This window comes from Symsagittifera roscoffensis, chromosome 3, assembly GCF_963678635.1.
Source record: "Symsagittifera roscoffensis chromosome 3, txSymRosc1.1, whole genome shotgun sequence".
Lineage (NCBI taxonomy): Eukaryota > Metazoa > Xenacoelomorpha > Acoela > Convolutidae > Symsagittifera > Symsagittifera roscoffensis.
The window spans coordinates 70,086,550-70,208,445 of record NC_087064.1 but is presented as its reverse complement, the minus strand read 5'-3'; the positions used below and the strand labels follow the sequence as shown (position 1 = coordinate 70,208,445).

General features: G+C 40.3%; 3 protein-coding genes across 3 annotated transcripts; all 3 read right to left on the bottom strand.

Annotated features, from left to right (window-relative positions):
* Positions 1-877: 877 nt before the first annotated feature.
* LOC134841410 (guanine nucleotide-binding protein subunit beta-like) lies at positions 878-7,725 on the bottom strand. The gene is made up of 8 exons (XM_063857381.1): positions 7,639-7,725; positions 6,915-7,234; positions 6,349-6,412; positions 5,693-5,891; positions 5,038-5,107; positions 4,601-4,811; positions 2,620-2,842; positions 878-1,189 (listed from the first exon to the last, which is right to left on the bottom strand). The coding sequence occupies exons 1-8, from the start codon at positions 7,696-7,698 to the stop codon at positions 1,074-1,076; spliced, it is 1,263 nt and encodes a 420-aa protein (XP_063713451.1). The 5' UTR covers positions 7,699-7,725; the 3' UTR covers positions 878-1,073.
* Positions 7,726-11,431: 3,706 nt separating this feature from the next.
* On the bottom strand, positions 11,432-15,227 carry LOC134841997 (SCY1-like protein 2). The gene is made up of 2 exons (XM_063858126.1): positions 13,249-15,227; positions 11,432-12,878 (listed from the first exon to the last, which is right to left on the bottom strand). Exons 1-2 carry the CDS (start codon positions 15,122-15,124, stop codon positions 11,962-11,964), a joined length of 2,793 nt encoding a protein of 930 aa, XP_063714196.1. The 5' UTR covers positions 15,125-15,227; the 3' UTR covers positions 11,432-11,961.
* Positions 15,228-15,332: 105 nt separating this feature from the next.
* On the bottom strand, positions 15,333-58,635 carry LOC134841395 (ATP-binding cassette sub-family D member 3-like). Its single transcript, XM_063857356.1, has 18 exons — positions 58,508-58,635; positions 58,413-58,443; positions 56,796-56,894; positions 56,635-56,723; positions 56,354-56,450; positions 56,018-56,088; positions 55,735-55,934; positions 55,120-55,243; positions 51,002-51,071; positions 50,856-50,925; positions 29,317-29,478; positions 28,355-28,474; positions 27,219-27,366; positions 23,176-23,383; positions 21,590-21,703; positions 17,993-18,085; positions 15,935-16,096; positions 15,333-15,636 (listed from the first exon to the last, which is right to left on the bottom strand). Exons 1-18 carry the CDS (start codon positions 58,630-58,632, stop codon positions 15,562-15,564), a joined length of 2,058 nt encoding a protein of 685 aa, XP_063713426.1. The 5' UTR covers positions 58,633-58,635; the 3' UTR covers positions 15,333-15,561.
* Positions 58,636-121,896: the final 63,261 nt, after the last annotated feature.

Sequence of the window (121,896 nt, the reverse complement as noted above, 5' to 3'; positions counted from 1 at the left end):
TTTATGAATTAATTTTATTTAAAACAACTGATTGGATGCATAGAGTCTGAAACATGGACCGAATTTGAGCACATATTTTTTATCTTTAACCTCAAAATCGACATAATGCATCTAATCTGCTGCATAAAGATTTTTTTTCAACTAATCTATAAAAACATATATTCGCAACATCTTTGCTCTAAATTTAATCAAACGAGAGGAAATCCAACAGTTAAGAAAAAGATAGTTGTTTTAGATTAAATAAAAAAGCACAAAAATAAGTTCTACTGCATCAAAATTGGCAACGGATAATTGCGATGAACAAGAATATTAACACTGCTTTTTTTATAGAATTGCGATAAATGCTAAATCTAGCACAACAAACATCAATGTTCAAACAAATGTACAATTCATTGAAAAAACCGATTTTACAAATCATGGAATTATTGAATCTCAAAAATGAGTGAGCGCAATGCGCTTTGTCGTAACATGCCTAAAGCGCACCACGCAATAGAAAGGGTAAAAACAACCAATGACGTTTTGTTATTACGAATGTTATATCATTAGAGACATGAAGTAATTCACTAAGAAACCTGTCCTATTTTGAGAAGCCTTCTTCTTTTGCTGGTCTTAGAGAAATTGACACCAGTGAATTTCGTTTGCGATTTGGTTGGTTTTGTGCACGAGAGAATATATTTAGTACAGGGTTTTGATCGAAATGTTGGTAGCACGTTTGAAATGAGGAGTGCGGAATTAGGGCAGACAGTCATACTTGTCTCGACAAATAAAGATGTTTCGTTTGCTGACCAGTTGAACTGGCTGAAAATAGTTCAGATTAAAGCCAGAAACCAATAATTTATCAATGCAAATACACACACAATTTTATAGAAATCCTAGTAATACTGAACTTTCTGTCGTTTGTCGAGCCAAGTATGATTGCCTTTCAAATAGCGCCAAAAGTAGCGTCACAGCATAATAAGTACCTTTGAGCGAGGTCCTGTTCAATGACTACATCAGAATTTAAGTGTTCAGACTTGAACTTAGACCTATCGTCACCTTTGACCTGACCCAACGTGACCTTTGACCTGGGTGGTCTATGCCCATATGCGGAGTGTGCCATCCCAGGATGCCGTGCAGAGTGCATAGCCGTCGTCTGTCACTCCTAGACTGCTCACTCGAGAGGTGTGGACCCGAGAAGCCGGACTGAAGTCTACAAAACACAACGACATTTGCAACTATTTAGAAACTTTACCTCTTTAATATTTTAGGAAATTCAGCAGACATTTTGGGTCTTTTCTGTTATAAAGCCCAAATTATCAAATTCTTAATTGATTAAGGGGAGCGGCGGTGAAGTGGTTACGTCTCCGCCTCTCAATTGAAAGGTCGGATGTTCGAGGCCCACCATAATCCGTGCTCGTTGCTTGAGGGTTAGACAACTTCACCCAGCCCAGAAAAATAACCAAACAAATTGCATGTAGTTCTTAAGCCGAGGCACAACAGCGGTTCGCCGTGATGAGAATTCTTTTCGCTGATATTAATTTCAAACAATCAGATTCTATCACCATGACCAAACTTTCAAGATGGCAAAAAGAATACTTTTTTGGCCGTATAACCAAAAAAACCGACATTTTTTCTTTATGCTGGCACAATTTATACGTTTAAGTTGAATGGATATGGTAATTTTCGTTTTGTTATCTTAGGGAAATTTAACCAAACAAGGCTCTTTGGGAAATTTAACCAAAGAAATTAAGAAAGTTTCCGGTAAAATCTACAAAAATCTGCCCCTATATATAACTCTGATCGGCCTAATACATGTTTATTGACCGAGTTCTAAGACTATTTCACTTTGAGAAAATATTTCTTTTTCACGGAATAGACTATTAAAAAAACTATCACTATTTTTAGCAAAGAAAAGAAGCAGTATTTCTCTGAGTAGAAACTACCTCCATATTCGAAGACGAAATAATTTCACTTCTCAGACAGTGCTAACAATCTAAATCTATTTTTTGGGATGCGTTCATTAAGCTGACGTATCCGGAACTTTACCAGATCAATAAATCGAATTACGTAATTTTTATTCAAATTGCTTTTTCAAAGATTTAAAGAATTGATCTTTCATAAGCTAAAATGAAGATTAAATGTTGCACGGTTCATGAAAACAGTTAAGGTATTTCAAATTTTGTTGTATTGCAAAAAAAATATGACTCCCTGTACAAATCTGAGACTTCATGTGATTAGGTAATTGAATGATGCAATAATTGTTCACTTTCGGTTTACTGATCTGGTCCGCCTGTTGTCGGTTCGCGTACACACCGATTTACTGACTACCACCCATTTTAACGACAACCATTATTTCTCCAACTGAACTAAAAATCTAGCTCTATTTTGAACGAACAAAGAATATAATTCCGTAATTACTGCTTGTCTAGACTTTCCTGCAATGCTTTTCTCAAAAAAAAATTGTGAAAAACTACGGCTCTTTGTTAATTACCCCCCTCCTTATATTGCAAAAGGGGGTAAACTCGTTACAAGGTGCAAAATTTGTATATACTTCACTGTTCGATTCTTCCTTAATAGGTGGCCCATTCCTTATAAGGTACCATAGGGGGACTGTTAACAAGATCCCATCCATGTACTCACTTATATGTGTGGAATGATTAATGATGTCGATTGCTGCGAGGTATGGGCTGGATGAGTAGCCGACAAAGACCAATCGGCCACTTTTGGAGAACGCGAGACTGCACGCGGAATTGCCTGCCCCTGTCTCGTCGCTCTTGCTGATCTGGGCGTTGCTACGGATGTCGAAGAGGGAGACAGAGGAGTCCTCGCTGGCAGTGGCGAACGCGTACCCATTCGGAAAGTACTGCAGCACATCACAAACAACACAAAATTATGACAACTTCTCTTTTTTCACAAGAAATTCACGACAGCTAAGAACAAAGACCCTTTCCCATAAAAGTACCCCCAAAAATTTGCAAAATCCCAGTTATTTAAGATATCACAGATTTCATACAGAGCCGAAGCAGAGCTTCGCACCACAGGCGATAGAAGTATGAATGACTCTCACTACTTCCAAATGAACCGACAAATCAAAAAAATTATGAAAAATTGCAAAAAAAGTCCCGAAATCTTGGAACTGAATTACCTGCCCCCTTAGAAAATTACTACAGATAGGCAAAGAGAAGTATCGCACTAGTTGTGATAAAACCGACTATAGCATGACAAACTATCCGAGAAAAAAAGAGGTGTCAGCCGTAGAAAAAAAATACCAAAAGATTGATCTAATCAAAATTTTCCTGCATTTGTCTTGATCATGCCGAAATTTGCTAAATATTGCTAAAAATTCTTGCCATGATATATGCCAAAAATCAAGATGATTGAATTTCAGCTAGGCATCGAAATAATATTGCTAAAAATTCTTGCCATGATATATGCCAAAAATCAAGATGATTGAATTTCAGCTAGGCATCCAAATAAAACGTATAAAGCGGTTACAAAGATGACAATTCTTCAGCAGGCACAAGTTGCGACAAAATAAAGTTTAAAAAAACTTAAGTTCAAAAAGTTTCGAAGCCCCCCTCTCAAACTAAGATATTTTTTTGCTCCTCAAACGACTCAAAAAGTCGATAACCCCTAAAGCCGAATAATGAAAAAAAAAAGGATGAAACAAACGAAAAAAAAAACGGATTTACTGAAATCGGAGTTGGTAACTTTATAACGAAGATTTTTTAAAAATTTCGATGTTCATTGATGAAAGTAGAGATGTGATGACCACAAATTCATTCATGCTGTGAACAAAATTATTTACGGGTGTGATAAGGTAAGGTATTGAATAACTCAGATTGAAAACAAAACTGTTCAGAGAATTAATTTAATCTTTGACTTTTAATTTTCTCTTCTTTGGTTCCATGAACCAGCTCAAAACACCGTATCGTTTGTACGCTGAGCTAAAGATAAATAATACGAAGCCAAACGATGGTCTACATCCAATGACCTTGATAATATGTTAATAACAATATAACTGCATAATTATACATAACAATATAGGTCCCAAGGTCAGTGAGCAAAGAGAACAACAATTACTACTGCACTTGCAGTAAGTGCCGTACCACAACGAGAAAAAAGCCCAGTACCCGATTGCAATATCTTTGCTTATTGCAAGGGTAAACGGTGAAAAATCAAAGACAAGTGGTAAACAAGCTCTCAAGTGTAAAAAAATCATCAACACCTAAATAAGTATCTTCAATAAGTTCATGGACATTTAGCAAGCATAAGCAAAATAGGCCAAAAATTTATTTGTGGAAACCAGTTGCCAAAAAATAGCTCCTGGCTGGACTCAAAACTATGTCCCTTTGGTTTGCCAATCGTTAGCGTGATACCACTGTGCCCATTGCGCAGAAAAGTCACTGAATGTAAATTGACTATATACCAAACTACTAAACGATTCGCTGATTCTAGTAGACTAGTTGTTAATCTGCAAGCGTAAAAATTAGCGTTATCAATTAACAAGTACATTCAGCAGCATCGCGGCAAGAGAACAAGTATCGAATACCGATTTAGCGACTTTTTCATCAGCGATCAGACCTGACTGCAATATAGGGTAATTTGAGCTGACACTTACGGCTACATCGTTGATATCCTGTTTGGGACTCTCGAGGTCTGTGAACATGCGGACAGTCTGTCCTAGTCTGAGGTCCCACAACCGGGGCACACAGTCACCTCCCCCAGTGACAAAGAGACGGAAGTCGGGCGAGAAGGCGAACGAGGACACGTCGCTCTTGTGGCCCACAAACTCCGTCTTCGGCGTCTGGTCTATCAGGTCCCACAGGATACTAAACACATCAAACATATGTACTAGTTGAAAACAATTTAGCTCAGAACGGGAGCCCGTGGTTCATTTCAGAACTCAAACAAGAATATAAGCAGGCAACTAGCTCGTAGGAAAATAACTTTTAGTTAAGCTTACATTGAGCCTGTTTGAATTTAATGTTCAAAATACGTGCAACCAATGGAAGCTGCTTAGATGCGGTAAAACATGAGTTAGTGCCTCTGACTCACCACTTCCCGTCTCCAGAAGATGACAATAGTTCGTAGTCACTGTTCACGAATCTGGCTCGCGATATGAATGCTGAAAACAGACAATATTATACAATAGAATCATCCTCAGACATGAGAAGCCCAATTACTTCGTCGATTGTTTTAATTACGTGATTAGTGGATGCAGAGGAGATAAGAGGCTCTTTTTCTCTCCCCCTCCCAACATTTCAAATAATCCATTTTTTAAAAATGGTCTTACGTATTGTATTATTATGGCTGAATGCGTGATGTTACGAAGTAAGGTACGAACAAATGTGTTCACAGTAGCTAGTTTGTTCACCGCGCAAAATTTCATTACATTATTACCACGTACAATTAGTTTTACAAAACTGGAATTCAAATGTGGGGGTGGGGGAGTGGGAGCCGATTAGTCTACCAAAGTCGGCAAAGATGTGAATTTTTATAGATAACTTTTTCTGATGGTAATTTTTGAAGCATCAGCTACACGTCCAATAGAAATATTATGGGAAAACAATCATTTTTATGGACTATTTCAAATAATGTCATCGTAGAAGATAGCTCAAAGAGTTGTATGCTCCACGCTCTAATATTTAGGTAATAATTTCTGTAACAATCGGACAGCGTGAACTAGAGTTTTACACGAGTATACACTGACCTGAGTGACCGCAGGGGGAGTATACTGAGAGAGACTTGTGAGGAGTCTTAGCTTGATCCTTGTCTGTGAGGTCGGAGAATCTGGTCTCCAAGTTGTAGATGGACACTGTGTTGTCCAGACCCCCACTCGCCACCATCCGATTCGACTGGGAGTACGTGCATGTCATCACCCAGTCACACCGCAGTGCTATCGCGTGTTCCTGCAAACACACATCACAGTCACAATCATTACGACTACATTGTCTTTGGCCGCTGTAACTATCACCGCATCAATGTCCGTTTATTTAAACACGGGGGCACGCGTTTGACTGCCACATTTTTTTGCGCCAAAGGCGCTTTTAGATAAAAGATTTAGGGTCTGTCAGCCAAAAATGGATCTCTCAAAATAGTGTAAAGGGGACGTTTTAGGTCAGCAGGGGGGTCAAATCCCCCCCCCCCCCCCCTAAAGGACATTCAAATGCGAAAAAGGATCTTATTAACTACCCCCTTCCCCTTCTATTGCAATACGAGGGGGAAGGGGGAGACAATTCGTTACAAGGTTTAAAATTCGTATTGCTTAACTGTACAATTCTTTCTTTATAGGGGGCGAATTCTCTAAAGGTGCCATAGGGGGGGGGGGCGGAATAGTTAACAAAATCAAAGAACAAAGATTCTTACTTTGTTGGAGGTGTGCCCATCCCACACAATTAGTCTGCCATCTTGAGCCGCACTCACCAGCCTCCTGAAAAACACCGCCCAACATTCCAATAGATACATGTCTTGTCTTTTTAAATTCTAACGTCAAATCTTTCGGGGTCAAGCTGACTCCAGGCCACAATTAGAGGGTTTTGAATTGGTAAATTTCAACTCGTAAGCAGCAAGATTTTGGACACAGCAACAATTCGCAAAAATTCTTTAAAAAAATAAACAGCTTGTTCATCCAATAAGCATTTTATATCGTATCGTTTCTCAAACCAGTGCCTGGTAGTTTGTTTCGTCTTCAACAGTTGACTTATTCCTGAATTTCATTTCCTATGCTCCAAGTAAATTTCTAGTGATTATCGCAAAAATGATATATAAGTGAAACATAAGTCGAAGTATAAGCCGGCTATCATATAAGCCAACTTAAAATACGTGACGGTTACATAATAAATATGCAACAATTATGTAATTTATAAAGGCCATGCAAGCTACATTCAAATGTAACTTTCGTCTGATTTATTCACACTTGTTGTATGCGTTACCTGCAGTCAGATGCCCAGTGCATACTGTAGACCTTTGCAATGTGTCCTTTCAAAGTAGCCGCATGTTTGATCCTCGACCTCGGTTTCAGTCTGCAGGAGGAGTTCAGAGCCACCACTGAGTAGTGTCTGTTCGATGGCCCACTTCCTCCTGTCGTCCCTCCCCCTTGCAGCACTGAGTGGGGGGACAGGGTGGATCCACTGGCGGCGCCTCTCCCACTGGCACCCGCTTTGCCCCCCTCCCACGAGACCCCGTTTGTGTTCACATTTTGAGAGTAGTTTTGCTGACTCAACTTCTGCACACCATTTTGTTCCTTCTCGTCCTATGAGTAAAAAACTCTCAAACATCCACATTTAACTTTTTTGAATATCATGAATATCTGTTTTTTTTTTGTTTGAATGAGTTTTGTTTGTTAAATAGGAAGAAAGACATAAATATATTATTCTAAAAAAAACAACGAGAACATATAATTCATTCTGAGCTTTTGAAGTTGCAGTTCAGCAATGAATTCATCAGAACTCATTAAATTTAGAAAATATTTCGAGATATTCACAAGTAAGGAATATCAAACCGTAAAAAGACAAAGTATGGATATACTTAAAAATAATAACATTACGAGAAATAAAGAACCGAATATTTTCCAGTTTATTTCGCATCGGATATTTTCCCACTTTATTTTACATTGGCAAGATTCTCAATTGTTACAGTTTTAAAAATCCAACTCACTTTGAACTTCTTCAGAAGCGTTCTCGCTTCGTCCTGTAGAGCCAGTTTCAGTGAGCGCATTCGAACCAACTCTGAAACCAATCGAATCAGGTTTAAAATTCAAAATAGCAAGCAGAAGGACTAGAACTAATAAAGCAGAGGACGAAAATTTGAACATTCTCGTTCCTAGACAGATTTTGATCCGACGGTTTAAAAACATCTGAAATGTTTAAACAACACAACAGGTTTAAGCAACACCGGTTACTGTTTAGGTAACCCCGAATGTTCCAATCGCTTTCCGTCTTCTATCAAAACAAGTGGAAATTTCATTTGAATTATTGACATTTCATTTATCAATAAACCGAAAATTTTTTTGTTCGCTTGAACTTCCCAGAAATTTTCTTTGCAGTTAAGATAGCTAGTATCGGATCAACAAAGGGATTTGGGAAAGGGAAAGAAGCTGTGATACCCATAACTCTAAAATTTATAACTAAAAACCTCTTATCAAAGCTATTTCGAGTCTTTCATTTTTTTTTCAAATATCGGTGGAAATAAAAAATTAATCACTAGATATGATGCAAGTAAAACATAGTCAACAGCAGACAGTTGGAAAAATGTCAAAAAAACTCAACAAAAAACGAAAAAAAAAACAGATGATTGTTTTTGAAGCACTTTCAAAAAGAAAACAAAAAGCGGTTTCACTTTAAACTTGATGAATTTTTATGCTTGAGACTATTTTGACAAAATTAATCCAATTTGAGAAAACTTAATTAACTGGCAAAACTTTTTTAAATTCTCTGAGAAATTTATTTTGTAAACTTGAAGTCATTCACTTTTCTTCGCAAAAATTGATTTCCCGATGTTGAAGAGCCTAACTTTCATCCTTTTAGCAAATGCTTTTGAAGAGAATTGAAAAAAAAATCATAAGATTGAATGAAAAAAATACAATTAAGTGTGAACAAATTATAAAAAAACTTTAATGAAAAGAAAACCAAAAGACCTAACGACAAAACGAAACCACAAACACGGTTGTACTACTCTTGCTAATGGGGACTGTAGGAACACATCAAAAACATAAATCGAACACAGAGGCGAAGCTGCGCTTCGCAAACACTCGGAAGAACGCGACAAAAAAGCAGCTTCTATAAAGTGAAATAAAAATAGAAAGAAGCATCGAATTATTAAAACTATGCTAGGTTCCGGATTAAAACCTAAGACCTTGCGATTTCGAGTCTCATGCCCTACCCTCTCGGCCACGAAAACGCCCATCAATCGGCAAACACTAGTCACAAATGAAGCAGCTACAAATTGCCAATGCGATGCAGCGTAGTGGCACCAGTTACAGTTAGAAACAATTTCGCAAATGATAATTTGGAATATAACAAACTGAAGGCCTTTTCACTAACTTTGCACACAATCAATTGGAAAACATAAGACATAGCCAACTGACAGTTGGCAAAAAGTAATGAACGCAAGGAAACAAAAAAAAACTTATTTTTCAATTTCGAAGAAAATAGACGGCCTTAAAGCTCTTTGAATTTGAAGAATAGTTTATGATGGACACTTTTTTGTTAAAATGAAACCCAATTTGAGCCAACTGGATCAATACGAAAAACTTTCATTTTGCTGGGAAATCCTATAAATAATTTCTATTTTCGAACTTAGAAGTCGATCACATTTTTCGTGACCTTTACATTTTGCTGTTCGATAGTGGAGTTTGCCTTCCTTTTGACACTGGAAATTTACTGAACTTAAACAGAAATCAGAAAACAAACCGCGAAAAAACTTAACTGAGCGTAAACAAATTTGACTTTTTCCTGAACAAAAAAAAATCACCAAGACCTATATAAGAGTCTTCACTACGGTCATTACTATTTATCATCTTAAAGCTTTTGGAAATACCAGAACAGTTTTCACACATTTCGATTCAACTTACACAATTGAAGAAAAATCAATCATGCTATACGAGCGTCATCACTACGTTCATTGATTCATTGATATTTGTCAATCTACAAGAAAGGGTTCATTATAATTAAAAATAACCTCAAAATGCAGTAGAATTAGATAGGAAGTTCATTTATTCACTTATTCTCTCATATAATTTAATCTGAAAACGTACATCAAAAATTTTGATTTTTCTTTTGGAATGACTACAAATACGATACTACACTAGGGGCCCAGCTGAAAGCTGGAGAGACCTGTTTGATTATTTTAATATTGATTATTTTAAAATTGTTTTAAAATTTCAGGTTTCTCAAGTCGATAGCGCCCTTCCTACGCAAAAAAAGTGAAAGAGAAGCTTATGCATTCATTGGTAACGCTTTGGTAAAAAGTTTTCATGAGGGAACTTTTCAAGTCCATAGGTGTTTCCCTAGACAATAGGGGCCCAGCTGGAAGCTGGAGAGACCAGTTTGGTTATTTCAGAAAAAACGTTATACAAATTTTTGATGAAAACGTAAGCATAGCGGATTCCATTGTCTAAAAAATACACACAATAAGTATATTGAATCTTTGTTCCAATGCCAAAAAACTTTTGAAAAAACTTTTCCTTAGTGTACAGCTCTTCCCCGAGACAAATTAAGGACCAGCCGCTTGGGCAGGGGAGTTTCCTACAACCTGGTCTATCGATTAAACCCTTAATCCCAAACCTGGATGGGTAGCTTTTGAAGAAATCGAAAAAGTTTGAAAAAATGGCCTAAAAACCGAAAAATTGACTATTCCTAAGTGTATAGCTCTTCCCCTAGACAAATTAGGGACGAGCCGTTTGTGTAGGGGGGGTTCCTACAACCTGGTCTATCGATTAAACCCTTAATCCCAAATCTGGACGGGTAGTTTTTGAGGAAATCGGAAAGATTTGAAAAAAGGCCAAAAAAGTGACTTTTCCTAAGTCTATAGCTCTTCCCCTAAGCAAGTTAAGGACCAGCAGCTTGTGCGGGGGAGTTTCCTTCAACCTGGTCTATCGATTAAACCCTTAATTCCAAATCTGGATGGGTAGTTTTTGAGGAAATCGATAATTTCCGAAAAAATAGGCAAAAAAATCAAAAAAGTGACTTTTCCTAAGTCTATAGCTCTTCCCCTAAGCAAATTAGGGACCAGCCTCTTGCGCATGGGGGGTTCCTACAACCTGGTCTATCGATTAAACCCTTAATCCCAAATCTGGACGGGTAGTTTTTGAGGAAATCGGAAAGATTTGAAAAAAGGCCAAAAAAGTCAAAAAAGTGACTTTTCCTAAGTCTATAGCTCTTCCCCTAGGCAAGTTAAGGACCAGCCGCTTGTGCGGGGGAGTTTCCTACAACCTGGTCTATCGATTAAACCCTTAATTCCAAATCTGGATGGGTAGTTTTTGAGGAAATCGATAATTTCCGAAAAAATAGGCAAAAAAATCAAAAAAGTGACTTTTCCTAAGTCTATAGCTCTTCCCCTAAGCAAATTAGGGACCAGCCGCTTGTGCATGGGAGTTTCCTACAACCTGGTCTATCGATTAAACCCTTAATCCCAAATCTGGACGGGTAGTTTTTGAGAAAAAGTGAAAAAAAAAGTACCGAGTTGTGAAGCTTTTCTAAGACCGTAGGGGGTGGGGTAGGGTAAAAATTGCCCTAATTTTCATGCAGGCAGGTAGGTCAAACGCTACTGAATCCATTGGTACCACTTTTATGAGAATCTGACGAGTAGTTTTTTGGGAAAGCGAATTTTTCGAAAAAGCGTTTCAAAAAAAAAAAAATAAAAAAAAAAAAAAAAACCAGATCTCATCTGGAAAAAAAAAAAACGTTTTCATAATACCTGTTTAATAAATCAAACAGGAATTTGACTCTCTTTGAGCAGTCTACTCATCGTGAAAATCTCCGTCTGTCAATTCGCGGCGTGGTCGGAACAAAAATTAAGTAATTTCACTTAAGTCCAGAAGCACTATACAATGAGATTATCTATGTCGCAAAAACCATATGGGAATATGGGAAATCACTTCTGCATTTGCACGAAGCTTTGTGAACTTAATTCTTTTCGTAAGATTAAATTTGGCCGCAAAACTCTCATTACTTCATCAATCAAAGAATCAATTGCAAGAACCGTAATTTAATTAATTTACAGAAAGATGAACTAATATAAAAATTGATAGAATTTAAGATCGAATTTATAGACATTTTGAACTTGATTTCTGAATTCTGATAGAAGTAAACGGAGTGCTCAGTACGATCAAGGAGCTAGCACCAATCTCTAAAAAATACGTCCTTCTACCTTATTGATTTCACTTGAACTGGTCCAAATAGTGAGGACAAATTGTGACAGATACGCATGCCAATTAATTAACCCATTTCAAACTCTTATCTTTCTCTCTGTAAGCGAATTTTATTGTAAAAATGCGTCCAAATCGCTGTTCGACAGCGGCTTAATACTTTTCTGCTGAGGTGACATATTATTCTGGTGATTGGCCATGAATTGAGGGGAAAACTGAGGCGCCGCGAGAGGTCTGAAGCTCTGTTGCATTGCATTATTCATACCAAATTGCTGGGATACCATCTGGGATCCAGGAGCACCTGTCATCATTTGATGTCTATATTGCATATTCATGTTGGATCCAGCCATTGTATTCATGTTATTGCTTTTGGGCAGAACTGATAAACTGTCGAGTGAACTTGGACCGACATTTTGAGTCGGTTGGTTCTGCTGGGAGCCCAAAACTGCGAGTTGATTTTGCTGATTGAATTGCTGACTCATCGGGTGAAGGACCAGACTGTTTCCCATTGGCTCTCCCGACTGAGCTCCTAGCATATAATTTGGTTTTCCGCCCGTGTTAGCGGGTAGTGCTGCGTAAGTGTTGCTTTGACTGTTGACTGATATGTTATAATTAGGTCCAAAACTACTAGAGCTGCCGCCATTAGAAATATGAGAGTTAATTGCTGGTGCCGTGCCTAATGATTCTGTCAGATTCCTAGGAGCAACAGTTGCTTTTTGGGTCATCTGCAACTTGTTGGCTTCCAGCGGATTCTGACGTTCCAGATTTTTCATAATTTCTTTGTCTTTCATCAATTTTTGCTTTTGTTCAAGAGTGAGAGGTTGTTGCTTCACTAGAGATGTGCTTCCATTTGATCTTTCAGTTGTAGTTCCGTTCGACATACTTTTGGGGGATTTCTTCTGCGGTGACTCTAAATTGGATCCCAGCAATTCGTCCAGGTCAGTTGTGATCTTTTTTATTTCCCTCGAGGGATCGCTCGATTTTTCAGCCAGGATAGAGGACAGAATTGAGTCTGGGTTATCGTCTGAGCCTAAACAACAAATATTGTTCAACAAAGCCAACAGCCTGGTAGAAAAGTGTCAATGAACTAAGAAAACGGAACAAAATATTCAAGCTCTTTGAATTTCTATTTTTTTGCCATGATTGACCTTGAAAACTACACACCCTAAATAAATGTCTTCACTTCGTTCATTAACTGGATATGGCTTTTGTGAACAACTTCAGGCACTGAATATTCCATTCTTTGACAAACCTTTACTCTCAAGGGAAAATTTTCAATGTTTTTAATTTTCGTTCATTTTATTGATGTTGTGGGAACGTTTAATCTATTGTTCAGTAAGCTATTTATTAGCTTTAATTGATTGTATTCGAAAATGACTCATAAATAATGTGGAGCTCACCTTCGTTCATGATGTGATCGATGGCTTGGTTCTGTTCTTTCTCATACGCAGACACCTGTTCTAATTTAGTCGTCTGCTCCGTCTCTATCTGCTCCAGCATTTGCTTAATCACCACCATGAACTTCTGGAACTGAGAGAGATTCAACTGGGAATCAATCGCCAGAGGTAACAGAAACGGGATTCCCTTAGTTGCCATCGTATCTTTACTCATGCCCAATTTTGAATTGTTCAGCGTCACTTGATAGATTCCCAGAATAGCCATCAGTACTGCTGGTTCGTGCGATGGAATGGATTTTGTGAAAGGTAGCAACTCATCTTGTACGTACCACCTGTCCAGATATTCCAGCATTTTACCCATACACACCAAACTGTTCACTCTTACACTCAATACATTAGTTTCCAGACAGATCCTTTTCAATCTGGGAACCACGTTATTCTTAAGAGTGGGGAAATCAACATGCACAGCGAAGGTAGGAATGACTTTAAGACAGAGCTCCTGTATTTTTAGATCTTGCGAGTCCAGAGCTTTGTACAACATTGGGAACAAATGACTTTTCAGGTCATCCAAGGGAGTTTTAGCCAAAAGGACGTCCAACTTCTGAACGCAGACGTAAATGATCTGAATTGGCTCAGTCATCAGGAAGACTTCTTTAAGATGAGGCAGCACTTTTGTGACATATTCTTCCTTTGTGCATTTCTCAGCTATGAATAACACGTTCGGTAAAACAAATAAAACCATCTCCTTATTATTCAGTTCCTGTACAATTGATGGCAGAACTCTTTGTAACAGGACGCGCTGCGGTAACTTTTCTAATACTTTCTTCAGACCTTTGTAAAAAGTAGTTCTCTGCGCCTTATCCCATTGGAATAGCGTATCCAGGTACTGCAATGTAACAGCACCTACATCCTGGAAAAATGGGATCTTGGCCAGTTGATTTGCGTCCGGTCTAACGTTGGCGTCTACGCTGAGCAACATGCGTACATGTTCTCTCACGTCTTCAGGGATGCATTTAAGGACTTGGAGAGAACTCAAACTGGATAGTTGTAAAGCGTTCTTCTGGAATGTAGAAAGCATGTGTCCATTATCATACAGAGGACGGCCTCGATTAAATACTGTGTAAAAGACCATGCCCAATGAAAACATATCACTACTTCGGTCGGCAGTTTGTGACAAAATATACTCAGGAGCAAGGTAGTCTAAAGATGGCTTAGCTGGAATCGGGTTGTCAGGTTCCCAGCCCCTAAATAAAAACTTGGGCTCCTGTTCTGTCGGGGTCTGGTTAGTCATGCAACAATCAAACCCGGCGAGCTTCCACGCTCCAATCTTATTGAGGATAACATTATCAGGACAAATATTTCCGTGTATCATTTTGACATCATTGTGTAGGAACGAAAGTCCTTCTGTAATTTGAAGCAGACCATATTTTAATTCGGTTTCAAACAGTTCATATTCTTTGAGATCTTTCGGAACCGGTGAGGGAAGATTGAAATGTGCTCCCAGGATATTGGACAAACTTCCAAAAACGGGTTCAGTTGCAAAAGCCAGAGAATCACGTGACTCTTCGACGCCATGTTCCACGATCAATAACTTCGGATGTCTCAGCCTCGTTAGCTGCTGCACTCCACGTTTAAGTGTATCAAATACAATCTGTTGATCTTTCTTTGGCATTTTATCAAATTGACGCTTTTCAAAGAGCCAGATGCTGACTTCCTGGCCAGTTGATCTCCTCTTTCCTTCATATACTTTCCAGGACAGTCCTGTTCCGGCACTTGCGAAGTGATAACCGATCTCATATTCTCTGATGAGAGGGTTGCTGAGGGCAGTTCCGATGTTAGTCACCGTCGACTTAAATCCCTCTTTCACTCGTGATAGCATTTTTTGAACCCACTTGGCTTTAATCTATTCCACAAGTTTTAGTCAGTTATTGGTATGATAATACTAATGTTTTAACTCCATCTTAGTTTCATATAACCTGAAACACTTCTAGCATTTACTGACTGTCTTAAGATTGAATTTTCGTCAGTTTTTGTATTGAATCAGAAATTCAAAGTCACTGTAAAAAGTAGAAATTATTGCAAAGGTAATATATAAATTTCATTTTAAATTTACTATCTATCTATATAGACAATAGATATATCAGCTTCAGCGTTGAATATTAAATATTCGGTGATTTGGACGAATGATCAGGTTTTTGTGGTAAAAAGTACAATATTATAATGATGACTCAATCAATTATCGTAAGATTTTCGTTCAAGTATTCTTTCAGCTGGCGTTCGTTTGATTGACAGGATCAAGTCTATGGAATTCGTTGGTCACATCTGAGGTTCTGTTCCGTCTACAACGTCGAGCAGTCGCACTTGTCTGTCGTCTGTGAATTTCAGGCACTTCTGCAAACCAAAAATTATATGAAAATATACCGGTCTGTTCTCGATCTCAAAAAACCAAAAAAAAATCAAAGTCAAATCGCCAAAACACAAAATTAAAAAATGAGCCTTTTCTTGAAAAAAAAACGATGAGACAAAAACCACAGGGTGTGATATCTTCGTTCATTGAAAATTAACAGAGCTCAAAATTTCGCGTAACTTTATTTCCCCCTTTATAAGTATTGTTTAGTTAAGATACTGAAATTTTCACTGACATAGGCGTTGGTAAGTAAGGACTTCAGTGCTCGAAGAAATTTTTTACCTGATGGTGTTGCCATAGAGTGTCCCTGTGTGATACAGTGATGAGGGAGATGCCCTTCTGGGCACATACATCGTACAGCTGGCACTCGGTGTCCACCGAGATCTGGCTAGAACACTCGTCCAGAATGGCCCACTGTGGTCTGTGGTAGAAGAGACGGGCCATCTACAATCAAACACAACAGAATACAACTTTAAAATTTTGACAGAGACAGCCTAGACAAAGCAATAACCAAATATGCAGTAGGCAACGAGAAAACGCGAACAAATAACAAAAATAAAGATGATGGTGACATTTTTTTCTTTTACTAGTGTATTGAAACTAGTAACTGTACTACAGTACTAGAAACTGTTCGCTCATAAACGAGGTTTCACTGAACTTTTTAGAATCCTCTTAAGACGCAGTTTAGAAGTTCAATAAGAACCTTTGTAAATTTCATTCTTCATTACTGACGGCTTCATGGAAATAAATATTATTAAATACTGTTTAAGAGAGCCAGCTTCAGACCAATAGTATCATAGGTAAGAAAAAATACCATGATACGGCTGTTCAATTCTTCATGAATTAGAAAAAAGCTAATGACTCATCTAAGTGGTCATTTAAAAATCAATTTACTTTTCTTTTTCTCGCCGAGATATTATAAAAGGTTAAAATTTTTCCGGATTTTAATCACCAGCATTTACAAAACAAAATCAGAAATAGTCACCTTTGAACGACTATCAACCCTTTCGGCAAATCTAAAGTTCATCTCATTTGTAGCAGGAAGTCTGAAAGCGATAAATCTTGTGAAATCCGGGAGACTTATTAAACAGACAAAACAAATCCATCATTCAGAATCAGTTTAATTGAACTAGCATGCATATGTGCCAGGAAGACAATATAGCTAACAGAGGAATTGGATGATACGAATCCTCAAAGAAGAACAAATTCATTCAAGTTTATTGATAACAAAAATAAATTACGGAAATAGATAGCGTCCTGAAAAGGGTAGATAAAGAAGACTAGTTTATCTGCTCTAGGTCGACCGAACATAGCCAACAGACATTTGGGAAAGAGTCAATGAACGCAAAGAAACAGAAAATTTTCTTCAGGGACCCATTTTAATTTTTGGGACCCAACTATGATACTTGTACCCACTAGAGGATTTAGGGAGAGGGGCGGACTCAGGTATTCGACCCCCTGCCGACCCAAAGGATCCCACCTTTACACTATTTTGAGATATCCATTTTTGGCTGACTGACCCTAAAAATTTTTTAAAAGCGTCTTTGGCGCCAATATATACTTAGTTTGAGGTGGGAGCGCGCGCCGAAAAAACGCGATTTTTTGGTCAATATTTTCCAAAAAGTGCCTAAAAACGCCTTTTGTGGCCTGTTTTTTCAAAATTTTGCCTGCGGCGCAGAAAGTTTGGACAAAACAGCGTCTTTTTAGTGCTTTAGGAGAGCTCGAAAAATCAATTTGGTTGACCTAAAAAACACAGGTCGTCAAAATTTTCGAAAATTTTTTGAAGATCCGGTCAAAAAATCCTAGATCCGAGAAAATCCTAGACTTTTATATATACTGTTGAGGTTATTCACATCTAAGATTTTGAGCAGATAGAATTTCAAGAATATTGGCTGAAAATCAATTTTCAAAAACAAACTTATTTGTAGAAAATAGCGTCAATGAAAATGACTTCTCTTGACAAGATAATTTGGCACAACACCAATGATTTTATCAGACTTAACTATTCCCTTTCCACTTAAATGGGATGAGCTCAGTCTAGGAAACTGATATCGACACCGCTAAGACTGTTTAAATTTAAAAACCCCGAAGCAGACAAAACTATCAAACTGCACAACGAAGGACCACTAAGAAAAAAAAAGATAAAAAGATGTTTGTTTGCCACGGAAATATCTGCAGACTGAAAATTTCAACAACCCAATCAAAAGGCATTTAACTTTCCAAAGCGGACTTATTTAACCGCATTTCTTTCAAACGTTTGGATTCTGAATGCTGATTGGTCCATTTAACTTTCTACCATTCGGACACTCTGCCATGAAATATTTCCCGCTTATTACTCACAGCCATGCGCTGCTTCTCTCCCCCACTGAGTACATCTATCCACTCGGCCAATTTGTTCCACCCGTGAGTCTGCAACACTCTCGTCAGATTCGCCTAAACACACCACACAAAACTCAAAGCACAATTCACAAACACAAATCAATCAAACTAGCGTTTAACGCACCTCCGGTGCTTCGATTTTTTTCGATAATTCATGAAAAACCGCATATATTGGAAATAAGATCTGCAAACTTTTAGTGTACTCTGACTGCACTCAATTACAGGGTTGGTAATTTCAAACTTTTTAATTCCCATTTTGAAAATCCATAAAAGCGTCATCTCGAAAACTTAATGGGCCTCTGGAGAACTTTGGAGGCCAGATTTGCAACCAGTGAGAGCCCCTGAGAGCACCCTACTATACGGTTGGGAATTTCAAATTTCGTGAATTTTTTTAAACTTAAGATTCCCGACAAAAATTGAAAAAATCATAAAACAACGTCTTGTCTCGGAAACTAAAAAGATTTGAGCACTCATATTTAGAGGCAAGATTTGAGACGCGTGGGTACACGCTGACAATAAAGTTGTGTCTTCGTCAAATTAGTAGTTTCAAATTTTGCGAATTTCTTTGTAGATAATTTCTTGGAGAAATTTTGAAAAAATCACAAAAAACGTCAAATCTCGAAAACTAAAAGGATTTGAACAGTCATATTTGAAGGCAAGATTTGCAACACCTTAGAGTACCCTGTAGCACCCAACTACAGGGTTGCGAATTTCAAATTTTGAAAAATAATAAATTTAGGTTTTCTGAAAATTTTGAAAAAATCACAAAAACGTCACATCTCGAAAACTCCAAGGATTTGAGCAGTCATATTTGGAGGCAAGATTCGCAATCCTTGAGAGTACTCTGAATGACAGGACCCAACTACATGGCCGGGAGTTTCAAATTTTGAAAAAAAAACATTAATTTAAATTTTCTAAAAAATTTTTGAAAAAATCACATGAAACCTCATATCTCGAAAACTGCAAAGAGTTGAGCAGTCATACTTGGAGGCAAGATTTCAATTCTTGAGAGTACTGTGACAGAACCCAACTACAGGGTTGGGAAGTTCAGATTTTGCGAAAAAAATTAATATAAGTTTTCTGAAATTTTTTTTGAAAAAATCACCAAAATCGTCTTATCTCGTTAACTAAAAAGAATTTGGCCATTCAAAATTGGAGGCCAAATTGACAACCCGTTGGTGAATCCGGACAGCATCCCAATATTGGGCGGCTTATTTTAAACTCGGTGAAATATATTTAAATTTATAATAGATAAAGCCAAAACACACACCAACTAAATTAAGCACTTCACAGCACGGTCTGCGACAGCGAAAAAAATTGCGGCCGTTTTTTTAACCAAAAAGTACCAAAACTTGAAAAATTTTCTGGTTTCACCACATTTTCATTTTACTATTTAAATATTATATCACAAAACAAATTGAGCAATTACGAAAATGGTATGCACAAAAGTTTTAATCTCTCGGTGTAATATTACATTTTTAAGCAATTTTTACTTAGATCAGCCGAATCTCCAAAAAAACACTTTTTAAAAAAAAGCTTTTTATGCTGTAAAATACAACTTACAGAATACAATAATTTACAATTTTTGCCAAAAACAAGAGTTTTGATCTAATTTTGGTCACCGAAAACAAATGTTTTTGGCTAAAAACTAAAGTTATTGGTTGAGCCACCATTCGCCTTTTTTTAAATTAGTATACCTTTTGCCCCCCTTCCCCCAATTTTAATTACAAACATACATTCTCGTAATTAATGCATGGCGAAAGGCATAAACAAGAAGTGAAATATTCCATAAAATTAATTGCGAGCAAAAATTGCCTCATTCAACCACCACACTTGTCATCATACTTTAACCGCAATTTCTAATTGCATTAGGAATTGCATCATTCCCTCTGCAAGAGCTAGTTCGACTTCAGTTTTTCTACTGCAAACTTCCTCTTTCGTTCGGCTAAAATAGATTTATTCAATGAGCGTTCCCTAGTCAATATTCGACGTGCATTCGCAAAAAGAATTATAAAAAACATAACTCAGGGTTATTTTGTCAGAACACTGTCAAAGGAAAGTTGGAAAAGCCATCTCCACAGAGGATATGCTAAGGAAGATGCGTGCAAACATCCGATAGGTCAAAGATGCGAAAAGAAGATAAATTGTCCCGAAAACATAAAAAATTGTAATATTAGTGCAAAGATCCGGTAAGTAAATCATAGCCAACAGTTAGTTTTTTTTAACTTTGGGGAAAAATATTTCATGTTTAAGCTCTTTGAATTTCAACAATATTTTATAATTGACACTTTTGTTGATAAAACTAACCGAATTAGAGAACACTAGGCCATTATTAACGTTTTTAGACTACCGGGAGATCTAAAAAATCGAATATAAGTATAGGAAAACAAAACGAAACCGATGAGTAAATCTCGTTTTTTTTTCGAGGACATTTGTTATTGAAGAGCTTATCTTTTTCCTTTTGGAAAAGAATTTGAGCTGAAAATAAAAACAAATCAAAATCAAACAGCAATAAACAACAAACATAACCAACAAACAGTTGGAAAAGAGTCAACGAATCCAAAGAAACAGAAAACGTATGGCTTTAATGCTGTTTGAATTTCAAGACCAATTCAGGATTGGCACTTTTTTGATAAAACTAACTCAATTTGTTTTTATTCCGCTAGAAAATCGAAAATGAAATTCCACTTTCGAAACTAGGAATGATTCACGTTTTTAGCGCCATTTGAATAAGTTTGAATGCTTTCCAGTAGTTATTAGAGCATTTTAAGACTACTGAAAAAAAACGAAAAAAAAAATTTATCACGGTCTATAAAAGAGTCTGAAAAGAGCGCGAACAATTTCATGGCTTTTGCTTGAAAAAACAACATGACAAAAACAAATGATAAAGCAGTAAAATTTATTATGTAGAGCAACGCTGCAATTTCCACGGTTCGCTAAAAATACGTTTCATTTCCGCATAAAACTAATCTAGTCAAAGAAAACGCAGTCAACAGGGATTTTTGTAAATTCCGCTGGAAATTCTGAAAATTAAAATCCGTTTTTGAAACTAGAAACCTTCCTTTTATTTTCGCACCATTTCGTGATTAGAACGCGATAAGGATAAGCCTTTCTTTCAGAAAATTAATTTAACTTGAACTTAAAAGAAATTATATGTCAAACCGTGAAAAAGTCTTGACACCCCGTTCATTGACACTTGAAAATTACTAGCCAAACAGTAGATTGAAAAATTGCTTGCATACTGGTCTTTCTGCTTATTGTTAGGTATTCCTATTTTCAGTAGTCGGGCTTGAAAACCTTTCGACCGAACGAACCGCGTCAAAACTAACAAACCAGTTTTGCGAGAGTAGAACAAAACTGTTTTTACGCCTGTATTGTGAAGACATTTTAACGGACTTAATTCAGACGATACAAAGCTATTTATCTCCCCTCTCTCGAAGTGAGAGACCGGAAAATGATACAATTTGTAACCTACCAAAACAAAATTCGCTACCATTACCAAGTTACGTTTTTCGCAACCCTTCATTTAGGCCTTTGTTTTCTTTCTAAAATGCTCACCTGTTCGATGATGACTTCTAAGTCTGCATCCTTCACGTGCTTTCTTCGCATGTCTTCATGTGAGTCAGGATAAATCAGCTGGTCTCTGAAGGTGCCCAAAGTCATGTACGGCTTCTTCAACACACAAATAAAATATCCTTCTAGACCTCTCATGAACAGTAATTCAATTATAATTCTCGCCAGTTTTTTAAATGAGAGATTCTTAAAATGTTAAGACACAAAAACTTTTACACAGTGTCCAAGCTTTACTTTGCAAATACAAGTAAAATAACACAAACAAATAGAAAATGCAAAAAAGTATGCCCTGAAAGAAAATCAACTTGGAAAATTACAAGGGGTTAGCCGTTGGCTGGGCAAGCATGACCATGTTCCGGCCAAATATATAATGCAAAAAAAACACATTCTTTTTGAAATTCAACTGCAAGTCAGTGAATAGAAAATGAGACGGAAACAAATAAAGTGAAAAAAAAAACTTTTGGTAAAAAAATCGAGAACAATTTCATAAAAACAGTCGAGAAACACAATGGGGTAAGCCCATTGAGCCGAAAACTGCAAAAAATGTTCAACAATTAAGTTCTAAATCTTGCAATATAAAATAACTGAATTTTTCAAAGGATAAATAAGCAATTTTTCGCTTTTGAAGTTTGGAGTTCCTAAGGTTTACAAATAAATCAACTTCACATATTCTTACAGATTTTTAAGACAAGTTGTTTACGGGAAAAACAGTCTACCTCCCGACTAAGTCACTTGCTCAAGCAAGTGTAAAAAAATCGAAAGTCAAACCGCGAAAAATCCAATTTGATCTCGAACAAATTTTAGGTTTTTTCTTGAAAAAAAAAAACAAAAAAACCATCACGACCTATATAAGAGCCTGAACTACGTTCATCGGCTTTTAAAAATTTTATGTTTTAGATGTTTTATGATGAGTGTTATGATGTTTTAGAAGGCTCGATGAACCCGAGTAAATCTCTTTATTTAACAGTACAATTTGGACCGCGAGGTGAAGCTGCTCTTCGCAAACACTAGCGAAAACACGACAAAAAAGCATCTTTACAAAGTGAAAAATAAAGATAGAAAAAGTTAAACTTTGTTACGTATGGGCTTCAAAGCTGCGACCTCGAGAATTGGAGCTCATGCCCTGCCCTCTGCCACGAACGCTTAACAACCGGCAAACACTAGTCACAAATAAAGCAGCTACATATGCTAACAAATTGCCAATGCTATGCAGCAAAAAAGGCACCAAATACAATAGACACTATTTTAGAATTAATTCATCGGAATATAACAAACTGAAGCCATTCACACTAATTTAGCATGTAATAAATTGGATAGCACAAAATTGTGAGTTATATTGAGTTTAAAAAATTTCTAAACCCGATTTTTTATTAGTTGTGGTTTAAAACAAATAGCTTTTTTCGGTTCATTAAATGTTTTAAATTATTACTGTTCAAACGTCAAAGCACATGCTATCAAAAAGCCGTAAAGGTGCCCAAAAACGTAACTAACAATTGCGACTTATGTTAGATAAAAAAGAGTAGTCGTAGTATAACACTAGCGCTCACTTAAGTTCTCTAGTGTAATTATACCTGTGGAATGTAAAACAAGTTCCGTCTGACTGGCTTAATCACTGTGCCAGAAAACACCGGCCACAGTCCCCCTAGCACCCGAAACAGGGAACTCTTGCCACATCCGTTGGATCCCCTCACAAGTACATTTTGGCCATGTCTCACTTCGAAGTTGAGCGACTCTATCAACACACTTCCATTCGGCGCAATTAAAGGCACATTGTCGAACCTGCAGATAAAAAAACTCAGAATACACCCTCAGATAGTTTGATGCAAATTAAATATCAAACTTTCTAAGTTTGAATGATTTTTCATAAAGAAGCCTAAATGATTTTGCAATATATTTTGCAGAAGTATAATTTGCAATAAAGTTTTCAATATATTTTGCAATCGTTTCGCAGAAGTATATGATTAAGCAGGTCTCCATTATCCGGACAATCAAAAAAGATAGATGACCCATAGCAATTAATCACTTCAAGGTTAAAATCTTTTCATTGGGTTTCATAACAGTAATTTTAGCCCTTCTTGACAGTTTATCGTAAAAAATTGCAGCGCTGCTATAATTGGAAAACCTTCTGACTTTCAGTTTCGAGTTGTGCAGAAAAAAAATCACCTTAAAGCTGTTTGATTTCGAGGAATCATTCATAATTGGCTATTTTTCAAGACATGCTTTTATGAACATTTTTCAAATTAAAAAAAACCTATCGATTGTTTTACTCGAAAACTTTCAATAGGAAAAATGCATCACAGAAAAAAAAAGATAGCCGTAAAGCTCTTTGAATTTGTAGAAAACTTTATGATGGACAATTTTTTGCTAAAAATAACCCAATTTGAGCAAACTAGATCAATACATAAAACTTTTATTTCGCTGGGAAATCTGATAACTAATTTCCATTTTCGAAATCAGAATTCGATCAGTTTTTTCGTGATCTTTACACTTTTGCTGATCGATAGTGGAGTTTGCCTTCCTTTTAACAATACAAATGCACTGAACTTAAAAAGAAATCACAAGTCAAACAGCAAAAAAATCAAAACTGAAATTTTTTGTTTTAAATCAGCAAGACTTATATAAGAGTACTCACTACGTTCATTACTCTTAATAAACACAGTACATATTTTATTGACACAGAGGCGAAGCGGAGCTTCTCATCACTAGCGATACCACAAAAAAACCCATTGCAAGCTAGCAGACAGGAAAGAAAGGCGAGCCACTTTGTCCAGAGAGAAAACGGAAAAATTTTCGAAGAAACCACAACTAAAACAATTCAAAAGCTGTCTGGAATGTTTTACTTGCGGAAAATGCGTCCAGAAACACAGCGGCGGCGTTTAATAATACTTCGAGAACAATTCTCGAGCGAAACAAAAATTGTTGTCATGAAAAATTTGAACTATAAATTTCATTCTGAGATTTATACTTTTTGTGCGATCCGGAGGAAAATATAGAAAAATAATGGTTCCCCTGAACGATCCAAAATTAGGTTAGTAAGCCGATAATTTATAAGCGTAAATCATTGAGACCGAAAAGATTTTTAAGCAAAAAAATTTAAAAAAAAAAAAGAAAATATACGTAGTCAAGGCCAGAAGAATTACAAATTATTAAGTAAATGAGTCAATGAAAACATAGAAAAGCAACTACAATGAAACCATAAAAAGCAACTACAATGAAAACTGCATACAGCAAAAAAAAACTAAGATTAGACAACTAAGCCGACAAAATTAAGTTGAAGACAAATAATAGCCGACAATTTTTTTCAAACTAAATATTTACAGTTTGAAAAAAAAATAGGTCCTGTTCAGATTCAAACCCAGGACCTTTGCAGTCTCAGGCGTAATCGTTACCTCCAGAATAATTGCGCCGGAGACGCTTACAAATTTCAATTCATTATGAACCAAGAGACCATGTGATTCTCTAAAGCAAATTGTTAATCCGAAAAGTCTATATTCCGATTTGATAAAGCCTGCTAATCGCAAGCGTAACAAACAACTTCACTCACTTACCGTCTTTTAAGCAAATGATTAAAAAATTACACTTGAAGAGAAACCAAAAGAAAAACCTCGAAAAATCAAATTTGAGACAAAGAAGACCTAAATAAAGGTATTCACTCTCCCAATTTTCAAACTAAGCTTGCAAGCTTGCTTGCCTAAATACGTGATTTTGTTGGTTGCAACATATAATTTATTAAACAAGCAAAAAACATAATGCATCCAAAAGACCTAAACATATAAAAATTCTATCCAATCATCAATATGTAAAAGCAATTCGACCAGTTAGACACAAGCGTCACACTGGACTTCGCAAACACAAGCGAAATAGTAGGAAGGTTCTAAGAACGGCACAGAATGAAAAATGCAAGAAAATAAAAAAACATAACTTGCAATAAATTAACTAGAAACATGTATGACAACGGGGTTCGAACTCTCGTACAAAGTCGTTAGTCTGGAAAATTTTTATCAAACAATAAGCATTGCAATAAAACAATCAGAAAAGCTGAGAAAAACAGCTAAATTTTTACACTACTATCGACAAACAGTAACCAATTTTCGGCGTTCGAATGTTTAAAAATATAGTTCAATTAGCCGATAAAGCATACGCCGAAATTATTATAAGTCCTGGACAAAAATATTCAGTTTCATACCTAATAAAAAATACAAGGACCTGCCGATAATCGAATCCTAGACCTTTGGCTGCGAAGGGACCGCGTTGCCCCTAGACCAAGGAAGCCAACAAGCATATACAGCTGAATAAAGGCGAAAGAAACCAACAATCCACACAGAGGCGAAGCTGAGCTTCGCACCATTTGCGATACAAATTTGACTGAAATCAAACAGAAAAACTTGAAAAAAAATTAACAAATCGTTTTTGTCAATAAAAAATTGTATTAGCAGTGATAATTAAATTCAATTTTCAAAAGTAGAAGCCGATCACGTTATTCGTACCGTTTGCATTTTGCTGTTCGTCAATGGAGTTTGCCTTTCTTTTAAAAAAGGAAATGAAGTGAATTTGAAAAGAAATCGGAAGTCAAACTTCGGAAAATCAAAATTGAGTGTAAACAATTTAAGACTTTTTCCTGAATAAAAAACAGAAAAAATCACCAGTAAAGACCTTTATAAGAGTACTCACTAAGTTCATTACTCTTTAAAAAGACTACCTGTACTCAAGAAGTTGAGCACATTAGTGTGCATGCCAAGTCATGTGAGCTTGTAAAACCTAATTTCTCATCGACTTGAAATTCTGCTTACGAGAAGCAGATGTCTAGTTCTGCTCGCGAGTGTAAAAAAATTACTTGACTTGCCTTGGTTAATTCAGTACAGTATGAGAAACCGCGAAGCATTAAAAAAAGCCAATCAGTAGTGATTAACGACGCCGAAAAACCGTTATCAACTGTCTGGTGGTCTATAAATAGCCCAAATTGAAGTAAAATAAAAGTATGGAAGTAAAAATAGAATTAAAAAGAAGAAAATAGAAGTAAAAAGAAGTAAAAAAAATCTATGAAAATGACAGAAATTAATAAAACAAATTGCTTCAGCCTTATATGACATTAAAGATTGTTTCATCAACAGGAGTTACAACCATTGAAGCATTAGCCTGAAAGATCGTCCATTAAAGTACCATATGACAAAGCCCATAAATAAAAATAAGTAACCTAGGATAATAAGGTATTTTCCAACAGTTCCCTAAGCGTTAGTTTTACAAAATCATCACAACAGCTTAGTTCAACTTCACTCTCAACATATGTAAAAAAAATGGGTTTCAACTAGCAACTGACTTTTCAATAAGCCAACTTTTAAAACAGTTTTGAAAAACAGCTGGTCTGAAAACAAATTGTCGACCCTGGCTAAGAAGCTAAAAAAAATAACGGCTGTTATAGATTTCGTCCCATTAAAGATCTCGTCCCATTTAATTTCAACAGATTTCGACCTTCAAAGCGTACACAGATTTCGTCCCACAAATTTGGATATGGGATGATAGGATGTTGGATATGGGACAAAATTTGTATGGGACGAAATCTGTTAATTAAACAAATAGGACGAAATCTGTGCCAATCAAACTTGAAGCTACTGACTTGATGTGTCCATCAGATATGATCGTGTGTCCTCTGCTTTGTAAAGTGAGACCAAAACTGGCCAGTGTCAGCTCCTGTCCCTCTTCGTCATTGTTTTCTGTACCAGCTAGTTTTTTGGCATCTGGAGACAAATCCTTCGAGGCTGGCGCTGCCGAAACAAAAACGCGCTCAATTTACAGACAAGCTGCTGAAAACGAAACTGTTTTTTTTTTAGTCGATATGTTGTTAATTGAAACGGTCAGTTTTCCTTGTCCTCGATTAAATTTGTTCTGCCCCTGACTAGTGCGTCATATGCCGTTTTCAACATGGTTTTCTTGTCATATCTTGCGGTCCTTTGACGCATTAATTTTTTCAAGAACTGATTCTGTCTTCATTAGTTGTAAGAAAAAAATGATTTCAGTTTCTAATTTAAGAACAAAAAGCGTTTCAGCCCCGAAACTGCGATAATAAATTATATACAGGTTATCTTGTACCTGTATTCGGCTTGACTGACCGACTTGTTGCTGATTATTCGAAAAAATCCGAAAAAAAGCGACAACACGTCAACCGGAAAGTGGACGTCCTTTGAATTGAAAAGACTAGAGAATTTGAAAGCTTCATCGCATCTTCTCGGTATTCAATTTCTAAATGGAACTTTGAGAAAACTTTGGTTCAACCAAAACTGCTGTCGTAAAAAACTATCAAATGACCCTTAAAATAGGTACTGGTATTCAGTACGCCACTGAATACCATGCATCTGAAATGAGCACGCATGGTTCACACAGTAAGTTGGTATATTAACCTAATTGAATCCTTTCCTTATCGAATAACATCAGGTCAAAAGGTTTAGAATGCGTCATTTTCGCAATATCCGGTATGCAGTTCGCTATCTTGTAAAATTTCACCACTATTATCCGGTGAAACTCTATCTATCCGGTTACTACTAATACAGGTGAAGTCTCATCGCATCCAGACGGGTAATGCATGCTAAAAAAGCAGGCATTACCTGTCGACATTCTCTTTCTTTCGATGCGTACATTTGAGTTATATTCCATACCAATTCTCAAGCACAAGATGAAAGGACTTTAAGCTGATTTTTTTTCTGTTGGCTTTTGTTTATATTGAAAAGCTACTATAACAAACATCCTCGTTCTCACCTGATGTGTTCGAAGAAGCCACTTGCTGTCTGACAAACTTGTCTGATTTCAGGTCCTCCAGCACTTCAGTGAGTTCGCACACTCTACTTGTGAGTCCTGCCAGACGACTCAACTCTCTACCTGAACATAACACCAGAGCTTCGAAAAAGTAATTTTCTTAACCGTTTTACTTATCAAGACAGTCTCTCAAACTCGGACAAGAAGCCAATTCGAATAGACGTTAGAGGACCAGATAGTATCATTTAATAATATCTTTGCGCTAAACTTTAGTGTGTCTTCAAATAACCAGATGAATTTTTTTCTTTGGCTCTTTTCCACTTCTCCCGCAGTTTAATTGTCCTCGTAAAACCAGCCATTTGATTGGGTCCAGTGATATATCATAAAGAAGTCCTTTCAGTTGAAACATTATTTTCCAAGAAAAACAGGTTGGAAATCTTTGATTTTTAGTTTTATTTTGAGCAAATAAAGCAATCGAACAGGCTTATAATAGGACTAAACGCTATTGTTTAAGCCACAAAACGTGGTTTTCTCCAGTAACATTAGTTTTGGAAGTTTTTTCAGCGCGTCCTTCGGAAAAAACTTTTGTTTTTACTCATTATTTTTTTACATTTTCTTTTCAAGGAAAAATGTTGTCAAAAACGCCTAATTTACTATATTTAGAATATGCATAAGTTCTAGACTTTCTTTCAGATCATCTGATATCACCACTGACAAAAAAACGACTGGAACAAAAAAGAAATCACTTTTTTTTACTATTGTGATCGGACTGCACAGCAACCGTGTACCTTTGTTCCTTTGTTATAGTTGTTTTTCTTGTCATCATGGCTAAATAAAAAATCGGGTATTAATTGCTAGTTTGTTCACCATTCCAAGTTTCATCGCATTATGACAATAGAATAAGTAAAATTGAATTGTGGGGAGGGTGATGAAAAAGAACCGTTTTTTGTTTGATACATTCTTACCTGCGAGTGCCACCCGGCCCATAGCCTCCGCCATCTTCAGCAACATCCTACCACTCTTGTAGTAGTCTTCCAGTCTGGCACTGTGTGAGAACTCCTGGAAGCGGGATTTAGATGCCAAAAAGGGTCGACTCACTATGTAGAAGCCCACCAACGTCGCCACATCTAGAACACAGCCAACAGAAAGTAAGAAAAGTGTCAACTATCTCAATGAAACTGAAAAAATGTAATTATGGAGAGAATTTTTGTCCTTAAAAAACGCAAGAAAAAACCACACGATCTAATTAAGAGCTTCTTCACTGAAAATCCCTAAAAATTAAATCCATGAACTGAAAATTGATGAAATTTTGCCTTCTTTGTAACGTTCGCTATCGAAGTGTAAATTAATTGAAAAATGAATTTGCAAAGCCAGTAGAAAAATTGAACCTACTTCAAGAAAAAGAAATATTGAGCGAGCGGACAGGAAAGCAAAAACTGTAATAATAAAAAACAACAATTGAACGTAACTTAGATTTATGTACAAATTCAAGGTCTAACTGCAGACAAACGAGCTCTTAAAAAAATATATGTTTATCATATATTTCATTGTGTTACTACCATGAAGGTCTCTTCAAACACAGGCGAAGCTGTACTTCGCAAACAAGCAATAGAAGGCAAAAAGTAGCTCCAAAAAGTGAAAAAAGGAAAATGCTCAACAAAATTGTCTTACGCCGGATACGAATCACGATCTGGAGATCTGCACCACGCTAGCTTGGAAAAACACTGAAGCTAGCCACCAATAAACAATCTACAAAAATATAATGGTATGGATGAAAAGTGAACATATAAAAGTGCAAAGGTGCCACCGAATAATGAGACTTTATTTGCGACTTAGGTTGGAAACAAAGTGGATACCGTAATGTGTCACTACGCTCCGCTTGCGCATTCATAAACTAAGTGCCGGACGTGCCACCAAACTAATAAAGCACACTTTTATTTGCTTCTTCGGCTGGAGAAAAAACGGGCTTCATAATACTACACTACGCTCCGCTTGTATAATCAATGAGATTATCCGTAAAATTGGCAAAAACAACATAAAATCATTTTTTACCGATATTAGCTAATGAAAACTAAACAAAATAACCGAGGCGATGTGCCCTAAAACAAAAATTTCAGTAGTTTGCGAGACGAGTAAATCAAATTATGTGTCAATTTTTTTTTTTGCAGAATTATAGATTTTGGCTTTGCTGACTTATCATAACTAACTTAAAATTGCGAAGATCGTTGTAGTTCACTTTTAGTTCGAATCCTAATTTGTGAAAGAAACACACTTTATTGTTTAAATCCGAGGTTTCAATTCACGCAATTATGTAACTAAATGATGCAATATGAGTTAGGACTGGAGTGTAACTCATAGAGTAATTTCGGATAGGGTACACCGTCTGCTCGTCACGCTATCTTATTTTCGGCCGGATAGATTCGTGCAACTTCTTAGTCTAATACCGATCCTAATCTTACTCTTATACTATCTAGTCTCAGGTTGTTTAACTAGTCTCTGCTAGGCTCAATAGATCTAGGGTATACTGGTTTATTGCGGCTGCTGAAGTGCTCGGGAGAGTCCAACTAATTTCTAAGTTAAATTCAAATCTCTCTGGTGCTGAAATTACAAGTAACTTCAGCACTTACAAATAAGTGGGTTGTTAGTTAGATGGATCATGATTGGTTAATATTAAATACTTTACATTGGTAAAACATTTAATTTATCCAATCATAAAATATAGTTTAGATCAGGTTCCACCCATCCGGGTTTTACAGAGTTTTTTAGAACAGTTCTTTTGTAGTTCAAGGATGGATGATGGACGTTGGTATTTGGCGAACATCATTTTTCTTTTGTTTCCTTTTTGTTAAGGAAGTTCCAGGGATCTGGAATTGAGGACACAAGACGTTGTGTTCTTCTTGTGACAACGACTGAGTCTCTGCAACAGCATCAATTCTGGTTTCAGAATGGTTGGCTATGTCAGGTTTTTCTGTTCTTCGGAGAGAACTTCTTTTGTGTTTGATCTAGCTCGGGAATGGCGTGGAGATTGTGCGTGGAGGGGATGCCTGGTTACTCGGATCTGTACGTATACTTGAACATCGAGGTGGTCATTGGTCTAGTTCAATGAAGTCCTTTTCTGCGAGGTCAAGTCGTACTCTAAATCCTTTGAGTTGTGATTGTGAGCGGCATATCGATTATAGTTGGTCATTCTCTCTCGAGTGTAGTGAGGTCGTCTTGTCTTTTGATGTTCGTCCTTGGTGTTGTATTCTGATCTATATATTGCATCATGTGATTTTACATTTTATAAAACTTTTATTAATTTAATATTTTTTAATTATGATTTTAGTTAGTTGTTTTCACAAAAGCTTTTTGTTTTAGTTCGGTTATTTTGAAGAGTTACTCACCCTTGAGTAGCTCTTATTAAAAATAAAGGTGTGGTCACAAAGCGTGGATGTAGCACGGTGGGTTAGGCCGGCTATAGAGCATGCTCAGGACGTCCTTTCCTGGTGGGTTAGGCCAGGTGTGGGAGTATGATTTCATGCGGTTTTTATGAGGGGTCCTGTTATGTGACAACATTTTATGTTGGGTTTGTTGTGGTTTTACTTATGTTTTGTTGGTTATGTACTTTTTCCAAAAAGCAAATTGTTTGTGGTATGGGTTTGTCTTTTGACTTTTTTGTGTTTTATTATTTCTTTCTAAGACTTTGTAATAGTCTTCAAAAGAATAAATTATCCAGTTTTAAACTGGGTTAATCCGGTTTGGGTACCGTTGGTTTCCTTTTCTTAGTCATGCTGTTATTTTATGATTTGTGGTATTTAGTAAGCTGCGTTGGTTAGTTTTGTTTAGTATATGATTCCTTTCCAACCGGGTTAAAGGAAAGTTTGAAACTTGTTATTATTTGTTAGAGTTGTTGAGTGTGAAAACTTGAAACTGAAATTCATTATTTTAAACAATTCTTCGTGGGCGAGCTGTGCGAGTGTGGATAGAATTTCTGTGCGAATGAATGAAAATATCAAAAGGTTAGTACTGCAATTGCATTTTATTAATTTACTGCATAGAATTTGGAAATTTACTGCTAGTAATGGGGGAATTTTAAGATACAAATTTTCATCATATGTAGATTTACTGCTTTTAGGGGAAAATTTTATAAATTAATTTACTGCATTGGTATTATATTTATTTAATTGTTGGTGCAAAAGTTAAATAGGGTTTTAAATAGTTTTGAAGAAGTTTGCTATTTTTTATTTTTCTTTTGTGAATTTTTCGGATGATTGAAGATGAAGGCTAAAAATCTAAAGAAAACATGAATAAGGAATGGTGAGTTTTTCAATATTTTAATTAGTTAGTAATATTCATTTAGTTCATACTTACCTGTTAGTCGTCGGGGAAAAAACCGTGGGGGAAGATATCGTGAATTAGTTCTGAAGTTGTTAGTAGTTTAGCTAAGATGCGGATGATATTTTTAGTTTGAAGTAGTGGCCAAAGCAATTGAAGTGCCTTAATAGTGGTTAGTTCTTCAGTGCCTACTGCAAACTCATAAGGTGTGTTTTGGATTAAGTTATATAACTTGTGGTTAAATTTAGTGTTGTGGATGAATTCTAAAATGGGGATTTCTATAGGCTGTACAAACTCGTGCGGGATAAGGAAGGGTCGGGATTCTTCTGCGTTGAAGGTCTTGGTGATGGGGCAGAAAATATACATTTGGGTTATGGGGTCATAATTACGAAGAATACCATGAAGGTTAGTATTTTTAATACAATATGTGAAATTTAGGAAATACGGTGAAGTGTATTTTGAATTGATGAATTGAAAGCGATGGTGTGGTTGTCTAGAGGGTGTGTGGAGGTCAAAGTGATTTTGGATGAAACGATAGTAACTGTATGTATGTGTTTGTTTAGTTCGCAACATAATATCGTGTGAGCAGTGTAAATCTCTTTCGTGTGGTGCAAGGAAATGAAAGGTTAGTGAAAAGATTTGGAAGCGTTCTTTAAAACTTTCGTACGCTTGTGTGCTTGTTAGTGCTTCTGAAATAATGTGATCAAACTTTCGGTCGAAGATGTTTAGTGTAAATACATATGGTGTCTTGATGAAAAATTTCTCGGTGATTTGTGGGTTAGCGAAGCGATCGTCGTCTAAGAATTGATCTTGGTTAGCTCTGATGATGTTGTGATCATAGTATTCTAGTGTGTATTCGTTAGCTCTAGGTGCAGTGTGTATTTTTAGTGATTTTTTATATCCAACGTAAGTAAATTGTCTAGCGGTGAGTGGTGTAGTTAGTCGATATAGCATGTCTTTGTTTCGGTCTATATCAATGGATGTGTTAGTTAAAGGTAAGCAAAGAGGGTTAGTGAAATGATAGTATGAGGTCCAAAAGAGAGTGGGCATTAAAACGTATTCGTCTACAAAGTTGCGTGTTTCGTTAGCGTCATGAGGGGTGTTTAAGGTGTATTGTGGAAATGAGGGTAAAGTGATGGCTAAAAATTCTCTAGTGTTAGTATGTTGGGGGTGGTTGATGTATTCTCGGGCTGTTCCTGGTTTTGCTGGGAAAGGATGGTTGGGGAACTTTCTTTTAAAAGTGCGATAAGCTCTATTAGTGTTGAGTGAGGATTCAGTTGATGTGGATGATGGTGCTAATGATTCGGTATAATTTGAAGAGGGTGTAGGGGGATTGGATGAATTTGTAGTGGAGGAGATTTGGTTTATGGTCGGGGTGTTAAGGTGGTAGGGTTGTTGTTGGAGGGTAATAAAATTGTCTAGCTCTGGGGAGATTCGGGGGGTGTCTGGAGATGATTGGTCAGAATGGTATGAGGAGTAGGTTGGGGTAACTTGGGAAGCATAAGAGGGTGTAGGAGTGATTGGGTCAGGGTTATTTGATAATATGGGTTGAAAAGGAGGTTGAGAAAAATGAGAAGGGTTATGAAAATTATTGGATGGAGATGGTTCTGAGTCGGCAAATTCGTCGGGGGTTTCAATATTCGGGTTATTTAGCTGTGAAATGGAGTATAAAACTGAAATTTGTGAGTTAGTGTCGGAATTCATGCCTGATGTTACATTGCTAGATGGAAAATCGGGTGGCGGAAAAGCAAAAAGTGGTATTATTGGGATTGAAGAGGTAAGGTTGGTTGGATGGGAATTTGATCGATGGAGTGATCCAAGTTGGCGGCTCATCGTGGGCTAAAAAAATTATTATTTTGAGATTGAAAAGCGGTGGTATGGGGCTGTTCAATAATTTGTTCATAAGTATTATCATCTTGTGATGGATGTGTCATTATATGTTGGACGGGACTTTGTGATGTGGTGAGTCGAAAATTTGGATTATGTGTGATTGCTAAATTTCTAAAATTTCGCGGGGCTAGGGATAGTGGATGGTTATTTGGTAGGGGTGGTAATTGTGGTGCCGTTGGCTGTGTGTCGACATTGTTATGTTCTTCGTCGTATGTATTTTGTCGTGTTGTTATTTTTGTGTTATATTCTTTTATTTGTGCGTCTAAAAGAATTTTGTTTATAGATGTGGAAAAAATTCCAAAAAATCCTGCAAAGAGTATGCGTGCTACGCTTGCTTGTCTGTTTACTTGTGTGTGTATAGCACATGTATTGTAGATTCCTTTTAAGAGTGAGAAAAGAAATCCAATAAAGTTAAACATTGCGTATAAAATAGTCAATTTTTCTAAGATGTAGTAGGGCCATCCTAGAAAATCTAGGATCTCATTTTTGAGTGTAACAAAGCTAAAAATGTTAATTGGTGATATATCTTGGGGACGGTATTTTTCGCCGTTTAGATATATATAATCTTTTATGTCTTTAAAATATCCGCTATAGTCTTGCGTGTAGATATCGGCAAATCCTGCGGTTTCTGCAAGTTTGCGTAAGTTTTGGTCTATTGATTGTCTTTGTATAGTGTCCATTTGTGTTAATAATTCTTGGAATTGTTGTGTTCTAATGTGATGTTGAATATCTGATTTTGAATAGATTCCTATTGATTGTAAGTCTATATTTGGGTTTCGAGCAATAGCGCGAATGCTTTCTGGTGAAAATTTTTTGAGTGATTGCATTAATGTGGGATATGGAGTGAGAAGATAATATTTGTTTTCATCAGGGTTTAGTTGTACTACATTGTGGCTATTTTCTGATCCACATGGGACTGCGGTATCCCAGAAATATGTTCTTCGTGAAAGTGTATCCACGAAATGTACTTTATTCTTATAAAAGATAGGAATTCTTTTATAACATCGTTTATCTTCAAAAACGTATAGTGGTGATACTTTTTTAGTACAAGTATAAAACCATAAGATGTTTCCTTCGTAGTCTAAAAAATTTGATCTATTTCCTGATAATAAGTATCCTGCGTAGGGTATTTTTAATACTGCTAGTGCAAGTGATTGTAGTATTTGTGTTCGTTCTAATTCGCATAGTTGATGTAGTGTTTCTAATTCAGAGAGTGACATTTCTTGAAAAATGCGGCTAATTGTATAGTCTAGTTTCATATCCAAATGAATATCATAGTGGATATTACCAAAATATGTAGTATTCATTAGTGATAATTCTTGTAAGCGTGTGCTTCTGGTGTCATAAGGTTTTAGATGTCCACCAGGTTGTCCGTTGCTTTTTTCAAAATTAACTGGTATATAGGATGTTCCTTCGTTTAGAGGATGACCTGTGGCGTATGGGTCGATTTTTACTTTACCAGTGGTCATGTCGAATCCTTTTTCATATTCAACTAATATTTCAGAGTATTGTGTTCTGTGAAGTGGATTCCTGTATTTACATGCAAGTTCTGTTTCTTGATATATTTGAAAACGTGTCAATTTATTTTCTATATTGTCTATGTTTCGAAAATCGGAACTTAGTTTGCGTGATGGATGGACTTGTTCATATGGAATTGATTGTATGAAATATTTTTCGTGAAATTTTATCATACGAGCGTGTATTTTTGCTACTTGAAATGTTGTACATGTGTCTTCGGGGAACCAAACAATTGTTGCTTGTGTTCTCGTTGTAGGGTCGCAATATCCTTGATCATTTTTACAAGGTAGTCGGATTCCTTGATAGATCATTGTATTATCAGATAAATCTCGTGTGAGTTGTATTTTTTCGAGTTGTATTTTCCAATCGAAAAACATTATTTCTTGGTATCCTTTATTTTTTGTGTCTGCTTTGCAGTTTGATGGGTTATTTATACCAATGTGTGGTATCCAGTGTTTATCATGTAGGTCATAGGTTAATCGTCCGTGTGCGCCGTTATACGGGTATTTTTCGTCTAGTCTTATATGTCCTTGGTGTCTTTCAAGTTGTGATTGATGTACAGAGTCTGAAAAAACTTGAAAATTAACTAATTTTCTTTGGGAGTTTTTATTTTTTGTGATGTTTAGTCTAAGTAATTCATTTTTACAATCGTCGGGATTGAGATGTAAAAGACGTTCTATATTACTTTGGTAGAATGATTCATGGTCAAGTCGGTTTTTGTTTCCGTTCGAGACTTGTGAACAATGTACTTTCTTTTCGGAAAATGTTGCTGTGAATTTATAACCTGTAACTGTTGTTGCTCGGGCTTTTGAATAGAGTGTTGCTATTATATCTGTGGTTTCTATAGCTTGTGGTTCTGTTTCACATTGTGATACCTGATTGATTGCATATTTATGTAGTGTTTTTTGTTCATTTTCTTCGCAATCGTAATGTGTTACTAATAAATCTTGTGGTCCTGTACGAGGGGAAGGGTTTATATTTTGATTTGAGGTTATTAGAAAAAGGGTTTGGAGAAAAATTAATAATTTTAGAATATACATGTGTATGATAATCCTGAGTATGGATTATAAAATGTAATGTAACCAATTGTGTTTTTAGTGTATCTGTCGTATTTGTATATTACTTCAGTAGTTATAAACGGTGGTGGTAGTGATTGAGCTGTTATGTTAGGTGGATTTAATGGGTAGGGATGTTGGGTAATATTATTTAACTTAACTGTGATTTCAAATTTTAATTGTAAACTGTTTTGTTGGAGTATTTGAATATTGTGATCACGGATATCGTTGTGAATATCTTGGCGATATTGTAATCTATTAAGTGCCCAGTTATGAAGGCGGTTACTTTCTTGATGTTGTCCAAATAGTGGTGGAGGTGCTGTGAATGTATTCCAATCTAATCTTAAAGGAATATTTATTGATGATTGTTCTCGATATCTGGCGTCGAGATTATTTGGAAAATTTAAGTTAAAGGGTAGTGGTGAAAATTGACTTATTGATGGTGTTGATGGTAGTGATAATGTTTCTGGTAGTGATGAGGATGTTGTTGTATCCGTAGAAATATCTATGGGGTCATTGACTAAATTTGGTTCACCTTGTGTGAATGAATTTGTAGTCCAATATGGCAGTCGTGATGTTAGGTTTGGGGGGTTAAAGGGATTTTCACGTATCTGTTCAGATGTTGGTGTTGAACCTAAGTAGTCTGAAGGTAGACTTGAAGTGCTTCGTTGTGAAAAAAGTGTAGGAGTTTCTGGTGTGATACCAGTGGTGTTTTCTGGAGTGGTTTGTGTTGGGGATTGAGGTATATCAAAATGAACTCGGGGAGTTTGAAAATTTCTATTTCGTCGAGGATGTATAATTTGTCTATTTATTTCTGCTGTGTTTTGGTTTTGACTAAGGTTTCGTATTCTACTTAGTTCTTGTGGTAGTGTTGGGTAAAGATTATATGTTGGTTCACTTAGGGATGCTTGTCGTTGAACTGGTTCTAGTGATTCAGATAAACGAGCGTGCCTTTCTTCAAAGGTGTATGGATTGTCTTGAAAAGAAATTCGTGTAGATGTTTGAGGGTTTTGAGTAGTTGAAGGTGGTGTTGGATTATCTTGGGATGATGTCGGTGAAGACTGATTCTGTGACTGTTGGGTAGCAATTTTTGATGGATTTTTAAATTGTTACTTTAGTGAGAGGGTTTATGTTTATTATAATATTCTTCTAAAAAAAGAATTAGAAAAATTGTTGCTAGGGCAAATGTAATGATTGCTTTCTTTATACATTTACATATTGTCAAAATGAGGGATGATAGAAATGTTATGAAAATTACAAACAATAAAAAAATATCAGTTCTACTGAAAATTGTTCGTATCATTTAGACAAGTTGTTAAAATCGTACCTGTGGATATATTCAAGGGTTTTGGAAAGTTGGAGGAATAGTTCAATTATTGTGTAGAAAATTAAAAAAATGTTACAAAAAATTATTATGATTATTAGAAAAGATTCGATGATATCAAAAAGAAAGATTATAAAGACTTGAAGTATTGAAAAAAAATGTTTAAAATTGATAAATATTTGAGCGACTGTTTGAGAGAAAAGCATTTAAGAAATGATCTCTTTGTCGAATATTTTTTGCTGTTTGAGGCGATTTTCTAGTGTGGTCGAATTATTTATTAGTTTTTTGACAAGTGGGTTGAGTTTCGAAAAAAATTGTTGGGGGCAATTTTCATGGTGACTGGGAGGTCGTCTTTTTCTTTATTTTTGTTTGTCAAATGATCCGGGGTATGGTGAGATTTTTATACTTTAGGCTAATTAAAATCTTCATTTTGTGACTTTAGGCTAAGTTATCAAATTTGTTTTGGGGGTATTCGTGGTCTGAGTTGGGGAAATATTGTTGATCTTTGGGTTATTAGATAAGGGAGGGGTACGGTATTATGGTGATATTTATTTTAGCTGTCAAGTTGGAGTGGTTTGCTTATTTTTGACCTGGAGGTTGTAAAGTTATAGTTAGAGATGTGCCTGGAGTTCTAGATTATTCGTCTAATTGATCTTAGTTTGAGTTAGAGAAAGTGGCGGATTGGATGAATCCTATTGGTCTATTTTGAACTAGAATTATTGCGTACTTGTGAGCATGTTATTTTGAAAAATGGAAATGAAAAATGTTACGGAGGTTTCAAGATTGTGAAGTATAAAATTTTAAAATTACTTTTTAAATTCTACTTTCTTTAATATTTTAGATTGGGGGATGAACATTTTGTAGTTTTTACGTGGTTGATTTCGGAGTCTTGTTGTCTTTCTATGTTCTGATTTGTCTATTTCTTCTTGGGGTATTATTTGTTCTGTCATTTTTCTATTTTTTCTTTGTTTTGGAGATTCTTTATGGTTTTGTGTATTGTTTTTGGTAGCGATTGGTTTTGTGTTTTGATTTTCGGTGGGGTTATCATTTTGTTCTGTGTTTTTCAGATGTGGTTCGTTTTGAATAATTTTTAATCCTGTGAAAGAATATAATTGGGTTAATTCGCGGAGTGCGTATTCTTTTGGGTAATAAGGTAATAGGTTGTTTCGATGCTGAACGATTTCTTTTTTGTTTGAGTCGATAATTTTATATGTGACATCTGTGGGTTTTGCAATTATTTGATAGGGTCCTTTTCGGAGGGGTTGTAATTTTTTAGAAATTCCTTTTTGAGTATTAAAATTAGGTATTAAAACAAATGTTCCAATTTTTAAATCGGAAGCTGGTGTAAAACGTGAATTGATTTGTTCATTTATGTTTTGTCTTTGTAATAACTTTTTCGTTATTTTTTGGTAAATTTCATTGTGTTTCTTATCTCTATTTAAAATCCATTCGGTGTGTGTACCGGAGGCTAATTTAAGGATTTGTGGGTGATGAAAATGATCTTCATCGTGCGTATGTAATGGTAGGTTATAACAAATTGAGTCTTTATTTGGTTGACAATAACCTTGTGCGTTTTTATGGGAATTTGCTGTAAACATTATTGGTTTGCGTGGCTTTTGGTTGAAAACCATTTCGTATGGTGACATTCCTAAAGTTGTCGTGATTTGTGAATTATATGCTAATGGAAATAATTTTACATCTGCTGACCATTCGGTATATTTGGTATCATTTCCGTTGATGATACATCTAAGATATTCTTGTAGTGAACGGTTCATACCTTCGACTAAGCCGTTTGTCCAAGGTGCATGAGATGTACGTGGTTTGTGTTTAATGTTGTATAAATGACATAGTGTTATTATTTCATTATTTATGAATTCTGTACCATTGTCTGTGACTAAAATTTCTGGTAGTCCAAATTTTGCTATCCAGTGTTCATAAAGTGTTGTGTATGCGTAATAAGCGTTACAATGTGGTACTGGGTTAAGTGCTACATAATGTGTAAATGCGTCAACAATTACCATAATGTAGGAGTTTCCTTCTGATGAGGGTGAAATTGGTCCTTTAGTATCAAATGAGATACGATGATTAAAGTATAAACTTTGTCCTTTAAAATCTTGTTTTTGTGCTATTTGTTTTTGATTTGGGTAAGGTTTATTTAATTGACATACTATACAATCATTGCATAGTACTTTTATCCAAATTGGTGCATTTGGGAAGTAAAAATGTTGTATAAAATTTGAATATGTTTTCTCTGATCCAGAGTGTCCTTTAATGTTTTGTGTATGTGAAATATTAAAAGCTATAAGAATCATACTTATAGGGAGACAGGGAACTGTAGATTCATTAAGGTTGTACTCTAAAAGGTCTGTATTTTCGTTAATTGTTGTATTGTTAAACTTGCGAAAGTATCGGAGGAGTGTTTTGTTTCCTAGAATGGTTGAATCTGCTTTGATAGGTTTAGTTTTATATTTGTGCCATGATTTTAGTTGTCGAATTACTGGGTCAAGGTTTTGATATTGTTTCAGTGTTGAAATTGTAATTGTTTCTGTTGGGGGGAGAAAAATGTTTTCGATTTCTAATTTAGATAATGGTATTGTATCAAGTGGGTCGTGAAGGTCAAAAACTTGATTTATTGTGTATTTTGAATCATTTGTTTGTGGTCCTGATAAATTTATTTTATCAGTTAAATCTTCTTTTTCAATTAGTGGAAAATGGTCTTTTTTAGGTAGGTGTTGTTTTGTTCGTTTTTGTTGGGTGTTATTTTTTATCCATTGAGAATATGGAATTGGTTTAAAAGTTGATGTTCCAAGTAGGTCAACTTCATAATGATTATTTTGACAATCTAAATAAAGTGGGAAATGTTGTAAATTATTTATTTGTGATTGTTCAATATCAGTTTTTACTGCATATTTGCATTCTAATCGAGGTGATGTTTCGTTTTCTGCAAGGTAGAATTTTATATTTTTGGGTATTTCAACTGTTGTTTTTCGTGTAAGTAATTCAGGTGGTGTATTTCGACTTAAGGTGTCTGGTAATGCAAGATTTTTTCCTGCAGTCCAAACTATATGTAAGTTTGGAAATTTCATTAGAATTAGTTGAAATCTGTAAACTCGGTGGTTTGGGTTAGATTTCTGTGTAAAAAGAAAGATGATTGGTTTGTGGTCTGTGAACAAAACTGTGGGATGTTTTGATCCAAGTATCAGAAATTCATATTCTGTAAGTGTATATATTATGGCTGTACATTCTCTCATTAGAGTTGAGAGTCGTAGCTCTGCTTGAGTGAATAATCGAGAATTTGCTGATATGAGGTTCATTTTATTTGTACCATTATGTGATTGTAATAATGCTGCGCCGATGCCAAAGTTCGAAGCATCGCACATTGCATAAAATGGTTGATCAGGGTCTGGAATTGTGTTTGAAATTTGTTCAGTTAAAAGTTTCTTTATTTCTTCGAATCGTGTTTGATGTTCTGTATTCCATTCAAAGTTGTTTTGTTGTCTAAGGATGTTATAAAATGGTCGTAGGTATAATTGCATTTTATAAACATATTTACTTAAAAAGTTTAACATTCCAAGGAACTCTTGGATTTTCTTTTTATTTGTTGGTGGTTGAAGTTTTTGAATAGCGTCAATGCGTGATTTCAGTGGAGTGATTGTTTTTCTTTCTATATTATGTCCTAAGAATTTAACTCTAGTCAAAAAGAAGTGTGATTTATCGGGGGCGGCCTTCAGATTTTCGTTCTGAAGTATTTGGTGATATGTTTCTAAAACTTTGAACATTTCGTCTTTTGTTTGTGATTGCATAAAAACATCGTCTAAATAGGTGATTGCGTTTTTCTTGAGTATTAGTGGTCTAAAAATTTTGCTCATAAAGGCTGAAAATGCTGCTGGTCCTATGGATATTCCATAGAATAAGCGGTTGAATTCATATTGTTGGTTTCCGATAACAAATTGTGTTAAACGTCGTGATTGTTCATCTAGTGGCATTTGATTGTATGCACTATTCATGTCGGCGGTTGTGAAGTATTTGCCGTTTATTTTTGTTAAAATAACTTGTATTGGTTCAATGGGCCAATTACATTTTGATTCATCTATGAGTGAATTGAGGTATCTAGCATCGAGAACGATTTTTAACGATTCTCCTTTAGCTAGAATGATAACGGGGTTGATGAATGTGTTGCCTTTTGGTTGTTCTTCTTTATTAACCGGTGATATAATGTTGTATTGCTCTAAAATATCGAGTAATCTGTTTACTTTATCATGTAAGTGAATTGGTACTTTACTTGCTCTTTGTTTTTTGAAAACTGCGTCTGGTTTTAATGGGAGATGTAGTGATGAACTGATTTTGCCAACATCGAATTTTGATGTTGCATAGACTGATGAATATTGAATTAGCTGTTTGGCTAACTTTTCAAATTCGTCTTGTGTTATTTGTGAATGTTGGAAATTAAACATTGTTAAAAATTTCTGTTGGTCCTCTGTGTAGTTACTGATGTTGAATGTAGGTTTGAAATATGGAGTTTTTGTGAAATAATCCGTATTTCTGTTTTCGTTACTTATTATATTATTTATAGATAATTCTTCATTAAGAATTGTAGATTGGCAAATATCTAGTAATTGGAGTATATTATTTACGCGATAGGCTTTTTCGTGTATTGGTGATATTGTTGCGTTGGTTTCACAATATCCTAAAAGTCCTAATGGTAATGTTACTTGGTAAGGTGTGTTGTTATAGACATGTAAGGAGATGATATCTGAATTCGAATTTTTCAAATATTTTATTGAAGAGATTGTGATTTTGAAAAATTTATGAATCGGTTTGAATTCAAAATCTGACATATAAAATTTTTGTTTGTTTTGTGCTTTATCATATTGGTGAACTTGTTTGATTGAAAAATTATAGATGTTTCCTGATAGTGGTTTCAGGTGTTTTCTTTGTTGGTTAAATATCGGATAAAATTTTGAAAAGAATGGTGGTTGTTTATTCAATCTTTGAAAAAATGTTAAGGATGTTTCTTTTGTTTTTGTATATTTATCTTTGATTAATATTTTACTATTTAGTATGTTAATTGTTGGTATATACTTTGAAATAAATGGTATTCCAATGATATTATATTTAATATCGGTGATATGGAATATTTGTTTAAATGGCTTATTTAAAATTTTACTTTGTTCCATTGTTCTGGTAGGGAGGAGAAATAATTGGATTTTTCCGTAGTTTATCAATGTTGATCCTTGTGCTGTCGCTAGTTTGCTGGAGGTTTCAAGAGGTGTTAGCTTTGGGTGTAAGATTTTTATTTCATTCCATGTGGGAATGTTTATTATGTTTGATTCTGCTCCTGAATCAATTAAAAAATCTATTTCAAGGTCTGGTGGTTGAAATTCTTTATTTCTTGGGCTTTCTAAGAGAAATGGTATTGTCCAAATTTTTTCTTTGGGTTGTTCTTTTTGTATATTTTGATAAATGTGGTTTGTATTCAAGCATTTTGTTTTGGTATTTTTATTGGTTTGATTTGTAGTGTTTATCTCATTTGTTTCTTGCGTCGTTGGTGTGGAATTTATGGGTGTAGTGTAATGATTTTGAAGAATTTGTGATTGATTTTCATATATATGTGATGGAAAGGGTTGTTCATATATGACAGATTCATAGTCATTTTCGACTTTTATCATATTGATATCAAGAGTGTTTTCAGTATCACTTTCTGAATCTGATGATGTACAGTTTATTTGATTGAGTTGTAACGTATCAGTTACTGTGTCATCAATACCTGGAGGGTCTGATGTTGTTTCTGGGTTAGCTTGTACTTGATTGATTTGTCTTTGATGTTTAGGTGTACTGCTTCTGTGACGATTATTAGAGTTATTGTAGTGATTATTATTTCGGTGTGGTGATTGGGAATAATTTCGATAGCGATTATTATAACTTGGGTGTCGGTTTTGTGAATTATTTCGCGATCTGTTTTGGTAATTATTGTTTGGTCTGTTATAGTTCGATCTATTATATGAGTTATTCCTTGATCGGTTGTTCGGGTAATTCTGGTTTCGGTTGTTTGAATAACTTCTGTTTCGATTATAGGAGTAGTTTCTATTCCTATTGTATGATGAATTTCGTGATTGGTTGTTTGGATAATAGTTATTTCTTGATTGAGAATTAGATCTAGAAACAAATCGTTGTGTATTTGAATTTGATCTGGAGTAGTTATTTCGACTATTCGGTCTATTGTAGTGATTTTGTGATGAATTATACGTGTTTCTTCGTTCTGGTGATCTTCCTCTATAACTTGAGTTATATGGAGATTGATTTCTTGTATAGCTTGTATTGTTTGGGAGTGGTTTTCCTGAACTGTTGTTGCTGTATACATTTTTGTTTGGTAGGTTTTGATCTTTTTTCATGTATTGATAAAATGATTTATTTGGTTCTTTGTATTTTTGAGGTTTATTTTGACTATCTTGTTGTTTTTGTCTACATTCGGAAATACTATGTCCGTATCGTCGGCAATAATTACACCATTTTTTGAAAGATGGTTTGCCTTTAAAGTTCGGGTTCTTTTCGTAAATATTGAGTATTTCAGTGATTTTTTCAACGAGATCTGTTTCTGATTCTTGTATATTATTAATATTAGTGGGAGTCGTTTCAATTTTGTTAACGTATTGTAATTTCAGATTTTCCGTTTCTTCTAATTTCATTGTGATTTCTGCTTGTTCTAGTTTGTCTACTAGTTTTCTAAAATCTAAATCGGGTTCTCGAATTGAAGAAGGATGTGATGCTCTCTTTTTTATTGCTATTTTCCTTAATTGTGGTGTTAAGGTCATCATTAAGATTTCTGTCATCTTAGTGTTTTTATAGTCATGTGTATTTAGTGAATATGCTTTTCGAACTAGTGTTTCGATTCTTACTGCTATTTGCTTGATGGTTTCGTTTGGTAATCTGCGAATTTCATTACATAAAACTCTTTGTTGTTGTTTGTTTCTTTCGGAGTCAAACATTTTTGAAAATTCTTGTGTAAATCTTTTCCAGTTTGATTTTATTTCTTGAGGTAGTACTGAAAACCATTTTTGGGCTGCGCCATCTAAGGTTGTTTGTATCAACGCTGTGCGTCGATGTATCCAGTTTTGATGTAGTGGCGTGTTAATTGGTTCAGGTCCAATATTTAAAATTAAATTTGCTGTTACTGCATTTAAGTAATCTTCTACAGAGTATTCAGGGTCTGTTCCTGTGAAAACCATTAAGGGTTTATTTGATGTTATTGATGATCCACCCATAAGGTATGGATTCATTGTCATTTGTAATGATTCAGCTGCATTTGGCATTTGAGAAAAATTTGAAAGTTGGTTTCTTGTTATTTCATGTTGTTGAAGATAATACGGGAGTGGTATTTCATTTTGCATTTGTGATGGTTGATACGAGTGTGTAGTCATTGGATTTTGTTGTTGAATTGGTTGAAAAGATTGTATATTAATTGGATTTGGTTGTTGAATTGGTTGTTGATATTGTGCATCTATTGATTGTGGAGAAAAATTTCTATGGTTTGTACGTGTTTTCTGTATTCCTTGTCTACGATATTCTTGAGTATTTGGTGCAAATATATCTGGTTGTAAGAAATCTTCATCTGAGGATAAATAATCCATTTGATAAGATGTTTGTTTTTTATTTTTATTTTGTTGAAAAAATGGGTAATTTTCACTGCGATCCTGTGGAGGATTTGGTTGAAAATTTGTGGAATTATATTGGGCCGTTGGGTTATCCCAGTTTCGAGGTTTTGTATATTGATTAAAATTTCTTTGTGGTTTATAATTTGTTTTTGATGGATGTGTATAATTATAATTATGGTCTGCAAAGTTGTTTCTAGTGAATGTTTTGCGTGTTTTTGATGGTATTGTCATGGGTTTGTATGTTTGGTAATCCATATGTGAATATTTAGGGGCAACCGAAGGTTTAACGGTTGATTGTAAGGTTACCTGTGTTTGTGAAGGATTTGTATTTCTTGGTGTTGTTAAATTTGGGCGTATTGGTGAAATACTTTGTTGTGTAGTTGTTGTGTGTACAATTTCTTCATTTATGAAGTGTGATGGTGTCTGTATATCTTGTTGAGTAAGATTCCTAGTTCCATTGAGGTTTTCATTGTGTATGACTGTAGAGTTTAAACTATTATTTTGTGTATCGGGTAAAAATGTATTATAGTTTAATGGTGTTGCATCAATTGTTAATGGTATTACTCTTACATAATCTCTTATGTAAGATATTGTACCTATTGCTTGACTTGAGATTGATTGTGGAAAGTTTATAAATACGGGATGAGACCATTCGGGGTCCCAAACATAATCTGATTGTTCTGTGATAGCTGTATCATCGTTCGAGTTTTGGGGTCTAAAATTTTTTCTTGCTTGTGCAATTAAATCAATATTGTGTGTAAAATAATCTATTATGAACCATGCTAAAATTTTTTGTAAATCGTGTTTGGTATGTTGTGAAACGTCGTCTTTCGTGAAATTTTCTTTAATGATGTTTAAATAACTAGAGAGTAGTGTGATTTCATGTCGTACTCTTAAATGTTTAGATGTTTCTGTCGGTGAGACATTTGTTAATGGGAGTTCATTTTCTAATATCGAAATATAACTATATATTAGTGCGAAAACTTCATTGGTGAAAATGGAGTTTGCTCTTTGTGAGTTATGGTATTGTATGCTTTTTATATATTCTGAAAAAACTTTTGAAAATTCTAAATCAAGGTCGTCTGTTTGAATAGTGTATGTTCTATTATTATGGTTTGGGGAAGTGAATTCTATAGAGTAGATTCCATATTGTTGTGTTATGTTGCATATATCTTTTAGATAGTGATCTATGATTTGTCTTTTGATTTTTACATCGGGGAACTCTGTTTTACATGGACTGATTCCGGGTTCAAATAAATTTACGAGTAAATTTTGACAAAATATGTGTTGTCCTCTATCAGTATCTGCATCTACTATAAAAGGAAAGATTTCATCATCATCTGGAGTTTCGTCACCTGGGGTGTGCGTTGAACTCATTTTTTCGTTCGATGACTGTTAATATGTAATTATTAATGTGTCGAATTGGTTGATTCCAGTTGTATAGATGTACTGGTTTGTGTTTATACTGCTTTTTTATTCTTCTTTTTCCTCTTTGTGATGAATTTGAAGTTGTTTCTGAGTCAGAAAAATATAATTGATCGTGTTGTGGGTAATTTTTATCTATTGATTCTTTTAGTTTGTAGAGTTCGTCTAAACTGTTGGTTTCTGATTCTGAAAATGCGTTTCGATTTTTTGAAAATCTTTTTCGTGTTATTTGTCTTTGTTTAGTGATTATTTTTCTCTTTAGTGTTTGTCGTTTTGTTCGAATGTATCCAACTGTTTGTGTATGAGGTGTGATTACAAGGTCGTATTTTTTGTTATCTATTTCACAATTGTGTAAAACGATTGTTTGTTTATTCCCTAGGTTTTTAAATGACATAAGGTTTAGGATGACGGGTGCAAAAGGTTGTTAAATGATTTCTATTTTCCTAAACTGTTAGTTCTTACGATTTTTTGGTTAGCTTAACCTGGGTCTATTTGTTTAGGGTTGGAGAGAAAAGTATATCGATTCCGAAGAATGATTTTTACTTTCTCGTGACTAGTATAAGCTAAGGTGTTAACTTACTTAATCTTACTTAGGGGTAGTGATTGTGTTCAAGGGTTGGAGAATAGTAAATCGATCCACAAGGTTCAGGTATAATTAGAACGCGAGTAGTTCGTTAGATACTATTTTAAACTTACTAAGTCTAAGATTTATCCTGGGTCTGGTAAGAGGGGGGATCAAGTGAAGGATGAATAACCGAAGTTCTTCACTGTTTATCCTAATTTGAATGATTAGTTTTGTTTAAAAATTTCTATTAGTCTTGGGTCTTTAGAAAGGGTTGGGTAGTGAATCGACGTTTGAGGTCGTTAGACACTAATTAAGTGGGTGGGGGAGAACAAAGTTGTTCTGTTTGATCCAAGGATAAGCCTTGATGATCAAATTTAAAATGTAATGAAGTAGAAAATGATTTAAGATCCAAGGATAAGCCTTGATGATCTGGTTTTAAAATTAAGTGACTTTAAGTTTTAATGAGGTTTTAAATTTGTGTAAAGGAAAGATTTAGTATTTTATGATATTAGTGAGTTGATGATTGCTGTTATGTTTTAGGTGATGAAGCTGGAACAACAGGATGATTTATGATTACTAACCATTTATTGTCATGCTACTAATTTTTATTTTTTTTTTTTTCAATAAATATTTTTCAAACATGTTTTGTATAATACTGCAGAATTTTAGGAAAACGATCTTAGATCTTTTTATCAATCGTTATTGTATAATATTAATTTTGTTTAGCGCCTGAAATGATTTTGAAGATTTACTTCAAGGTTTTATGTTTGCAAATGGAAATCTAAATTCATTGCAAGTAGTATTCGAAATATAAAAGTTTGTTCTGGCTTTTGCCGAACTATCATGTAACTATACGGCAAGTTTCTACTTTGTCGTATGTCGTCTTTGGTTCGATGTCTTCTTCCAATTCCGGGTAGTTCTATTATGGTTCGGAATATTGGCTCGGATCTATTGAGTCGGAGAGACATTTCAATTAAATTATTGTCGTATAACATTTTGTAAATGTTTTTGTCTAATTTCTAATCTAATTTTGGTTAATTCTAATCTAATAAGGTCTTGTTCGAGACTTATGGTCGCACCAGATGAGTTAGGACTGGAGTGTAACTCATAGAGTAATTTCGGATAGGGTACACCGTCTGCTCGTCACGCTATCTTATTTTCGGCCGGATAGATTCGTGCAACTTCTTAGTCTAATACCGATCCTAATCTTACTCTTATACTATCTAGTCTCAGGTTGTTTAACTAGTCTCTGCTAGGCTCAATAGATCTAGGGTATACTGGTTTATTGCGGCTGCTGAAGTGCTCGGGAGAGTCCAACTAATTTCTAAGTTAAATTCAAATCTCTCTGGTGCTGAAATTACAAGTAACTTCAGCACTTACAAATAAGTGGGTTGTTAGTTAGATGGATCATGATTGGTTAATATTAAATACTTTACATTAAATAATCTTAAGGTCGTGAGTTCGAGCCTCACTGGTCGCACCAGATGAGTTAGGACTGGAGTGTAACTCATAGAGTAATTTCGGATAGGGTACACCGTCTGCTCGTCACGCTATCTTATTTTCGGCCGGATAGATTCGTGCAACTTCTTAGTCTAATACCGATCCTAATCTTACTCTTATACTATCTAGTCTCAGGTTGTTTAACTAGTCTCTGCTAGGCTCAATAGATCTAGGGTATACTGGTTTATTGCGGCTGCTGAAGTGCTCGGGAGAGTCCAACTAATTTCTAAGTTAAATTCAAATCTCTCTGGTGCTGAAATTACAAGTAACTTCAGCACTTACAAATAAGTGGGTTGTTAGTTAGATGGATCATGATTGGTTAATATTAAATACTTTACATTAAATAATCTTAAGGTCGTGAGTTCGAGCCTCACTGGTCGCACCAGATGAGTTAGGACTGGAGTGTAACTCATAGAGTAATTTCGGATAGGGTACACCGTCTGCTCGTCACGCTATCTTATTTTCGGCCGGATAGATTCGTGCAACTTCTTAGTCTAATACCGATCCTAATCTTACTCTTATACTATCTAGTCTCAGGTTGTTTAACTAGTCTCTGCTAGGCTCATTAGATCAGGTTCCAAATAATTGTTGATTTCAGTTTACTGATCTGATCCGCCAGCATTCGTTTTACTGACCTACCAGCAAAAGGACCTTTGAGTTAATGTTGGAGTTTTCCGGGGACTGACCAATTTGCATGTGTGCCTAATAGCATCCTCATGCGGTCCGCCAAAAATTCAACAAGGCGAAAATAAAATTTTAATTCCCCAACAAACCAATTGATTGTTTCCTTAAACAGATACAAGTCATATACATTCCAAGCTCGATTCTGTAATTTTAAGAAAACTAATTTTTAAAAAGAGAAAAATAAACGGCCTTTTTCAATCAACAAACTGATTCCGATGCTCAGCCAAAACCGTATATAGTCCCCGCGAGTCAAGTAACAAACGCCGTTGCTTTTCCCAGCTGTCTGATTATAATCCGTTTTCCTTAATTGAAATAGGGCAATATCTCTGCCCAGGAGAATTACCAACAACTACGCGTATGTCTTAATCAAACGCAGTAAAAACGGTTTTCCGTTGAGAGCTGAAAACTAGCATGTAGGTTTTTCTCTCAAGGACAAATGGTCTCAAAAAATATTGAAATGATTAAAGTTCCGAACAGCTCATGTGTCAATTTTTCCTTTGTGAAAAAAAAAATGTTTTTTATTTTTTAGATCGAAAATTTTTATCAGTCTGACGACGTAATTTCGAAATGAATTTACACTTGGCGACGATGTTGTCCAGATAACCCATACTGAAGCGAAACAGAATCATGCTCTTCAAATGAGTCACCTGAAGATAAAAAGGTTACATAGGTTAGTTCGAACTACCAGCTGTTCAAACGAGTCATTTTGATTGACACTCTTACCAATTTGTTGAACACTTTCTCGATCGTCATCTTTTCAAAAGAGCTGCCTTCGTAGAATGCAATTTCTTCACTGAAATAAAAACAAGCATGTGAGGAAATCCTACGCCATTGGATGGAACAACGAATTCTTTCACAATCCATGTAACTAAATTGAATAACACGATGCAAAAAGAGAGCATTTTTACTTCTGTGTTATTTTCCCCTTCAAAAGGTTACCCAACCAATTATGCGTTACATTCAGATTGAAGTTACGTGTTTGTTTGAAATGAGTATTTTTGGAAGATGCAATTTGTACCTATCGTTCTATTTGACGTTTTAATATATACTCTATTTTTAACTAGCCTATTTGATGGAGAAAATTGTGCTTAAAATATACATTTGATTCGACAGTGTATTAAGACCAACGAGAATGTCTGCTACCTTGATACTTTGTATTTTTCAAGTTACAACGGCAAATAATTATCACCACAAGTCAAGTCTGCTCAAAATGTGAACGCTCAAAATGACACAATTTCTTTATAAACCTTTGGACAAAAATCAACTAATTTTCGGTGCATATTCCAATAGATTTGGAAGATGTCAATGAACTCAGTTGAAAAACGTTATGAGACATGTTTTATTTTATCCAAACTTTGGTTATATAATTCTGGACAATTGAACACAAATTAGTAAACACAACCTGAAGAAGCTTAAACAATCACAAAAAGAAGCTTGCAAAATAAAAAAAACCTTGGAAATGAATACTAATGAGACACGGGATTTGCACACCAGGTCAACGTAACCGTAGACACATAAGCACGAAAGCCTAGCTACTCTCACAAAACAAAGCTTGCAAGACAGTAGAAAAAATTGAGTGATGTTTCAATATTCTTTTAAACCACAACAGGAAAAAGAAAAAATAGGACGACAAATATTTTCAACTGAAAAAATAAAGAAATCCAAGAAAATTGAAGAAATACATGAACATTAGACAGCATAAAAATTAAAAAACAAAATGATGAAAAATGATGAAGGTATTATGTATAGTTTTTAACAAAACATCGAGGGTCAGTCAATAAGCAGAATGGTCTAAGAGCAGAATGGGTCAAAGAGCAGAAAAACAAAAAAATATCAATTTTTCCAAACTAATCGGAAAATTAAGTATAAGTATCGTCAAAATTATCAAAGAAACGAATATTTTATGCACAATTTGAGTAAATTAATCAAGATTATAAAAAAAAATTCAATCAAAAACTTAACGAAACTATTCAATTCATGCATAATTTATTCATTTTCTTGGTATTTTTTGACGATTCTAATAATTGTTTTAACAATTAGCCCGTATAAATCAACTTAAGTCAAAACTTTTCTGTTTTTCTGCTCTTGGATCCATTCTGCTCTTAGACCATTCTGCTTATTGCTCCGCCTCCCAAAACATTTGCTCCGCCTCCCAAAACATTTGCTCCGCCTCCCAAAACATCATAACATCCCACAAAATTGCATTTTAGCTGGAGGTAAATTTGTACTCCCATGACTGATTTCAAAACTGGAATCTGAATAACCCCCTTTATGGTGTAATATAGTTTATCTACACTCGTACACCTTGTTTTGCGTACTTTGCTTATAAAGACTTAAAAAAAGACCAAAGAGCAACATTTCATCCAAAAATTAATTTAAATTTTGAAACATGGTTGTACGCTACCGCCCCCGACAATATAATTCGTTTGAAAACAGAAAACAAACTTTCACAAAAAAAAACAATTAACATGTCGAAAATTTAACTTTTGTCAAGATTTGAGGTTTCATTGCCAAAACTAAGGAGTAAGATTTTATGCACGAGAGACTCCCGGAACTTATTTTTTCAATTAAACTATATATCTTAGATTTCGGAGACTAGTTTTCAAAGAGAAGATTAAAAAAAGTGTCGAAATATCAAAATTCACCTTTTTCACAAAAACCAGAACGTAACCTATCATACAGGAAAAAATTTCCACGAACCCTCTCTTCACAAAACCATATCTCAATTTGAGCAAAAATCAAGAAAGAATTTTTCTCAAATTTGATATCACTTAACATTTCGTAAATGTTATTCTTTTACCTCAATACTCGATAAAACAAAAGCTAAAAAGAACTCAAGCCAATAGAAAAATCTCTTGACGAAAAAACGGATCGAACATTATACAGAGAACATAGACAACAGACAGTTTGAAAAAAGTCAATGAACGCAAGTACAGAAAATAACTGACTAGTTTTTTTTTTTTAAATCTCACTTTCGAATTTCTAAGCAAAAAATAGATGCCCTTCAAGCTCTTTGAAATTCTAGAGGAATTTATGATTGCAACTTTTTCTGATAAAATTAACTCAATTTGAGAAAACTGAATCAAAAAGTAAAGTTTAAATTTCACTTTCGAAACGTTGATCACGTTTTTCGTGGCCTTTACAATGTTGCTTTTCGATAGTGGATTTTGCCTTCATTTCAAGAAAAGAAATGAACTGAACTTCGAAACAAATAAAAAGACAAACGACGAAAACTCAAACTTGAGTCCGAAAAAAGTTATTTATATTTTCTTTCCTCATTTACAATTTTGTTATTCAAGAAGGAAATCAAAGTTAAATAGCAATAGATAAAATTTGAGCGTGACAAATTGAACAAATTTCAAACTTTTCCTGAAAAAAAGTCACCATGCTCATCGAGTCTTAGGTCTTGTTTATAACCACATGACTTTAATTGCCGTTTACAAAAGGACTTGACCATCACAGTAAAGCTAAAAAAATAATGTTTTTTTTCTAGTTATTTTTAAATGAGGGTCGGAAAGTTTGATATACATCTTTCAAATTATTCCGTTTGCTAGCTAAATCATATGATATGGCCAGAAATCATTAGAAAAACTTCGGTAATTAGCCAACAACACTAAATCTGACACCAAATAGACAGAAAATTAACCGAAAATATCTGGCAGAGCCAAGAAAATTTCATATAACAAGACCTTGCATATACTACCTACATATCAAGCACGCAACATACTACTTGCATAAAAAGTAAGCAGGAGCCTATTTATTTATTGCATGAGTGAATTTTCCATATCTAATTGTGACTTTTCTAGCAAAATTATTTACGGGAAAAGAAATTCTAGTACCCATTTGCAAAACCCTTGCTTATGAAAAGGTTAAAGGTTAGAAAAAGTTCAAGAATCATAATAAGCGACTGATTTTTCAGATAACAAATCGCTTCACCTCTAAGCTATTAAAGGTCCCGCTTGGATCAGCGTCGGACGAGCCAGATACGTCACCTCGACGCCAGCTATGCACTATGAAATTCTGACTTCGGTTCAAACTAATTAGGCCGTTATGTGAACAAAATTGTTAGTGGGTACAAATTGTGCATGGTCGCCATACCCTTGGTAATCGCAAGGGTCAACAAAAGAGGTCGGAAAAAGTTTTCAGAAAAAGTTTAGTTCAAGCAGTTCAGTTCAGTAAAAACTTCCGTTGGTAATATTTTTTGGCGCTGGTTGGCAAAGAATACGGCTCATCTATTTTGCGCAAAGTTCGTTCGCAGCAAAATTTCTATTCTTAATTTTTTCCTATTTTTTTAGCACTGATTCGTTCAAGATAAGAGGCTTATTCAATCTGCATCTTAAGACATTGAAACATAGCCAACTGACAATTGGAAAAGAGTAATGAACACAACGAAATACAAAAAAAACTTATTTAATGAAAAAAATCAGCTTTAGAATTTTTAAGAAAAAACACACCCTTAACGCTCTTTGAATTTCACGAACGATTTATGATTGGTGCTTTTTAGATGAAATTAACACAAACTGAGAAAACTGGATCAACAAGTACAGTTTTATTTTGCTGGGAAATCTGATAATTAAACTCCATGACCTTTACACTTTCGCTGTTCGATAGTGGATCACAATTGAACGTGAAGAAAACTATAGACTTTTCCTTAAAGAAAAAACAGAAAAATCACCAGACCTATCTAAGTGTATTCAAAATTGAGAGTGAACAAATTTTAGGACTTTTTCCTGGAAAAAATAAACAAAAAAACTCACCAAGACCTATAAAAGAGTAGTCACAACGTTAATTAATCACTAGGGGTATAGTATGGAGCTTGATTGACGTATTAGTAACTATACCTGTAAGTTATGAGTCTTGAATTGACGAATCTGTACTCTCCTTCGAGTCTCTGTTCCTCCACCGTCATCTTACTCACCGGCTTCCTCAGTCTAGTCAACACTCCCCCACTCAACAACATGTAGCCTAATACACAAACCAACTCATTATAATGACATGCGGATACAGTTTAGACGTCTATTGAATCATGAAAAATTATATGCAATTTTTTTGTCTAAGACACGAGCCTATAAGATCCAAAACTTTGTACAGTAAAATTTTTGAAACTTTCTGAATCTTAAATGCAATTCTTTGGCTTCAAAATGTCAACTAAGTGTTTAAGAGCAATGCCAATCATCCCAGCGCGAACTCAGCTGAATCTTGACAGGTACACAAATGCTACAATTTTGATTTTTAAAAGTAGTTTGCATCGTGTTCCACTTGAGCCTACTCTCGTATGCGTGTTGCCCAATATTCAATTAAGAATACCAAAATGTGACGATGTTTGCATGCTTTGTTTGCTCTTCGTCAAGATCGGAAACATGCATAAGAGCGACTTAGTTATATTTTCTTACTTTGATTTTCTCGGAAAGCTAATGATTTGGGATTCGATGTCTCTAAATATTTCTCAAAAATACCTATCATGGCCAATGGAGTGTGCGCCCCTAGTACCCTCGTCAATTTCGTGGCGTAGATGGCAATGTCAAGGATTGGTTTGCTGATGTTGGAGTAGAGATCTGTGATGGTCTGTGAGAACTTCTCCACGTCTTGAGTGAGCAGTTGGTCCGCATTAGCTATCCTTCCGTCGAGATTTCCCATCTTGTAATACACCAGTTTTCTGGTAACAACCACCGACGATTTCAATAACTGGAAAATACACTAGTGACTAACTATAAAATGGGAGGGCCACTGGAAACTCACTGGAGATAGAGGTCGTAAAGGTACTTTGTGAGTCTGACTCTGAAGGCAAGTTGGAGCGAACTGAGAGAATACTGCGGCGCAAAACAGAACACAGTCATTATTTCCTCTCATAACCAACGAAATTTGTTTATTTAATTGTTTAAAAAACTGGAAAAAACTTTGTCCTATTTGTTATCAGTTGAATTTAAATGAATTTATAAGTCAGCTCAAAAGCATTACTAGCAGGTTGGTCTAGCCTGTTAGCGTGCAAATGATAAATATTTTCACTATTTTCATGTCATCCATTGAAGTTATACGTATATAATTTGTTTTCACAAAATAACATGGACATGTTACCTTTAGCACGTTGTTGGTGATTGCCAGGAAAGGCATAAGGGTAATGAAGAATGTGATGTGTTTTCGGAAAAGTTCTTGGTCCATCGCCACGATGGCACTGAAATCACAAAACAACTCAGAAAACCAGCAGCAACTCTCAAACCATCATACCAATTGAAACTATATCACAGCCGGATTAACGGATAATTGAGAAATGTGCAAAATATAATCAGACTATGTTCATAATAAGCATATGCACATACATCCCAACAACACTTTATTAAACACTTTTGACCTCTGACCTTTCAATTCTGGTTGCGTTATCTATGCTCAGGATGTCTAGCCATGTCCTTGCTATAAGAGAGCCTGCTACTGAGAGGGTCAGACCGAACTGAAACCAATCTGTGTGACAATTCAGTTTTCACAATTGAACATCTAAAACCTCAATCAATGTTCATCTCACCTCTTTGCAAAAAACTCCAGGGCAGCACACTTTGTACAGCTTGACAAGACTGGCGAAAAACTTCTGATCCACTGCTACTTTTCTCTCTTTCCCAGTTGACTAAACAGACATCGCAATACTCATTGCACAGAAAATTCGTACCCAGGAGAAAAAAAACCAAAAACTAAGGCTTTGCAAATGAAGGATTCACTGTAACAACACCAAAAAATATCCCTCTCTAGCATCAGATTACAGCACCCCTCCCCTCATAAAACAAAACCTTTATGGTGGAGATTTAGTTTTTTTTTCTTATCAAAGATAAAGCGTTTAAAAATATTTTCTTAGGTTCAGCTCAGGTTCGTATTTTAAAGCAGAGGCAATGCGGAGCTTCACACCCCTTGCGAATTTGAGGAAATATTGAGCTAAAAATTCGCCGCACACATGTTCTTCATTGTCAAATTAACCGCACAAAAATTTCAACTAACACCGACATTTTGAACTGGATTACAATGCAAAAAACAGCTCACAAGACACGCAATGAAAAATTTGAAAACACAGAATACTGGAAAACAACGGAATAGAGTCTTTTCTGGTTTTTGAAAATCAGATAATCAAAACTGACAAAAAAAAAACGGAAAATTCCCTAATTTCATAAGAATGCCCAAAAAACATGACAAAAAATTAATTAATTTACACAGAGGCGAAGCAGAGCCTCGCATCACTTGCAATGGAAAAATTAATGAAAAACACTACTTGAAGATGAACCGACAAATCGAAAAAAAAACTTCGCCAAAATATTTAGAAAACTTAAAAACTGGAGCGAACGTTAAATAAGCATTGAAACAAAACTTAGAGCGCCGAAAATTCTTGTGCACAGTCACGTTGCGCCGAAAAAAAAAACTGATTTTATTGAACACTTCACTCAAGGAAGGCTAAAAGTCCCCTCAAAACTTTGGATTAAGCCTTTTTGCTCCTTAAACAACAAAAAAGGCATCTAAACCGATATATTATACGTTGAAACCTTTTAAGCCCAATAATGCGAAGGAGAAAAAAGTCGAAAACATTGATATTCTGAGCATTGATATACTGAAACAAATAGATGCAAAAAAAAACATATTTTGCCCTCAAAACTACGCAATATAATATGATTAAACCGATATCATAAGCCAAAACCATTTAATAAAAACACGAAAAAAAAAGCTATTCAAAGTCACATTTAGTAAAATTACAAATTACAGAAACTTCAATTAAAAAACAGGACCAACGAAAAAACGGTACCAGAAAAAAATGGCATTGAATAAAACTGTACACCATCTTGTAAATTAAACGGTAAATCTTGACCCTTGTAAATAAAGGGAAAAGGGTCTTGTAAATAAAGGGAAAAAGTCTTGTAAATAAAGGGAAAAAGTCTTATAAACGGTTGCAATACCCTAGCTTATCGCAAAAGTAACTCCAAGTTACGATACTAATAATTTCGATCCCAGAAATAAAACAAAGTCTGAAAGACGTTAAATTTTATTGAAAAAAGCCGTGCGATAAACAAAACTTATTTCGGCTCAAAACGTAAGTAATAATTTTGCTTCTAGGTCACGCAATCAAGTTTGCCTTTTTATCAAAAACAAATGCAAGACGACTTACTTTATCCGAGATGCAGACAACGGCTTGGTTACTAAAAAACGAAAACTTTTTATAACAGTTTATCATAAAACATTAGTAGTCAAAACTATACCAACGATTGCAAGGCTTTAAGCTTCATGTTGTTAACTCTGTTTAAGATGACATATATGGCAGCAGTCACTCCCGTTACCGCCACACCAGCTTGGCTGGGCGTCAAGTCTAAGCCAATTATCTCCGACATGTCAACCTGAAAATTGATTCAACTTTCCAAAAACAAAACACTTTTTTCACACTTAATTTTTTCGCATGTAAGTTCAAAATAACCACTTGATTAAACATATATGCTGCTACTAAATGAAATTATTATAATAAGTTTAAAATCAACAATTACACCGGTATGCATTGCTAATATACAATTACAACTTAGCATAAAAAGGAATAAATCATTACTTTTATTAACACAGAGGCGAAGCCATGCTTTGCACCACTTGCGAAACGATACAAAACAGCCACTAATTTAAAAAAGAACGAAAAAAATCAAAAATGCCGAAATCCATCATAACGAATAAATGAAGTAAAAAATATCAAAAACTCACACCAAGACAATAGAAGGTAAAAATAGAATCAGAAAAAAACTTACCAAGCTGTAAACAAGCCAAAAATACCTGAAAAGAAACCCTTAAAGCCGAAAAAAAACTTAAAAACTAATTAAAAGTTTTTATCCACCCATTCCTCTCAATACACACCAGCACACAAAAACTTTTTTCGCTCATCAAACGACGAAATATGAGGCCAATAAACCGATATCAAATAGGCCCATGCTAATCAACAAGAAAAAAACAAAAAAACGAAATTAAAAAAATCCAAGAAAAAACCTTATTTAACCGAGAAAAAAAGGAAATAAAAAAATAATAATAAAAAAACATGTTGGTAAAATTACAACTTACCTAAAAGCAAATTTCAAATAGGACGGATATTTAAAATGCTAATATGTTCAAAATATGTCGGTTGGAGTTTTCAACAGAGAGACGACTGCTGCAGTTCAGAGCGCAACGTGCGGAAAATGGAGATCTTGAAATTGGATATCATCCTGTGGACGAAGTTGTTTACGGGTAAAAAGTTTAGTACCCGAGTGCTTATGTGAAGCCAATGAGAGCGAATTTCATCGTACAAAAGTAAGTCCAAAATTTCATTAAAATCATTAAAACAATCAAGTAAAAATCAGTAATTGATTTTAATTTACGTTGGACGGAAGTATCTCCTTTCCTTTCAAGGGGATAATCAGAAGATCAAAAATTTCAAGCTAACAAAAAGTACCTCACCTTCAGCACGTCATCAAATCAAAACAAACTTAATTGTTCCGAGTACGACAGTGGCTACTTTTGTTACAAGGAAAATTAGGTTTTACAGAACCACCTACCCTAGGCTCCTCGGTAAATGTGCTTAAGTTTTTAAAAAAACTTGCTTTGAATATATCAGTGCTGGACCGGCTGCTCCTTGAAACTGAAAAGCAGGCGGTTGAAAAAGATAGCCAACATCAATTAAATCTCTATAGAAACACAAATGCCGGTTGCAGTGCAAGTTGCACAGAATATTCTAACAACACTCATGAAAAAACTACGTTACTAAGTTTTTTTCTTCAAATTAGTGTCGTTTTAGCGCGTGGTGATTAGAGAACTATACAAATGTGTTAAATATAAGTAAATTGGGCATAATCGACAACATTTGACATCAAAAAATGAATGAAACAAAAAAAGAAAACTTTAGCACAATGATTTGTTATTCTTTGGAATACCTTCATTTGGTTAAACCAAGTTTTCTTAGCCTAAAAGCCTTAAAAAAATTAATTTTCATAAAACGAACGTAACTTGATCGCTGTATTCGATCAAAACTGTACTAAAATTCAAAAGCTTTAAAACAGCTTTCAAATTTTTTGTCTTTCGAATCACAACTGAAAAGGCTAATTAATATATCACATACCTATGACTATTTGTAAAACCTCATTTTTCGTGGTAAAAAAAAAATTCCTCGCCATTTTCAATAGTCGGAACAAAAAGGTCATTTAAAAGCGACCCTTCCGATATACAACGGTCCATGCACAGGTTGATAAAGTCCCTACCAACGCCATAAGAAAACATCTATATAATAAAAAAAGCAATCCTTCTATGTCGGAATTCATCAAATCATGGGACTGTGTCGGTGCTCTAAGATTCTGTCTTAGAGCACCGAAAGTTACGTGGGCTGGTTCTCGGACTTTATTTCAATCGTTAAGGCCAATAAAAGATGAGACGCAGCCAATTCGTGCAGAATTGTGCAAACCTATTCAAGCTTAGAGATTCTCTCCCGGTTGTTCGTAAGCTTCTGTTTAATTTGGGGTTTGAACTTATGTTCGAGGGTGGACCTGATGTTCAGGTTTTACCTTTTCTAGTTTACAGTATGGTAATCTGCACTGTGCTCTTGTATTTCTTAGCATTCAAGAAAGAACTCTTTGCAGAGCATTTCATTATGTTTTTTGCCAGAAGTATTTTTGTCTCGTCGCGTCTAAACAGCATGGAGTGCTCTGACGCGTTGGCACAATGCAGCATGTATTCAAGCGCGCAAAAATCTTTTGCTGACTCTCAATCAGTTCTCATAAAAAGGGTTCGGCAATTTTCAGCCAGACCGCGCCACCATACTCTGCAATAGCGCAAACTGTCATAATGTAAGCCGTCCTCACCACCTTCTGATTGGGCCTTTCTTCCCGTATCAGCGACATAACTCCGACACGTCCAGTTCGCTATTTCCTCATCTCGGGGAGTGGGATCGACGGCTGCTTCGGGCAGGTATAGGAATCATGTTGAGATAGGCGCATCAGTTCTGCTGGCGCGAGGTCACTTCATTTCTGATGTTTGTGCATTCCACAACACGTGCAGCACACCGAGGAAAAATTACATCCCACTTCTGCACTACAATTCCACCTGGCTATTTCGCTGTGGAAACGATTGATGCCATGTCCAATGGAGTAGTTTCATCCTCAAATTCTTACCCAAACTTCTCCACTGCAACAGCTTACCCTTTAGGAGGATTGAACTTACTTCTCATCATTCAGCAGTTTTGTGTCTTCTAGCGGTCATCTTCTTCATCACTGCCGTTGCAATCTCCAGTCCAAGCAACGGACAGACACTTCCTGAGCTTTATCAAAACTCTCGCGGCTAAGTCATCGAAAACATACCGAAAGCAGCATGAAACCTCTGCAAATGGCCTTAGGACTCGCATCAACGACTTTAAGAGCAAACCAGCAAACAATAAATCTTGGATGCTCGTCTTGCTCTTCACGCATCTGTTTTAAAGCACCAGTAAGATCAATCTATCGCAAAAAGATGTCTATTACCGGTTTTGAATGAAAACAAATTTTCGATTTATTGGAACGCCACTTCAGCAAGACCGTTGAGCCAATCATGACATGGGCGTGAAACGTCAAGGTGGAAAAAAAACCAACACTGGCAGGGGAATAACGGAGAAAGTAAACCTGGGCGATATCAAAGTTCCAATTTCATATTACTTCAACTTCAAAAGGAACACTACTTGGTTCAACCGGGTACCTGCGACAATTTTATCTTTTGGAAAATTAAGGATAGTCCCATTGTCACCAGTGAAATTGCATAAAGTTTAATCAATGTCTCTCCAAATGCTTTGAAGCTGGTGCCTTTTTCTTCGAGCTAAAATGAAACTTAAAATACGATATCTCTTGAAACATTAGAGACGCCGGAGTCAAACCCCTTTTTTCTTTTACCAAGCAAAATGCTAGTCAAATCTGTGCTGCTCGATTGCTTGGTGTAGGCATTGCAGTTTCCTAGTCGCTCGTGCATGCGTGAGCTTAGAGCCACTTTTTTGCTATCATGGCAGTAACCACCTATAAGGACACGGGCTGGGCTTGGTCGGAAAACGCTGTGGAGACGGTTCTCCAGAGTCCCACACTAACGCTTTTGTATCTTGTTTCGGGCGCGACAACGTTTGCATCAGACAAAGACAAGGCATTCCCCTTAGGCAAACATATTGTTCCTCTACGTTTTGTATCGTGCAGCCTCCAGCAATGTGACATTCGACCAGAATGTCCAAAATGCAATCTCTGCAGAAATCGGAATTTTAGCAGTAAGCCTTCCGGATTGGTGGTTTTTAAGAACTAAGGACGTTATTGGAACGTTTAGCCAAACGGTGAGGGCTGGAATATTCTATTATTTTAAATTTTCAAAAATTCGAATGATGACGTCACATTTCTGAGAAATGCTGAAACGGCCATTTTAACAAGAAACGAGAGAAGAAACACAACAACATTAGTTGCGCTGACGATAGCAAAGACAATCGTGATAAGAAAAACAGCAGCAGATTGCAGAAAACGTTCCGAGTTGCAACTATTGTGCTGCTACAATAGTTGCAAGGCCGTTGCGAACAACGGTGAAGGGTAAGAAATCAGCCTTCCGGATTGGGAAGAAATCGAGATCAACGGGCTTGATTCACCGGATTCAAGAATCCGGAAGAATCTCGGGACGGAAAACTTTTATTGACTCGTGTGAACTTTTAGCATCCTGTCATGTCCTGACTTGAATTTAATTGATATTTGGATTAGTTTTGACAAGGATGAGGTGCTAGGAGTTGGGGGAAAGGGTTGATCCATCTTCGATGGAGAAGATGATTTTTATCTACTGAACAAAAACAATAGTAATATAATAAGTAGTAGCCCTGTTTTTAGGAGTGACCTCGTGGTCTGGGGATACTGAGACCCAGCCATGAGCTCACTATTTGCATGTAATTAAGTTAATTTGAGCGTTCTGGTCGAAGCTGGAGAACAGTAACGTTTTTGTCGACCCGATGTTGGAAAGACCACCGAAAAGTACTGGCTTGGTAGAGACGGTGAAAAGCATGCAAAGCTCTGTTTAGACGCTAGCCAGTCGTCTTAAGACTTAGTTTTGTTATCCGTCGATATGTATCTTCCGGGCGAATGTTACATACATGTTTTTATGGCGCTCCTGGGTTTTATTCTTTTTAACATCATGACCGGCAGAACCGTTAACGAGCACTCCGCGCCGAGCGGCTGCTCAAAATAACGCCCTTAATAGGCCTAAACCGCCGGGGCGGAAGGGTAGTTCGGAACGCGGAGGCCTTCCGGATTGCCGTGAATAGTTTTTTAACCTAGTTAAGACCGAAAATTCACGAACCAGGAAGGGTGGGGGGATCGGCCGTCCCCTCGTCCCCTGAGTGGTTTGTGACCAAAAACACTTGAAGATATAAGTAAAACCAAACAAAAAGTAGTATAGTACCCAAGAAAAACAAAAAACATAAAAAATAACCGAAAAAACCAAAAACAGTAAAAAAGTAAAAAATCAGTAGAAATCATCCCCCCAGACAAGATGTGATCCAACCCCTCCGTTTGTTGTTGATAGATATATTGTTGTTCCAGGCATTTATATCAGTCAGGATTGTTACGATCAGTTTTGTAGCCCGTTTGTGAGGCTTGTACTGTAGGGTTATTTGAGCATTTAAGCGCGTTAATGATAAATTGCGCTCAATCCGGAAGGGTCAGCTGATTTGCGCTCAATTCGGAAGGGTCTTGGGTGAAGACCGATCCGGCAAGCAGTACAAGGAGCAACAAGAAGGGGCTCAACGACAACAACAATCGACTGTTGGGTATCGTTAACAAGTTTTGTAGCCCTTTTTGGTACAAAAAGTAAAATAGTAACCTGTGGGGGGCTCGACAGTGCTGCACTGTAGTGACCCTTCACCGAACTGCGAATATCCGAGTTAAGCACTTTAATTCGGATAATAAACAAACCCGGAGGGGTATAGTATTACTAATATTATTACTTATATAGCCTATATTAATAGTCTTGTATTGTTTTTCAGCGAAAAACAACGAAAACAGACCGGTTTTTAGGGTCAAAATAGCGATATTTTGATCCCCCCACAAGTCGCGATTTTTGAGATATCGATATTTTTTGAAACAGAAAAAAGCACCAATTTAGTGAGTTACATCGTAACTGTGATCCCTCAACAAATCGCAATTTTTGAAATATCGATATTTTTGAAACAGAAAAAAGCACCAATTTAGTGAGTTACATCGTAACTGTGATCCCTCAACAAATCGCAATTTTTGAAATATCGATATTTTTGAAACAGAAAAAAGCACCAATTTAGTGTGTTACATCGTAACTGCACTACTGTAATAAGTAGAACCGGTTAACTTTAGTTCGGAAGTGGTTGGAACTAGTTTGGTACCAAAAACCAAATTTTCCCATTTTTTGATAGTAAGAAACACTATAAAATCAGAAAATTTTTTGAAATCTTTGAGTTAGGACAGTAAAAATAGTTGTTCGGACAACGTCCACTAGTGAATCTACGAGTTTTAAAACCCGCTACCCGAAAGCCTTCCGGGTTGCAGAGAAATCGAACATAACGTGTTTGATTTGGTGGATTCATCAATCCGGAGGGGTCCAGGTAGCATAGTTTTTCGAAAATTTTTTCTGCAAAAGCGTTTTAGATCGGTTCTTTTGCATTGAACTAGAAGAGTATAGGCCTTTTGAGGTCAGATCAATAATTTTTAGGTCGGAAGGACCAGATTTGCGGAAAAAGTTAGGCGGAACCTATAAGAGAGAAAATTTTTGAGTTTGGAAAAAAGACGTTTTGGTTAATAACTTTGGAACTACAGAGCATATCGAGTTGATCTTGGTACCAATAGATCAGAGATTAGCTGAGCTTACTGACAGGATCGGAAAATTTCCCGGAAAAATGAGCGAGAAAATTTTTTGAGATTGTTTTTAGCAAAATTACACAAATCCGGAGGGGTACACCCTTCACGTTTTATAAATTTTTCTGAAAAACCCTTATACCCCTACCAAAAGTTGATAGCGATTGAACTAAGTAACTTAAAACAGTTTTAGACAAAAAGGGGGGGCTGAAGGCACAAGACAACCATAATAGAGTCGAAATTAGGCAAGTGATAAGACCCTTCACCGTTAGTGTGAATTGTCAAATAAGTGCCTTAACTTCAATCCGGAGGGGTCTAGGATAGTACCCTATACCCTTCCCAGTTAATTCAAACAGCATAAAAGCAACGCAGAACGTATCCGGAGGGGTATAAGCTGAAATTAAGAAAACTACGAAAAGCTACTTTGACAGAGCTAAGGGCTCCGAATCCGGAGGGGTTTACTTTCCACAAAACCGGAGGGGTCCGAATCCGGAGGGGTCTTATAGTTGCTAATTCAGAGGGGTCCAAATCCGGAGGGGTCTTATAGTAACCAACTCAGAGGGGTCCAAATCCGGAGGGGTCTAGATTCTATCAATCCGGAGGGGTATTGTTTTATTAAGGACTTAGGTAGACGAAAGAAAGACTAAGAAGTGAAAGGTATTAGGTTATTAGCACACAGGCTAGGTATCAGTGACTGCACTGGTAACTTGCCTTTCAAAAAGAACCAGAAAAATACAAAACAGGTCCGAACTCGGATATTCGCGACACTAAGTCTAAATTAAAAAGAGCGTGATTCATTGGTGTGGATTGAAACATAATACGTTTTTGGGAAAAGTGACTGCCCTGAGGATTTTAGTAGGTCTAGCTCGGGCAGTCCGAAGGCAGATAGGTAACACAGTACTCGGTGGGTGCAATAGACGCCCACTTGAGAAAATTACTGCCTTCAAAGTTTTGTCTGTTTGGTGCAGCACCGAGCAGGGAAAACTTTTTCTTTAAAAGACAGGTTCGACTATTGTACTGCGACCGACTAAGAGTACAAGACACATACGTTTTTTTTATATAATACATTCATATTGTGTCAATATATATTATTTGTTTTTGATTTTAAATCAACATAAACTGTGCTTGATCGGGTAGTGAATACACTATCTTTTAAATTGACTGATAACATCATATTGTGCTAGTTTTCAAATCTTACCACCGATATTCGGTTAGTGTGAATAAATTTTATACAAACTGTACTCTGACAACATACAGGGATTCGTGGTCACTATTTAATAGAATCTGATGAAATTTATTGTGTTGTGTCATTATTATTGTTAATAAAACTATAAGGAATTGAGTTAAGTATAGGCATTAATCGAGTTAAGTATAGGCATTAAAAAGTGACAAATAGAGAATGAGTCTAGACAAGTCAAGGATACCAAAACGAGGTAATAGCTCTAGGAAATTCATACCTGAAAAACAAAGAAAAACGATGACCGATCCTTTTGTGGATTGGATCAAGCGATCCCGGTCCGATAAAGAGGAGACGGTTTCAGGCAGAATGGTTGAAACGAGAAGTCAGAAGACCTCAGAAGAGCGAAGAGAACTGTTAGAAGTGGAGGTCAATACGGACCATACCATGAACGACAACCAGGGAGTAAATGGACTGGAAGGGAGAGGCAGAAGGCTGGCGAGTGAATCTACTCCGGTAGAACAAGGCCACGATTTTGCCACTTCCACTGGGACATTGGATCGGGAAGAGATGTCGGAACTGTCCGACATCTCAACTGAAGTAGCGGCAACTAGAAGATCTCCGACAGACAACACTATGATGGCAAGCGGAACTGGGAAGCAAACAACGTCGTCATCGTTCTCAGAAAGAATGAAGAACACCTTAGGAAACTTCTTTCCATTCAGCATGGGAGGAGGAGCAGGAAACGATGGTGAGTCCCAGGAGGATGAGGAAGATGAAGAAGAGCAAGGGGACTTTGGATCTCAAGTCAGCCTCAATAGTTCGATCCAGGAGAGTGAGGCACACGTCGGAAGAGAGACTGGAACCATGGACAAATTTGGTGTAGTGACAACGATAAGCAAGGAGGCAAACACACCGGGCCAGTCAAAGGACTTCGCGATTAGGACAAGTTCGGAGCCACAACCTGAAGAGAGTAGAACCAGAGGGCTAGGCAATGCGTTAATGGATCCAGAAATAAATAATGAAAAGACGTTGAAGCAGAGAGTCAAGGCCCGGATCTCGACAAGCACGAAGTTACCTGGGACCGACAGGGTTACACCGCCACTAGTGACGCCACTCGTGGATAACGGGGCAGCACTAGAGGAAGCCTTAAACAACATAGTGGGCAGTTTAGGAGAACAAAATGAACAGATGTCGATAAGGATGAGTGAACTAGAAAGAGCAGTTCACATTGAAAGAGAAAGTCTGCGGGAAGAAATAAACCGCAACAGACAAGAAGTTGGCAGGAGCGAAAAACGCTTGAAAGAAAGAACGGACGAACATATGACGAGGAACTTGTCGCGAATGACAAGAGAGGCGGAACAGAGGGAGTTACGCTTAAGAGCCGACATGGAGAAGTTAAGAATTCAGCAAGAGCAGTCTCTTGGGTCTCTTGACACAAAGATAGACGCGATGATGGAGAGGCGAACGCAGGCTATCATGGATAGGTTGGACGGGCTACTAAGCAGCAAGAGTGGACCAAAAGAAGGAGAGCCGAACTCGGGAGGTCCCAGCAGGGAACCGAGGGTGAACTTCAATGAACATCAAAGGAGGAAGACATATGGATCCACTAGAGGCAGGGGCAGTTCATCAGGCTATGCCACAAGGGGTAACACAGCATGGGGCCCGAACAGTAGAGCAAATTCAACGGGGAACAGACAGACCTCTGACGAACGACCAACGCAAGGCACACATGCGACTGGGAGAAGTGATTCCGGCAACAGGGGGCATGCAAGCCCGAAGAGGAGTCATGTAGGTCAAGCGGGAAACGCTCATGGTGATTCGGATTGCAGGGATGCACCGCACACAGAGCCTTCGACAAGGTGTGAGGACACTCAAGCGGGACACTCAAGGGATGCTACGGCAATGGCCACAGCATTTGAACCCCTGAACAGGTCTTTGGAGACATTCCTGACGAGGTTATCTAGAACCAATGAACGCAGTGAGAAGTCCAGAAGAGTCTTTAAGAAGCCAAGATGCTACAAAGACGAATCTGATGGCTGTATTGATACCTGAATAGAGGTAATGAAGCTGCATTTCGAGGAAGGGGACTTGTCGGAGAGACAGGAATGCAGCGCGCTCACCAGCAACTTAGAAGGGACAGCCCTGAACTGTGTCATGGCCAAGAAACAGTATCAACGTGACACTGCTGAAAAAATCTTCGAAATCTTGTTAAACCGTTTCGGATCAGGGGTGCAGGGGCACCAGGCGATGATGCGCTTCGAGAAACGGAGGCAACGAGAAGATGAAACAATAGACAAGTTTCTCGATGATTTGGAAATGCTGAGAAGACGCAGCTAACCGGATGAGTCAAACCGAAGGATAAACCTGGCCGTAGCCTCAAAATTCATCGATGGTGTGAAAAATGATGAACTTCGTACGATGCTAGCAACTCATTACACACCACTATCAACTAATGCGCCAACACCAGAGGAGTTGAGGCTCAAATCAAAAGAGTATCTTTTGTTGAAACCTCCTTCGAGATCTGGATATTACAAGAATAATTATGGCAATTTTAACAACGGACCAGCAAACCAAGGAAACAACTGGTACAAACCAAGGGAAGATATGGACAAGAGACGCTCTTGTGCAAATTGTAGTTCGACGGACCATCACGTGTCAGCATGCACAACTTACAAACAGGGCATGAAAGCAATAGGCTTTAGCCTCGAGGACGAAGATGCGTCAGAAGTCGACCATGAGAATTTCATGAGAGGAGTAATTGCGAAATTCGGCCCGAGGTGCTTCTTTTGTAACTTGGAAGGTCATTTTAAATCAGATTGTCCGCAATTCTGGGATGCAGTGGCAGACATCAAGCATCCAAGACATGAAGAAGCTTTGTCAGGAGTGAAAGCCAGCAAGGCTCGACTTTTGAGTGAAGCGGAGGCACGCAGAAAGGATAAACCTCAAGAGCTGGTAGCAAAGAAGATGCAAGCGGTAACAGAAGAAGCACGTGAACCGGAACCAGCAACTGCGGCCGATGACTTCAAAATCGATTATAGGGCAGCTGCGAGGGATGCTATAAATAGAGTACAACAGGAACTAGTGACGAAAGAGATTGAACAAAAGGTGAAACTCGAGCTGGAGAATGAAAAATTACAGGAGCAATTGAACGCCTTCGAAACAACGGAAGTTGAAGAGGCAAAAGTACCAAGCAGCTTGAGTATGAAACTTAATGTTATCTCTGGTCAGAGGTTCGGTATGGCACCGCAAGGAAGTAAAATACAGTCGATAATCTCGGTGGCAGGGCATCAGGTAATCAGAAATCTGAGTGAGCCGTCTGAGTTCACTTTGATGCATTTGGACACATATGCAGACTATCTGAGGCAGATGGAGCCACGCACCGAGTCGAGGGCTGTGAGGGCACTACTAACGACGGGTGGCCCTCGCACGAAGAAACTTCATGGACGCTACCTAGAAGTCTATGGGCCGTATCAAGTGATGCTGAACGTGGATGGGATCAGTATCTACACCAGGACTTATGTAACAACGGATGATGACCAAATAGGGCAGATCTATTTGGGAGAAGAGGAACTCAAGGTCCGCAGGATAGGTCATGACGCCATGATGGAACAAGACGCAGTACACATTGGATATGAAGCAGATGTGACAGCACATCTGCTCGACACCAACGGAACAAAAATCGGAGTCACAGGGCTTCTGGACACAGGAGCGGTAGTGAGTGTGATGCCGATAAAAACTTGGGAAAGAATGGGCTTCACGCGGGAAGATCTAATTCCAACGAATCTCCGACTGGCCGCAGCCAATCGAGGAGCCATCTACGTAGCCGGAAGAACACCTTGGGCAGAGATTTTGTCAGGAATTTTGACGTGATGATTGATTTGAACAACGGTCTGATACGGATTAGAAACCCGGACCGAAAGTATGTTAAGAGACCAATTAATAGGATAATAACAGACGAAAATAAGGTACCAGTTTTTTTGGATAGAAAAGTAAAATTAAAACCAGGACAAGCTGTAGTAGCAATTTTTAGAATGAGAAATTTAAATTCGTTGAGTGATAGTAAACAGGTTTGCTTGGTACCAAATCCAAATAGTCAGAGTTCGGTGATTTTAGGCCGGAGCTTCTCGGTAACGCGAAACGGACTGTGTGTCAGTGTGTTGTTGAACACACTGGACATCACGGTTTCAATCCAGCGTGGAAATAAGCTTGGCTACGCTTTGCCGATGAGGACCGACTATGAGGAGACACAAAACTTGAAGAAATATAGTGTGAAAGACTGTCCTTATCATGCAAATAAAGATAAAATTTTAAAGAGAATCAATGAATTAAAATCTATTCATAAATTGTTTTCAATGAAATCCGAAACGGACGACGGCTTATCAAGCTGCTCGAGTTTTCCGGAACGCCCCTCGTCATGTGAACTAGATTCTGACAAACCGGTTTTGCCAGAAATAGAACATCTAAAAGGGAAAATAGGTGATGGAGATTTTGAAAAATTGCGGGACCTCCTAAATCGGAACGCTGATGTATTTTCAAAACATAAGGCGGACATCGGTTGCTGTAATTTCGTCGAACACGAGATCGAACTAGAAGAGGGCGCCGCTCCTCATAGGTAAGGCGCAAGGCGAATGACGCCACATAAATCGGAAGCGTGCCGAGCGGAAATAGAAATGTTGCTTGAATACGACATGATAGAGCCCTCGAAATCGCCATGGGCTTGCGGAGTAGTAATGGCGAAAAAGAAAGGGGGGCAGCTTAGATTTTGTTGCGACTTTCGTTACTTGAACGCGGTAACGATAAAAGATGCGTACCCGATACCGCGAATAGACGAGAGCCTATCTAAACTTGGTGATGCCAAGTTCTTCACCACATTGGACTTAGGTTCTGCCTTCTGGCAGGTTCCTTTGCGGGAAAAGGATAGGGAAAAAACCGGTTTCGCGTGCGAATTGGGGTTGTACCAGTGGAAGAGGATGCCCTTCGGCTTGTGCAATGCAACAGCAACCTTTCAAAGGCTGATGGCTCAGGCTTTGACAGGAGTGACCAAAAAGTACGGGAATCTCTTGATGTGCTACGTGGATGACGTAGTCATAGCGACACCGACCCTGGAGGATCACATTGACCGGCTCGATGAGGTCTTCGGATGTATGAAAAGAGCAGGCTTGAAATGCAAACCATCGAAATGTGAAATCCTTAGGGATTCGATCAAGTACCTGGGAAGAATGGTGGACAGGCATGGTGTGAGGCCAGATCCGGAAGCAGTAGAGGCTGTGCTGACATGGAAGGCTCCGAGGACGGACACACAGCTAATGAGCTTCCTGGGGTTTGCCAATTATTACCGTGAATTCATTAAAGGATATGCGAACAAGGTGTACCCGATGCAGAAGCTAATGCGCAACAAAGGGAAAAAGTTCGAATGGAACGATGAGGCGCAGGTTGCATTCGAGAACATAAAGCGGGAACTGTGCGAAGCGCCAGTGCTGGGCATGCCTACAGAAGAGGGCATGTATGTTCTCGACACAGACGCATCGGTGGTGGCCATCTCAGGAATCTTGCATCAAGAGCAAGAATGGAACGGAAGAACAGTTCTCCGTCCCATCGCATACGGCAGCAAGGTCTTGAGTGACACAGAGATGAAATATGGCGCACCAAAAGCAGAAATGTTTGCAGTAGTCACCTTCGTGGAAAAGTACCGTGCATACTTGGGGAGCGCTCCCTTCAAGTTACGCGTGGAAAACAGAGCGTTATCCTGGTTGAAGACCTTCTCGATGGATCAGAGTTATATTGGTAGATGGATAGTAAGACTGGATGGCTACCACATGATAATCGAACATAGGATGCGTGATAAACACCAGAATGCTGACAGCCTCAGCAAGAAAACTGAGTTCTATGAAAGATTGGAGCAGAAGCAGGCCAATCAGGCGGAAATAAAGGAGGGATTCTCGTTTTTGGACAAAGAAACTTACGAAGCGCTTCCCTTAACGAGATGGTTGGATAAATCAGGACATCCAATTCCAGGGCACCCTGAGTTACCTGTAGAGAAAGCAGCCGAGATAAAGATCCTGTCCAAGGAGGATCCGGTCCCCTTGGATTTGTTGCTGCGCTCGAACCTGGTCCAGCAAGAACTCTCTCGCATGAATATAAACAGCCTCTCATTATTGGATAAAACGGTGCAAGTCACACCACAAGTGATGCGGATGCTGGGTGGATTGTTAGAAAGAGAAGTGACCAGAGATGACCCCGAGTGGACAGCAGCAGTGGCATCGCTAACAGTCAGGGAGAAGGTGAAGATCATGCCGTCCAGACGACAGCACGAAGAGAACGAAAGGGATTGTAGGACAATAGTTCAGCAACTAGTATCCTCAATACCCCAGGAGATTTTAACAAGTACTTCTTACGGACAGAAAGAACAGGGGAGCAGCAAGCGAAAGAAGACCGTCACCTTTGTGGACCGGGATAAAGAGGGTGAAGTTGTAGAACAAAATCTGCCGCAAGACTATTTGTCCGGGGAGAAGGATGAGGAGAAGAACCAGCAATCACAAGATCAACACCCGGGACAAGGAAATTTGTCCGGGGAGTCGAGGATAAACGAGGAAATTCCTGATGAGAGACAGGACCCAGAGAACAAGGTTTTGTCCGGGGAGTTCAGGTGGATGCGAAGAAAGCACAGACATGATCTGGAGGAGCGTGCAGTCTCCAGCACAACCTCTTCGACGGATGATGCTTCCCGAAACTCAGGAATGGACACCTATTCAGACAGGAATTCGAGTTCGGGATCCGAACTGTCAGAACTGGCGATACACACGCTACTAGTGGAAACTCGGGTGAGAGACCTGGACAGAGAGGTGTACCAGGATCCTGACAGTGATCGCTACCTAATACCAGGCGAAAGAGTCTTTGACAAAGCAGCGGATGACTTAGAAATGATAGCGGTATCGAAACGTTTGATAAGCCTGTTGCCGCAGAAAGAGGTAGTCAGGACTGATCTTCAGCCGTTTCAGCAAGAAACACAACCGTTGGCGAAGATTTGGTGCGTTAAGATGGAAGAAGACACACATCAGCCCAACGAGCTGAATAGTCAGATGAGAGTCATGAAGACGTACTTGAAGGCGAGATACAGACTCTCGAATCTTCTAAGGGCGCAGAGAAATGATCGCATGACAAGCAACCTAAAAAGGTGGATAGAAAACGGTGCACCTGACAAAGGTGACCTAGAAGAAGATAGCTATAGGATCCTGAGACAATACTTCATGCAGAAAGAGGGGAGATTATATCTGAACAAGGACGGGATCGTGGCTTGCAGGAGAAGAGAAGAAGACAAGGTCTTATACAAATATAACGCGATAGTGTTGCCGCAACTCTATCAGACAGAACTATTATTCAGGTCGCATGATCAGATGGGCCATCAAGGTATCGCCAAAGTGTATCAGAGGATCCTGAAGCGCTTTGAGTGGCCTGGAATGAAAAAGGCATGTGAGAAATGGGTAACAGCGTGCCTGTCATGCCAACAGGTCAAGGATCCAAGGAAATTACGATTTCCTTTACAATCGATTGAGTCGTCTGAATTCAACGAGGTGGCGCAGATAGATCACCAAAAGATATGCATGACAGACAGCGGTTATAACCAAGTCTTGGTCATGATAGATCACTTCACGAAGTATGCAGAGGCCGTGCCCTGCATAACAGCCTCGGCGGAAGAGACATGCGACCACCTGATCAACACGTGGATAGCAAGACATGGTTGTCCAATGACGTTTCAATCGGATAATGGAACAGCTTTCGTAGGAGAGCTTACGAAAGAGCTTATGAGACGCTCACAGGTCGCTCAGGCTCACTCCACGACATACCACCCTCAAACGAATGGCTTAGTGGAAAGACAGAATAGGACGTTAGTGTCGATGCTGAGGGTATATTGTTCCAGGTACATGACCGATTGGGACAGATACCTTCCACAGGTGATGGGAGCTTATAATAGCACGCAACACTCCACCACTGGGGTCAGTCCACACATGATGCTGACGGGGCACGAGAAGTCTTTACCCTTGACATTCTTCTACCCAGAGTATGAGGGAAAGAAAACATCTCCACAGGGTTACGTAAGGGATGTGATCAGACGCCAACAGGAGTTGAACGATCTGTGCAGACGAAATACTCAGCAAGCACAGGCAAGACAAAGGAAAAGATTCGACAAGAAAGCAGCTGGCGCAAAAGCCTACTCGATGGGAGACTATATATGGGTATTTCAGAACGTTATACCACCGAAAGGGACAAAGAAACTTCTAAAGAAATGGAGGGGACCCTTCATGATTACGGAGGTGCACCAGGAGGGACGCTTTTATAGACTGAGTACTGGCCGAGCCGCCCACTACGAGAACATCAAGCCACACAATCCATCGACAGAAGACTGGTGTATACCTGCAGACATGGAAGAAGGGGATTATCTAATGATGGATCCTGCTTGTGAGGTCAACGAAAAAGGCACCAGGGAGAAGAACGATGGAAACGAAGTCGTAGAGGAAGGTACGGATACACCATTGGACCTGGATCCAAACGAACAGATCGAAGCGGACGATGAAACCTTACCTTACGCAGAGGAAGATTGGCAGAATCCCGAACAGATAGAGGTTCCCAAGAACTTGGAACCAGATCTTCCGTTCACGATGCGGACTCGTCAGAAGGACGGGACGAGACCAAGAAAGAAATACAATCCTTACGGTGACGACTTTGTAGTGGATAGGATAGATCTGAAGAGAATAGTGGAGGAAGTAGTGGGTTTAGAGGAAATAACCGTGTCACAAGACATTGACATAGTCGATGATCACAACGATGAGTGGGTTGACGACTGGTCGAAACCCGAGGTAGAATTCGACGATGAGCAACAGCAGTCAAATGAACAAGACCTGACGAACCTGCGTGTCTTAGAGTGGCTGAACGAAATGACATCAGACCCTAAAGAGACCAGCGTTACGATTCAAGACGTAGATCGTGAAAGCGCGAAATACATTAAGATCGAACGAGATGATCCTTCCTGGGCTGCCCAGGAAGGACAACTTCTCATTCCAGCTTCTAACCTTGACTTGATATCCGGTATGCGATCGACGGGGACGCCGATGGATATTTTTGTCCGGGGAATGGGGGTAGGACTTACCCACACTGAAAACCTGATAATAAAAAAGTTGAGAATAGCAAGAGAAACAGGAGACTTAAAAGCAGAAACAGGCGAAGAACCTAAGAAACCTGGCATAGGCAGGGTAGTTGAGTCATATTTTAATTTACCGAATGAATATTCTAGTAACATAATACTAACAGACAGTGATTTCATACTCACAAACAGAACATGTGCGATAGCAATCACCGCAGACATGAGTTTTAGGACAGCGTTAGCGGCAGATTTTAAGAGAGAATACAAAAACGTGGAATTCCTTTGGAAGCAAAGACCAGGGATAGGGGGCGTAGCAGCCTTACCTCCGGCGGTGTCGCAGATACCGGGAAAGTACTTATGCTTCTTGGTAACGAGGGCGACCGAGAAGCAGCACGTGGACCCAGAAAACCTAGTCTTGTCTTTGACGAGGCTGAGGGACTTCCTTGTGGAAATGGTCGTGAAGGAGCTCTCGCTTCCAGTGTACGATCCAAACAGAGGAAGACTGCATCCTCGGGAATTGTACGCGCTTGTACACGTGATATTCTCTGATACAAACATACAAGTATATCTACATAAGAAATATTACTTAAGTATAGGCTGAGTGAAGTGTGAAAGAGTGTTAGGCCAAAGATTAAGTTGTGTGTAACATGTGATATGTGTGTTATGTTATGTTATGTGTTAGGTTATTAAGATCGTGGGTAAGTAGGGGTTAGTGACCATGAACAACTGAATGACGATCTTGGGAATAGATCCAAAGTTTGGACTGTCCAATCTTAGGTCGAATTCCAAAATTTTAGAAACCAATTGATTTTAACAAATTTTAGGATAAATATCTTTCTATCTGAACTGTTTTAAGCAAATTTTAACGATATATGTTAAGGTGAAACTGACAAGTGTGACATTCGTGATTTCTTTTCTAGATCCTGATTGATCATTTAAATTACTCACTTGAGTCAAAGAATCGAATCAAATCAAACTTGAAAAGAATAGAATGGACAACTTCAACCTGGATGAATTGATGGACCTGGCAGAGGCATATGTAGGACCGATGGTAGATGCGATCTATCGTCGGCTGATCGAACGAGACTTCGCTCTGGAGGACCCAGAGGTGGTCATGTTGCTGACCGCCCTGATCAACATCTTGGGGCACGACAACCGTGGGGACCGCCCCACGGAAGTCCTGTTGATGGCAGCATATGGAGAAAGAGGAGTACTAGACCGCCCGAACATGAGAGTGATGAGGTGGAGAAACGGGGCTCTCTCAGGGAGTGACTTGGCGAATGAGCCTGGATTGGGAAGTTCTAGGACTTACCAACCAGGTGAGATGCCAATGCCCTCTAAGCCTAAACCTGGGCTGACGAGAATGCATCGGGAGATGAACAGCGAAGCGACCTCGTCTGGTTCACCACTGAGAGCAGCTGTGCCACCAAAAAGGGCGAAAGTAACGCAGAAGGTTCAGACGAACCAAACCATACAAGATCTGGACGAGATGAACGATCGGCTGAGAAGTACGAAGAAGGAGTTAGACGATATGACGAAGACCATGCTGGCGATGGAGGAAGACCGGGACATGTGGAGAAAGTTGTTTGAAGACTGCAACAAAAAGCAGGGTCAAGAGATCGAACGCTTAAGGCAGGAATACAAAGAGCGATCGGAACAGGCGGCGTTGACAACGGCCATTGAGAAAGTGATACCTGCAAGGGATATTCCTCGTGGGCAGTCCCCGATGGAACTCTTGACGCCTCGAGAAATGAGTCAAACAACGGAGACACGACCTCCAGCAGAGACAAATCGAGTAACGATCCCGGATCCTAGTGACACCTTGGGTGACCCCGTCGTAGAACAGACAGTGAGGAAACTGATAGAGACAGCTGGACGACTGGTCGCTAACAAGAATGCGCCAGGTTCCGGGGTGACTGCACCCTATGGAACGATTGACGATACGGGCAGAGTACAACTCTCCCAGACCGTGATCAGACAAGGGATAAGTAACGTGACACCACTCATGGGGAGCTCAAGAATTCCAGAGAGGAAAGTACGAAAGATGCCAGCGAAGAAAGTGTCTCGTGTAATAGACGTGCAGAAGAATAATCAATTGAAGTATAATTTCACGGGAGTTCCAGAGACAGATCCGAGGGCCTGCTTCAATCGAGCTACCTGGAGCCCGGCTGTGAACCTGCAGCAACCACCACTCGGGATATCTCACCTGATATTGGGAGACAGTTTAGTCAGAGTGCTGTCGAATTTGAGGACCTCGTGGGTCACCACGGTGATGGCCTTTGGAGGCGCGACAATAGTCCAGTTATATCGGATGGTGGAACTGATGAATCCAGGGAGGATTCGCAACGTGATGATCTTAGTTGGGACTAATGACATCTCCAGAGGATCAGACGAGCAGGAAGCACTGTGGGAGTCAATGATGGTGTGTTTGTTTACTACTCTCTGGCAGAAGTTCAGTTGCGCGGTACTGACCGTTTGCACGGTGCCAATGAATACGAGAAGCCTGACAGCATCAGGGAGAAGGCACAACGAGGGAGTCATGAGATGGAACAACATACTGAGGAACCTAGCAAATCGAAATGCCGGAAGAATGATCCTCATGGACATTGAACATGAATTGAGAGCCATGGATCAAGCCAGACTGACCACGGATGGCATCCACTTCGACAGCATCGAAGGACAGGCTTGGTTGAATCGAGTCTTCCAAGAACGGTTGGATGAGCTGGAAGCAGAACTCTTTGACACAGGAGTGCTGAAGGAAGAGGGAACGGTGAGTGATACGGTGATCACCACCTTTGTGCCTCCTAACCTGGAAACACGCTTGGGTACGGTCCCAGCCGTCACAAATTACCGGCAACAAAGCTCCAGTGAACCAGGTCGAAGAACAGACGTGCAGGATCGGTTGGGAGAAGCACCGATGAGGAGGACAATTCATCCTAGGAGAAGGATAGGACCTGTCAACCAACCAATCGAAGAAGTAGCAGGCACATCTAGATCGGACACTAGATCGGAGACGACGAGTACCAGCCGAGAGGAGAGACCGAGCAGAGGCTCATTGTTGTGGTCTCGATCCATACCGTCTCCCTGGCATATATACAAAGACGAACTGATGAAGCTGGACCTACAGAGAGTAAGCTTCATTGAAGATGCAAGGAGGATGCTGAATGGAGCGACGCTATCCGTCAGCAGATTATACTCGATAACCGGCGTAGACTGGTTGATAGCCGCTAGCATAAATTTCAGCTCCACGACGGCCTTGACATTTGCCGATTTGGAGGGACTGCCCTCCAACAACACAATGGGACCTGTGAATGCAAGACCGTTGCAAGATGTGAGATTGAACCATGATGAGAGGAATCGTGAAGAAAGACCAGGGAGATTCCTGATGGCGAGAGCGCCGATTGGACAACACGTGAAGATATTTAGGCAACTGACGACACCACCTGGTCATGTGAAGGAGAGAGTGTACCCAAAACTAGTGAACCAAGATGGTGATGCCCAGAGATATGGCGGATTGACAGCGATAAAGAAAGATGAGACCATCTTCGCCGCCTACGACAAAGCAGAGATGAGAAAGGCCAAAATCATGGTAGTAGCGAATTCAGAGTTCGTGTACACCTCTAAGTCTTTGTTTTGGCCGGACGTCAAAATGCTGGCCGCAGTTGACCTAGACCTATTGCAATCAGTGTCATTGGCTATAAGGGTACAAAGGCAGACAGAAATGAACCCGATAACGATTGTGTTTGCTGGTATCAATGACCATCTACACAGTAGAGGTTTTCTGAGCAGGCTCAGAGATCCTGCAACAGCAGAAAACGCAGTATGGCCAGCGATAAAAGACATCCTGGAGTCGATGGGTGAAGTGGTGGATGCGACGAAGGAGGGATCATTCAATAAAGTGACGTTGAGAGTAGTATTTGCGTTGTCTCCGGGATATGCACATCTCCCGGATGGACTGAAATTTGTGTATGCAATGGTAGCCTTACTTTCGGAAGGAAAATCTGATGTGATCATATCAGCCCCGAATCGCATGATAGAAATGGAGAACCTGAGGCCACTTAAGGCTGAACTGCCTGCAGTATGGTCAGATATCTCAAACGCGATGAGAGGATTCAAGGACCACGCGCTACACATGTTAGTGTTGGACGAAGTGCTGGGGTTGGAACTGTCCAACTTCAGTCGGCAACTCAATTTGAAACCAGGAATAGATGATGACCATCGAGTGATCACGGCAATGTCCAACGACTTGTGGTTCCGAGCAATGGAAGTGGCGAGTGAAGACACGAGAAGAAAGAATTCACTGGAGACGAGAGCTCATCTGGAAGCGATGGTGCTGAGAACCAAGCCGGAAGCAAACCAGTGGCTACACCTGAATCCTAGAGTAGCGGCATTGGGTGCAGATGCTTTTCAGCAAGGCCCAGTAATGATCACTAAGATACACGCCTACTTGTTGAAGGAGGTGAACCTGGCGGAAAATGCCGGAGAAAAGACAGCTGAGTTCGTGAACAGAATGTGTCAGATTACTCTGGAAACCTTCTGGACCCAGGAAGTGAAGGGACAGGAGGGATTTGAAAGGACAGACAGCATGCTAGAAGGGTTGGGAGCCGGATGGACCGCGTCCTTCTTGGCAAAAGTTTACCCGAAAGTCTCGCACTATTTGATAAAGGAATTCCTCCCAGCAGTAGTGAAAGTATCGATAGTGGAATTAATAGCCTTGTTCGTGGAGAGTTTCGTGAAAGGACCGGCGATACTGCTTACGGATGGAATACAGAACCTGCGACTAGATGGACTTCTGACATTGATCGCAATAACTCACGGAAACTTGGGAGGACTAATGAAACTGGCACGTTGTCCAGAGCAGATGAAAGAGAGAGTGAGGAGCCTGGATATGAAGAAGTCCACGGACTCGTGGAACAAAATAAGAGACCTGAGACACACTCTGATCCAATATCTCTTGCAGCAAAATCGCTTTGGAACCGGAGAAGACGAAACAATTGATAGAGAGGAAGATGTTAGACGACATATTGGAGGCATGCCGCTATTAACAGATCTGAGCTTGGCTATGAGGACCGATCCCTTGGCGCTGATCAGAGGAGTCACGGAGTTCGTGACAGTGATCTATGGACCAGCAGTCACCTTTGCGTTCCCTGACGTTAAAGTGGAAGCATATAGGAGGTCGGTGCTGCACCTGAACCTCATATCGGCAGTGGACGGTAGTACACCGAACTGGTGTGAGCAGCACACACTGCGGGAGCTCATGAGTGAAGATCTGTTGTTTGCGAAAATATCGGAGCCGGAGATGACAGTCATCAATTTTGACGATCACTTCTGTGACCGCATGGGAGAAGTAGAAAGAGGACACATCGAGGTGTTTCCAAAGCTTTGGAATCTGAGGCCCTATGACAAAACGAATGGTGAAATGACCAGAGTGCCTCGTCTCACAACAGCCTATCACAAAGTGAGAGAAGAGACGAAGGACTGGGGCGATTACGAGAAGCTACCGGAGGCAATCCCTGAATTCCCTCTGATAAGAAGGATGCTGCTCGGAGTAGTCTCCGTAGTACAAACTCCTAGATTGAGAGCATTCGAAACCAATGAAAGGAGAGTAGGGAATTTCTCGGTGACGATGGATCCATACTTCGTGGGGAGAAATGCCGCCGTGTTGCAGTACACGCGATTTGCATACACGGATCAAGCGACGAGAAGGCGAATAAGCAACGCCGCTACTCCCAAGCCTGGAAGATTTGATGAGGAATGGAAGGAACTAGGCTTAACTCCGATGAGAATGAGAGGCAGGACAGAATTGCCTGAAGCCTCATTAATCCTGACCAGTGTGAAAAAGGAGATGAAAGTGGGAGGAATATTGCAGACGAGAACCTTCCTAGCACCATTCGGCTGTGAAGAAATCAAAGTGGTCCATGGAGAAGAGGAAGACAAATCAGCCGGTACATTGCTCATACCGAGATTCCAGGAAGAAGCTGACAATGACGAACAAGGACCATCGGGCTCGAACAAGGATAAGTCAGAGGGAGATGACGGACAGGGTGGAAGCCGTCAGACTGAAGAACCAATGCAACAAGATCAAGCTGGTGGGGAAGACGACAGGGCATCGACAGGAGGAACATCCAGCCTGGATTTCAATATCTTCAGTGATCTTGAGAATAATGCAGACACGTTGGAAACGACTGAGCCAGCGGATGAAGGCATCTCGACACTGGAACCTCCGTCAGCCATTGAGGAAATGAAACGGAATTTGCCGGAGAGCAGCTCTCCTGGCAATTCAAGAAATAAAGACCAGAGAATCCTCATGGAATCACCTAGGAGGAGAAGAATAGAGGCCTCAGCCAGAGTACCTTTCTTGGGAACGCTGCCCGAAGAAGAATGGGAAGTACATCACCGAGACCACGAGAGTAGGACGGGATGTAAGCTGGACAGAGTGGCGTTTATGGAAGAAGTCTGGACCGTGATTCAGAGCTATGGGACCCAGTCCATTCTCAAAACAGGTCTCAATCAACCCTTGATGAGAGAAATACTTGACAAGCTTGATGAGTGTGAAGGGAGACTGAGTGAGTTGTTGATCGACTCAGCTACTGATGAGAGTGAAGCGAATTCTCCCATCAAGATGACACCGCGGGACGATGAAGGAGAGGTGGTGTATCTGTCAAGAACCAGGAGAGGGACGATGCGATCGAAAATGGTGATTGATAAAATCAATGCGATGAAAATGAGGTTAGGCAGCAGAGTGATGCCGAGGAGAATTGGGAAGACTAAAGTGGATTCAGAAATATCGATGAAAGCTGGTAGCTCAGCGAAAAGAAAACGAGTCGAGGAGGTCATGGATTTGGGACAAGGTGATTATCAATTGTCTGGCACAGATAGAATATTAACCGATATAGCGATGGTGCCACCCATTCTCATGGCGGGGATAAAGTCAACTGGTTATAAATCCAAAAGGAGTGACCGCACTCTGACTGGAGCAACCTTAGAAATGGAAATACTCAGCCAATGTGGAGAGAGCAAAATGAAAGACTTCAAGCCATCTCCCATGAATCATGGAAAGGGAAGTGTTGCAGGACAACTAACACCAGTGGAATACAACCGACTAACCGTGTCGGAGACAGTGTCGATAGATGAACCCACCGGTGGATACATGGAGATGTTGGACTACCGGAACTCGGCTAGAGGGTATGTAATGGCCCTGGAAGACGAAAAAGCCATGGAGGGTTATCTGGAAATGATGTTGCAAGGCACCACCCTCAAGCAGAAGGCGTATGGAACTTTGGCGTCGTCTGAAGTAGAGGCGGAAACGATCGAGCAGTTAGTGAGCCTTCCATGGAAAGCAGTAGTGTTGAGGTATTTCGAGGAAGAAATGAGGACTACGCCAAGAATACATGCTCTCGTGGCAGTACCTTACGTACGGACAGAGTTACAACTCAGGTTCGCCTGGTGCATGATGGGACTGACTCGCGAAGAATATGACTCAGAGGAAAGAAAAAGGTCAAAAGAAGAAAAGGTGTTCCTTATGACGAATCTGAGGGATCTGATAGTCCAGGAGGGAGCAGCAGTAGCGTGTGCGAAGCGGAGAGATGCTCTCTGTTTCATTCGATTCCTGATAGAGCAGATTTCAGTACCTGCATTAAACACTTGTGTTAAAATGTTGAGGGAAGGCGAGGAGCGAACGAAAGCCTTGTTCTTGCTAGCACTGCTGGACATGCAGCAAAGTAAACCGATGAGGGTAAACATGAAAGAACCTGAAGAATTGGAACCCATGAAAAAGATAGACGAGATCAGGAGATTCTCAAACAAGGAGTTGAGACTCACTAAAGAATCTATGGGAGCATTGCCGAAATCCAGTGAATACTGTGGACCGATCAAGAAGAAGTCATATAGCTACGTATCCGGGATCATAGGGATAGCGTACAATCCTTTCCTGAGTGAAGACATACGTGATTGCTTCTTTGATTATGAGCAGGCGGTGTTACTAAGATTCTGGACGTCCAGAATTGTAACGATCAAGAGCGTTAACAATCCACAGGCCAAATTGCAGGGTCAAGAGATCGAACGCTTAAGGCAGGAATACAAAGAGCGATCGGAACAGGCGGCGTTGACAACGGCCATTGAGAAAGTGATACCTGCAAGGGATATTCCTCGTGGGCAGTCCCCGATGGAACTCTTGACGCCTCGAGAAATGAGTCAAACAACGGAGACACGACCTCCAGCAGAGACAAATCGAGTAACGATCCCGGATCCTAGTGACACCTTGGGTGACCCCGTCGTAGAACAGACAGTGAGGAAACTGATAGAGACAGCTGGACGACTGGTCGCTAACAAGAATGCGCCAGGTTCCGGGGTGACTGCACCCTATGGAACGATTGACGATACGGGCAGAGTACAACTCTCCCAGACCGTGATCAGACAAGGGATAAGTAACGTGACACCACTCATGGGGAGCTCAAGAATTCCAGAGAGGAAAGTACGAAAGATGCCAGCGAAGAAAGTGTCTCGTGTAATAGACGTGCAGAAGAATAATCAATTGAAGTATAATTTCACGGGAGTTCCAGAGACAGATCCGAGGGCCTGCTTCAATCGAGCTACCTGGAGCCCGGCTGTGAACCTGCAGCAACCACCACTCGGGATATCTCACCTGATATTGGGAGACAGTTTAGTCAGAGTGCTGTCGAATTTGAGGACCTCGTGGGTCACCACGGTGATGGCCTTTGGAGGCGCGACAATAGTCCAGTTATATCGGATGGTGGAACTGATGAATCCAGGGAGGATTCGCAACGTGATGATCTTAGTTGGGACTAATGACATCTCCAGAGGATCAGACGAGCAGGAAGCACTGTGGGAGTCAATGATGGTGTGTTTGTTTACTACTCTCTGGCAGAAGTTCAGTTGCGCGGTACTGACCGTTTGCACGGTGCCAATGAATACGAGAAGCCTGACAGCATCAGGGAGAAGGCACAACGAGGGAGTCATGAGATGGAACAACATACTGAGGAACCTAGCAAATCGAAATGCCGGAAGAATGATCCTCATGGACATTGAACATGAATTGAGAGCCATGGATCAAGCCAGACTGACCACGGATGGCATCCACTTCGACAGCATCGAAGGACAGGCTTGGTTGAATCGAGTCTTCCAAGAACGGTTGGATGAGCTGGAAGCAGAACTCTTTGACACAGGAGTGCTGAAGGAAGAGGGAACGGTGAGTGATACGGTGATCACCACCTTTGTGCCTCCTAACCTGGAAACACGCTTGGGTACGGTCCCAGCCGTCACAAATTACCGGCAACAAAGCTCCAGTGAACCAGGTCGAAGAACAGACGTGCAGGATCGGTTGGGAGAAGCACCGATGAGGAGGACAATTCATCCTAGGAGAAGGATAGGACCTGTCAACCAACCAATCGAAGAAGTAGCAGGCACATCTAGATCGGACACTAGATCGGAGACGACGAGTACCAGCCGAGAGGAGAGACCGAGCAGAGGCTCATTGTTGTGGTCTCGATCCATACCGTCTCCCTGGCATATATACAAAGACGAACTGATGAAGCTGGACCTACAGAGAGTAAGCTTCATTGAAGATGCAAGGAGGATGCTGAATGGAGCGACGCTATCCGTCAGCAGATTATACTCGATAACCGGCGTAGACTGGTTGATAGCCGCTAGCATAAATTTCAGCTCCACGACGGCCTTGACATTTGCCGATTTGGAGGGACTGCCCTCCAACAACACAATGGGACCTGTGAATGCAAGACCGTTGCAAGATGTGAGATTGAACCATGATGAGAGGAATCGTGAAGAAAGACCAGGGAGATTCCTGATGGCGAGAGCGCCGATTGGACAACACGTGAAGATATTTAGGCAACTGACGACACCACCTGGTCATGTGAAGGAGAGAGTGTACCCAAAACTAGTGAACCAAGATGGTGATGCCCAGAGATATGGCGGATTGACAGCGATAAAGAAAGATGAGACCATCTTCGCCGCCTACGACAAAGCAGAGATGAGAAAGGCCAAAATCATGGTAGTAGCGAATTCAGAGTTCGTGTACACCTCTAAGTCTTTGTTTTGGCCGGACGTCAAAATGCTGGCCGCAGTTGACCTAGACCTATTGCAATCAGTGTCATTGGCTATAAGGGTACAAAGGCAGACAGAAATGAACCCGATAACGATTGTGTTTGCTGGTATCAATGACCATCTACACAGTAGAGGTTTTCTGAGCAGGCTCAGAGATCCTGCAACAGCAGAAAACGCAGTATGGCCAGCGATAAAAGACATCCTGGAGTCGATGGGTGAAGTGGTGGATGCGACGAAGGAGGGATCATTCAATAAAGTGACGTTGAGAGTAGTATTTGCGTTGTCTCCGGGATATGCACATCTCCCGGATGGACTGAAATTTGTGTATGCAATGGTAGCCTTACTTTCGGAAGGAAAATCTGATGTGATCATATCAGCCCCGAATCGCATGATAGAAATGGAGAACCTGAGGCCACTTAAGGCTGAACTGCCTGCAGTATGGTCAGATATCTCAAACGCGATGAGAGGATTCAAGGACCACGCGCTACACATGTTAGTGTTGGACGAAGTGCTGGGGTTGGAACTGTCCAACTTCAGTCGGCAACTCAATTTGAAACCAGGAATAGATGATGACCATCGAGTGATCACGGCAATGTCCAACGACTTGTGGTTCCGAGCAATGGAAGTGGCGAGTGAAGACACGAGAAGAAAGAATTCACTGGAGACGAGAGCTCATCTGGAAGCGATGGTGCTGAGAACCAAGCCGGAAGCAAACCAGTGGCTACACCTGAATCCTAGAGTAGCGGCATTGGGTGCAGATGCTTTTCAGCAAGGCCCAGTAATGATCACTAAGATACACGCCTACTTGTTGAAGGAGGTGAACCTGGCGGAAAATGCCGGAGAAAAGACAGCTGAGTTCGTGAACAGAATGTGTCAGATTACTCTGGAAACCTTCTGGACCCAGGAAGTGAAGGGACAGGAGGGATTTGAAAGGACAGACAGCATGCTAGAAGGGTTGGGAGCCGGATGGACCGCGTCCTTCTTGGCAAAAGTTTACCCGAAAGTCTCGCACTATTTGATAAAGGAATTCCTCCCAGCAGTAGTGAAAGTATCGATAGTGGAATTAATAGCCTTGTTCGTGGAGAGTTTCGTGAAAGGACCGGCGATACTGCTTACGGATGGAATACAGAACCTGCGACTAGATGGACTTCTGACATTGATCGCAATAACTCACGGAAACTTGGGAGGACTAATGAAACTGGCACGTTGTCCAGAGCAGATGAAAGAGAGAGTGAGGAGCCTGGATATGAAGAAGTCCACGGACTCGTGGAACAAAATAAGAGACCTGAGACACACTCTGATCCAATATCTCTTGCAGCAAAATCGCTTTGGAACCGGAGAAGACGAAACAATTGATAGAGAGGAAGATGTTAGACGACATATTGGAGGCATGCCGCTATTAACAGATCTGAGCTTGGCTATGAGGACCGATCCCTTGGCGCTGATCAGAGGAGTCACGGAGTTCGTGACAGTGATCTATGGACCAGCAGTCACCTTTGCGTTCCCTGACGTTAAAGTGGAAGCATATAGGAGGTCGGTGCTGCACCTGAACCTCATATCGGCAGTGGACGGTAGTACACCGAACTGGTGTGAGCAGCACACACTGCGGGAGCTCATGAGTGAAGATCTAGTGTTTGCGAAAATATCGGAGCCGGAGATGACAGTCATCAATTTTGACGATCACTTCTGTGACCGCATGGGAGAAGTAGAAAGAGGACACATCGAGGTGTTTCCAAAGCTTTGGAATCTGAGGCCCTATGACAAAACGAATGGTGAAATGACCAGAGTGCCTCGTCTCACAACAGCCTATCACAAAGTGAGAGAAGAGACGAAGGACTGGGGCGATTACGAGAAGCTACCGGAGGCAATCCCTGAATTCCCTCTGATAAGAAGGATGCTGCTCGGAGTAGTCTCCGTAGTACAAACTCCTAGATTGAGAGCATTCGAAACCAATGAAAGGAGAGTAGGGAATTTCTCGGTGACGATGGATCCATACTTCGTGGGGAGAAATGCCGCCGTGTTGCAGTACACGCGATTTGCATACACGGATCAAGCGACGAGAAGGCGAATAAGCAACGCCGCTACTCCCAAGCCTGGAAGATTTGATGAGGAATGGAAGGAACTAGGCTTAACTCCGATGAGAATGAGAGGCAGGACAGAATTGCCTGAAGCCTCATTAATCCTGACCAGTGTGAAAAAGGAGATGAAAGTGGGAGGAATATTGCAGACGAGAACCTTCCTAGCACCATTCGGCTGTGAAGAAATCAAAGTGGTCCATGGAGAAGAGGAAGACAAATCAGCCGGTACATTGCTCATACCGAGATTCCAGGAAGAAGCTGACAATGACGAACAAGGACCATCGGGCTCGAACAAGGATAAGTCAGAGGGAGATGACGGACAGGGTGGAAGCCGTCAGACTGAAGAACCCATGCAACAAGATCAAGCTGGTGGGGAAGACGACAGGGCATCGACAGGAGGAACATCCAGCCTGGATTTCAATATCTTCAGTGATCTTGAGAATAATGCAGACACGTTGGAAACGACTGAGCCAGCGGATGAAGGCATCTCGACACTGGAACCTCCGTCAGCCATTGAGGAAATGAAACGGAATTTGCCGGAGAGCAGCTCTCCTGGCAATTCAAGAAATAAAGACCAGAGAATCCTCATGGAATCACCTAGGAGGAGAAGAATAGAGGCCTCAGCCAGAGTACCTTTCTTGGGAACGCTGCCCGAAGAAGAATGGGAAGTACATCACCGAGACCACGAGAGTAGGACGGGATGTAAGCTGGACAGAGTGGCGTTTATGGAAGAAGTCTGGACCGTGATTCAGAGCTATGGGACCCAGTCCATTCTCAAAACAGGTCTCAATCAACCCTTGATGAGAGAAATACTTGACAAGCTTGATGAGTGTGAAGGGAGACTGAGTGAGTTGTTGATCGACTCAGCTACTGATGAGAGTGAAGCGAATTCTCCCATCAAGATGACACCGCGGGACGATGAAGGAGAGGTGGTGTATCTGTCAAGAACCAGGAGAGGGACGATGCGATCGAAAATGGTGATTGATAAAATCAATGCGATGAAAATGAGGTTAGGCAGCAGAGTGATGCCGAGGAGAATTGGGAAGACTAAAGTGGATTCAGAAATATCGATGAAAGCTGGTAGCTCAGCGAAAAGAAAACGAGTCGAGGAGGTCATGGATTTGGGACAAGGTGATTATCAATTGTCTGGCACAGATAGAATATTAACCGATATAGCGATGGTGCCACCCATTCTCATGGCGGGGATAAAGTCAACTGGTTATAAATCCAAAAGGAGTGACCGCACTCTGACTGGAGCAACCTTAGAAATGGAAATACTCAGCCAATGTGGAGAGAGCAAAATGAAAGACTTCAAGCCATCTCCCATGAATCATGGAAAGGGAAGTGTTGCAGGACAACTAACACCAGTGGAATACAACCGACTAACCGTGTCGGAGACAGTGTCGATAGATGAACCCACCGGTGGATACATGGAGATGTTGGAATACCGGAACTCGGCTAGAGGGTATGTAATGGCCCTGGAAGACGAAAAAGCCATGGAGGGTTATCTGGAAATGATGTTGCAAGGCACCACCCTCAAGCAGAAGGCGTATGGAACTTTGGCGTCGTCTGAAGTAGAGGCGGAAACGATCGAGCAGTTAGTGAGCCTTCCATGGAAAGCAGTAGTGTTGAGGTATTTCGAGGAAGAAATGAGGACTACGCCAAGAATACATGCTCTCGTGGCAGTACCTTACGTACGGACAGAGTTACAACTCAGGTTCGCCTGGTGCATGATGGGACTGACTCGCGAAGAATATGACTCAGAGGAAAGAAAAAAGTCAAAAGAAGAAAAGGTGTTCCTTATGACGAATCTGAGGGATCTGATAGTCCAGGAGGGAGCAGCAGTAGCGTGTGCGAAGCGGAGAGATGCTCTCTGTTTCATTCGATTCCTGATAGAGCAGATTTCAGTACCTGCATTAAACACTTGTGTTAAAATGTTGAGGGAAGGCGAGGAGCGAACGAAAGCCTTGTTCTTGCTAGCACTGCTGGACATGCAGCAAAGTAAACCGATGAGGGTAAACATGAAAGAACCTGAAGAATTGGAACCCATGAAAAAGATAGACGAGATCAGGAGATTCTCAAACAAGGAGTTGAGACTCACTAAAGAATCTATGGGAGCATTGCCGAAATCCAGTGAATACTGTGGACCGATCAAGAAGAAGTCATATAGCTACGTATCCGGGATCATAGGGATAGCGTACAATCCTTTCCTGAGTGAAGACATACGTGATTGCTTCTTTGATTATGAGCAGGCGGTGTTACTAAGATTCTGGACGTCCAGAATTGTAACGATCAAGAGCGTTAACAATCCACAGGCCAAATTGGGACTGGTCTTGGAAGAAGAGGTGACTGCACCTTCAGTACCAAAATCCGACAAGAGAGTGGAGTTTGGGTTGGGATTCTCAGATGAATTACTGAGAACGAGCTTGATGGCAGTGTGGGAATTGATGAGGCCATCATGGTGTCCTAGTCCCAACGCTGACTCAATATTACGTGCGACACAAGACGTACAGAGGGAACTGAATGCAGACTGTAACCTGCACAGCCTCTAAGAACAACGGAGAAGATAAAGTGGAGTTGCCTGGCTGGGGACCAGAAGACTGGGTCAAACCTGGTAGCTGTCTGGCGGAAGTCTGTGGACTAGAGGGTCACGTTTGTGGAAGTCTAGACTGTGTGAAAACCCTAGAGAAACAACACAAGCAATTGACAGTATTGTTTGGAAATGTAGTGATGAAAGCAAGAACGTAAACGGAACTGATAGCAGATTGCCATGGAGGAACCGATGTGAATCTAGTGACAGCACTAGGATTCTACAGCATGTTTGGTTCTTTAGAGTCACTATTGAATCTAGAACAGAAACATGAGATGGTCACAGCCATCAGCGTAGAAATTTTCCCAGGAGTTCTGCAGACTGAGCAAAAGTATATAGGAAAATGGAGGGAAGCGATCGAAACAGAGATGAACATCAGACACAGCGAAACTTATTGTAGACCATCAGGAGCACGATATTTGGTGGGCTCAACGTTGGCTCCAATGTGCAAGAGCAGATATCCCGTGCATTTCGTGGCTGTGGACGTGAAAAGTACAAGAACGATCGTGGATCAAGCCTTCTCAGTGCCGAAGTGTGTGAGATTGGCGAGAATGTCTGAAAAGTCTTACGAGTTACTATGTAAGATGTTCTCAGCAATTCCAGAGAGAACCAAAGAAGAGTTGGAGTCAATACTAGGAAGGAAGTTCATGGGATATGTGAGCGGGAACTTCAGTGACTTCGAAAAACAGAAACAGAGAGGATCAACTGTATCAGATTACAATGCAGTAGATGAGAATGATGGAATCCACCGAGTGATGATGGAAGTGGAACCATTGCTGGAAGCTTCGGGAAAACGTACTTGGAGGAGCATCATGTTGACGCATGATGAGTTTCCTTGCCACTGCTTGCTGCAGACCTGGTGGTATCCCAAGCGTAGTAATCTGATGTTGATCTGGGACTCTGGAGAGCTGCTCTCCATGGGTTTACCAGATTCATCACAGCCCGTAACAATAGTGATAGTGGGAGTTATGATGGCGATACGATGGATGGAAGCTCATGTGAGAGAAAATAATAGACGGGAGGCACCGACGAGAGAACAATTGCGGAAATTAGATTGTCTAAAAGATTTAGATCTTTTTAAGACAATGTGCAAAATTCTAAACATTCCGATGAAAGTGAAGAAGATATGGGCGAGAAAACGATTGATGCCATGGTTCAGAGCTAACATGACTGCATGGTTGTACGAGTATGCGAAAAAGCATATGTCGAAGCATGGCAGAGTATACAGTGAATATCAGCTGGACATTGGGGCAGGAGCTTTCAAGCGAGCTTTCGTGACCCATCGGAATGCAGTGACCACCGCTGTGAAGAGAATTTCCAGGACGAGTGAGCGTAGTGGAAATGAGAAGGCAGAGATGCTGAAAGAAGATCTAGAGAGAAACGTGACGTTGTGTCTCCACAACAGCTTCTGTAGAAACAGAGAATCCAACGTGGATCCCCTACCTTGCTGTAAACAGAGGGTAGAAGAGCAGAAGTGTTGGAGGACGGCTTCCAACAGCGTCAGGATAGCCAACGACGTGCTACAAGACACGGAAACCGAAAGTGCGGATTCAGCATCACAGGAGGAGGAAATGGAACATTGACGAATGGTCGAGAAAACAAGAGGCAACAAGAAACAAAATTAGAAGAATTTAGAAGTTTTAGAACTTCTAAACGACGAAAAAAGCAGAGAACAAAGGAATGATGAAGAAAAGTCAAAACTCAGAATTATTTTATGTGTGTGAAAAACTCAAGTGAGAAACCAAGCAACCAAGTTGTAATAGAAAACTGAAACATTTTGTTGAGTTTTGAAATTGTTGCATTTATAAATTTGCATTTTGATTTTAGCAGAAGTGGCTTTAGAGACACTTATTATTTATTTAGAAAGGCTTAAGGGAAGAGTATATTTAAATATTCCAGCCTGCATGATTGTTTTTAATCACTTAGGAAGACTGATCACTTTGTGGTGACATGAAAAACTTGGGTAACTTCTCGAAGAGGGAGATTGTTTCATTGTTATTTCTAACCACAGAGTTTCTTAGTTTTAATATTCAGGACAATAACAAGCAAGATTTCCGAAGGGAAGAAGCATAGTAGGATAATTTTAGCTTGTTGGTTGGCAGGACTGTCCTGCAAGCCAACACCTTTTAAATCTAAGAGAAAAAGTTTTAATCGGGACATTGACACTGGAAGTCAGAAAAAATGTTTTATCTTAGGTTGTATCCTCAATGTGCAGATTAATGAGAGAATTTGAAGGCTATAATGATGTAGTATGATGCCATTTATATTCTGCAGTGAGTCGATGTGACGTGGATTAAAGTAATTTCGTGCATTTTGTAAATTCTGTTCGATGACACTGTAACCATTTTACGAACATTGCGCGATTCAATGAGGACATTGACCGGACTGTCCGGGGAGTATGTGACATTCGACCAGAATGGCCAAAATGCAATCTCTGCAGAATTCGGAATTTTAGCAGTAAGCCTTCCGGATTGGTGGTTTTTTTAAGAACTAAGGGCGTTATTGGAACGTTTAGCCAAACGGTGAGGGCTGGAATATTCTAGTATTTTAAATTTTCAAAAATTCGAATGATGACGTCACATTTCTGAGAAATGCTGAAACGGCCATTTTAACAAGAAACGAGAGAAGAAACACAACAACATTAGTTGCGCTGACGATAGCAAAGACAATCGTGATAAGAAAAACAGCAGCAGATTGCAGAAAACGTTCCGAGTTGCAACTATTGTGCTGCTACAATAGTTGCAAGGCCGTTGCGAACAACGGTGAAGGGTAAGAAATCAGCCTTCCGGATTGGGAAGAAATCGAGATCAACGGGCTTGATTCACCGGATTCAAGAATCCGGAAGGGTCTCGGGACGGAAAACTTTTATTGACTCGTGTGAACTTTTAGCATCCTGTCATGTCCTGACTTGAATTTAATTGATATTTGGATTAGTTTTGACAAGGATGAGGTGCTAGGAGTTGGGGGAAAGGGTTGATCCATCTTCGATGGAGAAGATGATTTTTATCTACTGAACAAAAACAATAGTAATATAATAAGTAGTAGCCCTGTTTTTAGGAGTGACCTCGTGGTCTGGGGATACTGAGACCCAGCCATGAGCTCACTATTTGCATGTAATTAAGTTAATTTGAGCGTTCTGGTCGAAGCCGGAGAACAGTAACGTTTTTGTCGACCCGATGTTGGAAAGACCACCGAAAAGTACTGGCTTGGTAGAGACGGTGAAAAGCATGCAAAGCTCTGTTTAGACGCTAGCCAGTCGTCTTAAGACTTAGTTTTGTTATCCGTCGATATGTATCTTCCGGGCGAATGTTACACAATGATTCCACCTCCATCATCAATTGATGTATTTCAGTTTTTTCATTAAAAAATGGGAAATTGGTCGGCAAGGCTCCACCCGCATAAAAATTATAAGATTCGCCCGGAAATACAAATTGACGGGAAATAAAGCTGAGTTACGAACCGACTGGCTAGCGTCTTAACACAGCTCTATATGCTTTTAACCGTCTCTGCCAAAACCAGTTCTTTAGGGGTGGTCTTTTTAATATCAGGTCGACAAAATCATTACTGTATTGGGCCATCGGCCAGAACGCGCAGATTAACTTATTTACATGCAAATTAGCGAGCTCATGGCTAGGTCTCAGTAACCCCAGACCACGAGGTCACTCCTAAAAACAGTGCTACTACTTATTATCATATTACTTTTGTTTTTCTTCAGCAGATAAAGCTCATCATATCCATCGGAGATGGATCAAACTTTCCCTCAACTCCTAGCTTCTCATAACCTGAAAACGAAATTAGATGTTATTAATTCAATTCAGGACAAAACCGGAAGCTAAAAGTTGTTAAAATGGAGTTTCAGTTATCCTCCCGGCACCCTTCCGGATTCCGGAATCCGGACGAAGAGCGGTCTTGTTGTCCTTCTGGAATGATGGTAAAATCTCCCCAATACACTTCGTGTTCTCGGGAATCGTTCGGTTGTAACATTCGCCCGGAAGTACATATCGACGGAAAAAAAAGCTAAGCTATAAAACGACTGGCCAGCGTCTAAACTAAGCTCTACATGCTTTTCACCGTCTCTACCAAAGCTAGTTCTTTTGGTGGTCTTTCTAACATCGGGTCGAAAAAAATAATACTGTTCTCCGGCTTCGACCAGAACGCTCAAATTAACTTACTTACATGCAAAATAGTGAGCTCATGGCTGGGTGTCACTATCCTCAGACCACGAGGTCACACCTAAAAACAGGGCTACTACTTTCTATTATATTATGATTGTTTTTGTTCAGTAGATAAAATGTTAAATAAATTCAATTCAAGACATAACCGGGAAGCTAAAAGTTTATATAAACAGTTTCAGTTCAAATCCCGCGACCCCTCCGGATTCCTGAATTCGGGGAAATAACAACCTTATCTTCTTTCCGGAAGGCTGTTTTTCTACACTTCACCGTTGTTGTGAACGGCCTTGCAACAATTTTAGCCACTAAATCGTTGCAACTCGGAACGGTTTCTGCTAACTCTGCTATTCGTTGTTGTTTTTCTATCGCAATTCTCGTAGTTATCACTATCGCAACTATTGTTGTTCTCCAAAATGGCGGTTTTTGCCGTTTCTCAGAAGTGCGACCTCTCAGTTCGAATTTTTAAAATTTCATAAATACCAGAATATCTTGACCTTCACCGTTTGACTAATCGTCCCAATAACGTCACTAATCTCTCAAAACTGTCAATTCGGAAAGCTAGCTGCTAATTATTCGAAATCGCCGAATCTGCATTTTTGTCCATTCTGGTCGAATGTCTCATACTCCCCGGACAGCCCGGTCAATGTCCCCATTGAATCTCGCAATGTTCGTAATATTGGTACAGTCTCATTGAACAGAATTTACAAAATGCATGAAGTTACTTTTATCCGCGTCATATCGACTCACTGCAGCCCTGATTTAAAATTTTTTTCTCCTAGGTTTTAAAAGGTGCTAGTTTGCAGGACAGTCCTGCCAACCAACAAGCTAAAATTATCCTATTATGCTTCTTCCCTTCGGAAATTTTAGTTGTTATTGGTCCTGAATATTAAAATTAAGTAACTCTGTGGTTAGAAAGAACAATGAAACAATCTCCCTCTTCGAGAAATTACCCAAGCCTTTCATGTCACCACAAAGTGATCAATTTTCCCAGTTAATTAAAAACAATAATGCAGGCTAGAATGTTTAAATATACTCTCTACTCAAGCCTTTCTGATTAAATAGTAAGTGTCTCTAAAGCCACTAACTAAAATCAAAATGCAAACTCATAAATGCAACAAATTTTTTAATGCTCAAAACTCAACTAAAGGTTTTCTTTCAATTTTCAATTACAACTTGTTTGCTTAGTTTCTCACTAGAGTTTTTGTCACACACATAAAACAGTTCTGAGTTTTAACTTCTTCTCTTTTGTCACTTCTTTGTTTCTTCTTTTTTCGTCGTTTAGAAGTTCTAAAACTTCTAAATTCTTCTAATTTTCTTCCTTTTCGCATCTTGTTTTCCGGCCATTTGTCAATGCTCCATCTCCTTCTCCTGCGACACTGACTCTGAACTTTCAGTCTCTGTGTCTTGCAACACATCGATAGCTATTCTGACGCTGCTGGAAGCAGTCCTCCAACACTTCTGCTCTCCTACCCTTTGCTTATAACAAGGTAGGGGATCCACGTTAGATTCTCTGTTCCTGCAGAAGCTGTTGTGGAGACACAACGTCACGTTTCTTTCCAAATCTTCCTTCAACATCTCTTCCTGCTCTCCTCCATTACGTTCACTTGTTCTGAAATTCTCTTTACAGCGGTGGTCACTGCATTCCGATGAGTCACGAAAGCTTGCTTGAAAGCTCCTGCCCCAATGTCCAGCTGATATACACTGTACACTCTGCCGTGCTTCGACATATGCTTCTTGGCATACTCATACAACCATGCAGTCATGTTGGCTCTAAACCATGGCATCAGTCGTCTCCTTGCCCATATCTTTTTCACTTCCATCGGAATGTTCAGAATCTTGCACATTGTCCAAAAAAGATCTAAATCTTTTAGACAATCCAACTTCTGCAATTGTTCTCGCGTCGGTGCCTCCTGTCTATTGTTCTCCTTCTCTGCTTGATCGGGACCCTCTTCCATAGGCTCCTACGATTGACGGCTTCCTCCCTGCTCATCATCTCCTCCTGATGTATCTCTCGAGCTTGAGGGTCCTTGCCGGTCAGTCTTGGCCCCTTCCGGAAATTTCGGTATGATTAACCTGCCGGCTGATTCATCTTCCTCTTCTCCATGGACCACTTTGATTTCCTCATAGCCGAAGGGTGCCAGGAAGGTTCTCGTCTGCAACGTTCCTCCCACTGTTAACCCCTGTTTCACACTGTTCAAAATCAAGGAGGCCTCAGGTAATTCGGCTCTGCCTCTCATCTTTATAGGCGCTAGGTTTAATTCCGTCTATTCCGTGTCAAACGCTCCAGGCTTCGGGGTCGCGGCATTGCCTATGCGCCTCCTCGTGGCTTGATCCGTATAAGCAAATCGTGTATACTGTAACACTGCGGCATTCCTGCCCACAAAACATGGATCCATCTTTTCCGAAAAATTCGCTACCCTCCTTTCATTGGTCTCAAACGCTCTCAATCTAGAAGTTTGTACTACGGAGGCTAATCCGAGCAACATCCTTCTTATCAGAGGGAATTCAGGGATTTCCTCTGGCAGCTTCTCGTAATCACCCCAGTCTTTCGTCTCTTCTCTCACCTTGTGGTATGCCGCAGTGAGACGAGGAACTCTTGTTATCTCACCATTCGTCTTTTCATAGGGCCTTAGATTCCAGAGCTTCGGAAATACTTCAATGAGCTCTCTCTCTCTCTACTTCTCCCATACGATCACGGAAGTGATCATCAAACTTGACGACCGTCATCTCTGGCTCTGCTATCTTTTCAAACAACAGATCTTCACTCATGAGTTCCCGCAATACTTGCTGCTCACACCAGTTCAGCACACTCCCGTCCACTGCTGATATGAGTGGAGTTGTTTCTTCTCTCTCCTTCCTCCTTTATGTCCATTCCTCGGAACCATAAGTCATTCGAGATCGCCACAATTACTCGATGATCGTCATCTATTTCTGGCTTCAACTTGAGCTGTCGACGGAAGTTGGACAGTTCCAACCCCAGCACCTCGTCCAACACTAGCATGTGTAGTGAATGGTCCTTGAATCCTCTCATCGCGTTCGAGATATCGGACCACACCGCCGGTAGTTCGGCCCTGAGTGGTCTCAGATTCTCCATTTCTATCTCGCGATTTGGGGCCGATATGATTACATCATATTTCCCTTCCGAGAGCAAAGCCACTATCGCATACACGAACATTAGTCCATCCGAGAGACGTACATACCCCGGAGAAAACGCGAACACGGCTCTCGGTGTCATCTCGGTGAAGGAACCTTCTTTCAGGGTATCCACTACTTCACCCATCGACTCGAGTATGTCTTTTATCGCTGGCCATACAGCGGCCTCGGCTGTCGTAGGCGCTCTGAGTCTGCTCAGGAAACCTGTACTGTGTAAATGGTCATTGATGCCAGCAAACACAATTGTGATTGGGTTCATCTCTGTCTGTCTTTGTACCCCGATCGCCATTGACACGGATTGCATTAGGTCCAGATCGATCGCTGCCAACATTATAACATCCGGCCAAAACAGAGACTTGGAAGTGTGTACGAAGTCTGAATTCGCTACTATCATAATCTTGGCCTTCCTCATTTCTGCCTTGTCGTAAGCGGCAAAGATGGTCTCATCTTTCTTTATCGCTTTCAACCCGCCGTATCTTTGGACATCACCTTCCTGATTCACTTGTTTCGGGTATACTCTTTACAACGGATATACAACAGTCCATGCACAGGTTGATTAAATCCCTACCAACGCCAAAAGAAAACATTTATATGATAAAAAAAGCAATCCTTCTATGTCGGATTTCACCAAATCATGGGACATCTTATTGGTTTGTGTCCGTGCTCTAAGATTCTTTCTTAGAGCACCGACAGTTACGTGGGCTGGTTCTCGGACTTTATTTCAATCGCTAAGGCCATTAAAAGATGAGTCGCAGCCAATTCGTGCAGAATTGTGCAAACCTACTCAAGCTTAGAGATTCTCTCCAGGTTGTTCGTAAGCTTCTGTTTAATTTGGGGTTTGAACTTATGTTCGAGGGTGGACCTGATGTTCGGGTTTTACCTTTTCTAGTTTACAGTATGGTAATCTGCACTGTGCTCTTGTCTTTCTTAGCATTCATGAAAGAACTCTTTGCAGAGCATTTCATTATGTTTTTTGCCAGAAGTATTTTTGTCTCGTCGCGTCTAAACAGCATGGAGTGCTCTGACGCGTTGGCACAATGCAGCATGTATTCAAGCGCACAAAAATCTTTTGCTGACTCTCTATCAGTTCTCATAAAAAGGGTTCGGCAATTTTCAGCCAGACCGCGCCACCATACTCTGCAATAGCGCAAACTGTCATAATGTAAGCCGTCCTCACCACCTTCTGATTGGGCCTTTCTTCCCGTATCAGCGACATCAAGAAAGGCAACTCCAACACGTCCAGAAAGGCAACTCCAACACGTCCAGAAAGGCAACTCCAACACGTCCAGTTCGCTATTTCCTCATCTCGGGGAGTGGGATCGACGGCTGCTTTGTGCAGGTATAGGAGTCATGTTGAGATAGGCGCATCAGTTCTGCTCGCGTGAGGTCATTTCTTTTCTGATGTTTGTGCATTCCACAACACGTGCAGCACACCGAGGAAAAATTACATCCAACTTCTGCGCTACAATTCCACCTGGCCATTTCGCTGTGGAAATGTTTGATGCCATGTCCAATGGAGTAGTTTCATCCTCAAATTCTTACCCAAACTTCTCCACTGCAACAGCTTACCCTTTAGGAGGATTGAACTTACTTCCCATCATTCAGCAGTTTTGTGTCTTATAGCGGTCATCTTCTTCATCACTACTGTTGCAATCTCCAGTCCAAGCAACGGGCAGACACTTCCTGAGCTTTATCAAAACTCTCGCGGCTAAGTCATCGAAAACATACCGAAAGCAGCATGAAACCTCTGCAAATGGCCTTAGGACTCGCATCAACGACTTTAAGAGCAAACCAGCAAACAATAAATCTTGGATGCTCGTCTTGCTCTTCACGCATCTGTTTTAAAGCACCAGTAAGATCAATCTATCGCAAAAAGATGTCTATTACCGGTTTTGAATGAAAACAAATTTTCGATTTATTGGAACGCCACTTCAGCAAGACCGTTGAGCCAATCATGACATGGGCGTGAAACGTCAAGGTGGAAAAAAAACCAACACTGGCAGGGGAATAACGGAGAAAGTAAACCTGGGCGATATCAAAGTTCCAATTTCATATTACTTCAACTTCAAAAGGAACACTACTTGGTTCAACAGGGTACCTGCGACAATTTTATATTTTGGAAAATTAAGGATAGTCCCATTGTCACCAGTGAAATTGCATAAAGTTTAATCAATGTCTCTCCAAATGCTTTGAAGCTGGTGCCTTTTTCTTCGAGCTAAAATGAAACTTAAAATACGATATCTCTTGAAACATTAGAGACGCCGGAGTCAAACCCCTTTTTTCTTTTACCAAGCAAAATGCTAGTCAAATCTGTGCTGCTCGATTGCTTGGGGTAGGCATTGCAGTTTCCTAGTCGCTCGTGCATGCGTGAGCTTAGAGCCACTTTATTGCTATCATGGCACTAACCACCTATAAGGACACGGGCTGGGCTTGGTCGGAAAACGCTGTGGAGACGGTTCTCCAGAGTCCCACACTAACGCTTTTGTATCTTGTTTCGGGCGCGACAACGTTTGCATCAGACAAAGACAAGGCATTCCCCTTAGGCAAACATATTGTTCCTCTACGTTTTGTATCGTGCAGCCTCCAGCAATGACTCCATCTCCATCATCAATTGATGAATTTGAATTTTTTTCATTAAAAAAATGGGAAATTGGTCGGCAAGGCTCCACCCCCATAAAAATTATAAGGTTCGACCGGAAATACATATTGACAGAAAATAAAGCTAGGTTACGAACCGACAGGCTAGCGACTTAACACATCTCTACGTGCTTTTAACCGTCTATGCAAAACCAGCTTTTAGGGGTGGTCTTTTTAATATCAGGTCGACAAAATCATTACTGTATTGGGCCATCGACCAGAACGCGCAGGTTAACTTATTTACATGCAAATTAGCGAGCTGATGGCTGGGTCTCAATATCCCGAGACCACGAGGTCACTCCTAAAACAGTGCTACTACTTATTATCATATAACTTTTGTTTTTCTTCAGTAGACAAAGCTCATCATATCCATCGGAGATGGATCAACATTTCCCTCAACTCCTAGCTTCTCATAACCTGAAAAAATAATTAGATGTTATTAATTCAATTCAAGACATAACCGGAAGCTAAAAGTTGTTAAAATGGAGTTTCAATTATCCTCCCGGCACCCTTCCGGATTCCGGAATCCGGACGAAGAGCGGTCTTGTTGTCCTTCTGGAATGATGGTAAAATCTCCCCAATACACTTCGTGTTCTCGGGAATCGTTCGGTTGTAACATTCGCCCGGAAGTACATATCGACGGAAAAAAAAGCTGAGCTATAAAACGACTGGCCAGCGTCGAAACAGAGCTCTACATGCTTTTCACCGTCTCTACCAAAGCTAGTTCTTTTGGTGGTCTTTCTAACATCGGGTCGAAAAAAAATGTTACTGTTCTCCGGCTTCGACCAGAACGCGCAGGTTAACTTATTTACATGCAAATTAGCGAGCTCATGGCTGGGTGTCAGTATCCTCAGACCACGAGGTCACTCCTAAAAACAGGGCTACTACTTTCTATTATATTATGATTGTTTTTGTTCAGTAGATAAAAATCATCATCTCCATCGAAGATGGATCAATCCTTTCCCCCAACTCCTAGCTTCTCATCGTCGTAAAATGATTTCAGATGTTAAATAAATTCAATTCAAGACATAACCGGGAAGCTAAAAGTTTATATAAACAGTTTCAGTTCAAATCCCGCGACCCCTCCGGAATCCTGAATCCGGGCAAATAACAACCTTATCTTCTTTCCGGAAGGCTGTTTTTCTACACTTCACCATTGTTGTGAACGGCCTTGCAACTATTGTAGCGATACAATCGTTGCAACTCGGAACGGTCTCTGCTAACTCTGCTATTCGTTTTTGTTTTTCTATCGCAATTCTCGTAGTTATCACTATCGCAACTATTGTTGTTCTTTTTCTTCTGGTTTTTCTCCAAAATGGCGGTTTGAGCCGTTTCTCAGAAGTGAGCCCTCTCATTTCGAGTTTTTAAAATTTCAAAATACCAGAATATTTTGATCTTCACCGTTTGACTAATCGTCCCAATAACGTCACTAATCTCTCAAAACTGTCAAATCGGAAGGCTAGCTGCTAACTATTCGAAATTGACGAATCTGCATTTTTTTCCATCCTGGTCGAGTTTCACATACTCCCCGGACAGCCCGGTCAAAGTCTCCATTGAATCTCGCAATGTTCGTAAAATTGGTACAGTGTCATCGAACAGAATTTACAAAACGCACAAATTACTTTTATCCGCGTCATATCGACTCACTGCAGAATATAAATGGCATCATACTACACTACTATAGCCTTCCAAATTTTTTCACTAATCTGCACTTTGAGGATATGACTTGAGATAAAACATTTTTTCTGACTTCCAATGTCAACGCCCTGATTTAAAAATTTTTTCTCCTCCGTTTTAAAAGGTGTTAGTTTGCATGACAGTCCTGCCAACCAACAAGCTACAATTATCCTACTATGCTTCTTCCCTTCGGAAAATTTAGTTGTTATTGGTCCTGAATATTAAAACTAAGGAACTCTGTGGTTAGAAAGAACAATGAAACAATCTCCCTTTTCGAGAAATAACCCAAGCCTTTCATGTCACAACAAAGTGATCAGTTTTCCTAGTTGATTAAAAACAATCATGCAGGCTAGAAAATTTAAATATGCTCTTTACTCAAGCCTTTCTGATTAAATAGTAAGTGTCTCTAAAGCCACTAACTAAAATCAAAATGCAAATTTATAAATGCAACAAATTCTTTAATGCTCAAAACTCAACTAAATGTTTTCTTTCATTTTTAAATTACAACTTGGTTCCTTAGTTTCTCACTTGAGTTTTTGTCACACACATAAAACAATTCTTAGTTTTAACTTCTTCTCTTTTGTCACTTCTTTGTTTCTTCTTTTTTTGTCGTTTAGAAGTTCTAAAACTTCTAAATTCTTCTAATTTTCTTCCTTTTCGCATCTTGTTTTCCGGCCATTTGTCAATGCTCCATCTCCTCCTCCTGCGACATTGACTCTGAAATTTCAGTCTCTGTGTCTTGGAACACATCGCTAGCTATTCTGACGCTGTTGGAAGCAGTCCTCCAACACTTCTGCTCTCCTACCCTTTGCTTACAACAAGGTAGGCGATCCACGTTAGATTCTCTGTTCCTGCAGAAGCTGTTGTGGAGACACAACGTCACGTTTCTCTCCAAATCTTCCTTCGACATCTCTTCCTGCTCTCCTCCATTACGTTCACTTGTCCTGAAAATTCTCTTTACAGCGGTGGTCACTGCATTCCGATGAGCCACGAAAGCTTGCTTGAAAGCTCCTGCCCCAATTTCCAGCTGATATACACTGTACACTCTGCCGTGCTTCGACATATGCTTCTTGGCATGCTCATACAACCATGCAGTCATGTTGGCTCTAAACCACGGCATCAGTCGTCTCCTTGCCCATATCTTTTTTACTTCCATCGGAAGGTTCAGAATCTTGCACATTGTCTCAAAAAAATCTAAATCTTTTAGACAATCTAACTTCTGCAAATGTTCTCGCATCGGTGCCTCCTGTCTATTGTTCTCCTTCTCTGCTTGATCGGGACCCTCTTGCATAGGATCCTCCGATCGACGGCTTCCTCCCTGCTCATCATCTCCTCCTGATGTATCTCTCGAGCTTGAGGGTCCTTGCCTGTCAGTCTTGGCCCCTTCCGGAAATTTCGGCATGATTAACCTGCCGGCTGATTTATCTTCCTCTTCTCCATGGACCACTTTGATTTCCTCATAGCCGAAGGGTGCCAGGAAGGTTCTCGTCTGCAACGTTCCTCCCACTATTAACCCCTGTTTCACACTGTTCAAAATCAGGTAGGCCTCAGGTAATTCGGCTCTGCCTCTCATCTTCATAGGCGCTAGGTTTAATTCCGTCCATTCCGTGTCAAACGCTCCAGGCTTCGGGGTCGCGGCGGCATTGCCTATGCGCCTCCTCGTGGCTTGATCCGTATAAGCAAATCGTGTATACTGTAACACTGCGACATTCCTGCCCACAAAACACGGATCCATCTTTTCCGAGAATTTCGCTACCCTCCTTTCATTGGTCTCAAACGCTCTCAATCTAGGAGTTTGTACTACGGAGACTGATCCGAGCAACATCCTTCTTATCAGAGGGAATTCAGGGTTTTCCTCCGGCAGCTTCTCGTAATCACCCCAGTCTTTCGTCTCTTCTCTCACCTTGTGGTATGCCGCAGTGAGACGAGGAACTCTTGTTATCTCACTATTCGTCTTGTCATAGGGCCTTAGATTCCAGAGCTTCGGAAATACTTCAATGAGCTCTCTCTCTACTTCTCCCATACGATCACGGAAGTGATCATCAAACTTGACGACCGTCATCTCTGGCTCTGCTATCTTTCCAAACAACAGATCTTCACTCATGAGTTCCCGCAATACTTGCTGCTCACACCAGTTCAGCACACTCCCCTCCACTGCTGATATGAGGTTCACAAACTCCGTGGCTCCTCTGATCAACGCTAAGGGATCGGTCCTCATAGCTAAGCTTAGATCAATTAGCAGGGGCATGCCCCCGACATGTCGTCTCACGTCTTCCTCCCTCTCAACTGTCTCATCCTCTCCTGTTCCGAAGCGCTTCTGATGCAGGAGGTCTGGATAAGAGTATGTCTCAGATCTCTTATCTTTTTCCACGAATCCGTGGCTTTCTTCACATCGAATCTCCTCACATTCACTCTCATCTGCTCTGGGTAACGTGTCAGGTTCATTAGTCCTCCCAAATTTCCATGTGTTATTGCAATCAATGTTAGAAGTCCATCTAACCGCAAGTTCTGAACTCCTTCGGTGAGCAGTACCACCGGTCCTTTCACGAAGTTTCCTGCTCGAAACATCACGAACAAGGCTAGTAGTTCAACGATTGATACTTCCACTACCGCTTGGAGGAATTCTTTTATCAAGTATCGAGAGAGTTTTGGGTAGACTTTTGCCAAGAAGGACGCGGTCCATCCAGCTCCCAGTCCTTCCAGCATACTATCAGTCCCTTCAAAACCTTTTTCTCCCTTCACCTTCTCCAGGGTAACTTGGCACACTCTGTTTACAAATTCGGCTGCCTTCTCTTCGGCCTTTTCGGCCAGGTACACCTCCTTTACAAGGTAGGCATGGATCTTCCTGATCATCACTGGGCCTTGCTCAAAAGCATCCACACCCAATGCCGCTACTCGAGGAGTTAGGTGTAGCCACTGGTTAGCTTCTGGCTTGGTTCTCAAAACCATCGCCTCCAAGTGAGCTCTGGTATCCTTGGAGTTGTTTCTTCTCTCTCCTTCCTCCTTTATGTCCATTCCTCGGAACCATAAGTCATTCGACATCGCCACAAATACTCGATGATCGTCATCTATTTCTGGCTTCAACTTGAGCTGTCGACGGAAGTTGGACAGTTCCAACCCCAGCACCTCGTCCAACACTAGCATGTGTAGTGATTGGTCCTTGAATCCTCTCATCGCGTTCGAGATATCGGACCACACCGCCGGTAGTTCGGCCCTGAGTGGTCTCAGATTCTCCATTTCTATCTCGCGATTTGGGGCCGATATGATTACATCATATTTCCCTTCCGAGAGCAAAGCCACTATCGCATACACGAACATTAGTCCATCCGAGAGACGTTCATACCCCGGAGACAACGCGAACACGGTTCTCGGTATCATCTCGGTGAAGGAACCTTCTTTCAGGGTATCCACTACTTCACCCATCGACTCGAGTATGTCTTTTATCGCTGGCCATACAGCGGCCTCGGCTGTCGTAGGCTCTCTGAGTCTGCTCAGGAAACCTCTGCTGTGTAAATGGTCATTGATGCCAGCAAACACAATTATGATTGGGTTCATCTCTGTCTGTCTTTGTACCCCGATCGCCATTGACACGGATTGCATTAGGTCCAGATCGATCGCTGCCAACATTATAACATCCGGCCAAAACAGAGACTTGGAAGTGTGTACGAAGTCTGAATTCGCTACTATCATAATCTTGGCCTTCCTCATTTCTGCCTTGTCGTACGCGGCAAAGATCGTCTCATCTTTCTTTATCGCTTTCAACCCGCCGTATCTTTGGACATCACCTTCCTGATTCACTTGTTTCGGGTATACTCTTTCTTTCACATGACCTGGGGGTGTTTTCAGCTGCCTGAACTTCTTCACATGTTGTCCAATCGGCGCCCTCGTAATCAGAAATCTGCCAGGTCTCTTTTCTCGATTTCCCTCATCGTGATTCAGTTTCACATCTTGTAACGGTCTTGCGTTCACTGGGCCCATTATGTTATTAGAGGGCAGTCCCTCTAGATCGGCAAACCTCAAAGCAGTTGTGGAGCTGAAGTTTATGCCAGCCGCTATCAACCAGTCCACTCCTGTTATTGAGTACAATCCGCTGACCGATAACCTTGCTCCGTTCAGCATCCTCATGGCATCCGCTGCGAAGCTCACCGTCTGAAGGTTCAGTTTCATAGGGTCATCCTTGTATATGTGCCATGGAGAAGGTATTGGCCTCGTCCACATTAGAGAGTTCCTGTTTGGACGTCGCTCCTCTCGACTGGTGCTCGTTGTCTCAGATCTCGTATCCGATCTATAGGTACTGGTCGTTTCCGCTGTCGAGTTGACAGGCCCTAATCTTCGTCTAGGATTAATGGTCCTCCTCATGGGCGCTTCTCCCAATCGATCTCGTACATCTGTTCTGTGCCCGGGTTCGCTGGAGTTTTGCGTCTTACAGATGGTCACGGCTGGGACCGCTCCCAAGCGTGTTTCCAGGTTAGGAGGCACAAAGGTGGTAATTGTCGGTTCTTTGGGTGCTTCCTCTTCCTTCAGTACTCCCGTGTCGAAGAGTGCTACTTCCAATTCATCCAATTGCTCTTGGAAGACTCTGTTCAACCAAGCCTGTCCTTCTATGCTATCAAAGTGGATTCCGTCAGTAGTCAGCCTGGCCTGATCCATAGCCCTCAGCTCATGTTCGATATCCATAAGGATCATCCTTCCGGCATTCTGACTTGCAAGATTCCTCAGGATGTTGTTCCACCTGATTACTCCTTCGCTGTGCCTTCTCCCTGCTGCAGTCAATGTCCTCGTGCTCATTGGTACAGTGCAGACGGTCAGTACCGCGCAGTTGAACGTTTGCCAGAGGGAAGTAAACAAGCACACCATCATTGATTCCCATAGTGCTTCTTCCTCATCTGAGCTTCTCGAGATATTATTTGTCCCAACTAGGATCGTTACATTAGGGATTCTCCCTGGGTTCATCGACTCCACCATCCGAAATAACTGGGCTATCGTCGCGCCTCCAAAAGCCATCACCGTGGTGATCCAGGAGGTCCTCAAGTTTGAGAGCACTCTGACCAAGCTGTCTCCCAGTATCAGATGTGATGTCTCCAGTGGTGGTTGTTGCAGGTTTACTGCCGGGTTCCAGGTCGCTCGATTGAAGCAAGCTCTCGGATCCGCCTCCGGAACTCCTGTGAAGTTATACTTCAACTGATTATTCTTTTGTACATCCATTACCCGTGACACTTTTTTCGCCGGCATCTTTCGTATCTTCCTGTCTGGGACTTTTGAGCTCCCCATTGGTAGCGTTGCATCGCTAACTCCCCCTTTGGTCATTACATCTTGGGAGAGCCGTACTCTGCCCGTATCGTCGATCGTTCTACAGGGTGCAGTCACCCCGGAACCTGGCGCATTCCTATTGACGACTAGTTGTCCAGCTGTCTCTATCAACTTCCTCACCGTTTGCTCCACGACTGGGTCACCCAAGGTATCACTCGGGTCCGGGGTTGTCACTCGACCTGTTGTAGCTGGGAGTCGCGTTTCTGTCGTTTGACTCATCTCTCGAGGCGTCAAGAGCTCCATCGGGGACTGCCCACGAGGAATACTCCTTGCAGGTATCACTTTTTCCACGGCTGTTGTCAATGCCACCCACTCCGATCGCTCCTTGTAGTCCCGCCTCAAGCGTTCAATTTCTTCACACTGCTTTATGTTGCGTTCTTCAAAGAATCTCTTCCACATGTCTCTGTCGTCCTCTGTAATGAGCATGCTCTTAGTCATTTCATCCAGCTCCTTTCTGGTCCTCTCCAGCTCATCTTTCATCCCATCTAGATCTTGCATGGTTTGGTTCGTTTGAACCCCCTGTTCTACTCTCCCCTCTTTGGTGGCACAGCTATTCTCAGTGGTGAACTAGACGAGGCAGCCTCGCTGTTCATGTCTTGGTGCATTCTCCTCAGCCCAGGCTTGGGCTTGGAGGGCAAAGGCATCTCACCTGGTTGTTAAGTCCTAGAACTTCCCAATCTAGGCTGGTTCGCCAAGTCACTCCCTGAGAGAGCCCCGTTTCTCCACCTCATCACTCTCATGTTCGGGCGGTCTAGTACTCCCCTCTCACCGTATGCTGCCATCAATAGGACTTCCATGGGGCGGTCCCCATGGTTGTCATGTCTCAAGATGTTTATCAGGGCGGTCAGCAACATGACTACTTCTGGGTCTTCCAGAGCGAAGTCTCGATCCATTAGCCGACGATAGATCGCTTCTACCATCGGTCCTACATATGCCTCTGCCAGGTCCATCAATTCATCCAAGTTGAAGTTATCCATTCTCTGTTCGGGTTCGATTCAATTTGATTTAATGATTTGACTCAAGTGAGTAATTAAACGATCAATCAGGATCTAGAAAAGAGGTCACGAAAATCACACTTGTCCGTTTTAACTTAACTTCTCGTTAAAATTTATTGAAAACAGTCAGATAAAAATATTTTGATCCTAAAACTTATTAAAATCAATCGGTCTCTAAAATTTTGGATTTCGACCTAAGATTGGACAGTCCAAACTTTGGATATATTCCTAAAATCTTTATTCAGTTGTTCGTGGTCACCAACTCCTTCTTACCCAGGATCTTAAAAACTTAACACATAACATAACATAACACACATATCACACACTACACATACTTTAGTCTGACACCCTCTTGCATGTTACCTTAACTCAGCCTATACTTAAGTAATATTTTTTATGTAAGTATACTTGTATATTAGTTTCAGAAAAGATTACGTGTATGAGCGCGTACAGTTCACGAGGATGCAGTCACCCTCTGTTCGGATCGTACACTGGAAGCGAAAGCTCCTTCACTTCCCTTTCCACGAGGAAGTCTCTCAATCTCGTCAAGGACAAGACTAGGTTTTCCGGGTCCACGTGCCGCTTCTCCGTCGCCCGTGTCACTAGGAAGCATAGGTAGTTTCCCGGTATTTGTGAAGCCGCCGGAGGCAAGGCTGCTACGCCCCCTATTTCTGGTTTTTGCTTCCAAAAGAATTCTATGTTTTTATATTCTCTCTTAAAATCCGCTGCTAAAGCTGTCCTAAAACTCATGTCTGCTGTGATTGCTATCGCACATGCTCTATCTGTGAGTATGAAATCGCTGTCTGTCAATATTATGCTACCTGAATATTCATTTGGTAAGTTAAAATATGACTCAACTACCCTACCTTATGGCCGGTTTTTTTGGGTCTTCGCCTGTTTCTGCTTCTAAATCCCCTGTTTCTCTTGCTATTCTCAATTTTTTTTAAAATAAATTTTCAGTGTTGGTAAGTCCTACCCCCACTCCCCGGACAAAAATATCCATCCAGCCCAGCAAGGATCATCCGTTTCGGTTTTCATGTATTTCATGCTTCCACGATCTACATCTTGAATCGTGACACTAGTCTCCATCGGGTCCGACGTCATTTCGTTCAGCAATTCCAAGACACGTAAATTTGTCACATCTTGTTCGTAGGATTTCTGTTGCTCGTCGTCGAAATCTACCTCGGGTTTCGACCGGTCATCGACACACTCATCGTCGTGATCATCGACTATGTCAGTGTCCTGTGACACAGTTATTTCTTCTAGACCCACTACTTCTTTCCCTATCTTCTTTAGGTCTATCCTGTCCACTACAAAATTGTCGCCGTAAGGGTTATATCTTTTTCTGGGTCTTGTCCTGTCATTCTGTCGAGTCTGTATCGTGAACGGAAGATCCGGTTCCAAGTTCTTGGGAACCTCCTTTTGTTCAGAGTCTTGTTAGTCCTCTTCTGCGTAGGGTAAAGTTTCATCGTCAGCTTCAATCACCTCATTTGGCTCCAGGTCCTGTGGTGTACTTGTTCCTTCCTCTATGACTTGATTTCCATCGTTCTTTTCCCTGGTGCCCTTCTAGTTGACCTCACAAGCAGGGTCCATCATTAGATAATCCCCTTCTTCCATGTCTGCAGGTATACACCATTCTTCTGTCGACGGATTGTGTGGCTTAATGTTTTCGTAATGAGCGGCTCGGCCAGTACTCAGTCTATAGAAGCGTCCCTCCTGGTGCACCTCCGTAATCATGAAGGGTCCCCTCCACTTTTTTAGGAGCTTTTTCGTTCCTTTCGGTGGTATGACGTTCTGAAACACCCATAAGTAGTCCCCTACCGAATAAGGTTTTGCACCAGCTGCTTTCTTGTCAAATCTTTTCATCTGCCTTGCCTTTGCTTTCTGAGTATTTCGTCTACACAACTCGTTCAACTCTTGCTGACGTCTAATTACATCCCTTACATAGACCTGTGGTGACGTCTTCTTACCCTCATACTCTGGGTAGAAGAAAGTCAAGGGCAAAGACTTCCGTGCCCGCTTAGCATCATATGTGGACTAACTCCGGTGGTGGAATGTTGCGTGCTATTGTAAGCTCCCATCACCTCTGGAAGATATCTGTCCCAATCGGTCATGTACCTGGAACAATATACCCTTAGCATCGACACTAACGTTCGATTCTGCCTTTCCACTTAGCCATTTGTCTGGGGATGGTATGTCGTGGAGTCAGCTTGAGCTACCTATGAGCGTCTCATTAGCTCCTTCGTGAGTTCTCCTACGAAAGCTGTTCCTTCATCCGATTGAAACATAATCGGACAACCATGTCTCGCAATCCACGTTTTGATCAGGTAGTCGCACGTCTCTTCCGCTGAGGCAGTTATGCAGGGCACGGCCTCTGCATACTTCGTGAAGTGATCTATCATGACCAAGACTTGATGATTACCACTGTCTGTCATGCATATCTTTTGGTGATCTGTCTGCACCACCTCGTTGAATTCAGACGACTCGATCGATTGTAAAGGAAATCGCAATTTCCATGGGTCCTTGACATGTTGGCATGACAGACACGCTGTTACTCACTTCTCACATGCCTTTTTCTTTCCAGGCCACTCAAAGCGCTTCAGGATCCCCTGATATACTTTTTCGATCCCCTGATGGCCCATCTGATCATGCGACCTGAATAATAGTTCTGTCTGATAGAGTTGCAGCAACACTATCGTGTTATACTTGTATAGGACTTTGTCTTCATCTCTTCTCTTGCAAGCCACAATCCCGTCCTTGTTCAAGTATAACCTTCCCTTTTTCTGCATAAAATTTTGTCGCAGAAGCGATAACTGTCTTCCTCGAGGTCTCCTTTGTCCGGAGAACCATTTTCGATCCACCTTTTCAGGTTGCTTGTCATGTGGTCATTTCGCTGCGCTCTTAGTAGAACCGAGAGTCGGTATCTCGCCTTCAAGTTCGTCTTCATGACCCTCATCTGACTATTCAGCTCATTGGGCTGATGCGTAAATTCTTCCATCTTAACGCACCAAATCTTTGCTAATGGCTGTGTTTCCTGTTCGAATGGCTGAAGATCAGTCCTGACTACCTCTTTTTGTGGCAGCGGACTCATCGAACGTTTCGATACCGCTTTTGTTTCCAGATCATCCGCTGCGTTATCAAAGACTCTTTCCATTGGTATGAGGTAGCGATCACTGTCATGGTCCTGGTATATCTCTCTATCCAGATCCCTTGCTCGAGTTTTCACTAGTAGTGTGTCGATCGCTAGTTGTGACAGTTCCGATCCCGAGCATGAGTTCCTGTCTGAGTAGGTGTCAATTCCTGAGTTTCGAGAATTATCATCTGTTGAACAGTCTGTGACGAAGTCTGCACCATCTTCTGGGTCAGTTCTGTGCTTTCTTCGCATCCATCTGAACTCCCCGGACAAAACTTTGTTCTCCAGGTCCTGCTTCTCATCAGGAACTTTTTCATCTACATCAGAATCCCCGGACAAACTTCCTTGTCCCGGGTGTTGATCTTGAACTCGCCGGCTCTTCTCACCGTTCGTTTCCCGGACAGACAATCTTGCACCAGGTTTCGTTCAACCTTATCTCTTTCTTTATCCTGGTCCACAAAGGTAACGGTTTTCTTCTTTTGCGTATCGTCCCCCCGTTTTTTCCGACCGTATGAAGTACTGGTTAAAACCTCGTGTGGTATTGAGGATACTAGTTGCTGAACTATTGTCCTACAATCCCTCTCGTTTTCTTTGTGTTGTCGTCTGGACGGCATGATCTTCACCTTCTCACCAACTGTCAGTGATGCCACTGCTGCTGCCCACTCGGGGTCATCTCTGGTCACTTCTCTCTCTAACAATCCACCCAGCATCCGCATCACTCGCGGTGGGACCTGCACCGTTTTATCCAATAATGAGAGGCTGTTAATGTTCATGCGAGAGAGTTCCTGCTGGACCAGGTTCGAGCGCAGCAACAGATCCAAGGGCACCGGGTCCTTCTTGGATAGAATCTTTATCTCGGCTGTTTTCTCTACAGGTAACTCAGGATGGCCTGGAATTGGATGTCCAGACTTGTCCAACCACCTCGTAAAGGGAAGCGCTTCATAAGTTTCCTCGTCCAGAAACGAGAATTCTTCCTTTATTTCTGCCTGATTGGCTTGCTTCTGTTCCAATCTTTCATAGAACTCGATTTTCTTGCTGAGGTTGTCAGCATTCTGGTATTTGTCTGTGCTCGATTATCATGTGGTAGCCATCTAATCTCACTATCCACCTTCCTATATAACTCTGATCCCTTGAGTATGTCTTCAATCAGGATAACGCCCTGTTGTCCACGCGTAACTTAAAGGGAGCGCTCCCCAAGTATGCGCGGTACTTTTCCACAAATGTGACTACTGCAAACAGTTCTGCTTTTGGTGCACCATATTTCATCTCAGTGTCACTTAACACCTTACTGCCATATGCTATGGGACGGAGAACGGTTCTCCCATTCCATTCTTGATCCCGATGCAGTATTCCCGAGAGGCCACTACTGATGCGTCTGTGTCAAGAACATACATGCCCTTTGCAGTAAGCATGCCTAGCACTGGCGCCTCGCACAGTTCCCGCTTTATGTTCTCAAAGGCCGTTTGAGCTTCATCGCTCCATTCGAATTTTTTCCCTTTGTTGCTCATCAGCTTCTGCATCGGATACACCTTGTCTGCATATCCTGTTATGAACTCAGGGCAATAGTTGGCAAACTCTAGGAAGCTCATGAGCTGTGTGTCCGTTCTGGGAGCCTTCCATGTCAACACAGCTTCTACTGCTTCCGGGTCCAGCCTCACACCATGCCTGTCTACCATTCCTCCTAGGTACTTGATTGAATCCCTAAGGATTTCACATTTCGATGGTTTGCACTTCAAGCCTGCTCTTTTCATGCTTCCAAAGACCTCATCGAGCCGATCAATGTGTTCTTCCAGGGTCGGTGTTGCTATGACTACGTCATCCACGTAACACATCACAAGATTCCCGTACTTCTTTGTCACTCTGGTCAAAGCCTGAGCCATCAGTCTTTGAAAAGTGGCCGTTGCGTTGCACAAGCCGAAGGGCATCATCTTCCACTGATACAACCCCAACTCACACGCGAATCCGGTCTTTTCTCTATGCTTCTTCCGCAGAGGGACCTGCCAGAAGGCAGAACCCAAGTCCAATGTGGTGAAGAACTTGGCATCACCAAGTTTAGAGAGGCTCTCGTCTATTCGCGGTATCGGGTACGCATCTTTTATCGTTACCGCGGTCAAGTAGCGAAAGTCGCAACAAAACCTAAGCTGCCCCCTTTCTTTTTCGCCATTACTACCCCGCAAGCCCATGGCAATTTCGAGGGTTCTATCATGTCGTATTCGAGCAACATTTCTATTTCCGCTCGGCACGCTTCCTATTTATGTGGCGTCATTCGTCTTGCGCCTTCCCTATGAGGAACGGCGCCTTCCTCAAGTTCGGTTTCGTGTTCGACGAAATTACAGCAACCGATATCCTCCTTATGTTTTGAAAATACATCCGCGTTCCGATTTAAAACCTCTCATAGTGATTCAAGTGATTCAAAATCTCCCTCGCCTATTTTCCCTTTTAAGTGTTCTATCTCTGGCAAAACCGGTTTGTCAGACACTAGTTCATATGACGAGGCGCGTTCCGGAAAGTTCGAGCAGCTCGATAAGCCGTCGTCCCTGTCGGACTTCATTGAAAATAATTTATGAATAGATTTTAATTCATTAATCCTCTTCAAAATTTTATCTTTCTTTATTGGCATGATAAGGACAGTCTTTCACACTATATCTCTTCAAGTTTTGTGTCTCTTCATAGTCAGTCCTCATCGGCAAAGCGTAACCAAGTTTCTTTCCACGCTGGATTGAAACCGTGATGTCCAGTGTGGTCAATAACACACTGACACACTGTGTCCGTTTCGAGTTACCGAGAAGCTCCGGCCTAAAATCACTGAACTTTGACTGTTTGGATTCGGTACCAAACAAACCTGTTTACTATCACTTAACGAGTTTAAATTTCTCATTCTAAAAATTGCTACTACCGCATGTCCCGGCTGTAGTTTTACCGTTTTGTCTAAAAAGATTGGTAACTTGTTTTCATCTGTTATTATCCTATTAACTGGTTTCTTAACATACTTCCGGTCCGGGTTTCTAATTTTTATTAGGCCGTTGTTCAAGTCAATCATCACGTCGAAATTCCCGACACAATCTCTGCCCAAGATGAACTATTCGGAGTCATCCAAGTTCTCTACCGCCAGGAAGCTAATCCAAAGATCCCGTCCTCCCATGTGGAGGACCGTTATTGGTGTCCTTCCGGCTACGTAAATCGCTCCTCGATTGGCTGCCGCTAGTCGGAGATTCTTCGGAATCAGGTCTTCCCTCGTGAAGCCCATTCTTTCCCAAGTTTTTATCGGCATCACGCTCACTACCGCTCCTGTGTCCAGAAGCCATGTGACTCCGATTTTCTTTCCGTTGGTGTCGAGCAGATGTGCAGTCACATCTGCTTCGTATAAGGCGTCATGGCCTATCGTACGGACTTTTAGTTCCTCCTCACCCAAATAGATCTGTCCTATCTGGTCACTGTCTGTTGTTACATATGTCCTAGTGTAGATACTGATTCCATCTACGTTCAGCATCACTTGATACGGTCCATAGACTTCCACGTAGCGCTCATGAAGCTTTTTTTTGCGAGGGCCACCCGTTGTTAGCAGTGCTCGCTCAGCTCTTGACTCAGTGCGTGGCTCCACTTGCCTCAGATAGTCTGCATATGTGTCCAAATGCATCAAGGTGAACACTGATGGTTCACTCAGATTTCTGATTACCTGGTGTCCCGCTACCGAGATTATTGACTGTATTTTGCTTCCCTGTCGCACCATACCGAACCTCTGCCCGGAGATCACATTAAGTTTCATGCTCAAACTACTTGGTGCCTTTGTTTCTTCGACTTCTGTTATCTCGAAGGTATTCAGCTTCTCCTGTAGTTTCTCATTTTCCAGTTCGAGCTTCACTTTTTGCTCGATCTCCTTCGTTACCAGTTCCTGTTGCACTCTATTTAGAGCATCCCTTGCGGCTGCCCTGTAATCAATCTTGAAGTCATCCGCCGCAGTCACCTGTTCCGGTTCACATGTCTCTTCTGTTACCGCTTGCATTTTCTTCGTTGCCAGCTCTTGTGGTTTTTCTTTTCTGCGCGCCTCCGCTTCACTCAATAGGCGAGCTTTGCTGGCTTTCACTCCCGATAAAGCTTCCTCATGCCTTGGATGCTTGATGTCTTCTACCGCATCCCAGAATTGCGGACAATCCGATTTAAAATGACCTTCCAAGTTGCAAAAGAAACACCTCGGGCCGAATTTTGCAATTACTCCTCTCATGAACTCTTCATGATCGACTTCTGAAGCATCTTCGTCCTCGAGGCTAAAGCCTATTGCTTTCATGCCCTGTTTGTAAGTTGGGCATGCTGACACATGATGGTCCGTCGAACTGCAATTTGCACAAGAGCGCCTCTTGTCCATATCGTCCCTCGGTTTATACCAGTTGTTCCCTTGTCTTGCTGGGGTGCTGTTAAAGTTGCCAATATTGTTCTTGTAATATTCAGATCTCAATGGAGGTTTCAGTAAAAGATATTCTTTTGACTTGAGCCTCAACTCCTCGGCGCATTGTTGGCGCATTGGTTGATAGTGGTGTGTAATGTGTTGCTAACATTGTTCGAAGTTCATCATTCTTCACACCATCGTTGAATTTTGAGGCTACCGCCAGGTTCATCCTCCAGTTCGACTCGTTCAGTTGGCTACGCCTTCTAAGCATCTGCAAATCGTCTAGAAAGTTGCCTATCGTCTCATCGTCTCGTTGCCTCCTTTTCTCGAAGCGCATCATTGCTTGGTGTCCCTGCACCCCTGAGCCAAAAAGATTTAACAAGATTTCAAAGATATTCTCAGCAGTATCCCGCTGATATTGCTTTTTGGCTATTAAACAGTTTAGTGCTGTCCCTTCCAAGTTACTGGTGAGCGCACTGCACTCCTGCCTTTCTGACAGGTCTTCTTCCTCAAAATGCAGTTTCATCACCTCTATCCAAGTGTCAATGCAGCCGTCAGATTCGTCTTTATAGCATCTTGGTTTCTTAAAGAATCTTCTGGACTTTTCACTGCGTTCATTGCTTCTAGATAACCTCGTCAGGAATGTCTCCAAAGACCTGTTTAGGGGTTCAAAGGCTGTGGCCATTGCCCTAGCACCTCTTGAGTGCCCCGCCTGGGTATCATCGCCCCCTGATAAGGGTTCTGTATTTGGTATATCCCTTCTATCCGAATCGCCGGGATTGTTTCTCCCTTCGCCCACATGACTCCTCCCTGGGTTTGCATGTCTCCTGTTACTGGAATCACCTCTCCCAGTCGCATGTGTGGCTTGCGTCGATCGTTCGTTTGAGGTCTGCCTGTTGCCTGTTGAGCTTGCTCTGCTGTTTGGGCCCCATGCTCTACTATCCCCTGTGGCATAGCCTGCTGAACTGCCCCTACCAGTGGATCCATATGTCCTCCTCCTTTCATGGTCATTGAAGTTCACCTTCGGTTCCCTGCTTGGACCCCCCGAATTCGGTTCCCCTTCTCATGGTCCACTCCTGCTGCCTAGTAGACCGTCCAACCTGTCCATGATAGCCTGAGTTCGCCTCTCCATCATCGCATCTATCTTTGTGTCAAGAGTCCCGAGAGTCTGCTCTTGTTGAGTTCTCAACTTCTCCATGTCGTCTCTTAAGCGTAACTCTCTCTGTTCCGCTTCTCTTGTCATTCGCGACAAGTTCTTCGCTATGTGTTCATCCGTGCTTTCCTTCAAGCGTTTTTCGCTTCTACCATCTTCTTGTCTATTGCGGTTTGTTTCTTCACGCAGACTTTCTCTTTCAACGTGGACTGCTCTTTCTAGTTCACTCATTCTTATGGAAACTGTTCATTTTGCTCTCCTATACTGCCCACTATATTGTTCAAGGCTTCTTCCATTGATGCTCCGTTCTCTACTAGTGGCGTCACAAATAGCGGTGTCACCCTGTCGATCCCAGGTAGCTTTGTGCTGGTCGAGATTCGGGCTTTGATTCTCTGCCTCGACGTTTTTTCATTGTCCACCTCTGGATCCGCCGATTCGTTGCTTAGCCCTATGTTTCTATTCTCCCCAGTTTGCGTTTCCGAATTCGTCACACTTACAAAGTCTCTTGACTGGCCTGATGTGTTTGCGGTTTTGCTTATTGTCCTCACGACACCAAATTTGTCCTTGGTTCCAGTCTCTCTGTCGGTGTATGCCTCATTCTCCTGGGTCGAACTATTGAGGCTGACTCGAGATCCAAAGTCAACTTGCTCATCATCGTCCTCTTGTTCCTCCTGGGATCCACCTTCATCTCCTGTACCCACTCCCATGGTGAATGGAAAGATGTTTCCGAAAGTGTTCTTCACTCTTTCTGAAAACGATGAGGACGTTGCCTGTTTCTCCGTCACGCCTGCCAACATGGTGTTGTCTGTGGGAGATCTTCTAGTTGCCACAATTTCAATAGAGATGTCGGACAGTTCCGACATCTCCTCTCGGTTCAGTGTCCCGATGCAAGTGGCAAAATCTTGGCCTTGTTCTACCGGAGTAGATTCACTCGCCAGCCTTCTGTTTCCTCTCCCCTCCGGTCCATGTATTTCCCGGTTCTCATTCGTGGCCTGGTCCGGATGGACCTCCACTTCTAGCATAGCTTTTCGCTCTTCTGAGGACTTTTGACTCCTGGTTTCAACCATTTTGCCTGAAACCGTCTCCCCTTTGTCGGTCCGGGTTCGTGTGATCCGTTCCACAAAAGGGACGGTCATTGCTTTTCTCTGCTTTTCAGGTATGAATTTCCTGGAGTTATCACCTAGTTTAGGTATCCTTGACTTGTCTAGACTCATTTGCAATTTATCACTTCCTACTGCCTATACGCTCAATTCGATTGCTAGTGTCCTTTTAGTTTGACTACTGATAATAATAACACAACACAATAAATTCCAAAAATTTCTATTAAATAGTGACCACGAATCCTTGTATGTTATCACAGTGCAGCGTATGTACAATTTATACACAATAATCGATTATTAGTCGTAATATTTGAGAACTAGCACAGTATGATGATCTCAGTCAATTTAAAAGATAGTGTATTCACTACCCAATCAAGCACACATTGCTGATTTAAAACCAGAAATAACAAAATAAGAATATTTCTATGAAAAACGTATGTGTAATGTACTTTTAGTTGGTCGCAGTACAATAGTCGAACTTGTTTTTTTAAAGAAAGAGCTTTCCCTGCTTGGTGCTGCACCCAACAGACAAAACTTGAAGGCAGTAATTTTCTCAAATGGATGTCTATTGCACCCACCGAGTCTCCTGTTACCTATCTGCCTTCGGACTGCCCGAGCTAGACCTACTAAAATCCTGAGGGCAGTCACTTTTCTCAAAAACGTTTTGGGTTTCAACCCACACCAATAAGTTACACGCTCTTTTTTAATTTAGACTTAGTGTCGCGAATATCCAAGTTTGGACCTGTTTTGTTTTGGTCTGGTCTTTTTTGAAAGGCAAGTTACCAGTGCAGTCACTGGTTCCTAGCCTGCCTCTTATTAACCTAACACCCCTCACAATTACCTTTTTTTCTGTTTACATAAGTCCTTTAACAAAAATAATACCCCTCCGGGTGACAAAAAACAGTACCCATCCGGATTGGCAAAAATAGGACCCCTCCGGATTGGCAAAATTGAGACCCCTCCGGATTGGCAAAAATAGGACTGCTCCGGATTGGGACCCCTCTGGTTTAGCTAATGTAAGATCCCTCCGGATTGGGACTCCTCCGGTTTTGTAAAAACAAGACCCCTCCGGATTGGGACCCCTCCGAATTAGGAAAAATTTGGACCCCTCCGGATTGGGACCCCTCCGGTTTTGTAAAAATAGCTTTTCCGAGACTTCCTTGATTTTCAACCTGTACCCCTCCGGATACGTTCTCCGATACTATTATGCTGTCTGTATCAACTAAGAAGGGTATGTGGTCCTTTCCTTGACCCTTCCGGATTGAAGTTAAGCCTCTTATTTGACAATTCACGCTAACGGTGAAGGGTCTTATCGCTAGCCTTATTTCGGCTCGATCAAGGTTTTCTGGTGCCTTTGGCCTTCCCTATTCTTCTCGAACAGCGTAAAATTGCCTTATTCGACCGTTTCTACTCATTGGTAGGGGTGTAAGGGCTTCCAAAATTTTTTTTATAAAACGTGAGGGGTCTGCCCTCCCGAATTGGCGAATTTGCTAAAAAACAATCTCAAAAAAATTTTCACGCTTACTTTTTCGAATAATTTTTGTTCCTATTAGTAAGCTCAGCTAATTTCTGATCTAATGGTACCAAGATCAACTAGATTTGTCCAGTCGTTCCAAAGTTATTAACCAAAACGTCTTTTCTCTAAATTCAAAAACTTTCTCACTTATAGGTTCCGCCTAACTTTTTCCGCAATTCTGTTTTTTTTCGACCTTAAAATTATTGATCCGAGCTTAGAATGCCTATAATTTTCTAGTTCAATGCAAAAAACCCGATTTGAAACGCTTTAGTTGAAAAAATTTGCGAAAAACTATGCTATTTGGACCCCTCCGGATTGATGAATCCACTGAATCAAACACGTTAAGTTCGATTCCTCTGTAATCCGGAAGGCTTTCGGGAAACGGGTCTTAAAACCTGTAGATTCACTATTGGACGTTGTCCGAACAACTATTTTTACTGTCCTAACTCAAAAAATTTTAAAAATTTTGTGAATTTATAGTTTTCCGTTTTCTCAAAAATCACGAAAATTCGGTTTTTGGTACCAAAATAGTTCCAACCACTTCTGAACTAAACTCAACCGGTTCTACCTATTATACTATCACAGTTACGATGTAACTCACTAAATTGGTGCTTTTTTCTGTTTCAAAAATATCGATATTTCAAAAATTGCGATTTGTTGAGGGATCACAGTTACGATGTAACTCACTAAATTGGTGCTTTTTTCTGTTTCAAAAATATCGATATTTCAAAAATTGCGATTTGTTGGGGGATCAAAATATCGCTATTTTGACCCTAAAAACCGGTCCGCTTACTGTGTTTTTCACTGAAAAACGATATAGGAGTATTAATATAGGCTATATAAGTAATAAGATTAGTAATACTATACCCCTCCGGGTTTGTTCAATATCCGAAATCAGGTGCTTAACTCGGATTTTCGCAGTTCGGTGAAGGGTCACTACAGTGCAGCACTGTCGAGCCCCCCACAGATTACTATCTTAATTTTTGTACCAAAAGGGATACAAAACATGTTAACGATACCCAACAGTCGACTGTCGTTGTCGTTGAGCCCCTTCTTGTTGCTCCTTGTACTGCTTGCCGGATCAGTCTTCTCCCAAGACCCCTCCGGATTGAGCGCAAATCAGCAGACTTTTCTGGATTGAGCGCAAATTAGCATTAACGTGCTTAAATACTCAATTAACCCTACAGTACAAGCCTCACAAATGGGCTACAAACATGATCGTAACGATCCTGATCGATATAAATGCCTGTAACAACAATATATCTATCAACAACAAACGGGAGGGTCGGATCACATCTTGTCTGGGGGGATGATTTCTACTGTTTTTTTTTGTACTTTTTTTTACTGTTTTTGGTTTTTTCGGTTATTTTTTACGTTTTTTGTTTTTCTTGGGTACTATACTACTTTTTGTTTGGTTTTATATATATCTTTAAGTGTTTTTGGTCTCAAACCTCTCAGGGAACGAGGGGACGGCCGATCCCCCCACCCTTCCTGGAACGTGAATTTTTGATCTTAACTATGTTAAAAAGCTATTCACGGTAATCCGGAAGGCTTCCGCGTTCCAAGATACCCTTCCGCCTCGGCGGTTAGGGCCTATTAAGGGCATTATTATGAGCATGCGCTCGGTGCGGAGTGCTCGTTAACGGTTCTGCCGGTCATTGTGTTAAAAAAGAATAACACCCAGGAGCGCCATAAAAACATCTATGTAACATTCGCCCGGAAGTACATATCGACCGAAAAAAAAGCTAGGTTCTAAGACGACTGGCCATTGTCTAAACAGAGCTCTACATGCTTTTCACCATCTCTACCAAAGCCAGTTCTTTTGGTGGTCTTTCTAACATCGGGTCGAGAAAAAAGTTACTGTTCTCCGGCTTCGACCAGAACGCTCAAATTAACTTACTTACATGCAAAATAGTGAGCTCTTGGCTGGGTCTCAGTATCCCCAGACCACGAGGTCACTCCTAAAAATAGGGCTACTACTTTCTATTATATTATTATTGTTTTTGTTCAGTAGATAAAACGTTAAATAAATTCAATTCAAGACAAAACCGGGAAGCTAAAAATTTATATAAACAGTTTCAGTTCAAATCCCGAGACGCCTCCGGATTCCTGAATCCGGGGAAATAACAACCTTATCTTCTTTCCGGAAGGCTGTTTTTCTACACTTCACCGTTGTTGTGAACGGCCTTGCAACTATTGTAGCGACACAATCGTTGCAACTCGGAACAGTCTCTGCTAAATCTGCTATTCCTTGTTGTTTTTCTATCGCAACTATTGTTGTTCTGATTTTCTTCTGGTTTTTCTCCAAAATGGCGGTTTTTGTCGTTTCTCAGAAGTGCGATCTCTCAGTTCGAATTTTTAAAATTTCAAAATACCAGAATATCTTGACCTTCACGGTTTGACTAATCGTCCCAATAACGTCACTAATCTCTCAAAAATGTCATTTCAGAAGGTTAGCTGCTAACTATTCGAAATCGCCGAATCTGC

Coding starts and splice junctions, on each gene's coding strand:
- LOC134841410 (XM_063857381.1), bottom strand. CDS start 7,698: ATGCGCTCACTGAAACTGGCTCTACAGGACGAAGCGAGAACGCTTCTG. Junction 2,843..4,600: donor AGGATATCAACGATGTAGCC/GTAAGTGTCAGC, acceptor GATGTGCTGCAG/TACTTTCCGAATGGGTACGC. Junction 1,190..2,619: donor TAATCATTCCACACATATAA/GTGAGTACATGG, acceptor TGTGTTTTGTAG/ACTTCAGTCCGGCTTCTCGG.
- LOC134841997 (XM_063858126.1), bottom strand. CDS start 15,124: ATGCTATCACGAGTGAAAGAGGGATTTAAGTCGACGGTGACTAACATC. Junction 12,879..13,248: donor CGATCACATCATGAACGAAG/GTGAGCTCCACA, acceptor TTTGTTGTTTAG/GCTCAGACGATAACCCAGAC.
- LOC134841395 (XM_063857356.1), bottom strand. CDS start 58,632: ATGTCGGAGATAATTGGCTTAGACTTGACGCCCAGCCAAGCTGGTGTG. Junction 58,444..58,507: donor AAGCTTAAAGCCTTGCAATC/GTTGGTATAGTT, acceptor TTCGTTTTTTAG/TAACCAAGCCGTTGTCTGCA. Junction 56,451..56,634: donor AACGCAACCAGAATTGAAAG/GTCAGAGGTCAA, acceptor TTGTGATTTCAG/TGCCATCGTGGCGATGGACC.